Here is a 130,923-nt window from a genome sequence, read left to right as displayed (position 1 = left end):
AGAAAGAAAGAAAGAAAGAAAGAAAGAAAGAAAGAAAGAAAGAAAGAAAGAAAGAAAGAAAAGTGTAGTTAAAACAAAGACCTATGCATAGATAGGAACTTTTTATTTTTAATTTTGAAACAGCTTTATTAAGGTATAACTGATATACAATCTAATGGCATATATTTACTGTATATGATTTGATGAATTACCTCCTGGCTCCTGGTAACCACCATTCTATTCTCTGCTTCTATGAGTTTGACTATTTTAGGTACCACTTATAAGTAGAGTCATGTCCTCCTGTAACTGGCTTCTTTCACTCAGCAGACACCCAAAATAATTGAAATAAGGTTATTGAAGGGATATTTGCACTCCCTGTTCATTGCAGCATTATTCACAATAGCCAGTTTACAGAAACAACCTAAATGCCTATTGACAAATCAATGGGTTTAAAAAAATGCGGTATTGGCCGGGCGCAGTGGCTCAAGCCTGTAATCCCAGCACTTTGGGAGGCCGAGATGGGCGGATCACGAGGTCAGGAGATCGAGACCATCCTGGCTAACCCAGTGAAACCCCGTCTCTACTAAAAAATACAAAAAACTAACCAGGCGAGGTGGCGGGCGCCTGTAGTCCCAGCTACTCGAGAGGCTGAGGCAGGAGAATGGTGTAAACCCGGGAGGCGGAGCTTGCAGTGACCTGAGATCTGGTCACTGCACTCCAGCCTGGGCGACAGATCGAGACCCCGTCTCAAAAAAAAAAAAAGAAAAAAATGCAGTATTTAGTATACAATGAAATGTTTTTGACAACATAGATGAACCTGGAGAATATTATAGAAACTTGATATGTGATCAAGACAGCAACAAAATCAGTGGGAGAAGGGTGGTGTGGTAAATTATAAAATATGGTCATAAATTCCTCCCACCCTGGTATTCATGCCCCTTTGCAATTTGACTTTGCAGTTCTTCCCATTGGGAGGTTGGGATGTTTCTTCCCCTGCTGGGGAGCAATTTGGATTCACAGATCTTCAGAGGTAGCTGAGTGCCGGTGTCATGATACTGTTATTATCTTCTCATTTAACATCTCCTCTGAGAGTATTCCTGGCTTGCTAGTTTAAATTGTGAAAATTTTCTGCATTAGCCTCATTTTACTTATATTCTTTGGTCTTTACTGTTCATTACTATTTAAATGTGTTAACATTTAAATGACATCTATACTGTAATTTTCCTTTGTCCCTATTGAAGTCATCCTGGATTGCTAATTGCAAACAGAATTGTATTTTCAGAGAGGTTTGTTTTAGGCAGATTGCCCCTTAAGGCGTAGGAAGATGGACAGAATGGCAGGCAGGTCACCAGGACACTCTGAAGATGAGTAAAGTGGGTAAGAGTGACTGGGATGGGCAGGGAATGGCAGACCCCTGAATGAGTTAGGGAGTGATCAAGCTTGAATATGTGTCCCACCCGCATCTCGTATTGAATTGTAATCCCCAGTGCTGGAGGTGGGGCCTGGTGGTGGGTGTTTGGGTCATGGGGGTAGATCCCTCATGGCTTGGTGCAGTCTTTGAGATAGTGAGTGAGTGCTCATGAGATCTGGTCATTTAAAAGTGTGTGGCACCTCCCACACCCCGGCTCTTGCTCCTGCTTCCACCAGGTGAGATATCTTGTCCCTCTTTGCCTTTGGCCATGACTAAAAGCTCCCTGCAGACTCCCTAGAAGCAGATACTGGCATATGCTTCCGGTACTGCCTGTACAAACCAGGAGCCAATTAAACTTCTTTGACAAATAACCCAGCCTCTGGTATTCTTTTAGAGCAATGCAAGAAGAGCCTAACACAGGGAGAAAAGCCAAGGCAACCCACAGGTAAGAGCCTTCTAAGCAGAAGCTATAGCTGATGCAAAGGCACTGAGGTGGGACAGCAAAAAGGCCAGTGTGTCTGAAATGGAGGGAGGGCAATCATGGTAAAAGTGAGGCCAGTTCGAGTAGCTCATGCAGAACCTGGCTGGACAAGGTAAAGTCTCTGTAGTATTTACATTGTCTAGATTTGCCATTCCCTAACTGGGCACCGAAGTGCCCAGAGCACCACATTGCCTTGGAATGTTTTCAAAAGTTGAGGGCAATCTATCATTTATTGACATCTGTTCATTACCAGGCAAACTACTAGCTCGAGGTAGTTTATAGATTAAACATTAGATTGTGCTAGTTTCCGGCTGGGTGCGGTGGCTCACGCCTATAATCCCAGCACTTTGGGAGGCTGAGGCGAGCAGATCACCTGAGGTCAGGAGTTCAAGACCAGCCTGGCCAACATCACAAAACCCCATCTCTACCCCCCAAAAATACAAAAATTAGCCTGGCGTGGTGGCGGGCACCTGTAATCCCAGCTACTCAGAAGACTGAGGCAGGGAGAATTGCTTGAACCTGGGAGGCAGAGTTTGCAGTGAGCTGAGATCATGCCATTGCACTCCAGCCAGGGTGACAGAGTGAGACTCCATCTAAAAAAAAAAAAAAAAAAGATTTTGTGTTCTAATAATAAAGAAGCAGTTTACATATATACATATATACATATACATGGAAATAAAAATGTTTTCCTTTATTCTTTCTTTTTTCTTTTTGAAACAGAGTCTCCCTCTGTCTCCCAGGCTAGAGTGCAATGGTGTGATCCCTGCAACCTCTGCCTCCTGGATTCAAGCAATTCTCCTGCCTCAGCCTCCCAAGTAGCGGGGACTACAGGCACTTGCCACCACTCCCAGCTAACTTTTGTATTTTTAATAGAGACGGGGTTTCACCAGGTTGGCCAGGCTGACTCTCCTGATCTCAGATGATCGGCCCGCCTTGGCCTCCCAAAGTGCTGGGTGAGATTAGAAGTGTGAACCACCATGCCCAGCCCTGCTTTATTCTTAAATAAGCACCAATAATTTTGAATGGGGTGTGTGCCAGTTGGACATGTCACTGTTTCTTCAACCTTGAAATCAGATTGGATACCACACTCTCATTTCTTGACCTGTGTTGATTTTAGCTTGGTACTTGACCTTTTTTTTTTTTTTTTTTTTTGAGAGAGAGAGAGGGTCCTGCTCTGTTCCCCAGGCAAGAGTGCAGTGTCTTGATCAGCTCACTACAATCTCAAACTCCTGGGCTCAAGCGATCCTCCTGCCTCAGCCTACCAAGTAGCTGGGACTGCAGGCAGGCACCACTACACTTGACTGATGCTTTTTATCACGGTAAGCCCTGGAAACCCAGCGTTACAAAGCTGTACTCAGAGAAGTCAAATCCATAAAGACAGAAGTATTAGAACACAAATACTTACGTTGTTTGGACATAGCTATGTAATAAACCTAACAGTTTAGGTTTGGGTTTAGGTTTGGGTTTTGTCCTGGGGCACTTGAAAAATTATTGAGCCACTAAAGGTGCCATGAACTGAGAAAGATTGAGAACCTCTGGACTATAGCTTTGATCAGAGCTCACTTTTATTAATTCTAAATTCCCTTTGTGGGCTTTGATTCATTTTCTTTTTGGTAGCCTTAAGCTTTCCCTTGAGAATGAGCATTTCAAACTTGTAAATTTTTTGTACACCCATGTTCATAGCAGCATTATTCACAGTAGCCTAAGGTGGAAGCCATCCGTGTCCATCCATGGATGAGTGGATACACAAACTGTGGTATATGTACCATGGAGTATTTTTCAGTCTTAAAAAGGGATAAAATTCTCACAACCTTGAAAACATTATGCTAAGTGAAATAAGCTAGGCACAAAAGGACAAATACTGTATAATTCCACTTACATGAGGTACCTACAGTAGTCAAATTCACAGAGACAGAAAGTGAAGGCCGGGCACAGTGGCTCATGTCTGTAATCCCGGCACTTTGGGAGGCTGAGGCAGGCGGATCACCTGAGGTCGGGAGTTTGAGACCAGCCTGACCAACATGGAAAAACCCCGTCTCTACTAAAAATACAAAATTAGCCGGGCACAGTGGCGCATGCCTGTAATTTAATTTCAGCTACTCGGGAGGCTGAAGCAGGAGAATCGCTTGAACCTGGGCGGTGGAGCTTGCAGTGAGCCGAGATCACGCCACTGCACTCCAGCCTGGGCAACAAGAGTGAAACTCCGTCTCAAGAAAAATTTAAAAATTTTAAAAAGTGAAATAGTGGTTGCCAGGGGCTAGGAGAAAAGGGAATGAAGAGTTAGTGTTTAAATGGGTGCAGAGATTCAATTTTGGAAGATGAAGTGATCTGGAGATGGAAGTTGATGATGGCTACGTAACAATGTGAACGTACTCAATGCTACTGAACCTTACAGGTAAGATGGCTACTATGGTAAATTTCATGTTACGTATATTTCGCCATAATAAAAATGTATTTTTCAAATTCACGGACCACGATCACCACTGCCAAAACATAAATTAAGATTCCCACCTACAGAGGGCGCCATTGACAGCTCCTAGTCGCATTCGGGGGTTGGGTGTGCAGGACCCACAACCGCCTGAAGCTCCAGCCTTCTCCTTCCCCAGACACCTGTGTGTGCAACAGTCCTCAGCCTCCCCCACCTCTCCCTCACCCTTCTGAGACTGGCTGAGGTTTTTGTTTTCCTTGTTTTTTTAAACTGCTGCCCATCAAAGGGAAACAGACTGGGTATATCCGTGACTACCCCTCTCTTCTTCCTTCCGAGAGAGAGACAAAGTCACTAGAAGAGCTAATGTGGTACCTACATACAAGATACCATTCAACCTCAGGAAGGAAGGATATTCTGACACGTGCTACAACCGGGATGCACCCCGAGGTCATTATGCTAAGTGAAATAAGCCAATTAATCCTGTATGATTCCACTGATAGGAGGTACCCAGAGAAGTCAAATCCATAAAGACAGAAGTAGAATGGTGGCTGCCAGGGCTGGGGAGAGGTGGGGATGGGGAGTTGGTGTTTAACGGGTACAGAGTTTTAGTTTAGCAAAATAAAGAGTTCTGTGGATACAGGGTGGTGATGGCTGCACAAGAATGTGAATGTACTTAATACCACTGAACTGTACACTTAGAAATGGTTAAAATGGGCCAGGTGCAGTGGCTCACACCTGTAATCCCAGCACTTTGGGAGGCTGAGGCAGGCGGATTTCTTGAGGTCAGAAGTTCATGACCAGCCTGGCCAATATGGTGAAACCCGGTCTCTACTAAAAATAGAGGCGTGGTGGTGGCACCTGTAATCCCAGCTACTCAGGAGGCTGAGGCAGGAGAATCGCTTGAACCCAGAAGGTGGAGCCTGCAGTGAGCCCAGATCACACCACTGCACTCCAGCCTAGGTGACAGAGTGAAACTCCGTCTCAAAAAAAAAAAAGTTAAAATGGTAAATTTTATGTTATATATATTTTACAATAAAAATATTTATACATATATGTATATTTATATATACACATTTATATATACATATATTTATATATACATATTTATTTTACATCTGTGTTTTATGTATATACATATTTTATGTATATACATATGTATGTGTATGCATATGTGTATGTAAAATATACATATACGTATATATGCAAAATATACATATATGTATATATGTATATCTACATGTACACATATGTATATGTGTGTATGTATATATGTACATGTATGTATATACTATATATATTTATATATACATATATGTATATTTTGCAACAATAAAATATTTTTTAAAAGAAAAATGATTTTTTAGAAGATATATACTCCACACATGGGGTGTGTGTGTGTGTAATATCAGGTCCTTGAGGACCTGAAGAGCTCAAATCAGATTTGGCTGGCATTTTCAGAGGAAAGCCAGGCCCCCAAAACTCAGGTATGTCACAGAGAGCTCAAGGACAGGGATGCTGCTGCTCAAGCAGAGGAAGAGGATGAGGGAGTGAGCCTGGCCTAAGGAGGCCAATAGAGTGGGCCAGAGGTGGGGAGGGAAGGGGATATTCAGAAACCAGGGTTGAGAAGAGTGTCCCAGCCAGTTCACAGGAAGAAGAAAACAAAATTCTAGTGGAAAAGCCTATTCCAGTGTCCCACTAGAGCAGTGGTCCCCACCCTTTTTGGCACCAGGGACCAGCTTCTTTCTCTTTCTCTCTCTCTTTCTCTCTCTCTCTCTTTCTTTCTTTCTCTCTTTCCCTCTTTCTTTCCCTCCCTCCCTCCCTCCCTTCCTTCCTTCCTTCCTTCCTTCCCTCTTTCCTTCTTTCCTTCCTTCCTTCTTTCCTTCTTACTTTCTTATTTCGGAGATGGAGTTTTGTTCTGTCATCCAGGCTGGAGTGCAGTGGCGTGATCTTGGCTCACTGCAACCTCTGCCTCCTGGGTCCAAGTGATTCTCCTTCATTAGCCCAACTATCCAGGACTGCAGGTGCCTGCATCTCCCACAGCTAATTTTGTATTTTTAGGTTTCACAATGTTGCCTAGGCTGGTCTTGAACTCCTGGTCTCTGGTGATTCACGTGCCTCGGCTTCCCAAAGTGCTGGGATTACAGGCATGAGCCACCATGCCCGACATGGGGACCAGTTTTGTGTAAGACAATTTTTCCAAAGATGGGGGTTGGGGGGATGGTTTGGGGATGATTCGAGAGCATTACATTTATTGTGCACTTTATTTCTGTTATTATTACATTGTAACTTGTCATGAAATAACTACACAGCTCACTATAATGTAGAATCAGTGAGAGCCCTGAGCTTGTTTTCCTGCAACTAGACGGTTCCATCTGGGGGTGATGGGAGACAATGACAGATCATCAGTCGTTAGATTCTTGTAAGGAGCGTGCAACCTAGATCCCTCGCATGTGCAGTTTACAATAGGGTTCACACTCCTATGAGAATCTAATGCTGCCACTGATCTGACAGAAGGCAGAGGCCAGGCAGTAATGTGAGCCATGGGGAGTGGCTGTAAATACAGATGAAGCTTCTCTCACTTCTCTCACCAGTGCGGTCCGTGACCCAGGGTTGGAGACTTGTCTGCACTAGAAGATCAGGGCTGCTGTCACTCAGAGCAACAAGTTGGAAGCTGTTTGCACCTAAGAGTTCAAATTAAAACCAAACATGGTGGCTCACACCTGCAATCCCAGCACTTTGGGAGGCCAAGGCAGGTGGATCACTTGAGCTCAGGAGTTTGACATCAGCCTGGTCAACATAGCGAGACCTCATCTCTACTAAAATTTTTTTTTAAAAAATTAGCAAGGCATGGTGGTGTACGCCTGTGGTCCCAGCCACTCAGGAGGCTGAGGCAGGAGGATCGCTTGAGCCCGGAAGGCTGAGACAGCAGTGAGCTGTGACTGTGCCACTGTACTCGAGCCTCGGCGACAGAGTGAGTGAGACTGCCTCAAAAACAAAAAAACAAAAAACAAAATTTTAAAAATAAATTAAAACCAAACACTATCTTTTACCCAATAAAAAATAATATGCAAAGTCCATAAAATGATTACATTTATTGTCATGGCTACCCGTGTATGAAGCTTCTACTCTATCTCGTCTCAGCTCACTGCAACTTCCGCCTCGTAGGTTCAAGCAATTCTCCTGCCTCAGCCTCCCGAGTAGCTGGGACTACAGGCACACACCACCATGCCCAGCTAATTTTTGTGTTCTTATTAGAGATGGGGTTTCACCATGTTAGCCAGGCTGGTCTCAAATTCCACCCACCTCGACCTCCCAAATTGCTGGGATTACAGGCGTGAGCCACCGCCCCTGGCCCTGACTGGCTCTTTAAGCTCTAAACTTCACCACAACCCACAACACAAGTACCAGTCATGGCAGAGCTGGATTTGTATCTCTGAGCTCTGACCACAGAGCCCACACCAATAACAACTGCCCTAAAGCATGACCAGGCAAGCTTGGTTTAGCAGAACCAGAGCTACTGCTTTCCAACATTCTAGGGAGTTTCCTTCCTTTAGCACACTTTCCTTAACGACGGCAGAGCACTGGGTTGGAAGACTGCCTGTCTTCAAATGGAAGGGAAGAGCAGTAAGGAGGGTGGAGAGAAGGAGTAGGGGTTTCTGCCCTTTGTTCCCAGGTAGAGCCCAGGCTGGCCTGGCTTCCTGTAGCATTTGCTGAAGGCAGCAAGTCACTGGCACCTCAGGGCTTCTGTTGAAATCAGCACCTTCCTACCTCCCTCAATGGGGGAAAAGGCACCTGCTTCCTCCAGGATGGAAGCCATGGTATCCCCCAGAAACTGAGTGTACCATTTAGAACACCTGGTAATTCCCACACTAAAAATTCCTTTTTTTGTTTTCGGAGACAGAGTCTTGCTCTGTCATGCAGGCTGGAGTGCGATGGCACGATCTTGGCTCACTGCAATCTCCACCTCCCAGGTTCAAGCAATTCTCCTTCCTCAGCCTCCCAAGTAGCTGGGACTACAGGCGCATGCAACTACGCCTGGCTAATTTTTTTTTTTGTAGAGATGGGGTTTCCCAATGTCAGCCAGGCTGGTCTCGAACTCCTGACCTCAAGTGATCCTCCCGCCTTGGCCTAAAAGTGCTGGGATTACAGGCCTGAGCCACTGCACTCGGCCTTGAAAATTTCCCATGAATTTGAATTCAGTCATTCACAATGCTTCGAAAACCTCCAAGAGTTTACGTGTGCTGCATTCTTCTCTTATAAAGACAATGATGCACGAATAAACTGTTAGCATATGCAAAAGGAAAGTGAAAATATATATTTAAGAAAACATTCAGGAATGAAATAAAATCAGTTTAGACTTAGCCTGATTTTTTGAAATCCTACATCTATTTTAAATAGGTTATGGGTTTTTAGAGCCAAAATGGATTTTAGCATTCAATCTTTTCATTTTGCAGATGTGAAAAAGTGAGAGGCAGGCGGTCAAGTGCCCCTGTGGGTTCCTCTGTCTCAGTGGCAGAGCTGGGACTTGACCTGAGGTCTCCTGCGTGGCTATTTGAATATAAATTGACACTATTGGATGCGATGCCTTTGACCTTGGATGGGCTGTCAGTACAGACATCAGTTGACTGCTGTGCACATACCCTTAAAGACCTCCGTCTGGCTGGGCACAGTGGCTCATACCTGTAATCCCAGCACTTTGGGAGGCCAAGGCAGGCAGATCACCAGGTCAGGAGTTCGACACCAGCCTGACCAACATGGTGAAGCCCTATCTCTACTAAAAATATAAAAATTAGCTGGGCTTGGTGCTGCGTGCCTGTAATCCCAGCTACTCAGGAGGCTGAGGCAGGAGAATCACTTGAACCCAGGAGGCGGAGGTTGCAGTGAGCTGAGATCGTGCCACTGTTCTCCAGCCTGGGTGACACAGAGAGACTCCATCTCAAAAAACAAAACAAAACAAAACCTCCTTCTGCAAGCTTTGGGGCCATACCTTCCTACACAACTTTTCTGGTGCATTGTGGCTTTTGCAGTCCTCACCAAGCAGGCTCCTTGCTATTGATGCAGCTCTGTGATGCCAGCTCTAGAAACAAACCACCATTTGTTGCTTTCTAAAAAAAGCCTTTTAAGCTCCAGACGACATTCGGCCTCTCTCTCCTGAGCTGAAAGGTTGATTTCTTTGAGGTTTCCAAATGATAGCTTATGTCTTCTCAAAATGACCACAGTCCATTCGTTGGAAGCCAAAAACCTTACCTCGATGGCCCAGGTGAGAGGACACAGCTCACGGTTGCAGTCTGAGTGCAAAGCACATAAACATCTCTCATAATAGGGTTGGAGGCTGAGCCCGGCGGCTCGGGCCTGTAACCCCAGCACTCTGGGAGGCCGAGGTGGGTGGATCACCTGAGGTCAGGAGTTCAAGACCAGCCTGGTCAACATAGTGAAGCCCTCTCTCTACGAAAAATACACCACACACACACACACACACACACACACACACACACACAATTAACTGGGCATGGTGGTGCACACCTGTGATCCCAGCTACTTGAGAGGCTAAGGCAGGAGAATCACTTGAACTCGGTAAGCAGAGATTGCAGTGAGCCAAGATCATGCCACTGCACTCCAGCCGGGGCAACGGAGCAAGACTCCACCTAAAGAAAAAATAAATAGGCTTGGATGTCGCAGAGGGTGGGAGACAAGTAGCTAGGATCTCAAGGAAGAAGGAAAACAGAGATGTAACATGGAGCTGAAAAGAAGGTGCAGGAATTGCTTCAAAAGAAAACAAAGAGGCAGGAAGTAAGACCTATAATTTACAATGTCCTATAAAGGTTGACTCTTGCACACATGGACTGAATGCTGTGACAGAGGCACTTTTCTTTTTTTTTTTTTTTTTTGAGGCGGAGTCTTGCTCTGTCGCCGGACTGGAGTGCAGTGGCCGGATCTCAGCTCACTGCAAGCTCCGCCTCCCGGGTTTACGCCATTCTCCTGCCTCAGCCTCCCAAGTAGCTGGGACTACAGGCGCCCGCCGCCCGCCACCTCGCCCGGCTAGTTTTTTGTATTTTTAGTAGAGACGGGGTTTCACCGTGTTAGCCAGGATGGTCTCGATCTCCTGACCTCGTGATCCGCCCGTCTCGGTCTCCCAAAGTGCTGGGATTACAGGCTTGAGCCACCGTGCCCGGCCTACTTTTCAAACTAGTACAAGAAGGCACAAGCTTGCCCAATGGTGCCATCGCTTAGAAAAGAACCCTTTATTTTACCTCCACCTAATTGCTGTGCCTCTGCAATGTAAGAGGGCTTCAAGTCTTGGTTGGGATGGTCAGTGTGACTTTGTGCCCTCAGTCTCCCTATCTGAGAAATGAAGACTCCCGTTGTACCTGGGCCAGCTTCACACGACCTGAGCAATCACTCAGGGCCCTATGTTCAAAGCATTAAACCATGCTTGGTTTAACGCCACGCTATTATCATCCTGGAATTCTTAACAATCTTTGAACAAGGGGCCCCACATTTTCATTTTGCACTGGGCTAGTAAATGACGTAGTTAGCCTGGTTAGTACCTATCTCAAAGGGTTGTTGTGAGTATGAATAGTTTGGAAACACTTTATTATTTGGCACACCATTCATCATTCACTTTAATTCCAGCTCCCATAACTGTGTTGAATTACCAAGTGGCTATGACTGTTTTTATTATTCAAATTCTATCATAGTAGAAAACATGCCTCGGTGAAAAAGATGATTTCTCTCCAGACCCCAGATCGATTTTACAAGGTTCATGCCTCTTTGAAACATATATTCCTTTTCCCATTTTTCCATCCTATGAGTTGTTACAGTGCCTCAGAGTTTAGGTATTTGACCTACAACACTCTTAGTGTGGGTTCCAGAGAGAAAGATAACTGAGCAATTCCATTTTCTTGCAAGATTCCAAAATTCTTAAAGAGATTAGATTAGGACCAAAATCTTCTGATTTAATGGAGAGGGGCTAAGGGACAAAGCAGAGGGAAGCCAGGGAGATGTCCTTCAGACTCTTCTCATAGCCCATGACCGCCCAGCCACATTGTGCTATTCATCTGCCTCCTAAACATCTTTCCATTGCGGCCACTTCTCCTCTTTTCTCTGGGTGTACAGCAAGCACATCAGCCCAAGCACAGCCATGTACCCCTGACTGCACTCCCTCCCTCGCCACGGCCATCTCCCCAGACCCACTTTTCTTTTCTGAGACGGAGTCTCGCTCTGTCTGGCTCAGGCTGGAGTATAGTGGTGCAACCTTGGCTCACTGCAGCCTCCGCCTCCCAGGTTCAAGCAAAACTCCTGCCTCAGCCTCCGGGATAGCTGGGACTACAAGCATGAGTCGCCACACCCAGCCAGCTAATTTTGTATTTTTAGTGGAGATGGGATTTCACCATGTGGGCCAGGCTGGTCTTGAACTCTTGACCTCAGGTGATCCACCCACCTTGGCCTCCCAAAGTGCTGGGATTACAGCTGTGAGCCACCATGCCCAGTCAGCACAGACCCACTTTTGTTGTTGTTGTTTGAGTTTTTAAAACGGCTTTATTGAGATATAATTCACATACCATTCTCTTCACCCATTTAAAGTGTGCCACTCAAAGATTTCTGATAAATGACATTATTAATTTTTTAAAGTCGTGCTAAATATATATAAAATAAAATTTGCCATTTTAACCATTTTAAGGGTATAATTCAGTGGCATTAATTGCATTCAAAATGTTGTACAGCCATCATCATTATTTCCAGAACTTTTTCACCATTCCAAATAAAAAGTCAGTACGCATTAAGCAATAACTCTCCATCCCTCTCCCCCAATAACTCTCCATCCCTCTCCCCCAATAACTCTCCATCCCTCTCCCCCACCAGCTCCTGGTAACCTCAATTCTACTTTCTTTCTCTCTCTATGAATTTGACTATTCTAGATATTTCATTTAAGTGAAATCATAGGATATTTGTCCTTTTGTGTCCCGTTTATGTCACTTAGCATGACGTCTTCAAGGTTCATCATGTTTTAGCATGTATCAGAACTTCATTCCACTTTATGATTGACTAACATTCCATTTTTTTTACATTTAAATTTAAATTTTTTTTTTCTTTTTTGAGACAAGGTCTCACTCTGTCACCCAGGCTGGAACGCAGTGGCGAAATCTCGGCTCACTGCAACCTCCGCCTCCTGGGTTCAAGCGATTCTCCTGCCTCAGCCTCACGGGTAGCTAACACTGTAGGCGCAGGCGACAGCGCCTGGCTAATTTTTGTATTATTTGTAGAGACGGGGTTTCACCATGTTGGCCAGGCTGGTCTCAAACTCCTCACCTCAAGTGATCCACCTGCCTCGGCCTCCCAAAGTGCTGGGATTACAGGCGTGAGCCACTGTGTCCGGCCACATTCCACATTTTGTTTACCCATTCATCCACTGAGGTTGTTCCATCTGTTGGCTCTTCTAAATAATGCTGCAAGGAATATTGGTGCATAAGTATCTGAGTCTCTGCTGTCAGTTATTTGGCATATGTACTTCCAGGGCCTGCTTTTGACTCCTCCAGTCCATTTGCACTCAGCAGCTGAAAATGACTTTTTACCAACACACATCCAATCACATCACTTTTGTACTTACAATTCTTTGCTGGCTTAAGATAAAAGATGTAAATGCTCACCAAAGTCTCCAGGGCCCTGAGCTCTGGCCTTCCGACCTCCATGTCCCCTGGCTCTTCCCTTTGCTCTGCTCCAGCTGTCTAGATTTTTCTCCATCCTTCAAGAGAGCCATGCTCCTTTCGGATTTCAACACGCTGGTCCCTTTTTCTAAAATATTCATCCTCCCGCAGCACCTGGATTTTGCTAGTTTTTGCTTGGCCAATTCATCCTCTATCTTTCTCATCCATCTTGCTTTAAAATGCTCCTGAACATCTCCCTTTCTCCCTCCGGCTCAGCTCCTTCATTACTCGCTTCTGCTCCCATGGTTCCTGTCTTTCATGACTGTCTGTCCACGGGGCATTATTGTCCAATGTCTGTCTTCCCTGCTGTAATAATAACTGTATGCATTCATCCACTAGAGTCATTTCCATCTTTTGGCCATCACAAATAATGCTGCAGCGAATATTGGTGTGCAAGTATGTTTGAGTCTCTGCTTTACCAGATAAGAAAGCCTGGGGATGCTGTCACAGTTAGTAACAGTGCTCACTTAGACATTTGGAGGCCAGGGCAGCCCACTCCCAGGACTCGGGAGCACGGCTGCCTCCCTGTGCCAACACTGTCAGTCACTAACTAGCTCAGAACCTGGCATACGCTGGTACCAATTCATATCTAAACTGGCTGAATGAACAGACAGAATGGAAAGTACAGGAGGGACTCGAGTTTTGGACAAACATTACTTACACTGTGGCTTCTAAATGCTGGGCATCCTTACCCACACTCCCAGCCTCAGTTTCCCTAACCTAGAGAGTGCACACTAATATTTATATTTTCAAAGGTTATTGGGGAGGTTGAGTTTTTATTTAATATTTTAATGTGGATTAAATCATTAAATATTAATGAATAAATATTACATTTAATAATTTAATGTTTAATTTAATGTAGATTAAATCATTATGCCAGACAGACTGGGCCTCACTTGGTAAACACTGATGTTTAGCATTTAACACACCTTTCCCCAGACTGGAAGAAGGGGCCGAGATCCCAATTCGGTAACTCAGCCCCTGCTGGAGTGCTGGGTGGTATCTAATGCCATCCACCCTTCTGGAATCTTTACGGCCCACCTCTGAGTGGGTCCCACGGGGACCCTCGGCCGCGTTTTCTTTCACCATGCCTCCCGGCACATTCTGGGGCGTTCGCAGTTCTGAAGCCCGCCGGACAGTGCGTCCGGCCCCGCCCTGGGCCTCATTATCTACGTTTCCGCGTCACGCCCGCTGAGAACTTGGCAGGCCCTCCCGCGGGGTTCGGGAACACTGTGTGCTTAGTGCCCGCCCTCCTCCCTCCCGCCGGCCCCGCGCAGTCCGTAGGGTTTGGGTCGCTGGGCCCCAGGTACCCGCACCCGGCAAGCAGCCACGGAGACCCTCGCGCACTTGTCCTCGATACCCTTGAGTTGGGGCCACGCAGGCCACTCCTCGGCCACTTGCTGGGCGTCCAAACGTGGGCCACCCCGCGCACAGTCTAGAGGTTCAGAAAGATGCTGTGGCCCACTTTAAAACAAAGCCCAATTATAAGCGCTAGGCGGCTGTTTGCGCCGGTCCGGTGTCAGATCCCCTAGCGCTGCGGACAACCAGTACCCAAAGGAAGCCGAGCTGGAGCTAAAGATCACGGCTCCGGAGCCATCTGACCGGTTTTGAGACCTCCAGCTTGTCGCCGTCCTGGCTGCGAGAGCTTGGACACGGTGCCGGGGCTCAGTCTCCTCTACTGTGAAATGGCGATAACTGTATGTGCCGGGTGACAGCACGTGGCGCGCGGCGGGTGGCGGGGATGGCAGCGGTGCGATCCCACGCCTCCAGAACCCCACCTTGCCGCGGCCCCCGATCGGCCCCGCCCCGGGGGCGCCCCAGCTGCACGCGCGGCGCTGGCTCCAAAGTGCGTCACGGGCACCGTCCGCGCTCCTTCTGCCGCCAGGGCGAGGCTGGCACCCGGCCAGCGCGGGCAGGGCCACGGGTGCCCGGCTGCCTCCCGGGTGTGGAAGGTGCTCAAGGTGCGCGGCCCGGGACGCACTACTGGGGGCGCCCTCCGCGGCGGGCAGCGCGCCAGGAACCGGCCTGGGCAGCCGCCGGGCGCGCGAAGGCTGCGCTTTCCCTACGGCCCTCCTCGCTTCCTCCCGCACGGCGGCAGCGGAGATTTCCTCTCTTGGAAACTACGCGGATCCTTTTCGGGGATCCTCGCCCCGCCCCAGTTCTCCGCCCCCTCCCCTTTGCTGGGGCGCCTGGACTGGCCCGCTCGGGGGAGGAGGCTCTGGCAGCCTGGGCGGGGAGGTGGCGGGGGGCCGCGGAGTCGCTGGCCATCGATTCGCCCCGCCATGTGACGCCGTCGTTAGCCCTGCGACCCCCTGCGCGTCCCGGGCCTGCGCCCCCGCCCCGCCGCGCCGAGCACCATGCTCCTGCCGGGACCTGCACGCCAGCCGCCGGCGCCCCAGCCCGCGCAGCATCCTGGCCTCCGCCGGCAGGTAGAGCCGCCGGGGCAGCTCCTGCGCCTCTTCTACTGCACTGTCCTCGTCTGCTCCAAAGAGATCTCAGCGCTCAGCGACTTCTCTGGTAAGAGTGCCCTCCCTGGCTGTGCGTCCCCCGGCACCGCGGAGCGCCCAGGTGAGCCCTCGAATGGGGGCAGCCGCACGAGCGGACACGGCCGGGTAGGATTAAAGTTGAGGCGTGCTCACAGACACTTGTCTTGTCTGGTGTGAACCCTTGGCATATAGGTGGCTGTGAGTGAAGTGGCGACAGGGGACTGCCACTCCCAAGAAGGAAGGATGTGTAATGTTTCTCGCCCTGCTGTTGACCTCGTCAATTTCCTAGCATTAGGGACCCGATCCTGACCCACGCTGGTTCTCTGGAGGCTCCTTAAACTGAGCCCTGTGCTGCGCCCAGCGCTGTAAAATACACGTGTTGTGGTCGGAGGCGTTGCACCGGGTTTGCCACCCGCGTAGCCCGTTTGCTCATGTAAGGAGACTAGCCCAGGGGACACCTGACCTCGAGTCCACATTGGCAGGTAGGAAGGGAAGCCCGCGGGGACTGAAGGTGGAAAGGCAGTGAGGGATGAGGAGATACTTAATTAACAGAGAGGAGCCTCTCTGCCAAAGTATACCAGGGTCCTCCCTCTCCAATTCCAGTTTCCTTCACAGAAAATAATGACTTCCTACTCTCAAATAAACTAGGAGGCTTTTCTTTTTGGGAATCGTGATCCAGGTTCTCGCAGCAGATCTCAGCTAGTTCTGAACTTACAGGTGTGACTCCCCAAAGTGAAAAGTGAAAGGGATTTCTAGGTTGACGATAGACTTAGGAGCACATGCTTATGTTAGCACTGCAGTTGCTTACCGTAACACATTTCCTTGCAGACGAAACAGACCTGGATCTCCCTCTGGCAAGGCTGGAGGCCTTCAGCCAGCTTAGGGAGCAACTCTGAGCCCCACACTCCTCCTTCTCCAGGGATCTTCTGCCAAGTTCAGACTTTGCACAGTCAGTCCCTATCGGGTCCTGCAGCGCAGAGTCTTTTGCAACATAATGGTGGTAAAGGGAGTCCTCCTTAATCCTGTTTGTGCAGTAGGCTAGTACATAGCAAATTGAACAAGGGCAAACCAGAAGTTGAGTTGGGGTTCTAGTTTACTTACAGAGAATGTCATTGTTAGTGGAGAGCCCTTAGGTCAGAGGTTCTTTGCTTTGAATATGTAATATCAAGGCAGTATTCCTACCTAGCAAAGGAAGCCAAGATATGCCTATTTGGCAAGCCACCCATGGCCCTTAAAATCAAGTATCCCAGGATCAGAACTCTGTGGTAAGCATTCTGGGGAAATGCATCAGGCTTTTCAAGTGCTATTAACTTTTTTTTTTTTTTTTTTTTTTTTTGGTACTAGAACTTTCTTGGCTGCTAGAAAAGCTCTGTATTAGCTGATTTGAGCTATGGAAAGCAGTTCTGAGTTCAGCCACCATCTAGCTCTGAATTCTAGGGAAACAACTGAAAACTGACAAGCCTTTTTGTGTGTGTGACATCATTGCAACTGAACAAATATTGCTTTAGGCAAATTGCAGTGCAATCATTAGATTGTTTTCACAGATTATAGACACTTAGAGTTTTGTTGCTTTAGGGAAGCAATTGCAATACTTGTAACAGTCTATAGATTACCACCCAAGTTTGGAATTATCTGTATCTAGCAACTGTTATATACAGTGGAGTTGAGCTATCAAACAGGGAGGCTATATCCTTAGTAAAATGAATGATTTGATACATGTTATTCTAAATAGTATAAACGATAGAAGGCATTTCCTTCTGCTTTCCATGCGATCCTGAATTCCAGGGTTTCAAACTCCCTGAGCCAGCAGTAGGTGGTGATATTGCTACCCACAGCCAGTCCCCATTTTTCCTCTCATCAGTGATGCTCTCCAGAGATCTGAAGATTAGGGAGAACATGTCAGAAGCCTTTTGGGGAGAAGAAAAGAAATATACTGTCCTCCCAAACCACTGAGGCCCTTAAGTTTAAACCTTAATTCCATATCATGTGAGGTCGGAGAAATATTAGAAAAATCTCAGGGAGAAAGAAAGATCATCTTCCAGAGTTGGCTCATTTGACTTGGGTTTTAGCCGCCCTCCCTCTGCAAATTCCTAAGCTCCAAAGATGACCATCTTATTGTCCGGTTCAGTGTTTCAGCTGACGCGAACCCCCTGCGGCCTCAAAGCTTGCCGCTTGTGTTCCTGGGACAGTCGGTCCTGTTCCTTTTTATGAACTTGAAGGAGTGCATAGAAACCAAAGCTGAGGCCTGGAAAGAGACAGTGGACTCTCCCCCGCAGAGCCCGATCACAATAAACAGGGCTAGACAGCAGTGTTTGACAATGCAGATACTTGCCTATTTTTTCTAAATAAGGGGAACATCAAAAACTAGCAGAGGATAGAGGAAACTTGGGACCCCTCTGCCCTGTGAAGGAGGGAGGATGGTGTATCCATGTGAAAGAAAGTGCCAGAATGTCAGGGGTCCCAGCCATTGTCTGTACAATATAGGCCCCCCTCTCCTCCAAGGAGATTAACAGTACAGAGTTTTGGAAAGTTCCTTAAGCCTTTCTCTTCTTTGCGGCTCTTCCTTGAGCCTTTTCCTGGGGCTGTCAGCTGGTGTAGTTTTCCTGGGTCATTGATTTTTTTTGCCCTCAGGGATTCCAGCATCGATCTCACTCTTAATAAGCCAGAGGCAGCATCGTGGCCCCCTCCTTCTCCCCATCCATGCTCGTGACGTTCTAATCACCTCCAAGCCTGCTGGTAAACAGGCTACCCAAACACCGCCTCCTTTCTCATCCCCAAAGATTTTGAGATGTTGCCAGCGGCCACTGGAAGGCTATCATCATTGCATTAAAAATGAATCCCAGCGAAGGCAAGAGAAGTTCATGCAAAATTAGTGCCTCTGATCCTTAATCTCATACTCAAATGTGCTTGGCTTTCGTCCACTTTCCTCTTTGGGATAGAGTTCTGTTCATTTGACTGCATTCTCAAATTGAGGATTTGGCTTGAGACGTCTAAATTCATCATTGACTTGAAAAACAAAACAAACCCCAGAAGTATAATGCTATGCCCATCGTCTTTGTTCAGAGAACAAGACAGGGAGCTGGAGCTTGAGGATGAGTGCTGAGAGGAGGGAGGGGTACCCTCTTGAGTACCAGCCATAAAGAGCAAGGGATCCTCTACATTTTTGCCGTAAAAAGTGGTGTTTCAGTGTGTCTCTTGTATTTAGTTTGTGATGGTCCTTAAGTACTTACTGTTTTGTGTGTGTGTGTCTGCTTTTAATTTGTGTTGTTTCTCTGCTGAAGGCAAGCTGGGTCTTCTCTTTCTTCCCTACTTCTTTCCTTTGTCTCCTTTTCTTTTTCTTTTTTTTCTTTTTGAGGCGCAGTCTCACTCTGTTGCCTAGGCTGGAGTACATTGGTGCAATCTTGGCTCACTCACTGCAACTTCTGTCTTCCAGGTTCAAGCAATTCTCCTGCCTCAGCCTCCCAAGTAGTTGGGATTACGGGCACCCACCACTACACCCAGCTCATTTTTGTATTTTTAGTAGAGACAGGTTTTCACCATTTTGGCCAGGCTGGTCTCGAACTCTTGACCTCAGGTGATCCACCCACCTTGGCCTCCCAATGTGCTGGGATTATAGGCGTGAGCCACCGCACCCAGTCTCTTCTTTTCCTTTCATTTCTTTTTTTTCTCCAAGAAATTCAAAGTGATTGATGGGCTTATAGGTAGAGGTGGGGAGGAAGGAAGGGAAGGAAAGGGTAGAAAGTTGTTCTAGGTCTCACTTGAATTCCTCAAGAACTCCTGGCCTTGGACAAAGTAGACATAACCATGTGTTTCCACATTTGACTTTGCCCTAGGGCACATAGTGGTGCATGTGAGAAGTAGGAGGGACAGGGGATGGGAAACAAGGAGAGTGGGGCAGCCTTTAAGGCCTTCCTTGTACCCAAATGTCCCCAGACCTCAAAGAAAGGTCACTCTATAATAGAAGTGTTTTTTTTTTTTTTCTTTTTTAATAGAGTCATGCTCTGCTGCCCAGGCCAGAGTGCAGTGGCTATTCACAGGTGCAGTTGTAGTGCACTGTAAGCCTCAAACTCCTGGCCTTAACTGATCTCCTCCTGCCTCAGCCTCCTGAGTAGCTGGGATTACAGGTGTGCACCACCCACCTGGCCTGGGCCAGTGTTCCAGTCCCTGCCATTGGTAGCCCAAGTGAGCATTAAGTGGTACTTGGTACCAGATTGTATTAGTTTGCTAGGGCTGGCATAACAATATACTACAGACTGGGTGGCTTACACAAGGAACATTTATTTTATCACAGTTCTGGAGGCTAGAAGTTCAAGATCAAGGTCTTGGCAGAGTTGGTTTCTTCTGAGGCCTGTCTCCTTGGCTTGTAAATGGCATCTTCCTGCTGTATCTTCACACGGTCTTCCCTCCACGTGTGTCTGTGTCCTAACCTTCTCTTCTTACAAGGACATCAGTCATATTGGACTAGCCTCCTTCAAATGATCTCATTTTAAGCTAGTCACCCGTTGAAAGGCCCTATCTCCAAATACTATCATAGTCTGAAGTGTTGGGGATTAGGACTCCAACATATGAATTTTAGTGGGATGCAGTTCAGCCAAAACTTAGGTCATTTGCAGCCCAACAAATAAACCTGACTGGTAGCTCTTTATTTCATTGGCCAGGAATTCCAGGGTATAGAAATATGGTAATTCAATTGAACCTGGGACCTCGAGGTGCGAACTCGGTATTGATGGACACAGTTGTTCATTTTGGAGAAGTTGAACCTTGTTATTTGCTTTCAGATAAACATTGGGTCTCAGCCCTGGCAGCACAATGACATCTCCTGGGGAGACTAAAAAAATATATATATAGACATTCAGGCTGCACCCCAAGACTTCTGATGTAATTGGCCCTGGGAGAGCCAGTCACTGATCTCCTTTTGAAAGCTCCCCAGGCAATTCTCATATGCAGCTAGAGTTGAGGACCACACTTTTGGAGTCCAGAAGGGAGGGTGACTTCCTGCCCATGCATCAGTTCATCCACGGGTACACAGTGTGGCTGGGTGTCCCCTTCACCCCCTACCCTAGGGCTCATCACCAGGGAGACCAGGACTGTATTTCCCCAGCATATCAGCACCTCCCAGTACAGACACCTGTGCATGCACAGCCATGCAAACACACGCATGCACACACCCTTCCCTCTGCCTCGTATTATGCCTCAGTCACATCATCCTTTTTATTCAAGATTTATCTTTACCTTAAAAAATGTATGGAGTGAAAAGCCAGCTCGTAACTAAAGAAAAACAAACCAAATATCCAAAGCAGTTGTCTAGAGGCCACAGAAGAAGAGAGATGAATAGCCAGTGTCTGAATCTGCTCATCTGTTTCCATGGAAAGTGACTACATCTGAAAAGTTTTCTGCCGGCTCTTTTTATAGCAGAGAAGAGTCTCAGCCCACAAGTGGTCCCTGTTATTGATGGCTTTGGTCTCCCAGGTGCTTTATGGGAAAGGGGAGCCTAGCAGCAGTTTCAGAGAAGAAACAGAAAGGAAGAGGGTAAAAGTTGAGCTCAGTTTTTATCTGATTTCATCCTCATAGCAACTGTATGAGATCAGGACCGGTCTCGTTTGCAGATGAGAACTCAGCCTCAGAGAGGGTAACAAACTTACCCAAGACCACCCAGCTAGGGAGCAGCGCTGAGGCAGGCTCCAGCACCAGGGCTGGCCAGAGCACAGGGATGGGGCCAGGCTGGGGACTTCGCCTGCAAGGGTGTTGGGGGTAGGGAGGAGCAAGAGCAGAAAAAAAGGTGCCACAATTTGCCTAACCTTTCTTGATCGTTCATGGGGTGATCGCTGCCAGTTCAGGTGCTTCCGAATAGACTGACCTTTTCCTACCCTTCCCTCAGCATCATTTCATCACCCTCCTTCCCAAGTGGGTGCACTCACAAAGTGGTCCAGTGGGGTAGGAGAAAAATGTCAGAACTTCTGTTCCTGCCTGTTGGCTTTTCCATCTTAACAAAAAAAAGGAGTTAAGTTTTGCTTATAATTAACATATAAATTGACAGAACATGTGATTTATAAATAAGTGTGCATATATTGGAGATGTGTTATCAAAATGTTTCTGTTCATGATGTTTTTTTATAATCTTTTTCTGCCAGTAATAAGAATTATTTTTTAAAACTTTTATTTTAGGTTTGGGGGTACATGGGAAGGTTGGTTACATAGATGAGTTCATGAGTTAAAAAATTTGGAGGTCACTGATCTTCACAGCCATCCTGTTGGCTTAATATCTGTAAAATGCTTCGTGAGGCACCACTCTGAGGGTAGCATACAGTTGAGAGAACAATTGCTCCCTTGTTACCCACCCCTATTGCCTGACTTACCTACTGCTCTCCCCAGCTCCACAACTGCTAATCAATTTAGACGCAGGATTTGAACCCAGTACCCATCAGGTTTTAAACAGCCATACTGATGGCCGGGCACTGTGGCTCATGCCTGTAATCCCAACACTTAGGGAGGCCGAGGCGGGTGGATCATTTGAGTTCAGGAGTTCGAGACCAGCCTGGCCAAAATGGTGAAACCCCATCTCTACTAAAAATACAAAAATTAGCTGGGCATAGCGGTATGCTCCTGTAGTCCCAGCTACTCAGGAGACTGAGGCAGGAGACTCACTTGAACCCAGGAGGTGAAGTTTGCAGTGAGCCGAGATCATGCCACTGCACTCCAGCCTGGGCGGCAGAGCGAGACTCCGTCTCAAAAAAAAAAAAAAAAAAAAAATCCATACTGTCACTGAAGCTGAGCAATGGGCCAAGAAGGTGGGAGCAAGGGTAGGGGCTGGGGAGGGGGGGTTTGAAGTTTTATGATACTTTGTCACTATTTTAATGAGGCTGGTATATTTGTATCCTTCTGTAAGGAAATGGTTTCTCATAATAACATAAATTCTAATTCCTAGAGTCACAAAGATTTTAGTACTGGAAAGAGAATCTCGGATTGGAAAGGCAGCTGACCAAGTGATTCTGGTGTCTTCCGAGTTTCCCCTTGCCCCTTGGGGTACCTTGTTCTGCCACCCCTTTAGTTGACTCCCACGTATGCACCACCAGCTCAGCCGAGGCAGTAACTTCTTGGTTCCCTCAGCACAAGTAAAAAAATTGGTGAGTTAAAAATACTTTTAGGGTTTTAAAAAATTTTTACAGCCTGGCCTATATGGTGAAACCCTGTCTTTACTTAAAATACAAAATTTAGCCAAGCATGGTGGTGGGCACCTGTAATCCCAGCTACTCAGGAGGCTGAGGCAGGAGAATTGTTTGAGCCTGGGAGGTGGAGGTTGCAGTGAGCCGAGATCACGCCACTGCACTCCAGTCTGGGCAACAGAGTGAGACCCCGTCTCAAGAAAAAAGAAAAAAATTATTTTTTACTTTTGAGATAGGGTCTCGCTCTGTCACCCAGGCTGGTATACAGTAGTGCAATCATGGCTCACTGCAGCCTCAACCTCTGGGGCTCAAGCCATCCTCCCACCTCAGCACCCCCTAGTAGTTGGGACTATAGTCACATGCCACTAGGCCTAGCTAATTTTTTTGGCATTTTTTTTGTAGAGACAGGGTCTCACTATGTTGCCCAGGCTGGTCTCGGACTCCTGGACTCAAGAGAGCGACCTGCCCCGGCCTCCCAAAGTGCTGGGATTACAGGAGTGAGCCACTGCGCCTGGCCCTAAAAATAATTTATTAAGCACATAAAACACTCTATGCCAGACACTGTTCAAAGAACTTCATGTTAACTCATTCAGTCCTCCCAATTGTAGCTATAAAGGAGATGCTTGTATAAAAAGTTCAAGAAAGTGAGGCAAAGAGCGTCACTTTTGGGGATTTGAATCCAGGTAGCCTTTCTAATACTAAGGGAAGAAAACAAAATAAGTTACATGTAGTTTAAAGCAGAGGCACTTCTGTCATGTTTATCTCTTCATTTACCAGAGCCAAATCTTTCCCAGGACTTATATAAGTAATGTCCATTCCTTGTCCTGTTTAAAGATAATACCATCTAGCCCCAAAGAACTGATTATAGAATTGGGTCTGTAATTTGTTTCTGGAAATTGGTGTTCTGAAACTATTTCCCCAACAGAACACCTAGAAACGCTGAATAAAATACAAGAAACATCTTTTAATGCATAAGTGAGTGGTTAAATATAAGAAATATCCAGGAAACAAAAATGAAGAGAGAATAGAGAACTAGGGATGATAGCTGGTGAAAACCCTATGGCTACGTTGGAGTTGCTTGATGGTCTTGACAATGAAGATTTAACAGGTGCCTGAGCGCAGGTGATAAGGCATTAGACCACTGTAAAGTGAGGGATTAGAATAAAGACCTCTATATAAAGCCAGGACCTTGAAAGCCTAAACCTTCATTAAAAGATGGATGCGAAACAAATCAGCCTTCTTGTAAAGAAAGATGACAAAGAAACTTGTCATAGCCTTGGATCAGGATTGGAGAAAAAAATAATGTCTCTTGAGACAGTGTAACCAAAATTCTGCCTTTTGGGGAGTCTGGGTTTTGAATTCATATTACCTTTACTGGGAAACCCAAACTGAGACACTAAGAAAGTTGTCCCATGATACCTGGTAAAAGCAAACACACAGATACTGCCTGCATGGGAACATCATCAATATAGGCCCATCTATAGATTCCTATAGATGAAATGCTGCTGATTATGATCACACAATTCAAAATTACATTATATGAGCAGTAGTCAGCAGCAATGACATGGTTCTTAAGTAATAAAAGAGAGAATCTAGGGCTGGCCATGGTGGCTCATGCCTGTAATCCCAGCACTTTGGGAGGCCAAGGTAGGTGGGTCACCTGAGGTCAGGAGTTCAAGACCAGCCTGGCCAACACGGCGAAGCCCTGTCTCTACTAAAAATACAAAAATTAGCTGGGCGTAGTGGTGGGCGCCTGTAATCCCAGCTACTTGGGAGGCTGAGACATGAGAATCGCTTGAACCCAGGAGGCAGAGGTTGCAGTGACCTGAGATTGTGCCCCTGCACTCCAGCCTGGGCAACAGAGCAAGACCCTACCTCAACAACAAAAAAAGGGAATCTAAAAAGAAATTTAAGAAGGAATCTAAAACATGAGAAAGGAACAAAAGGCTATCAAGGAAAAACAGGTGTATTTGTAAAAGAATCAAATATATTTACTCACACGAAAAATATATTCATTGACATGAAAAGCCTGATGGGTAGGTTGAAGAGCAGATTAGATATAGCTGAAGAGAGAAACAGTGAGGTGAAAAAAAAAAAAGCTGGAGAAATTATCCAGAATGAAACAAAACAGGTAAACATGTGGAAAACATGGAAGAAAAGTCATAAGACATGGAGGATGGAATGATGGTTGAATATACATTTGATCAGTATTCCAGAAAAAGAAAGTAGGGAAAAGGAGAGAGAGGCGACACTCAAAGTGATGATGTGCTAGGATTAATTTTTTTTTTTTTTTTTTTGAGATGGAGTTTTGCTCTTATTGCCCAGGCTAGAGTGCAGTGGTGCAATCTCAGCTCACTGCAACCTCCGCCTTCCAGTTTTCAAGCAATTCTCCTGCCTCGGCCTCCCAAGTAGCTGGGATTACAGGCACCCACCACCATGCCCAGCTAATTTTTTTGTATTTTCAGTAGAGATGGGGTTTCACCATGTTGGTCAGGCCAGTCTCGAACTGCTGACCTCATGATCCACCCGCCTCGGCCTCCCAAAGTGCTGGGATTACAGGCATGAGCCACCGCACCTGGCCCTGTCCTAGGATTAATTTTTAAGAATTAATGAAAGATTCAGAGTTAAGCATTCCAAGGAAAATAAATAAAATAAATTTATACCTGAATGTGTCATACTGAAACTGTAAAATACTAAAGACAAAGTAATAGTCTTAAAAGCAATGAGATAGTAAAGGAAATGTTATCTATAAAGACTTTGCAACAAAAACAGTGGGAGCCATAAGACAGTGAAATAATATTTTCCAGGTTCTGAGAAACAAACAAACAAAAAACAACCATCAGCCCTGAATTATATACCCAGCTAAACTACTTTTCAAGAGTGTGTGAAATAAAGACAAATTTACCACTATTTAATCTTTACTAAAACAGCTACTAAAGGGGTCAGGCACAGTGGCTCACACCTGTCATCCCAGCACTTTGGGAGGCCGAGGCAGATCACTTGAGGTCAGGAGTTCGAGACCAGCCTGGCCAATTTGGTGAAACCCGTGTCTGTACTAAAAATACAAAAATTAGTTGGGCGTGGTGGTGTGTGCCTGTAATCCTGCTACTCATGAGGCTGAGGCAGGAGAATCGCTTGAACATGGGAGGCGGAGGTTGCAGTGAGCCAAGATAGTGCCACTGCACTCCAGCCTGGGCAACAGAGTGAGATTCTGTCTCAAAAAAAAAAAAAAAAAAAAATAGTGGGCAAAGAAATGGTACAACTTCAAATGCCCTTTATCCGCATTCCTTGCTCTGTCTTCCTGCTGAGGGATGTTCTCTAATATATTTCACTCTTTTGATGGCAAAAGTCATGAGACACTTTCTTGACCCACTTGAGCTCTTCCAAGGACTATAACTTCCACCCTGAGATACTTAAGGCTCCTCCACAGGTGAGCCTCAGTTTCATGGTGACCACACACTGGAAGTTCTGTAGGGAAGAATGGGAAACAGTCTAAAGCCTCTCAGGTCCCGGATGCTGTGCTAGACATGATACAGCCTACTCCAAAAAATCATTCCTTTCCTGGCGAAGCTTGCTTTTTAGTGGGTTCGTGGACACACACATTACAGAGGAGTTTGAGGGATGAGCCATAGATTTGGCAGGTCACATTCTCCAAAAAATAGTAAGCAAACCACAGAGTTTGGAACTGAGCGTTTGGAAGTATGTTCACAGACCTACTAGATGACTCTGTCTATGTGTAGATTTTACATTTCTTTACATGAATTTCTCACCCTTATGTTCTCTCCGACACCTGTATCGTTTGCTCACTCAAGCCTCTGGAAATGAATTTCTCCTACACTAACAAGTTAGAGAATGAAACGATACTGGGATGAAGTGACGCTTGGGGTTCATTTCAATCTGAGCACCAAGTTTTCCACACGCAGAAAACCAGGCAACATTAAAATTCAAAACTCGGGCCACAGAGTCTGAAATGTATGTTTGCGAACAGTCTGATTTCATGTCTGCCTCTGATGCCCTGTGAATACAAATCGCCTCATTTGGGGCTGGAGGAGCAGAGACGAGGAAACTCAAGAATGATCTCCAACACAAATCTTTAATTCGGATGAGTATAATGGAGTGTAATCCCATTTCAAGTCTGTCAGCATTCCTTTGATGATTACAAATGAGTCCCTTTTCCCCTGCAATGTGGGGGAATAATCTGGATAAAATAACCCTTTTTGTCTGCAAAGGCCCATGCGATGCATACTCGTGACAGCTTTCAGAGTAGTGTTTCAGAGGCTGAGAAGAGCATACTGTGCCACCACGTCATCTCCTTTCTTTCTCTTGACTTAGAAGATTTTTCACTCTTTTCATGTTCAGTGGCTTCCGAAATTCTCAGGCTTAGAAATCATAAATCATCGTACTGTACTGAGGAACAAGAGAGACCCAGGTCACCAGGTCCTTTTCCCTCCCTGCCTGCTCAACAGGAGACAACAGGTGGAAATGGGAATGTATAATCTTATCTAGAAGGCCAATTTGTACAGCTTTGGAGGGATATACTTGAAGAAATGCACACAATTTTATAGTCTCTTTTTCATTAAAAAAAAAATGTACACTGAACCCAAGTTCAGGCTTACATGCTTCCCTTTGTCGATTTCCTTGTACAATTAAGGGATCGTCATTTTAAACACTTCGTTCTATTCTCTGAGACCTGAATGCCAGGACGCTCGTTCCAAAGCTAACAATGCAAAATGCTTCGTGGACAGGCCACCCTGGACACAAAGATTCAGAATGAAAAGAGGTCTTGAGAACTCCAGTGCTGCGGTCCCACTCTGTGGTACTGGTCACAGCAGGCTGTGGAGAACCACACAGAGCAGATCTTGTGGTCTTCTTTGTTCTGCTTTCAAGTGCACAAGTGCCTCTCACCTGCTTTCCCTATTTTTTCTTCTTTTAAGTTAGAATGTCCCAGGATGATGATGATGATGATTGATCATGATTCCTGACAGAGACTCATTCTACTACCCAGGCTGGAGTGCACTGGCATGATTGTAACTCACTGCAGCCTCAACCTCCTGGGCTCAACAGATCCTCCTGCCTCAGCCTCCCAGGTAGCCGGGACTACACACCCCGCTAATTTTTAAAAGTATTTTGTAGGGTGGGTGCAGTGGCTCACAACTGTAATCCCAGCACTGTGGGACACCTGAAGTCAGGAGTTCGAGACCAACCCGGCCAACATGGCAAAATTCCGTCTCGACTGAAAAAAAAATACAAAAATTAACTGGGTATCGTGGCATGTGCCTGTAAATCCCAGCTACTCGGGAGGCTGAGGTAAGAGAATCACTTGAACCCGGGAGGCGGAGGTTATAGTGAGCCAAGATCATGCCACTGCACTCCAGCCTGGGAGACAGAGTGAGACTCCATCTCAAAAAAAAGTATTTTGTAGAGACAGGGTCTTGCTATGTTGCCCAGGCTGGTCTCAAACTCCTAGCCTCAAGCGATTCTCCTGTCTCAGCCTCTCAAAGTGCTGGGATTGCAGATAGGAGCCACTGTGCCTGGCCCAGGATTATGTTTTGTTAGTGTTATAGCTCTCAAAAACCATCAACTAAGGCTTTGAGGCAAAAGGTCTTTTCTTGTCTCAGACTTCTGTGTTTCTCCCTGGCTATTCAAGTCAAGGCAGGTTATTTGGGTTTGTCAACATTTGCCAAAAGTGCTATATGGTCTTTCCAGGGGATGGCTGTCTTTATCTGGTGAAAATTTTGCTTTTCCGAATGTTTAGTTGAAATCAGTGATTCTCAATCCAAGAGTGATTTTGTCCCTCGGGAGTACCTGGCAATATCTGGAGGCAATTTTCTTTGTCACAGCCTTTTAGTGGGTGGAAGCCAGGGACACCGCTAAACATCTTACAATGCCCAGGACTGCGCCCCCACAGCAAAGAATCATGCAGTCCTCGTGCCAAGGTTGAGGAACCCTGGGCTAGACCAGCAGACTTGCCCTTATTTTATTATCGACACTTTTAGAACCTGAAAAAAGTGAAAACTTTTTTTTTTTTTTTTATCAGAGTTGAATCTGGAGTCCCTAGACAGCTCTGAAAGACTGTCTTCTCCAAAGCTAGCTTGCTTTCTGTAGCCTGTAGGTCTTCAGTTCCATACAGCCAAAGAAATGAAAATCCACAGGCTGCTATGCTTCTCCACACTTTCTAGCCCAGTGGGGTTTTAGTCAGAATTTTTCCCCCTTCCTTTCCTCCAAGGACCTTGTCTATGTGTTTGGCCCCTTTGCCTTCATCTCGAGCTAGACTCTTGGCCATCATTAACGTCAAAGTGAAATATCGCTCTGGAGAGGTGTTCAAACTTGAAATCACTTGCTCACTTGACGTGCAAGGATGTGTTTGCAACACATCTCAATTATTTCAAAATCTCAGTGAAACAGTTGCATGATGGGGGGTGGATAATTTGATTTCAACATGAAAAAGGAAGAGAGAAGGTCATGAAGATAATGCAGAGTTTTTTTGTTTGTTTGTTTTTGGCATCTCCCACTGCCTCCCTGACTTTCCTCCTTCCCTGTGTTCCTGCTCTCATTCCCCCTACCTCTCTCTCTCCATCCCCAGCCACCCCACCAGTCTCCATGCACTCACATACAGACAGCTTGGGCGTTACTTTGTGAACAGTGCATTCAGCCATCTGTGCTGCTGTTATACAGTTATCAGGATACGCTGGAGTTTATGTGGTCATGGGGCTGAGCACCGTTTTACGGCCCACATCGAGAAGGAGGAGTCACTGGATTCCTCTGAAATGGTAACTACCATCCCTGCCCAGAGGCCTCAAGACTGCAGAGCAGCTTCCACTTTCTGAGCGTGCCTCCCTCCGTCACCCCTTCAGACAAGTCACAACTCTACTTAAAATATTTTTTTCCTTCTGCCAAACACAGAGAAAATATAGTATTGTTTCCAAGAGAGCGAGCAGGGGCACCAGCAGGAATGGGTGTGCAGTATTTGTACAGTTTTGTGACTCAGTCCATCTGAATTTCCAAGCATTTTAAGAGCTTTGTCCCAAAAAAAGGTCTATTGTGTGGCTCTTGGCACTGAAGAAAATAGCAGGCCTGTCAGAACTCTGTTTCAGATTTAATTTTCAAGTGGGTGATGTACGAATGCTGTCCAACGGGAGGGCATTTTCTCATTCCTGCTCACTTTGGTGCCATAGAACTTCAGTTTTCAGAATCAGCTCAGATTAAAAAACTAAAGCATCTTTTCCCTTGACACCCTTTTAATAAAAAGGCACCATGTTCTTAAGCAAAGATTACTGTGGCTCTTAAATGAATATGGCTTCCTGCAATAAAAGTAAAAACATTTGACAATGTATATAATACATTTTTTTTTTCAGAGCATCTTCTTGCAAGACTTTACTATTCTTTGCTTCTACACAGTTTGGAAATGCAGGCCTAAAGACATTATTGATCTTCTCAAATGCCTCTTGAATGGAGTATTTACTGCTGGGTATAGACGGCGTAAAAAATAGGCAGAGGCCGGGCGTGGTGGCTCATGTTTGTAATCCCAGCACTTTGGGAGGCTAAGGAGGGCAGATCACAAGGTCAAGAGATTGAGACCATCCTGGCCAACATGGTAAAACCCCATCTCTACTAAAGATACAAAAATTAGCTGGGCGTGGTGGCACATGCCTGTAGTCCCAGCTACTCGGGAGGCTGAGGCAGGAGAATCGCTTGAGCCTGGGAGGCGAAGGTTACAGTGAGCTGATACCGCGCCACTGCACTCCAGTCTGGCGACAGAGCGAGGCTCCATCTCAGAAAAAACAAACAAACAAACAAACAGGCAGAGGCCAGGCACAGTGGCTCATACCTATAATCTCAGCACTGTGGGAGGCCAAGGTGGGAGGATGGCTTGAAGGCAGGAGCTTGAGACAAGCCTGGGCAACATAGCAGGACTCCATCTCTATTAAAAAAAAAAAAAAAAAAAAAAAAAGGCAGGAAAAACTTGTTTTTGAAGTTGCTCTTTTCCTGGTTGTTTTCTTCCCTGGACCTTAAACAGTGGACAGTGACTTTTCTCATCACATGTATACTTCATGTAGAGTGTACAATTTGTCCTCCATGTCCCTGTCTTCTCTTGTTGATAAAGATTCTGTACTACATTTTTTTAAAAAAGAACTGAAGCATCATATCTGACCCCTGGATCCCTCTGAACTGTGAATAGATGATAAACTTCTGGGCTCAGAAATTTTCTCATAATGTTGCCAAGCATTAGTCCAGTGCGGAGGCAACTTTCTGCTCAAACCACTCATTTGGGTCCCGTGCCCAGTGTCACCCATCCTCAGCAAAACAACCTTTATTTCCTTCTTCCTGGTTTCCAGAAAGTTCCCCTAAAGTCCCGAGGAATCACCGAATGAAAGGGGCTTTTTACCAACAGGAAACTTAAGTGGAGTGCCAATACACAACATGGATTGCACCAGGCTGGGTCTAAGATAAAACCAGACTGTGGACAACAGAACAGATAAGACCCACATGGCTCTGCACTGCCTCGGTCTGTTATTGTGTGGGAGGAATGTCTTAGTCTGTTGCTCCTGTGGGTGTAGCTAAGACATGAATTAGGAGCCTTCATCCGTAGAGAGCAGTCAGACACCTGAGAACCAATCCCAAACTGCAGCCTTCCACAGAACCTTCTGGAACCTTCTGGAATGCAACTCATTACTGCCAGAGGGTCTTTAATGAGTGTCTACTCTCCACCATTTGTCTTCATTACCCACATATTCTCTTTCCGTGGAAAGGTAAGTTATTAGAGTTTATGCAGTCTGGTATATTAATCGAGAGCTTTACTTTAAAGAATGTCACTTTTATGATTCAGTCTCACAGACTGGGTTAAAATGGCAGTGTTGACTATTAAGTTGTAAATTACTGTAATGATCCTTATTATTATTCAAGCAAGTTGTGAGAAATGAGCATTATCTCACAATATCTGCATTTTAGTGGACCTGAGGGAAGAGTGTATTTGCTGGAATTACAGAAGCCTGAGAACCACAGAGGAATTCTCACTGCAGGGCATTCAGGGTCCAAGACTGATTCTATTTTGCATGCTTAGTCCTTACTCAATTTATTTTTATTTATTTATTTATTTTTTGAGACGGGGTCTCACTCTGTCGCCCAGGCTGGAGTGCCGTGGTACAATCTCGGCTCACTGCAACCTCTGCCTCCCGGGTTCAAGTGATTCTCCTGCCTCAGCCTCCCGAGTAGCTGGGATTTCAGGCACCCACCACCAAGCCTGGCTAATTTTTGTATTTTTAGTAGGGATGGGGTTTCACCATGTTGGCTAGGCTGGTCTCAAACTCCTGATCTCAGGTAATCCTCCTGCCTCAGCCTCCCAAAGTGCTGGGATTATAGGCATGATCCACTGTGCCTGGCACTCAATTTATTTTTTAATTAATTAATTAATTAATTTTGAGATGGATTTTCGCTCTTGTCCCACAGGCTGGAGTGCAGTGGCGTGATCTCGGCTCGCTGCAACTTCTGCCACCCGGGTTCAAGCGATTCTCCTGCCTCAGCCTCCTGAGTAGCTGGGATTATAGGCACGCACCCCTACGCCCAGCTAATTTTTGTATTTTTAGTAGAGACAGGGTTTCACCATGTTGGCCAGGCTGGTCTCGAACTCCTGACCTCAGGTGATCCACCCGCCTCAGCCTTCCAAAATGTTGAGATTACAGGCATGAGCCACTGCACCTGGCCCCTCAATTTAATTTTAATAAAAGTATCAGGGAAATAAGCCACAAAAGGACAATGTGCAGATGTTAGAACAGAGCTGTCCAATAGAAATATAAGGTAATCCACATATATAATATTAAATAATTTAGTTGCCACATTAGAAAAAGTAAAAGAGGTGAAATGAATTCTCCTAGTAAACTTTATTTAACCAATATATTCAAAATAGTATTATTTCAACATTAATGAATACTTAAAAATTCTTATTGAGATATTTTATGGTTTTTGTTGTTGTTGTTTTTTTTTTTTTGGCTTATGAAGGCTTGGAAATCTAGTGTATGTTTTACACTAACAGCATATCGCAATTGAGATGGCCACATCTCAAGTGCCAAGTAGTCATGTATGGCCTGAGGCCACGACTCTGGGCAGTACAGCTTTGGGTAAGTCTAGGGCAGGGCAGAGGGGGGCACTTGGGATCCGGTGTGGAGCCTCAGGCCTTGTTTAGCACCCTTTGGTGAGGGCACTTTCTTTCCATAAAACCCAGGTCAAGCATGCCTCACAAAGGGGCCAGGGGAGGTGCCTCAGTTTACTTGGGAGCTTGGCCTCTCCAGCTTGCCTTCCTGCTGCCTGGAAGAAGGTTGGTGTCCTCTCGCCTTCTCTAGCCCCTTTCCCAAGAACCCTCCCAGAATTTAGTCCTGTGAAGGGCCAGGGGTGCAAGGAGTCACCCACACAATGACAGGACCCACCAGCAATACCAGAAGTTGGCCAACCCTACTCATCCAAATTCCTTTCTGCCAGCTGGATATCACAAGGCTTTCAGACTGCCGTCCTGTGGCAACTCCATTTTGGGTTCCGGGGATGTAAGGGTTACTATATTAGTCCATTCTCACTCTGCTAATAAAGCCATACCTGAGACTGGGTAACTTATAAAGAAAAAGAAGTTTAATGGACTCATAGATCCACATGACTGGGGAGGCCTCATGATTATGGCAGGTGGAATAGGAGCAAAGTCACATCTTACATGGCAGCAGGCATGGTTTTATAAAGGGGAGCTCCCCTTTATAAAATCAGATCAGGCAGGGCACAGTGGCTCATTCCTCTAATTGCAGCACTTTGGGAAGCCAAGGTGGGTGGATCACCTGAGATCGGGAGTTTGAGACCAGCCTGGCCAACATGGTGATACCCCATCTCTACTAAAAGTACAAAAATTAGCCAGGCGTGGTGGCTCATGCCTGTAGTCCCAGGTACTCGGGAGGCTGAGGCACGAAAATTGCTTAAACTCAGGAGGCGGAGGTTACAGTGAGCTGAGATCACGCCACTGCACTCCAACCTGGGCAACAGTGAGACTCGGGCTCAAAAAAAAAAAAAAAAAAAAAAAAATTAGATTTTTTGAGATTTATTCAATGTCATGAGAACAGGAGGAGAAAGACCCACCCCCATGATTCAGTTATCTCCCACCGGGTCCCTCCCCCAATCCTACAGCATGTGGTGATTATGGGAACTACACTTAGAGATTTGGGTGGGGACACAGCCAGACCATATCAGTTACTGAGCTGGACATCTTCTTCCTTGAATGCACATTGACCTCTGAGGCGCTTCCTGGTTAACCTCATTCCACAGCTGAGAAAACCCAGGCTTGGCACAAGCAAGGGATCTGACCCAATGTCTCACATCTTATTAGTGGAAGGACCAAGACTGAACCTACAACTGTGCTCCTGTTTTGAGTCACCATGCTGCCCCCAAGATCAGATCTCAAAACAAGCAGACGTGGGGGGCTCAGAAAGTCCCCAGCCTAGAGCTCTCCTGTCACCCAACAACACTAAGGGCTAAGCTAGCCGCTTATTATTCTGGATTCACACTAGAATGACCTTGGGGTGTGTTTTACACGTGCTGATGTCTGGAGTCTAGCTCCCAGCTAACTGAATGTGAATCTCTGGGCTGGGGCCTGGGCACTGATATTTACACAGAGCTTCTGAGGTGATCCTAATGCATCGCCAAGGTTGACACCTGCGGAAACATTGCACACTTTTTCATTTCTTTAGTTATTAAATATGTAATATTTATTATTAGTTTTCCAGACACAGAAGTGTTGCAAGAATAGTACAGACATCCTTCATACCCTTCACTGGGATTCCCCAGAGCTACCATTTTATCCCATGTGCTTTATTATTTTCTAAGTGGCAGATAAGTTATCCTTTACCCCTAAATATTCCTGTGTATTCCTTGATAACAAGGACTTTCTCTTATATAACCAAGGCAATCATCAAAATCAGGAAACTAACCCTGCTACAGTATGGTTTTCTAATGTATGGACCTCATTCAGATTTCTCCAGTTAATCCAATAATGTACATTGGAGCACAAGATAATCCCAGATCATGCATTATTTTAGTTGTGTCTCTGTAGGTCCCTTTTAGCCTAGAACAGCTCCTCAGTTTTTCTTTATCTTTCATGGTATTGGCATTCTTGAAGAACACAAGACGGTTATTTGATAGAATGTCCCTTAGTTTGGATTTGGCTGATGTTTCTTGGTGGCGTATTCTTATGCATTTGGGGTGGGATTGTCACAGCAATGGTGTCGTGTTCTTCTCTGTGCATCGCATCAGGAGGGACATGCTGATGGTTTACCCCGTTACACCAAAGTGAATGTTGATCGTTCAGTGAAGGTGGGCACAGGTTCATTGCATTATATTGCAGAAGCCATCATCAGCCATACTTGCTCTGATTAACCGATCATCTTACGTAGCCATTTATCTAACAAAGCTGTAAGGGTCTTGAACTCAGGATGAGCAAGCCTTAAAGCAGAAGAGAAGAAAGAAAGGAAGGCTCTGGAACCTGGAGCTTTGGCCAGGGGACAGGTCAGGGGAAGGCACCACCAAAGTTGCTCCTGGTGTTAGGATGAAGAGGAAGGAGAGCATTCTGTCTAGAAGGGGTTTGGGGTTAGTGAGAGGGGCACAGGGGAGTCAGAGCTGCCCACTTGTGGTTTTGCTGAGGGCTACACTGTGGCAGGCAGGTCGTTCATTGCTGCTCTTGAAAATTTTGTTTCGCAATGCTTCGTCTGAAACAGAGCAATTCCCTTTTTCTAAGTTTTGGCCCACTTTGCAGGTGCTTCATCTGTCTTCTCTTCTCTTATTTTTGGAGACAGGGTCTTGCTCTGTTGCCCAGGCTGGAGTGCAGTGATATGATCATCGGCCACTGCAGCCTTGACCTCCTGGGCTCAAGTGATCCTATTGCCTTAGCCTCCTGAGTAGCTGGGACTACAGGTGTGCACCACTGCACCCGGCTAATTTATTTTGTTTTAGTTTTTTGTAGAGACAAGGTCTCACTTTGTTTCCCAGGCTGATCTTGAACTCTTGGCTTCAAACGATCCTCACGCCTCAGCCTCCCAAAGTGTTGAGATTACAGGCATGAGCCACCATGCCCAGCCCTGTCTTTTCTCTTGGGATCGATGACTTCCGCATTAGCTCCAGGAATAATTTCTGTTAAGGGGATGCCTGGCTTGACACTTCTGGTAACTCCGGTTGTTTACCTATTGCTTATCTCTAGAACCCATGTGATGTTTCCCACTTCAAAGCACACTAGCGCCTGTCAGCTTGAAGGCATCCCCTGGGCTGCTGGCAAACAAGGCCTTTTTACCCACAGATTAAACCTCTTATTTGTTTTAATAAATGGTCAAAACTTGGTTTGCCTCCTGTGCGTGTGTTGGTTGGGGCCAAGAAGGGGTGGTGGTGATTTCTGTCCACCTGGGACCTCAGGCCACCTGGTGGCCCCTGAACAAAAGTGAGGCAGACAGAACAATGAGCATGTTCCCCGTCTGCCTCGCTGCCGTCAGTGTTTCTGCCTGTGGTTGTCTTTGGCGCCTTATCAAGATGTGTCACTCCCTTGTCTTTGTTCCCCCTCCTTCTTATATTTACCTTCACCTGGGCTGCTAAGTGCTGCGGGAGAAACATCGGGTTGTTGTGGAGATTGTGGCCATAATAAAATTAAGTTCCCCACCCTCAGGTTGTCCCTGGCTGGTCTCTTCCTCGTGATTTTGAAGAAAACAACTTGTGGAGGTCGTTATACTCATAAAGGTGAACATTTCACAGAGCAGGGCACTGTTGTGGGTTGAGTTGCATCCCCCTTCCCACAAAAGACTTCTTGGAGTCCTGACCCCCCAGTACCTCAAAATGTGACTGTATTTGGAGATACTCATTACAAAGGTACTCAAGTTAAAATGAGGTTGATTGAGCGGGCTTTATCCAGTATAATGCGTGTCCTTATGGAAAGGGAAAATTGGCCAGATGCAGTGGCTCATGTCTGTAATCCCAGCACTTTGGGAGGCTGAGGCGGCAGGATCACTTGAGGCAAAGGTTCAAGACCAACCTGGCCAACATAGCAAGACCCCCATCTCTATTAAAAAATAACAAAATAGCCAGGTGCGGTGGCTCATGCCTGTAATCTTAGCAGTTTGGGAGGCTGAGGCGGGTGGATCACTTGAGGTCAGGAGTTCAAGACTAGCCTGGCCAACATGGTAAAAACTGTCTCTACTAAAAATACAAAAAAATTAGCTGGGCATGGTGGTGGGCACCTGTAATCCCAGCTACTCGGGAGGCTGAGGCAGGAGAATGGTGTGAACCTGGGAGGTGGAGCTTGCAGTGAGCTGAGATCACGCCACTGCACTCCAGCCTAGGCGACAGAGCGAGACTCCGTCTTAAATAAGTAAATAAATAAATTATATATATATATATATATATATGGGAAATTTTGGACACAGATGCACACAGGGAGAAGGCCACATGAAGATTGGACTTGGGCTGCCACGAGCTAAGGAGCTGGCAGAAGCTGGGAGGAGATCCTTCCCTAGCATCTTCAGAGGGAGCGTGGCCCTGAGAATGCCTTCCTGTCAGCCTTCCAGCCTGCAGGTGTGAGGCGATGCATTTCTGTAGTTCTAAGCTACCCAGCTTGTGGTACCTTGTTATAGCAGCCCAAGGCACTTAATACAGCAGCATTCTGAGCCCTTCCCATATAAACTCTTCATTTAATCTTCACCACAACTGCCCCGCTCATAAGTGCTGTTGTTATTGTCTTCATTTTATCTTCGTTTTATCCATGATATGTGCAGCACAGAGAGGTTCAGTAATTTGCTCACGGTCACTTGAGATAATAAACCCCGACTCTAGGGAACCTCTTATGCCTGCTTTGGCTGTCACCCTAGCTGTCCTCTTTCCTCCTGTCCCCTTCCTCTCCATCTCCTTTATGAGGCCTTCTTTGTTGTCCCATCTCTTTTTTTGCATTTTTACTTTTTATTAATTTTTTGGGGGGAGGGAAATGGGGTCTTGCTGTGTTGTGCAGGCTGATCTTGAACTCCTGGCCTCGAGCTGTCCTCCTGTCTCAGCCTCCTGAATAGCTGGGATTACAGGTGTGAGCCACCATACCCAGCTGTTGTCTCATCTCCTAAATGTCTGCCTTCCCCAGCATCTCTGCCCACAGTTCCTGCCTCAGTAGCCCCTCACGAGCCTCAGCCACCACCTGTGCTGATGAATTGCTGCTCGTCCTCCTCCCAGGCAGGATGCCCCATGGCCACTGCAGGCTCAGCCCATCCACAACAGATTCACAAAGCCTGTCCTTCGACGCTGGATTTCCTAGATTTCCCAGTCAACGGTACCACCAGCTTAAAACCCTGCAGCCATGCCTAAATCCTCTCTCTTCCCATACCCCACGTCCCCACGACCGACCAATCCCTGCTGATTTTATGGCTAAATCCCTGTCTTTATAGTCAGGATCAGCTGCAGAATTTGCAAGGCCCAGTGCAAGATGAAAACATAGGCTCCCTTATTCAAAAATCAGAAGAAAAGCACTGCTGCAGGACTAACATATAAAGCATTTTCTTTCTTCTGCAGTCTCTGTGTCTCAGTTTATCCTGATGCTTTCATTTGTTATTTAATGTCCTTCTAAGTAAAAGAAAATTAACATTTTAAATTACTAGGGTGGATTATACTATTCCTCTTTACATTGTGTAATGCCAGATTGAAATAGGAACATTTGGCCCAAATGTGGAATCACAGAAATGACATAATTTGTATTTTGCACGTGGGTTTTTTTTTTGCCTCACAGAAACAGTGAGATGTTGCAGGAAACTAATTCAGCTGGTTTTTTGTTTGTTTGTTTTTGTTTTTTCCCCGAGACGGAGTCTTGCTCTCTTGCCCAGGCTGAAGTACAGTGGTGAGATCTCAGCTGACTGCACCTCTGCCTCCCGGGTTCAAGCCATTCTCCTGCTTTAGCCTCCTGAGCAGCTGGGATTACAGGAGCCCGCCACCACGCCCGCCTGATTTTTGTATTTTTAATACAGACGGGGTTTTGCCATGTTGGCCATGCTGTTCTCGAACTCCTGACCTTGTGATCCACCCGCCTCGGCCTCTCAAAATGCTGGGATTACAGACATGAGCCACCGCACCCAGCCACTCAGCTGTTTTTATTTCACTTTTTCACACCTATGCTATCTACTGCCACTCTCTACCTTTGGCTTACTGATGTGTAAGGAAGAATTGAAAGGAAAAATAACTATGACTGTGCTATCTTTGCGTCTCCTGTGTCATCATTTCCAGTGGGAGTGGTTGGCTACTACAAGGAATCAGATGAGTGGAAAAGGCTGGGAGAGGGTTCCTTGTTTGTTCATGTTTCTTAGAATGCCATTGACTTGGTTTTCAATTCTGATTCTGTAAGAGAAAGTGTGACCTCTTGGGGCTGTCAGCATCTCTTGCAGACTCTGTTGTGGACATAGTAGGCTTTCCTTTTGCTCACTTGGAGCCTTGCTGGGATCCGATGCACTGCAGACCCACCAAGATTCCATGCTTACTGCACGGCAGACACGCCATGGGGAGTGCAGTGGCAAGGGACAGTGGTAACTCATATTGTTGGTGTCTCGTCTGCCCACGCACATGTTCTATTTCCCCGTTGGATTTCACTGATAAAACACAGATTCAGACAGGGTGCAGTGGCTCATGCCTGTAATCCCAGCACTTTGGGAGGCTGAGGCGGGCAGATCACTTGAGGTCAGGAGTTCAAGACCAGCCTGGCCAATATGGTGAAACCCACTCTCTACCAAAAATACAAAAATTAGCCAGGTGTGGTGGTGGGTGGCTGTAGTCCCAGCTACTTGGGAGGCTGAGGCAGGAGAATCACTTGAGCCTGGGAAGTAGAGGTCGCGGTGAGCCAAGATGGCGCCACTGCACTCCAGCCTGGGTGACAGAGCGAGACTCTTTCTCAAAACAAAACATAGATTCAAACATAAAATGAGGAAGAATTTTAAGACAGTAACATCAGAGTATTAAGCCAAGCTCGGGGCCCCTCTCAGCATGGGCTCTGTGTGACTGCATAGGCCAAACACCCTTAAATTCATCTCAATTTCCATCCCTTTCACACCCTTCCCCACTGCTGTGGTCTCAGTTGGCACCTTCCTCATTTCTCCCCTGCAGGACTGCCTGTACCCTGATTTCTTCAAGGGTCTCTCCAGTCCATCGGATGCAGGCCAACCCAAGATTTCTCTGCATTGCAATCCAACCAGCATCATCCCCCTGCTTACCAGCCTGCAGTAGCTCCCATGTCCCTTCAGGTTAAAATTCAGAATTCTTAGCAAGGCACTACTTATTTCCCCAGCCTCTGTGACAGCCTAAAACCCTACAATCGAACCCTGCTGATCCTGGAGAAGCTCCCTCTGAGCCTTTGCACACCTGTCCCTGCTACTTGAAGGTCATTTCTACCTGGTTATCTCCTGGCGTCACCTCCCACCCAAAAGCCTTCCTCATCTCTGGGATCAAATGTAACCATTTTTGCCCTCTCCCTACACACCCTGCATTTCCTCTCTCCCAGCATTCATTTCGTGATGTACAATAAGCAATTGACTAACTTGTCCTTAAGGCCAGGGCCACACCAGGTCTTCTTGGTGACGAATGAGGGAGCAGTGATCGCTTTTGCCCTCTAATGGCATCTGTGGATCACTAGCTGGAGGCCTTGCGACTCTAAGAGCCAAGCTATTCAAGTGCTACAAATAACACCGCATGGCCTCCGGTCTTTCCTGTTTCCTCTCTGCGTCTATCAAGAAGGAGCAGCTGTTTTTTGAAGCCCTGCTTTCCTTCCCATGGCTCTGTTCACCCTCACCCTGCTTGGCCTCCAAACTCAGAGCCTTAACTTCCCTATAAATACAGTTTCTCTCCAACTCAACTTGATTCATTCATGCAGGGTCCTAATTCTCTCTCTCTCTCTGCCATTCCAATTCTCCTCTTTCCATTACCTTTAAGAGAACCCTGGCTGGGCGTGGTGGCTCACACCTGTAATCCTAGCACTTTGGGTGGCCAAGGCAGGTGGATCACCTGAGGTCAGGAGTTTGAGACCAGCCTGGCCAATATAGCGAAACCCCATTTCTACTAAAAAACCAAAATTAGCTGGCTGTGGTGGCACATGCCTGTAGTCCCAGCTACTCGGGAGGCTGAGGCAGGAGAATCACTTGAACCTGAGAGGTGGAGATTGCAATCACACCACTGCACTCCAGCTTGGGTGACAGAGTCAGACTCTGTCTCAAAAAAAAAAAAAAAAAAAAAAACCCAAAACGACCATGAAAAGGGCGTTCATTTATGGTATAAGAGCTGAAACCAAAAGGCAGAGGTTCCTCGATGGAGCTCTGCTGGGACCGTGCATATCAGCCATTGAACCTCTTCACCACTTGGCACACATCCAGGAAAGCCCCGCTGGTATTGATTTAGGGGTTATAAATAAACATTATCAAGTAGGTGAATTTGCAGCTACAGAATCTGCAGGTAATGAAGATTGATTGTAGGTGCACCAATGAACTGGAGGTCAGATTTTCAACTTAACCATCCAGGAGATGGCTGGCAACCCAGAACTAGAAAAAAGGATTCCTGGAAGGTGGGGAAGAAAATAGAAGTCTTACAGGCTCAGAGACAGACGAATGTCATCCCTCAGCTGTCACCTGAGCTGTGGCTATAAAATGAGGCAACAGATTAAGAATAGTAAGCATAAGATTGAGGCCAGGCTTGGTGGCTCATGCCTGTGATCCCAGCACTTTGGGAGGCCAAGACGGGCAGATCACTTGAGGTTGGGAGTTAGAGACCAGCCTGGCCAACATGGTGAAACTCCGTCTCTACTAAAAATACAAAAAAAATTAACCAGGCGTGGTGGCGCACGCCTGGAATCCCAGCCACTCGGGAGGCCAAGGCAGGAGAATCACTTGAACTGGGGAGGCGGAGGTTACAGTGAGCCGAGATCTCGACACAGCACTCCAGCCTGGGCAACAGAGTGAGACTCCATCTCAAAAAAAAAGATTGGAGCAGTCAGAAGCGACCACAGTTAGCAAAGGAAGGATGAGGGGGAGTGAATAAAGGGTTCACAGGAGAATTAAGAAAGTATGGACCCTTGGGGCCACTCGGTGAAGCTGAGCCAGGTCACTGGCGAGTGTGCCAGGGAATCAATTAAGGATGAATATGAAGCTTGAGGCCAGGCCAGCATAATTACCGTGTGGGCGCCCGTATTTCTTTACATTTGCTGACTGTCAATCCAGCCTCCTGTGTTTCTGTGAAATGCAAAGGAAGAAATGTTGTGACTTCCCCTCATTCTAAGGTGAAACCAAAGAAGGGGAAACTGAGAGACTTGTCCGAAATCCTCCACCGAGCCAGTGGGGAGGCTGGAATAGATACAGCCAGTCGCCCGACCTGTTCTCCAGGCACGGCTTTTTGGATCTGCCATTTACATCTGCTTCAAGTTTTAGAAACTTCCAGGTTCTGGCTTTTTTGCTGCTTTGAGGGAACAAAGTACATTCGGTCAAGTGTACAGCAAACCTGTCCTTCTCCTAAATCCGATCATCTTCAAAATGGATTTTTGAGGTTTATAGTACTACTCTCCAAATGTCATTATCATCCCTAAAGTGGAAAAAAAAAGGTTTAATTATTATGAGCAGTGAAATTACCATATAATCTTCCAATTAACTGAATAAGGCACCAAATAAGTGCCCTCAAGCCTTAATTTCTACCTTGAAGTTAAGGTAGGTGTATCATGCCTACCTTCATCATCCTACACATCCTCAAAGTGGGCAGAGTTGAAAGGCTAAGTGGGTGGGGTGTGAAGCAGTGCCCTTCCACCCTCCTGTCTGTTTGTCAAGCTCTGTTGGTCCTTCCGATTGGTTAGCGACCCTGAGTGTTTCTGAGAGCCTTTTGTTATACATGGGGGCAGAACCACTAATCTGGCCAATTCCAAGCAGAAAAGATCAAGTGTAGATTTCATATCTGAGTTTTAAGTGCTAGTAAAAAGTTGCATTAAGTTATCAAATGCACTGCGATCCTGGCTTCATCGCCAAGTGGCTCTGCAGTTTGGGGATTACGCTGCATCCCGAAGAAAAGAAAAGAAAATTGTTCCGTTTAGATGCTTGGGGTAAAGGGGGATTGATCCAGTTACTTTTAAATTAATCTAATTCAGATGGTGTTCACTGCATAACTTGCTAAGGTTGGTACTTGGTCAAAGAACAAGGTGTTCATTTTTATAGGATTGAAGGCTTTTGGTTGAAAAGGCATGAAGAAGTTTCTACCAGTCCTGTTTGAAATAAAATAGTAGTGTAATCTAAAGATTGTAATTCAAGACCAACACAGCACATTTAGAGTAAGTTTTTAAAATTGGTTGACTGATGTGCTTCTCTCTCTCTCTCTTTCTGTAGATGTGCATGTAGCATATTACATAGAGAAATCTGTAAGCCCTGGGTTATGTTGGTTGCTGATGAGGATTAATTAGAACTTACTACTCAATTATTCACCTTTGATCTGCTCTTGCTCTGGTAGTCTTCTTCACTGTGTTATTGATTCAAGAACTGTTCATTGGGCCAGGCGCAGTGGTTCACACCTGTAATCCCAGCATTTTCGGAGGCCGAGGCGGGCAGATCACCTGAGGTCGAAAGTTTGAGACCAGCCTGACCAACATGGAGAAATCCTGTCTCTGTTAAAAATACAAAAAATTAGCCAGGTGTGGTGGCACATGCCTGTAATCTCAGCTACTCAGGAGGCTGAGGCAGGAGAATCGCTTGAGCCCAGGAGGTAGAGGTTGCAGCGAGCCAAGATCATGCCATTGCACTCCAGCCTGGGCAACAAGAGTGAAACTCCCTCTCAAAAAAAAAAAAAAAAAAGAAAAAGAAAAAGAACTCTTCATTTTCCTATATGATGACATTCTGCCATTCTACTATATGACAAACTCTTTCTAGCTATTCAAGATATAGCAATAAATAAAGCAAAGTCCTTGCTTACATCCCAGAGGGGAGAAACAGGCAACAGGTCTCTATGCAGCAAAATAAAGCAGAGTCAGGGGTGTGGGGCAGGAGGTGTGCTGTCTTGCAGAGCCACCCAGAAAGGTCTGACTGATGAGGCCACCTTGGTACAAGAGGCTGAATGAAGGGAGGAAGGGAGAAAGCAGATGTTTGGAGGAAGACTGCTTCGGGCTGAGAGACAGTCAAAGCAAAGGTCCTGAGGTCAGAGTATGCTTAGCATTTTTGAGAAACAAGAAGACACTGTGGCTGAAGTCAAGCAGGAGAATGGCAGGAGATAAGGTTGGATGAGGTTGGATGAAGCAGAAGGGGCCCCAGTGGCATGGGACTTTAGATTTTTGTTTGGAGTCGGAAATCCATGCAATGGATTGACATGTGTACACAAATGCCGAGACAGCCACAAAAATCTGAAATCCATACATATAAATATACATATGGGCAACTACATAGGAAAATCCACTTAAAATACATGTGAATGTATGGGGGAAAATTATGGGGCTTGATGAATCAGAGGGTTGGTGTACAGAAAGGGAAAAGAAGTGAGAAAAAATGATAAGATGGGAGATAATTGGGTGACTATCAGAAACCAATGTTAACTACAAGAATTCAAAGTCCAGGTGTAGCCCAGAGTGAGGTTTCTACCATCCTGTGCCTCCCCTGTCTTCTGGGGCCTTGTCCCCTCTGTCATCCACTTGCGACAGCAGACAGGGGAGCGAGAGGGAGTGGAGGTCACAAGGGGTCTCAAGGGCCAGACCTTCAAGTGGCAAGCATCATTTCTGCCTTCTTTCCATTGCCCAGAATTTTCCACTGGCCCACTGTACTGCAAGGAGAGATTGGGGCGGGGCAGGCTGGGAAATATACTACTCCCGTGTGCTCAGGAAGAAAACATATTGTCTCTGCCTTGTCTGGACTCTCAGTTCACCTTCTCTCCTTTGTGGTTTGTTTCAGAACTAGGATCTGAGCTCATCCCTTAAGAGTGGTCATAGCTATCCTTGGTCATCCCTAACCTGGGAACCCTCCAAATATCTAAAAAACAGGCTGGTGGCTCTAGTTCTCTTCACAATGAACCTCCAGGTTCACCTTCTTATTCTCACACCTGGGACTAGAGGAAGGACTTAAACTCAGACCTAACTTCACCTTTTGATCTCGATGCCCCTGGGTGTGTAGTGCCAGTCCTGAGCTCTTGTTCATGGGCTCTTTCCTGTACCCTCAGGACCCCTGACTCATGGCTCCCCATCCCCCAACCCCATGCCGTTGCCAGTTCTCTAAATGCATTCACAAACACAATCTACTCATCTGACAAAGGGCTAATTTCCAGAATCTACAAAGAACTCAAACAAATATACAAGAAAAAAACAAACAACCCCATCAAAAAGTGGGGAAAGGCTATGAACAGACATTTCTCAAAAGAAGACATTCATACAGCTAACAGACACATGAAAAAATGCTCATCATCACTGGCCATCAGAGAAATGCAAATCAAAACCACAATGAGATACCATCTCACACCAGTTAGAATGGCAATCATTAAAAAATCAGGAAACAATAGGTGTTGGAGAGGATGTGGAGAAATAGGAACACTTTTACACTGTTGGTGGGATTGTAAACTAGTTCAACCATTATGGAAAACAGTATGGCGATTCCTCAAGGATCTAGAACTAGATGTACCATATGACCCAGCCATCCCACTACTGGGTATATACCCAAAGGATTATAAATTATGCTACTACAAAGACACATGCACACGTATGTTTATTGCGGCACTATTCACAATAGCAAAGACTTGGAATCAACCCAAATGTCCATCAGTGACAGACTGGATTAAGAAAATGTGGCACATATACACCATGGAATACTATGCAGCCATAAAAAAGGATGAGTTTGCGTCCTTTGTAGGGACATGGATGCAGCTGGAAACCATCATTCTTAGCAAACTATCACAAGAACAGAAAACCAAACACCGCATGTTCTCACTCATAGGTGGGAACTGAACAATGAGCTCACTTGGACTCGGGAAGGGGAACATCACACACTGGGGCCTATCATGGGGAGGGGGGAGGGGGGAGGGATTGCATTGGGGAGTTATACCTGATATAAATGATGAATTGATGGGTGCTGACGAGTTGATGGGGGCAGCACACCAACATGGCACACGTATACATATGTAACAAACCTGCACGTTATGCACATGTACCCTAGAACTTAAAGTATAATAAAAAAAAAAAAGAAAGAAAAAAAAAAAAAAAGAACACCTTTTTCTAGAAAAGGACTTTCAAACAGGTAAAAACACCTTTCAGTATTTGGGAATGCAAGGGTGTGGTCTTTTATCTAAAGCATTACCAAGTGGACGGTGGCACGTTATTTAAAAAAAAAAAAAAAAAAGGAAGGCAAGGACGTAGCAATTGAATTCCTTTCCCTTCCCAGATGTAAGATTGTGAAATTGGCCCCTGGTGATTAGGGGACTTTAGCACACCGATGCGGGGCCAGTGACTGATGTTCTTATATCCTGCACTCAGAGTGACTCAGGCAACGTCAGCCCTCAGGAAACTCAAGACTTCATTGGAAGCCTCTGGCTTCAGAAAAGAAAGAGAGGAAGAATGTACAGCTCTTTTGGCCTCTTCTAAATACTAGTAACTTTTTAGATCTTAATTATTAGGAAGGAAGGAGGGATGGAAGGGAGGGAGGGAAGAAGGAAGGGAGGGAGGGAGGGAAGAAGGGTGGGGAGGGAGGGTTCCCTTTTCCTCCAGGCTCAGCAGTGACATGTCTGGACTGAGGGCAGCCAGGGGCTATGTGCTGGCCTCTGAGCTGTCTACCTTACATCAAGGTGCTCAGAGCTGAGAGGGCTGGCTGCGAATGTAATTTGATTAGAGCTGGGTTGTTCAGCATTGTACCAATGGAAGCTCTATGTTAATTAGTGTTCTTCAAGATTCACAGTACATGGCAGGGTACGGTGGCTCATGCCTGCAATCCCAGCACTTTGGGAGGCCTAGGCAGGTGGATCACCTGAGGTCAGGAGTTGGAGATCAGCCTGACCAACATGGTGAAACCCAGTCTCTACTAAAAATACAAAAAAAATTAGCCAGGCATTGTGGCAAGCACTGTAACTCCCAGCTACTTGTGAAGCTGAGGCAGAAGAATCTCTTGAACCCAGGAGGTGGAAGTTGCAGTGAGCCAAGATTGCACAATTGCACTCCAGCCTGGGCAAGAAGAGTGAAACTCCATCTCAAAAAACAAACAAACAAACAAAACCCTTACACTATAATTGTAATACCTTAAAGATGTGTAGTGGTTTATGGTAAAGAAAAAAAAAAAAGATGCTTATGCCCGTTATATCATTTAATCCTCACAGCAAAACATGAAGCCACCAATTCCGAGAGGTGGCTGTCACAGCCACACACCCTAATCCCAGGTGGAGCCATGGTCTTGGGATTTTTATTAATTTACTCATTTTAGAGATGGAGTCTTGCTCTGTCATCCAGTCTGGAGTGCAGTGGTGTGATCTTAGCTCACTGCACCTTCAAGTTCCTGGGCTCGAGAGGTCTGTGTGTGCCAGCCACCACACCTGGCAATCTTGGGCCTTGTTTTTTGTTTTTTGTTTTTTTTTCTGAGACAGAGTCTTACTCTGTCGCCCAGGCTGGAGTGCAGCGGCATCATCTCGGCTCAGTGCAACCTCTGCCTCCTGGGTTCAAGCCATTCTCCTGCCTCAGCCTCCCGAGTAGCTGGGATTACAGGCTTCTGCTATCATACACTGCTAATTTTTGTATTTTTAGTAGAGATGGAGTTTCACCATGTTGGCCAGGCTGGTCTCCAACTCCTGATCTCAGTGATCCGCCCGCCTCAGCCTCCTAAAGTGCTGGGATTACAGGTGTGAGCCACATCTGGCCTCATTAAAGTGTTTCTATGACATCACCTGAGACAGTATTGGGTATTTCAGGTGTCAAGGTCATTTTATGGGCCGGGAGTCGTCGCTGGGAGACGGTGAAAAGCTTTTGCCATACGCAGCATTAGAAGCTTCATAGAGGGGTTATTGAATGGAGAACATGTCCCTCCCAGCTCAGCAGCTTCCACTCTGTACTGTGTGGGCTGGGGCAATCTAACTGGCTCCCATCTCACATCACATTAATATGGCTTGAAGGGCAAGTCAGATACAAAGTCCATTCCCTAATATAATCAGGTAAAACAGATGTAACCATTTCATATGAAGCATGTTCAAATACACCAACTTGCATAATTCTACAAACCCTTACATTTTTAAGTTCTAGACCCAGGAGCTTCTCTTCTCCACCGGCCAGTGCAAAAGGCTTTCAGTCGCCAGCAGAGGGTTGAGCCAAGGAACCTTGGCCCTTTTGTCCATCTTTATCTTGATGAACCTGCCTCAACATTGGCCCAGGCAATTGCTGGTCAGCTTTCTCATTGTAATCTCTGCTTAACGACTTTTAAAATTTCTGCAAACTAGGGTGAATACAACAAACCCATTTGGAACTCCTTAATGCTAGCAGCCAGCAAGGGCTCTTTTTGGTCCACCCAACCTTCAATAGTGTTGTATTAAGACCTTTGTTTTCACCTCATCAGTTTCCATTCTATTCTTCTCATTTCTTAAGCATCACTGAAGATTTTCAGCCTGATGGGATGAGTCCCACGGCGCTTCCCTTTTTCCTCTTCATTTTAGCTTTATTAATGTTTTCTTTAATCTCTTTATTTCTTAATAACTGCTTAAATACATCCACCTTCCTGGGATGAGTCCTTTGACTCTGTCCTCTGCTTTTCCACATTCTTTTATTAATTGCCCTAATGTTTTTATTAATATCTATAAGACCCACGAGGGGAAGCTGAGATAGCAAATTCAATAAGGCTTCTCCAACCATAGCTTGATTTTGCAGCAGTGAGATTGCATGAGGTGTCCATGCAAATGGGGCCCCCTTAATCACAGCATTTCCCATGACCTGGGTAACAGGCATATATAGTGGGTGGATATCCCAGTCGTCATAAAGCCAGTCCCACGTGGCTTGCATACAAAGCATATTAGCTGCTTCATCCTGGGCACTCCACTTGGCATTTATAGGTGGAGTTGGACAGTCCCCCTTCTCAGGATAAACAGACTTTATGGTGACTTTCATCCAGTCTACTAGGCTGGCTGTTACCTCAGGAATAACTTGCTGTATGTCCAGATCGTATGTAGCCATCTGAGGTTGTTCCACAGTGAGCTGTGGATCCTGCATCAACCCAAACATGCTGTTCCCTTCTGCAGCATGTAAAACCAAAGATACTGCCCCTAAATTAGTTACTCTCACAGTCCATTTTAGTAAAGGTCCCTCAGGGAGTTGATGATACTGAACCACAAAATAAAACAGTTCCTTCACACTCTACCCCTTGGTTTCAGTAGTTACTTGATTTTGCCCTTCCCCCATATTGACTACCTTCTTGGTAACCACACATCTCAGAGGCATTTTCTGTTGTTAGGAATGGCTCCAAAGCTAGTGGCCAAAGCTCAGACTCACTGACATCTAAGCTTGGTGTAGCATTGAGGCTGGACCTAGCGCTCTCTTTTATTTTTATTTTAGCTATTACACATAACAATAACCAACAGATTGCATATTTCACTTCTTTATTATCAATTTGCATTTCCTTGCACATCCAGCCAACCAACTTCCCAAGAGTTAGATCTATCTCCAAATTCTAGTGGTAACTTTCACCTTTAATAACTGAGTGCAGTACAGCTGTGACTTCATACCATTGGTGACCATGTGACCATCCAGGAATCAAAGGTCCCTTATCCTCCTTCCTCTTATTTTTTCTCTTCCCAAAGCACATGTTTCTATGAGCCAGGGCCATGGCCAGCAAATCCCACTTCTGACACCAATTGTGTGAAAACACACACACACACACACACACACACACACACACAGAAACTCAAAGTACTTTCTCTATTCTTTCACTCAACAACAATCAACACAGAATATTTTTGTGACCAAATGTTTGGCGATTCCTCCCCACCAACAAGCAAACAATCAATTCTGCAGCAAATACCAGCTGGGTATACTCCAATTCAATTCTGACACCATCTACCTGGAGACAGCATCATATCCCACAGATTGAGGGCTCAGTCCCCAAGACTATTGCCCCTCTTCCCAGCAGTCACAGTCCGGGCCTCCAGAACTTCTGAACAACCAGCTTCAAGCTGAGGTTCCCATGACCCCCTCCTTGGGTTCCATCAATATGGAGTGGTTCACAGAAAAACTTTAGGGAAGTTTACTCATGTTTATCAGTTTACTGTAAAGGCTATTACAAAGGATACAGATGGCGAGACACATAGGGAAAGGGATGAGGGAAGGAGTGAGGAGCTTCTATGCCCAGCCTGGGTGCCCTGCTCCCAGAAGCCTGTACGTGTTCTGCCATCCAGAAGCTCTCCAAACCCAGTTCTTTTGGATTTTTATAGAAGCATCATTCCATAGGCACAATTGATTAAATCACTGGCCATGAGTGACCAACATAACCTTCAGTTCCTGTCCTCTCCCTGGAAATTGGGGGGTGGGCTTAAAGTCCCAACTCTCTAATCTTGCCTTGGTCTTTCCAGGGACCAACCCCCATCCTGAAGCTAGCTAGGGGCTGCCAGCCATCAGTCAACTTATTAGCATACAACAACACATCACTTTGGAGATTCTAAGGGTTTTAGGAGTTATATGGAAGGAAACACATGAAAGATCAAATATACATTTCACAATATCACACTCCTGTAGAACACTTTGGGACACGTACCATGATTCTTTGAAAATCAGTTATTTACATCTTTCTAGTATAAATAAGTGAAAATGACCGAGGCAAGTTGTAATCATTTTAGGGGGTTTATTTGCCAAAGTTAAGGACACCCACCTGGGAGACAGGTCTATGCCTTTCTCCAAAGATAATTTTAAGGGCTTCAATATTTAAAGGGGAAAGGATGGATATTGGGGGAATATCCAATTTTCATATGAGAGTGAGTAGAGGAAATAGTCATTCATGCTGTCACTTCATCTGGGTAAGTGAATCAGCAATTTTACATGAGATAATGTAAACAATAGGGCAGGGGAAGCAACCAGATATGCATTTGTCTCAGGCGAGTAGAAGGATGACTTTGAGTTCTGTCCGGTCCCGCATCTGTGGATAAGCTATCAATTTACATTGCCAGGGTGAAATTCAACAGAACTGTTTTCAAGCAAAGATCTTGGGGCCTGTAAGGAATCTCCCTGTGGGTAAAAGGTAAGGGATGTATGTAGCTTTTTATCTTTGTAGCCGTCTTAGTTAGGAACGAAGTAGGAGGCAGGTTTGTGTGACCCAGTTCCCAGCCTGACTTTTCCCTTTGGCTTAGTAAGTATGGGGCCCCAAGATTTATTTTCCTATCACACTGGTCTTTCTATAGTCACTGGATTATTTGAATATAAGGATTTTCATTGTAAATGTGATAAAGATGATGCTCTAAAGAAGGACTTCCCTGTGTCTTTCAGAAGACAGAAGAGAGCTCCCACTACTCTCAGGGGTTCATGTCATGAACTCTTGATCTGATTCAAAAAATGAAAACCTTAGAACTTTGGTTTAAGCTGTTCTAAGATTTGCTCAACCCAGGCCTTTCCGGATACTCCTTTGAGGAAGGTTTTAGCCATGGCAGTAGCCGTAAGAGTTTCTGCTGATACACAGTGGGAGGATTCACCAGGGAAGAGTATCTTGGAGTTGCACATGAGCTGTACCAAGATCCCTGAACAATGTGAAGCTGATAAAAAAAAGAGTCTACATCCGGCTGGGTGCGGTGGATTGTGGAGATTGCAGTGAGCCGAGATTGTGCCACTGCACTCCAACCTGGGTGACAGAGTGAGACTCCGTCTCGAAAAAAAAAAAAAGAGTCTACATCCTCCCATTTCCTCTCCTCACCAGTTTAACAAGGATCAACAGAGCATCTCCAGGCTCTACTGGATTCCAGGACTGATTTCTTAACAGAGTGTGCCCATCTGCCATCTTTCAGGATAGTTAATACTTGCCCACAAATAGAGTTAGATTGTAAAAGCTCTGGCTGAAACTATTAAGAAATAAAGCAGTTTTGACTGATCCAACATGATGGCTAATTTTACCCAGAGGGAATCGTTAATAAACAGCTGCATTAATAGTTGTTCTTTAAAAAGGATCTCTCTTGAACCAGCCAAGAAACCAAGGTGTGGAAAGCTCAGTGGCATGACTCTGCCCAGCACACTGGAATGCATGAGCTTGCCGACTGGGAAAGGAGCATGCCGGAAAGGGCGTTAGATTAGGAGCAGCTCATCTGTCATCTGCCTTTTGTTTAAGGACAACCTTGGCAGCTGGCTCATGCTCCACCCCACTTCCTACCTTCATCCTGGGAGACGCCTGGTCCACAGGGCATCTTCAGTCTCAGTCCTGGCATCCTTGTTTCCAGCAACCCTCTCCATCAACCTCTTCAACCTCCTTCCGTGGCCACTCCTGGACATTTCCATAACCTGCAAATCCACCTTGAAATCACTCCTCAGACAACTCGTGGGCACAGCCTCCTGCCTTTCCAGCCTGCTGTGTGATTCCCTCACTCTGACCTTGCTGGTCCTCAGCAGGATCTCTAGTCCCTTGGGCCCCTCCCCTCTTCTGTGCTCATTTCCTTTCTTATATTTAGCTTGGAGCCCACGGTTCATCATTTTGAGCAGTCTCTTGACAATATCCCCCTTCAAGCTTGCCGGACCATAACCCACAGTAAGAAATCTAATACATATGAGCTGGGTGCAGTGGCTCACACCTGTAATCCCAGCACTTTGGGAGGCTGAGGTGGGTGGATCACTTGAGGTCAGGAGTTCCAGACCAGCCTGGCCAAAAACAAAAATTAGCCAGGCATGGTGGTGGGCACCTGTAATCCCAGCTACTCCAGAGGCTGAGGCAGGAGAACTGCTTGAATCCAGGAGGTGGAGGTTGCAGTGAACTGAGATCGCGCCACTGCACTCCAGCCTGGGCGACAAAGGGAGACTCCGTCTTGGGGCAGCGGAGGTAGAGAAAGAAATCTAATACATATGATCTAAGGGTCCTCTGTATATGTGTTTATCTATACACATACATATATGCACAAGCCTCTTTCAACTTTAAATCAATGACAATTATTCAAAAATCTCTCCCTGAACATCAGTTCTTACAGTTACAGCTCTGTTTCTCTCATCTTCAGCACACTGTTGCAACAGTCATCTACACAAACTGTATTAGTATTCCTATTGCTTCTGTAACAAGTTGCCACAAACTCAGTGACTTAAAACAGCACACGTTTTTTCTCTTACTGTTCTGGCAGTCAGATGTTTGCAATGAAGATTTCTGCATGGCTGCATTCCTTCTGGAGGTTTCAGGGCAAAATCTATTTCCTTGCCTTTTCCCGTTTCTAAAGACTGCCTACATTCTTGGGCTCATGGCTGCATCATTCCAACTATTGCTTCCATTGTCACAGCTCCTTTCTCTGACTCTGACTCTCTTGCCTTCCTCCTTTTTTCTTTGAGATGGAGTTTCTCTCGTTGCCCAGGCTGGAGTGCAATGGCGCTATCTCAGCTCACTGCAACCTCCACCTCCTGGGCTCAAGAGATTCTCCTGCCTCAGCCTCCCAAGTAGGGAGGGATCACAGGCATGCACCACCACACCCAGTTAATTTTCATATTTTTAGTAGAGATGAGGTTTTACCATGTTGGCCAGGCTGGTCTCGAACTCCTGACCTCAGATGATCCACCCACCTCAGCCTCCCAAAGTGCTGGGATTACAGGTGTGAGCCACTGCACCCAGCTACCTTCCTCCTTTTAAGAATTCTTGTGATTATATAAACCCCTTCCAGATAATCCAGGATAATCTCCCCAACTCAAAATCCTGAACTTAATCACATCTGCCAAGTCCCTTTTACCATGAACGTAATCACCAGCCCTGGGGATTAAGGCCTATGGACCCATCTTTGGGGGCCATTATTCTGCCTACCACATGAGCCATCTTTGACTTTCTTAACTTCCACTCACTTTTCTTTTTTCTTTTTTCTTTTTTTTGTGACAGAGTTTTGCTGTTGTTGCCCAGGCTGGAGTGCAGTGGTGCGATCTCAGCTCACTGCAAGCTCCGCTTCCCAGGTTCACGCCATTCTCCTGCCTCAGCCTCCTGAGTAGCTGGGACTACAGGCGCCCGCCACCACGCCTGGCCAATTTTTTTTTATTTTTAGTAGAGACAGGGTTTCACTGTGTTAGCCAGGATGGTCTCGATCTTCTGACCTTGTGATCCACTGCCTGGGCCTCCCAAAGTGCTGGGATTAACAGGTGTGAGCCACTGTGCCCCGCCCTAAATAAACTTAATTTTTTAGAGAAGTGCGAGGTTCATAGAAAAATGGAGCAGAGGCTGAGTGCGGTGGCTCACGCCTGTAATCCCAGCACTTTGGGAGACTGGGATTGCTTGGGTGACAGAGCAAGACAACAACAACACGAAAAAGAAAAAAAAAAAAAGGAAAGAAAAAAAAAATGGAGCAGAAAGTGCAGAGTTTTCATCAACCTCTACTCCCCCTCACCACACACACACAGGCACAGCTTCCCCCACTAGCAGTATCAAACCTGAGTGGGACATTTGTCATAATCAATAACCCTACACTGACACACACTATCACCCAGAGTCCATAGTTTACATTAGCGCTGACTTGGTGTACGTTGCATGGGTTTGCACTTATGGACAATGACATGGGTCCACCATGGTAGTATCGCACAGAGTAGTTTCGCTGCCCTGAAAATCCTCTGTGTTCCACCAGTTCATTCCTCCTTTCTCCTGACCTCTGGCAACCATGGATATTTTCACTGTCTCCATAGTTTTGCTTTTCCCAGAATGCCATATAGTTGGAATCATATAGTACACAGCCTTTTCAGACTGGTTTCTTTCATTTAGGAATATGCATTTAAGGTTTCTCCATGTCTTTTTGTGGTTTGATAGCTCATTTCATTTTAGTGCTAAATAACATTCCATTGTCTGGATGTGGGCCTAGGTTTCTTTCTTTCTTACTTACTTACTTACTTATTTGTTTATTCATTCATTCATTCATTCATTCATTCATTTATTTTGAGATGGGGTTTTCCTCTGTCCCCCCGGCTGGAGTGCAGTGGCACGATCTCGGCTCACTGCAGCCTCCACCTCCAGGGTTCAAGCAATTCCCCCACCTCAGCCTCCAGAGTAGCTGGGATTACAGAGGTGTGCCACCACACCCGGCTAATTTTTTGCCTTTTTTGGTAGAGATGGAATTTCACCATGTTGACCAGGCTGGTCTCAAGCTCCTGACCTAAGGTGATCTGCCGGCCTCGGCCTCCCAAAGTGTTGGGATTACAGGTGTGAGCCACCACGCCTGGCCAGGTCTAGGTTTTTGAAGAAGGAATTGAACTGAGTGTAGGGCAGGCTGTACTGCTGAAGTGTCTTCTTTGTACTTGGATTGTGCTAGGACTGATAGACTTCAAAGTGCAAAGCACCTGAAGGATCTTGCATTAGTCAGTTCTATGCACTGAGCTTCTGCCCCCAGAATACCACTCTCAGAATAAGAATATGATAAGGCCGGTTGGATAGGTGGGGCATGGATTGAAGGCTCAGGCCACTGCACTGCACATACAGGTCTTGATGTAAATGGTCTGGCAGAGGTCAAGTTCTATTTAGCGGGGATAGAAGATGTGACAGAGTGAAGAAAGGTAATGGTCTAAACGCAACAAAAGCTTCATTCCCACTCATGTGACAGTCTGTGGAGCAGGCAGCTCCTCTCTTCATGAACCTGGGACCCAGGTATCGTCCATCTTGTGGCTCTGCTTCTCCGGAGCCTTGTCATTTTTTTTCATCTAGCTATAGTGACACAGTCTTTTGGATAAGCCGTGAATATTAAACCAAAGGCGCACTCTGAAAATTGATTTGACATGTGGTTAGCTGCTTATTTAACACAGTCCGGGGAATGCTGGGGTGATGGACAAGAAGGTTTTCATGAGGAGGCTGAAGAGATCTAAGTATGGGGGTGCCAGCCTGGGGCACTTCAGAAGGGGCACTGGCCTGGGGTAGCACCCTGAGTTCCCTGGGGCAGGGTGTGGCTCATGACGAGATGTTGAGAACCCACCAAGAAGGCTGGAACTTTCAGTACTCATTGTTGTATGAGGGCCTGCCTGTGTGCCAGGTAGGAAGACACTGACCAGAGGCCCAGGGCCACTGAGGGGTCTCAGCCTGGTCTCTTGGTGCCTGGTGGGTACACTGTGCAAGTGATGATGTGGTTCCAAGGGGCAGGACTCTGACCCACACTCCTGGTGCCAGTGTCCGTTTTGCCACTCATGTTAGATTTTGCTTCTCTAAGTGAACTTACTCAGGATGGCTGGTTTCTTGGCCACTCTTCCAGTGGTTTTCAAGGGTGAAAAAAGGAGTTTCAACAAGACAACTAACGTCTGGATGAGCATGCCAGAAAGTGTCTGTAGCCTCCCTCTAGAGAGCACTCTGGACTGGTGGGCGTGAGGACCCCAGGGCAGGCTGGCTCAGCCCCTTTGACTTCAGATTTCAGGGAAGCCCAGGGAGCTGGATTGGGCGCCTGGATTTTCCGAGAATTATGTTTCTGAGAGGATTTTGAAACCTAAACAGGAATACTTTACACACAGGTCATCGAGCAGGAATTGGGAAGTTCCGAAGCTGCCCTCCTTCACGCCACCTCCTCCCTTCAGAGGCCAAGGGCTGCCAAGCTGTCTCCCACACACCTCAGTGAAAAGTCCCTGGCTCTCCTCCCAGCCGCCTCGCTGTGACCTCGTGAGGTGTGAGAAGGAGGAAGGGGATCTACATTCTGGATGAACCTTCCTTCCTCCTTGCCGAGAAATAGTTTAGGCCCCTGCGCCTGCTGGGCCTTAGAGCTTCTCAGAGCCCAGGGCCCAGTGTGGCTCCTGCAAGCTGCCCGGGAATTCCAAGGAGGCTGACTGGCTGCCTGTCTTATTTCCAGTGTCTGCTGCAACCCATTTCCTAAGCTTAGATGGCTGAAAACAACAGAAATTCGTCCTCTCACACAGTTCTGGAGGCCAGAGTCTGAATCCAGGTGTTGGCAGGGCTGTGCTGCCTTTGAAGGTTCTAGGGAAGGCTCCTTCCTGGCCTTTTCCAGCTTTGGGTGGTGGCCGGCAGCACTCGGCATTCCTTGGCTTCAGATGCATCATTCCAGCTGCACGTGGCTGTCTTCCCTCTGTGTCTCTTCTTTTCTTCTTATAAGGACACCAGTCATATGGTGTTAAGGGCCCACCTTACTCCAGTATATCGCCAACTTAATTCATTACATCTGCAACTCCCCTATTTCCAAATGTCACATTCTGAGGTTCCTGATGAATGTGAATTTGAGGGGACACTATTCAACCCACAGCAGAGCCCCACCATCACTTCCAAGCACCACGCCCTTGGAGCAGGCCCCTTCTCTGCACAGGGCACCCTGCCTGTCATTCCTCTCCAGCACCAAGACAGAGCTAAGAGTGATTTCTTGAAATGAAACTGCATCCTCTCATCCCAATAAGGCATGGCCTCACTAGTGGGAGATGAGCAAATGAAAGCCTTCCTCAGGACGGGTGTCCACACGTCCAGGGTACACTCACCCCGATTTTTTTCCTGGCTTATAAAGGTGCTTCAGGACTCTTTGGCTCCTGGTCAATACCTTAGTGCTTCCTGAAGGGGAAAGAGCCCTCCAAACCATTCAGTGGGCCATCCCAGACCAAGGTTTCTGACCCAGACATTGAAACAGGAGGAGTTCCCTTATCCCCCTTGCAGGGCATGTGACAGGGACATGGCTTGCTTCTTCAGTACCCTGCTGCTCAAACCCCTAGACGGAGCATGCAGACGGGCAGGTCGTGGGGAGCGTTTCTGGGCTCCGACCCCACAGCAGCATGTAGCACTGAGTGTTTACAGCTCCTGAAGTAGGCATGTGTTACAGCGGTCTCCTTCAGTTTTGCCATCTGCAGGCAGCTTGTGTTAATCAGCTCAATTAGACCCTCTGCCTTATTACAAAGACAGAGGGCTTTCTGTATCCCGGGTTCTTGCCCTAGTGTACTCGAAAAATCAGATCGCACGTGGACTTAGAGAATGAGTGCAAGGTTTTATTGAGTGGAGGAGGTGGCTCTCAGATGGATGGGGAGCCAGAAGGGGGATGGAGTGGGAAGGTGGTCTTCACCTAGAGTTGGGCCGCCCAGCAGCTAGACTCTCCTCTGACTGCCCCTGACTGAATTCCGTGTTGCCCCACTGTCAAAAGCCTGCCGGCATCTGCTGGTATCTGTCGGTGTGCTCTTCCGCTCCTCTTGACGTCCAGCCACTTGTGTCTGTGCCCACTAGGGTCTTGGGTTTTTTATGGGCACAGGATGGGGGTCATGGCAGGCCAGAGTAGTCTTGGAAAATGCAACATTTGGACATGGAAACAGGAGTGCCTGTTCTCACTAAGGTCCATGGGCACAAACCCAAGAGTGGAGCCCTCACCAGGGACCCCATCCTTCTCTACCCAGCACTCCCCTGCCCTGCCTCTGTATCAACATGAAAGCTGACATTTGCTCCTGCGCCCCACCGCTGGGCCTGGTTTGGTGACTTTTGCACCACAGCTGCTAGGGAGGCCCCACCCCACATGTTGTTGACTGAACAGCCCTTCCCCAACCCCCTCCTGTTCCCAAATCCATGGAGGAGTGGTGGGTTCCTGGGCCTCTTGTAACCCAACTGAATATTTTCCAGGTTACCTAACCAAACTCCTGCAAAACCACACCACCTATGCCTGTGATGGGGACTATTTGAATCTACAGTGCCCTCGGCATTCTACGATAAGTGTCCAATCGGCATTTTATGGGCAAGATTACCAAATGTGTAGTTCCCAGAAGCCCGCCTCCCAGAGGGAAGACAGCTTAACCTGTGTGGCACCCACCACCTTCCAGGTATTGCCTTTTGTAGACATGTTAAGATGATACAGTTTCAACACACGCTCTTTCTCTCTCTCTCTGGGTGTAAATATATTTGTGATTATATAGTTCAATCCAAGCACAACTGATCCATGAAAAATCCCAATTTGTACAGATCACCAGTTTTGTAGGTGAGCCATTATTTGCTTCTCAAAGGATTTGTTACCCAACAAAACTAAATAGAATTCCTACCTATTGTAGAGCCCCCTTTGTGCACTTCAATATGAATTTATTTGTAGGTTTACTCCTTACTTCAGTATAGCAAAGTACAACCAGGATGGATTCCAACCTCCAGGCCTACATCTCCCATAAATACTCCTGTAGAAAGGGAAGGTGGGTTCTTTAATGGAAACCACAAGTATCTCTTTGAGGCAGACATCTGAAGTCATGACCAACTTCTTAGAAAATGTACTCAAAGGGCCCGGTGCAGTGGATCATGCCTGTAATCCCAGCACTTCAGGAGGCAAGGTGGGCGGATCACCAGGAGTTCAAGACCAGGCTGGCCAATATGGCGAAACCCCATCTCTACTAATAATACAAAAATTAGCCGAGTATGATGGCACGCACCTGTAGTCCCAGCTACTTGGGAGGCTGAGGCAGAAGAACCGCCTGAACCCAGGAGGCAGATGTTGCAGTGAGCTGAGATCGTGCCACTGCACTCTAGCCTGGGCAATAGAGTGAGACTCCATCTCAAAAAAAAAAAAAAAAAAAAAGAAAAGAAAAGAAAAAAGAAAATGTACTCAATGAAGGAAATGTCAGTAACCGCCTTGTGCTTTTTAATGGTTTGCTTCTCCAGTTGTAGATAATCATGTCATTCTTGCTTAGAGCTATTTTAGGCAGCCTTTACTGACTCCTTCCTTCTACCAGATAGTACTAGGAATTAGGAGAGGTGTGGCTTAAGTCATTAAGTCATTCTTTTTGTGGTTGGCATATTTAGGGAAATATTTGGTATAGGAGAAGGTCAAACTAATATTTCAGTGATGGTTTTAGACTGTGCATGGCTTTCAATCCTCTGAGCAGCTTCTACTTCACCATCCCTGGCCCCTAACATATACAACTAGTTGACCAGGATTACTGAGTCACTCGGCCTTGGATTTTTTTTTAATGCCTCCCAAGTTCCATATGAATACATTTAAAGCAGGGGGTTTAAAGCAGCTGGCAAGTTGGAAATCTGTTTGATTTTGTTGACCGTAGGAAATATGGATAAAGATAAATTTGCTAGGAGAACCAAGGGGAAATAGGGGTAGCTTTAATGCTGTGTAGTTCTCCCTAAGGCCCAAATAGGAGACACAAAACTAATGTGATGATGTAAGAAGTTTTATATTTCTCACACCATCCCTTGCTTCCACTCCAAGCATAGTAGTATCTGGGTATTCAGGTGATTGGTGAAACACACCAGTTGAGTAGCCAAAATGAATGTGTTTGAATGACTGCCCGTGACATGGTTTCTATACCTTGAGGAGAAACAATGTTTCTTCAGGAGACAAGAAGTTGCTTTCCCTGTGTGCTCCACTCTCTTAGTCCTTTTTGTGCTGCTATAACAGCGTACCTGAGCCTGGGTAATTCATAAGGAACTGACATTGATTTCTCACTGTTCTGACGGTCAGGAAGTCCAAGAGCAAGGCGCCACAGGTTTGGTGTCTCTACTTCCAGGATGACTCCTTGAACACTACATCCTCTAGGGGGTTGGGGGACGCTGGTACTCAACGTGGCAGAAGAATGGAAGGGGCAAGAGGAGAGGGGGCCAAACTTGCCTTTTATAACAAGCCTAGTGCCTAGTGCCACTCTAACAACCTACTCTTGAGAACAAAACAAAAAAAAAACCCAGTATTAATCCATTCATGAGGATGGAGGCCTGATTGTCTAATCACCCCTTAAAGACTCCACCTGTTAATACTGTTACAATAGCAATTACATTTCGATGTGAGTTTTGGGGGGGATAAACATTCCAGCCATAGCACCCACCCTACCCCTAATTCTCTCCATTGGGCACCACCCCAGGAGCTACACCCCTCTTGACCTTCCCCCATTTCTCAGTCACCTGCCCTGGCTATCCATCTTTGGATCCCAGGCTACCTGCTGCCCTCCTGGGTGCATGAAATTGGCCAGTACCAACATTTTTTCTAAAGTGGCTACTTTGTAAAAGTATGAACTCCTGGCACACACTAGAGCATGGGCACCACCCCCACCATTCCACGGGTACCTGCCTCTGCCAGATATCCCTGAGGGAAAAGGATGTTCTATAACCAGGCCGACAGGTTAGCATCTGTGAACACAGTTCTGATGTAGTTGGGAGGGTTTGTTTGCCAGAAACATCCCCATGCACTACTCTTTCAACCAGAGGTCAAGAAGTCCTTTACTTTTGTGTCTTTTTTGTTTGTTTGAGACAGAGTTTCACTCTTATTGCCCAGGCTGGAGTGCAATGGGGCAGTCTTGGCTCACCGCAACCTCTATCTCCCAGGTTCAAGCAATTCTCCTGCCTCAGCCTCCTGAGTAGCTAGGATCACAGGCGCCCACCACCATGCCCAGCTAATTTTTGTATTTTTTTGTAGAGACAGGGTTTCACTATGTTAGTCAGGTTGGTCTTGAACTCCTGACCTCAGGTGATCTGCCCGCCTCGACCTCCCAAAATGCTGGGATTACAGGCATGAGCCACTGCGCCCAGCCTTCTTTTGTGTCTTTTAAGCTGCACTCAGAGCCCAGGCAAGGTGCTTCCTCAGAGGGAGGTTGCTTAACGTGGGGAGACGTCCACATGGGAGACCACAGCTGATCCATCCCTTGACTGTCAACAGGAAGTCCCCCTTTCTGCATTTTCCAGCTCATGACATAGTTTGGAAACAGCCCTGCCCTGGGGTCTGCTCTGTGGTTGTAACCGCGGAGCCCTCCAGTGACGTCTGTGGGCTGAGTCATTTCACCATGACGTTTGGCCATGCCACATGCAGTCATCTGAAAGCTGCACCCTCTGGGGTCTGAGGGGTTTCTCGGGTGTTTTTTTCTGATTGAGACACATCTGCTGGGCCCCTGAGAGAACAAGGTATAGCTGGCAGGGCCAGCATTCTTCGCGGAGATACTCCATGAGCTACTATGAGAACATGGTGACTCAGAGAGGCTCATGTGTTTGCACTAAATTCAGACCTAAAGTAATAAGCAGATTCTTGGGTTTTCTTTTCTTTTCTTTTCTTTTTTTTTAACTGTACTTGGTGTCCTTTTTGTTTCTGTTTTAACCAGACCCAAGTTCAGGACCTCTGTGTTTATCACAGGCAGGACTTGTTCCATTTGGGAATGAGGACCTAGAGAACAGCAGCAAAATGCTGAGCCTTATCAGGACTTGGAGGAGGGCATTCTGTGAGCTTCCACAGAACAGATGTCTTAAAAACGAAGGAGCTGCCTGGAAAAAATCAGGAGAGAGAGAGAGATTGAGATTCAAAGGAAAGCCTTTACTCCCAATGCTCAACAGAAAGTCTGAGTATTTCACTAAGAAAACTGCTCCCCGAGGGAGAAGTGGGTCCCATCCTCTTGAGTTTGATGAGGGTGGGAATCAGCTTTGTAATTTTTATTTTTTGACCTGGGGACAGTTTGTAAGCTGGAAAGGGTTTGGGTCAAGGGCTCCCCAATGCACAGCTCTCCTGTGGCCTGTGTAGGGCTGTTTAAGGATGAAGGGCCAGGACTGTGATTGCTGATGGTCACAGCTCTTTCAGCTTAAAGCTAGGGGACCCCGCTTGAAGGGGACCTTGAAGTCCCCTGCACCCCAATACTAGAAAGTACTCTGATGACCTCGCTTACACCTCCTAGAGCCTCGGTAGTCAGTGCCTTTGCTGAAAGTATCTGCAGCCGCACCAGTGGTGGTGGATCAGAGGTTAGTCGTCCCAGGAGCCTGGCACTATTGGATCAGGCTTCTTTTTAGGAGAAAGAGCAGGGATACAGGAGCCAATCCACTCACCCACGTGTATGCTATTTGGCCTTAGACACAGCTTGGCCAGGTGGGGAGGTGTCCTTCCCTTTGCAGAGCCCAGAGCAGCCCAGGTTCGGGTCTGGCAGTCCCTGTGAGCAGTTTTCAAGCCTGTCCCTTTTCTACCCTCTCCTTCTAGAAGGTGCTGGACGAATGCCAGAACCAGCGGGCCTGCCACCTCCTGGTCAATAGCCGTGTTTTTGGACCTGACCTTTGTCCAGGAAGCAGTAAATACCTCCTGGTCTCCTTTAAATGCCAACCTAGTAAGTAACTTCGGAGGGGGACAGTGTGTTTGGGGTGTGGTTCTTGCTTCCTTCACACTCCTGGTCAAAATTCTCTTCCTGTTGGCATTTGTCCAACTTTGAAACTCATTAATAGAAACATTGGGCTCCATCCTACCCAGTTTTTTAGAGAGAGAGAAAGACAGAGAGAAAGAGAAAGAGAAAGAGAAAGAGAAAGAGAAAGAGAGGGATTTTGTGTGCGTGAGTCTGCACATGCCTTCATTTTCTTACAAATGACTGAATTTTAAAAATCCAATCTGTAAAACTCAGTTGTACTGATGCTACAACTCCCAGGGGTGGTGAGAGACTGCTATTGCTGTTCCTCAAAGTGAGGAGCTGGTCCTGCTTTTCAGAGGTGTCTTGTGCTGAGATTGAGGGGCTCCCTGTTTTTCCTTGAGGCTCAGTGGCCCACTTGCCACCTGCACCCACTGCTTCAGAGCTTTGATCCGGCTCCTCCTGCCCTCACCCATGGCAGGGGCTCCTTGTTCCCCAGGAGAATGAGAGGGGGCATGGCTGGAGCAATCTCTTTTATTCTGGTTCTTGCTCTTTTCTCCATTGACTTTTGCCATTTCTAACACGCATCAGCTTTGTGATGGCCAAAAATAATCCATCTTCCATGGGTAGGTCACACTTCCAGGCGCCAAGAGCCTGCCTGAGATAAATCATAGGTCACTGTGGCATTAGAGGTTCCTGCACACCTTGTTGCAAAGAAACGATAACAGTGTGTTTAACCAAAAAATGAGAAGTTAAGCATTTTTTTTTTTTTTTTTTTTGAGACAGAGTTTCGCTCTTGTTGCCCAGGCTGGAGTGCAATGGGCAATCTTGGCTCACCGCAACCTTCGCCTCCCGGGTTCAAGCGATTCTCCTGCCTCAGCTTCCCGAGTAGCTGGGACTATAGGCATGCGCCACCATGCCTGGCTAATTTTGTATTTTTAATAGAGAGAGGGTCTCGCCATGTTGGTCAGGCTGGTCTTGAACTCCAGACTTCAGGTGATCCACCCATCTTGGCCTCCCAAAGTGCTGGGATTACAGGCATGAGCCACCGCGCCTGGTCGAATTAAGCATTTTTAAGCCTCCTCCCCGCCACCCAACACAACTGTTTTCACTTTTTGCATTTTGTTGTCTGTTAGCTCCCATCCTGGAGCCCAGAGTTCCCCCATATCCTGGTGGCCTAGGTGCCAGACTTATGTGGGGAGAGGTCAGGCCACACTCGTACTGTGGTCTCAGGTACACATCTGGGGAGAAACCCCCCAAACCCTTCAGCAGATATGCAGGCTTCTGTCAAACCCCTTCCCCGCCAGGGCCCACATACGTCGAAACTGCCCTGTGCTTTTCTAACACAGCACATGCAAAGGCACTCATGCTCTCACAGCATATAATAGATACTCATCACACATAATAGACATCATCACACACAGGCACACACTAGCACAACCTTATATCCCATTATACACACTCAATGCATACAAGCTGTCACACTCACTCACACTATCACACATGCTCACACACGCTCACATGTACAGACAATCGCAAATACCTACAAGCAGGCCCAGCCATTCAGAACCGCCTGAACTCCCTTCGTGACCCCTCTTTACCCTCCCTCCAGCACCAGACATTGGGATCACCTCCTGCCTCAGTCAACAGACTCAGGAAATCACACCAAGATCTCAGTATTCTTCCTCACTTCCCTCCCTCCGCTGAACCTCACAGATGACTGTGTCATGGCCTTAAAGACACCCTTGACTGCCATTAGCTTCGCCTTCTTTTTTTTTTCCTGTTCTCCACTTCCCTCCTTCCCTGGTGTAAAAGATTGCCCTTTAAAAAGTCGCTCTTGGCTGGGGGCGGTGGCTCATGCCCGTCATCCCAGCACTTTGGGAGGCCGAGGCAGGCAGAGCACCTGAGGTCGGTTGCTTGAGACCAGCCTGACCAACATGGAGAAACCCCGTCTCTACTAAAAATACAAAATTAGCTGGGCATAGTGGCGGACACCTGTAATCCCAGCTACTAGGGAGGCTGAGGCAGGAGAATCGCTTGAACCCGGGAGGCAGAGGTTGCCATGAGCCGAGATCATGCCATTGCACTCCTGCCTGGGTGACAGAGCGAGACTCCGTCTCGGAAAAAAAAAAGCCCTTGTTCAGGATGTTAACAGTTGGAAAACTGAAGTGGTGGGAATATGGCTGTTGGTTGTGATATTCTTTCACATTTTCTATATGTTTGAAATGTTTCATAAGTTGAGAAAAGCCAGCCTCTAGGAGAAGTCAAATGACCTTTGTAAAATTACCTGAGCCTCAGAGAAGTCAGTGCAGAGCCCCAGCCCCATGACTGTGGTGTGAGGCTTCCTCCGGTTTACTCATATCATTTCAGCAAACACTTATGAAGCCCCCACTGCGCACAGGAGTGGAGGATGAAGAGAACTCACATCCCGCAGACATTCCCTGAATGGCGGCTCTATCGTGGGTGGTGTCCACACACCCTCCAGGGTATTTCTCAACCTTCCTTCACCCAGCAACCATTCCTAAGATCTTCACACAGCTGGTTCCTTCTCCTTGTGTAATCTCCACCCCAAACAGCACCTTTCAAGAGAGACTTTCTCTGTCCAAAAAACAGCAACAACAACCAAAAACAAAACCCCTCTACTATCACAGCATCCTATGTTATTTTCTTCACAGCAGCATCATCATTTGAATTTACCTTATTTGTGGCCTGTGTATGATTTGCACACACACTGCATCAGATTGTGAGCATCATGAAAGCAGGAACTCAGTGTGGTTCAGCATTGTCACCCCAGAGCAGTAGGTGCTTAATGTGTATTCACGGAGCAAATGTTAACCCAGCAGGGGCCAGGTCCTGTGCTCAGCACTGGGAAGACACAGGTGAGCACATCCTTGGTAACCAGATTGTCCAGTCCCGTGGGGCCTGATATGCACTGTGAGTTTCACATAAATATGTGCAAGATTCCAGGTAGGGTCAGGGCTTCATGGAGAGGCACTTGGTACTATGCAAGCAGCTCGCAGAAGAATTTTTTTTTTTTTTTTTCTTGAGATAGGGTCTCACTCCATCACCCAGGCTGGAGTATAGTGGCTTGATCTTGCCTCAGTGCAACCTCTACCTCGCGGGTTCAAGCAATTCTCCTGCCTCAGCCTCCTGAGTAACTGGGATTACAGGCATGCACCACCACACCTGGCTAATTTTTGTATTTTTAGTAGAGACCTGGTTTCTCCATGTTGGCCAGGCTGGTCTTGAACTCCTGACCTCAAGTGATCTGTCCCCCTTGGCCTCCCAAAGTGCTAGGATCACAGGCGTGAACCACCATGCCCAGCCTCATAGGAGGAATTGACCTCGACTGGGGGTTCAGTGGAGTCTTTTTGGAGCAAGTGGTGATGGAGCTGAGAACTGCAGGGATGCAGGGCACAGAAAGAGTGCTCCATACAGAAGCCTGTGGCTGGGGGTTGCAGGTGCATTGGCGCAGCCAGTCACGGGGTAGGAGCACAGAAGCAAGACAGCAGGAGAGAGCACCAGCTGGGGAGCCGGAGTAGGGATCCTGAGCCCTCGGAGCCAAGGAAGGAGTTGGGGCTGTATCTGTAGGGCAGCATTTAAGCAGGGAGGGTGCTAAGATGAAGTCATAAGGCCCCACTGGCTGCCCCATAGAGAGCAGATGAGAGGCAGAGTCCCTGTGTAACCTGGACGCTGGCAACCTGAGCACTGCCGTTTAGGAGGTGGAACTGAGATTGTCTGCACACCTTCCTGCCTCTTTTTCTGCATCTCTCACACCTCCTGAGGCTCTTCTCCTTACTTCCCAGTTCTAGTCTGGGCAGGACACTGTGAATGTCCAAAGGCTGCACTGCTGTACCCTGTGGTGTGTGGAGCCAGTGCTTATCATGCGAGCCAGTTATGCATGTGTTACCAGCTCTGCCTGTGTTCTGTGGAATCTGCCACGGTGGGAATATTTACACCAGGGAAATTGGCAAATGCCACTGATCGGGTTTATTTGCTTGTCTTTACGGAAAGCTATTTTACCAGCAAGCCTCATTGGAAACTTCTTTTCCTTAATGTGCATTATGCTTCCTTCCTCAAAACCTCACCTCCCAAATTGCATCCTTTCAGGAAACGTAGGTTTCAGCGAGGCTTGGATTTAGGTAGTTCTGGGTTCCTATTCCTTTCTGCTGTGTATCTGCTGTGTGTTGGGCAGTGTAGGGACACTTTCTATGACTCGGTTGTAATATGGAATTTTGTCTCTTCTGCACAGGGCTGTTATAAGACTGAAAACACAGTGTTGTATGTAACACGCTTAGCACAGGACCATGGAGTTGAGCTCAGCAGTTGGTAGCTATTATTTCAATAAAGCTGATTCAAGTCACTCTGCTAAAGATATGAATGACTAAATGATATAGGCATGCCTGTCATCCCGGCATTTTGGGAAGCCAAGGCAGGAGAATTGTTTGAGGTCAGTAGTCAGAGACTAGCCTGGGTAACATAGTGAGACCCCTATCTCTCTTAAAAGAAAAAAAAAATTAGCAGGGCACGGTGGCAGGCACCTGCAGTCCTAGCTATTTGGGAGGCTGCAGCGGAAGGATTGCTTGAGCCCAGGAATCTGAGGTTACAATCAACTATGATCTCATCACTGCACTCCAATCTAGATGACAGGGTGAGATTTATTTACTAAAGAAAGAAAGAAATAATAACAATAAATAGAAGTGACTGTCTACATTTCACTATGCACTGGCAATTGTATGCAATGTGAGTAATAAAATACTCTCACCATGGCAGATCCTTCCTCTGCCCACCTTTGAAAGGTGGCTGATGATGTGTTAGGAACAGGTCCCCCAAAATCTGGCCATGAACTGGCTCCCAAACAGGCCATAAACAAAATCTCTGCAGCACTGTGACATGTTCGTGATGGCCATGACGCCCATGATGGAAGGTTGTGGGTTTACCAGAATGAGGGTAAGGAACGCCTGGCGGTAAACCACTTAAAGAAGTTCTTAAACCACAAACAATAGCATGAGCGATCTGTGCCTTAAGGACGTGCTCCTGCTGCAGATAACTAGCCAGAGCCCATCCCTCTATTTCGGCCCATCCCTTTATTTCTCATAAGGAATACTTTTAGTTAATCTATAATCTATAGAAACAGTGCTTATCACTGGCTTGCTGTCAATAAATATGTGGGTAAATCTCTGTTCCAGGCTCTCAGCTCTGGAGGCTGTGAGACCCCTGATTTCCCACTCCACACCTCTATATTTCTGTGTGTGTGTTTTTAATTCCTCCAGCATCACTGGGTTAGGGTCTTCCAACCGAGCTGATCTTGGTAGTGATGTGCTTTTGTGACTGTTGTATCGAAGAGAAGCAGAATGACCCACATAGCCCTCTCATTAGTAGGTTGGTGCAAAAATAATCACGGTTTTTGCCTATTGCTTTTAAGGGCAAAAATCACAGTTACTTTTGCACCAATTTAATAAAATGAAGAAGGGGAATTTCATCGCTGTTGTCATTTAAGCAGAGTCGTGGTTCTACCTTCCCAGGCCCCTGCCATCCTCCCCATCTAAACTCCCAGGAGAGTTGGCAACCCACTTCTGGAAGGCTGCCCACACCTTCTCTAATCTGAGACCAACTGAGAACTCTAGCCCAGCTCTAAAACAAATTCTAGTCTTCTAAGAAAAGTAGCAATGATATTAGTAGTTTCTTAATTTTTTATAATCCAGAAATGTCACTCTTATGTGACAGTGAATTAGCACATTCCCAAGGAACCAAGTAACACAGCAGTCACCCCAAGGATGTAATATGACACGCACAGGCCCCTCCGTTCCAGGAGATGATTTGCCCATAATCTGCGGACGAAATCGCTGGAGGCCTGGCACGTGGGTGTTGCGTTACTCTGGGAGGGTTTTGTTGGCATCGAGGCTACCTTTAATGAATGGGCTTTAATAAATCAAAGAGATGTGGCTAATAAATGCATTTCATGACATGCCTTAAACAAAACAAAACAAAAAAACTTCTTCTAACTTTTAAAAATTTTGATTTAAAAAAAAAGAAAAAGAAGAAGGAAAAAAAAGATTTCCATTTAAAAAGTTTCCAGTTTGCAGAGATAAGGCCTGTTTTTGTCCTGCCTTCTCCCATCCTCTTTCTGTGCCAGCTCTGCCCCTGGAAAGCATTCTTAACATTTTTCTGAGTTCTTATGGTTGGAAGGGGGCTTTGGCTCTTTTGGTGTTTCTATCCAAGCCCTCCTTTCTGCATCAAAGGCCATCGTTCACTCTGGGCCTTTGAAGTCAGGCAAAATGTTGTTGTTGGTGGGATTTAGCATCTACTCATAAACTGCATATAAATGCCAGTGCGGATATGACTCACCAAAAAGAATCAAACCTTCTGACGTTGGGGTCAGACTTAGCAGTCTTTTCTTTAGAGAATGAAAACAAAACTTGCCTTGGCTCTAAGTTTAAGCTGTTGAATTAAGATTCCAGTGAGTGGGTAAAGGGCCTTCGAGACATTTGCTTAGTCACCATTTTCATTTTTCTTCCTCGTGGAGGTTCTTCATGCTTATTAAACTACCAGGGCAGGATGGGGATTTTGTGAGCATCTGTAGGCTGGCTTCTGCTCCAAGCCTTTCATTCATCTTGAATGTTTGCATCCTCCTGGACGAAAGGATAGCAACAAAGTTTGCCAGCAGCAGAACTGGTGGTCCTCTTGAGATTGTGTAAGGTTTTCCTTCCTGTGGTCCAAAATTTGGCCTCGCTGTTGCTTCTCTGCTTTTGGTAGAAAGTCACGGAAATTTACAAGGTACAGAAAGATGCTGTTTAGTCCAGGCACGGTGGCTCACGCCTGTAATCCCAGCATTTTGGGAGGTCTAGGTGGGTGGATCATTTGAGGTCAGGAGTTCAAGACCAGCCTAGCTAACATGGTGAAACTCTGTCTCTACTAAAAATACAAATATTAGCCAGGCATGGTGGTGCATGCTTGTAATCCCAGCTCCTCGGGAGGCTGAGGCAGGAGAATGGCTTGAACCTGGGAGGTGGAAGTTGCGGTGAGCTGAGATTGCGTCCCCTGCACTCCAGCCTGGGTGACAGAGTGAGACCCTGTCAGAAAAAGAAAGAAAGAAGGGGGGGGGGAGAGAGAGAGAGAGAGAGAGAGAAAGAAAGAGAGAAAGAAAGAAAGAGAGAGAAAGAGAGAGAGAGAGAAAGAAAGAGAGAGAGAGAAAGAGAGAGAAAGAAAGAGAGAGAGAAGGAAGGTAGCATTTATATTTGAAAATTATTGTCTTTCATTTTTTTAAGTTTGGAGCTTAGCATCACTGATGCCAGGATACGAAGATCCAGCCAGCTGCTGTGGCCCTAATGTGTACAGCTCATGCCTTTCTGTAGGGATTAAGGTGGGCGTTTTCAAATTGTGATTGCAGCGCATAGTAGGAAAAGATTCTCACATTTCGGCCCAGTGGAACACATACTCACATACACACCACTGAAAACTAAATGTTTAAATGACAAAACAGTGTTTATACTTTCTTCATGTGATGCCCTTTGTTGTTTTCTAAACTACTGTATTCTTTATTTTAAAACATTGCTGGTTACAACTCACTAATGATTTCAAGACTCATGAATGAACCTCAAATCACAATTTGGAAAACTTTGGCTTGAGGTGTCTGTGGGACCTGGAATCAGCCTGCACTTCCAATCCAGGAAAGAAAAGTGGAAGGAGAACATGAGCATGTGAGAGGAGTGAGAGGCTGGGGTGGAAGAGTTTCCCTCTGGACAGTCTTCCCGCCCACTCTGGGCCAGCCCATTACAGCCCTAGCAGTTCTTGCCATTTAACTCTTGTTTGCAGTTAACGCCAATGCTTGTTTGGCTAAAAAATGCACCTGTCTGCTGTGTGGTTGCCATTTCAAAGTAGAAAATTCCAGAACAAGGGTGATAGAGTAGAGCTAGCATTTTTTAAAGAATTTTCTTTACAGAATGTTGTCAAGGATAAGAACCACATATGTAAATAAATGACCGTGGTCCCCTTTATATTTTGCTTTGCTTTGATTTTGCGAAGTTTAAGATAAGTGACAATCTAGGAGAGATTTTCTAACACCTAAGAGACAAAAGTTAGCATCCGGAATACATGAATCACTCCTGCAAATTTTAAAAATCCATCACACACTATGCATAGGATTTGAAGAGGTTGTTCACAGAAGGACTGCTTTGAATATCAATGTATTAATACATTTAAAGCTGTTAGAACAGGGCCTAGTTGGGAGGAAGTCTTCAGCAAGTATTCGCTATTATTATTATTATTATTTATTATTATTTTTGAGACGAAGGCTTGCTCTGTTGCTTAGGCTGCAGTGCAGTGGCACAATCTCAGCTCACTGCAAACTTCCCCTCCTGGGATTGTGATTCTTCTGCCTCAGCCTCCTGAGTAGCTGGGATTACAGGCACCCAACACCATGCCTGGCTAATATTTGTAGTTTTAGTAGAGACGGGGTTTTGCCATGTTGGCCAGGCTGGTCTCAAACTCCTGACCTCAGGTGATCCGCCCACCTCAGCCTCTCAAGGTGCTGGGATTGCAGGTGTGAGCCACCGCACCCAGCTGTGTTAGCTATTATTATTTAAAGATATCTTTATTGAGATATCATTTACATAGCATAAAATTCACATTTTTCAAGTGTACAATCCAGTGATTTTCAGTGAATTTACTGAGTTGTGCATCCATGACCACAGTCCAGCATGGGACATTCCCACCATCTCAGAAGGCTTCCCTGTGTCCATTTGCTGTCACTCTGTGACCTCACTTTCAGCCTCAGGCACCCACTCATCTACATTCTGCCCCTAAAGGTTTGCCTCTTCTGAATCCTTCATATAAAAGGAATCACACCATATGCAGTCTTTTGTGTCTGCAGTGTCAGCTCTTACTGCTTTAAAAAAATCAAATCATTATTAAACATTTCCACTAATTAAATGGTTTTGGAGTACTTTCTTTAAAAAAAAATAAACTATGTTTTCTTCAACAGTGCACGCATAATGCCAACTTTGTATGACATTGCAAAGAAAGATTTTACTATGATAAGCAGATTAAACAAACAAACTTTTCCCGGAATTCTTTGAGAACAAAGTACAACCTGGTCCAGATCATCCTAACCTAGAATGCGCCATCAGCTTGACAGTCAGTTGTTCTGAATTTACCAGATTTGGGGCAGACTTTTCACACTTCTCTAAAGAGGGATTCTTAACTGACACCGTGCCTTGTTTTTGCCCCTTTCCTAGTAAAGGACATGATTTGATTTGGTATCATATCATCTTTCTTGCTTTTTTTTTTTTTTTAATTAGAAACGAGGCCTTGCTATGTTTCCCAGGCTGGTCTCTGACTTCTGGGCTTAAGTGATCCTCGTGCCTCAGCCTCCCTCCCAAGATGCTGGGATTACGGGTGTGAGCCACTGTGCCGGGTCCCTTTCTTGTCTTTTAAACAAATAAATGTAAGCCGGGCATGGTGTGCACTCATATTCCCAGGTACCTGAGAAGCTGAGGTGAGAGGATCCTTTGAGTCTAGGTTTGAGCCCAAGAGTTCAAGGCCGCAGTGAGCTATGATTGCACCACTGCACTCTAGCCTGGGTAACAGAGTGAAACCCTGTCTCTAAACAACTAAACTAAACTAAAATAATAAATAATTCGTACACACATGGGGATGCCAGTTGAGGGGCTGGAGGTGAGATTTAACTGGGCTGTCTCCAGAGAGAGAAAGAAGCCTAATGCTTCTTTCAAGTAACTTCTGGTCTGTCTTTACCTATGTGGATCCTAAGCCAACATTGGAGAAAAGGCTCCCTTCAGTGAAGGAACGTGTGACCTGAAGTGGTGAGCGAGAGAAACTTCCTTTCTAGCCAGGCCCTTCCTGGGACCTAACTCCATGCGTCTGCCTCCTTAACTCTGGCACCTCTCCTCCATTTGCCCCTTAGTATAATTCCCAGGGTCTTTGCGCTTGTCAACAGGTTACTTCCCACCTGCTTCCCGCGGAGGGCTTTGTTTTCTAGGGTCAGAGACAGCATGAGCCCAGAGGGCCATCCCCACCGCCCCCTTCTCAGGGTGCAGCCTCGGGGAAATGAGCAGGGGGACTTGGACAGAGCTCACCGATTCCTTCTGGGGGAAGCTGATGGTGCCTTCAATTTTTGTTTCTGCTTCAGATGAATTAAAAAACAAAACCGTGTGTGAAGACCAGGAGCTGAAACTGCACTGTCATGAATCCAAGTTCCTCAACATCTACTCTGCGACCTACGGCAGGAGGACCCAGGAAAGGGACATCTGCTCTTCCGAGGCAGAGCGGCTCCCCCCTTTTGGTATGTGCTTTTGTATGTGTCAGGGATCTATAGAGGGGCACAACTAATAGGATATATATATATATCTCCTATATGATCGTGGAAGTTAATACTTAACATGATCACGATCTTGTGATCGTGTAATTAAGACTTAATAAACTCCCATATATAAGTGTGTGTATGTGTGTGTGTGTGTACATATATATATATATATATATATATATATATATATATATATATAAATGCTTGTAAACAGTAATCTGCCAAAAATAAATAAGTAAAAGAACAAGAATTGGCCGGGTGTGGTGGCTCACACCTATAATCCCAGCACTTTGGGAGGCCGAGGCGGGCGGATCACGAGGTCAGGAGTTCGAGACCAGCCTGGCCAATATGGTGAAATCCCGTCTCTACTAAAACTACAAAAATTAGCCAGGCATGGTGGGGTGCACCTGTAATCCTAGCTACTCAGGAGGCTGAGGCAAGAAAATTGCTTGAACCCGGGAGGTGGAGGTTGCAGTGAGCCAAGATCATGCCACTGCACTCCAGCCTGGGCAACAAGAGCAAGACTCTGTCTCAAAAAACATAAAAAAGAAAAGAACTGAAGACATAAACACTAAGAATAGTACCCAACTCCCCTTTATATATATATAAAGAATAGTACCCAACTCCCCTTTATATATATGTAAATAAAGGGGAGTTTATTACTATCAATTTGCACGGTCACAGGTCCCACAATAGGCTGACTGCAAGCTGAGGAGCAGGGAGAGCCAGTTTGAGCCTCAAAACTGAAGAACTTGGAGTCTGATGTTCGAGGGCAGGAAGCATCCAGCACAGGAGAAAGATATAGACCTGGAGGCTAAGACAGTCTCTCCTTTTCACGTTTTTCTGCCTGCTTTATATTTGCTGGCCTCTGATTCGATGGTGCCCACCAGATTAAGGGTGGGTCTGCCTTTCCCAGCCCACTGACTCAAACATTAATCTCTTTTGGCAACACCTTCACAGACACACCCAGGAAATACTTTGTATCCTTCAATCCAATCAAGTTGATACTCAGTATTAACCATCACAGTAGGGTTATACTTAGGGTGCAGTCTGAGCAGATTAAGGCCCTGGCTCCCCAAGGAAAGAAGCCATGCCAGTGGGCAGTGCCCTTAACTCGATCTGGGCTTGAGTGTTCCTGTCCTGATAGGCTCAGCCGTCAAAGGAGGCAGAGAGGCACGTGTGAGGGTGGGTCCCCATTGTCCATTAATGACACTACCCACTGTCCTGGCCCAGTAAGTTGACTTGTGAGCTCTTGAACCCCATCTTCCCTGTCTGATAACACCTGCATGTGTTCGGTTCTCTCTGTTAAATGTCTCCATCCCCTCCTCCTTTCTCCCTGCTACTGCCTTAGGGAAAGGGACCATTGCTGAGCCACTGTAGCCATCTCCCTACTCCCAGGCTTGCCTTTCTCCCCACAGTGGCCTCAGGTAGGTCCTTCCTTCCTTCCTTCCTTCCTTCCTTCCTTCCTCCCTCCTTCCTTCCTTCCTCCCTCCCTCCCTCTCTCCCTTCCTCCCTTCCTTTTTTCTTTGAAATGGAGTCTCCCTCTGTTGCCCAGGCTGGAGTGCAATGGTACAATCTCGGCTCACTGCAACCTCCGTCTCTTAGGTTCAAGTGATTCTCCTGCCTCAGCCTCAGGAGTAGCTAGGATTACAGGTGCCTGCCACCATACCTAGCTAATTTTTGTATTTTCAGTATAGACAGGGTTGCACCGTGTTGGCCAGGCTGGTCTTAAACTCCTGACCTCAGGTGATCCGCTTGCCTCGGCCTCCCAAAGTGCTAGAAGTACAGGCATGAGCCACTGCGCTGGGCCCAGGTATCTTTCTTAAAGGCAAATCTGTCACTACTCTTCCTAACACCCTGCAGGGGCTCCCTGTATTATATGGTTCCTTAGCTGTATAAGGGACCCTTGGTGTTTTAACTCCTTCCTGCAAAAAGAGGCTTCATCACTTTTTTTTTCTTTAATTCTTAACCTTTATAATATTCAAGAATGCCTTTCCAGAACAGGGATTGTGCAAGGCATTGTGGATCTATGTCTTCTTTACGGGCTCTGTGTTCCCCTATGCCCACTCCTTTTTTTTTTTTTTTTTTTTTTTTGAGATGGAGTCTCCCTCTGTCACCCAGGCTGGAGCACAGTGGTGTGATCTTGGCTCACTGCAACCTCCACTTTCAGGTTCAAGCAATTCTCCTGCCTCAGCCTCCTGAGTAACTGGGATTACAGGTGCCTGCCACCATGCCCGGCTAATTTTTATAGTTTAGTAGAGACAGGGTTTCACCATGTTGGTCAGGCTGGTCTCAAACTTCTGACCTCAGGTGATCCACCCACCTCGGCCTCCCAAAGTGCTAGGATTACAGGAGTGAGGCACTGCACCCGGTCTCCATTTCTTTTTCTTTTCTTTTTTTTTTTAAATGGAGTCTCGCTCTGTCCCCCAGGCTGGAGTGCAGTGGCACAATCTTGGTTCACTGCAAGCTCCGCTTCTCGGGTTCATGCCATTCTCCTGCCTCAGCCTCCTGAGTAGCTGGGACTACAGGTGCCCACCACCAAGCATGGCAATTTTTTTGTATTTTTACTAAAGATAGGTTTCACCGTGTTAGCCAGGATGGTCTCGATCCCCTGACCTCATGATCCGCCCGCCTCGGCCTCCCAAGGTGCTGGGATTATAGGCAGGAGCCACCGCGCCCGGCCTCCATTTCTTAATATTGCAGAGAAGTACCTCATTTCCCAGGCTTACTAGTCTAACTTAGCTGCCTGTGTTTTAAGAAACAGCAGTAAGTTAACATCCGTGTCAGCTGTTCTTTTGAGCAGAATTCAGTTGACCAAGCAGGTAAATCTGTACACTGAATGGTTTGTGTTCAGTTGGTCACTGCCTTTCATTCCTAGGAATGGTGGATGAGAGTTGGATTTAATTAATAAATTTATTTATTTATATGTTTATTTTTGAGACAGAGTCTTGCTCTGTCGCCCACGCTGGAGTGCAATGGCACGATCTCCATTCACTGTAACCTCCACCTCCCAGGTTCAAGTGATTCTTCTGCCTCAACCTCCCGAGTAGCTGGGACTACAGGCGCTTGCTACTACACCCAGCTAATTTTTGTATTTTTAGTAGAGATGAGGTTTTGCCATGTTGACCAGGCTGGTCTTGAACTCTTGACCTCAAGTGATCCACCTGCCTTGGCCTCCCAAAGTGCTGGGATTACAGGTATGAGCCACTGTGCCCGGCCGAGAGTTGGATTTAAAAGGGAAGAGTATACCAGACATAGTGTTTTATGCCTGTGTAATCCCAGCTACTCTGGAGGTTGAGATGGGAAGATCACTTGAGGCCTAGAGTTTGAGGTTGTAGCGAGCTATGATCGCACCTCCACACTCCAGCCTGGGCCACAGAAAAAGACCCTGTCTCTTAAAAGAAAAAAAAAAAAAGGAAAAGTAATTAAAGAAAGTGTTAGGAGATCCCACGGCCTAAAAGACAGGTTTCCATGGAGAGTGGAGGAATTCTGAGGTCAGCCAGCAGTGTTAACGCCCTCAGAAACCCTTCCTGATGTAGAAAGGACTGTGAAGAAAAGTCTGTGTCTCTGCTCTGTGCCCCTTGCTTGGCTGTTCGAGGTAAAAAGCTTCAGCTCACAGAGTAAAAGCCTGCTCGCCCTTCTCCCTCACAATCAAGCACTTCTGTCCATTGGCCTTGGTGTACTTGCAAGGGTGAGGACCAGACTCTTCTCTGCATTTGTGGCCAGAGCCAAAATGCCAGAGCCCCTCTTGCCCTGTGCTCTGTAGCACAGAGAAGCTCGAAGACAAAAAGCAAAGGGTCCTGAGGGTGCCCTGTTGATCAGGTCCTCAGCCTCACATGGAAGGCTCAGCTCTGACTTCACCATTCAGGTCAGTGCTAAGGGCAGAACCACGCATGCATGCGGAAATACAAACCTTTGACTCTCTGAGCTGGTGCATTTTCTCCATCTAATCGAATGCTGTGAAATCATTTGCTTCTTGGCCCAGGAGCCAATAACACCTGCGTGTGTTCTGACAACACCTGTGTGTGTTCAGTTGGATGCTGTGCTCTTCTCTCTCTTAAATGTCTCCACCTTCTCCTCCCTTCTCCCTGCTACTGCCTTAGGGAAAGGGACCATTGCCGGGCCACTGTAGCCGTACATGAAGGCTTTAAACCGCACTCGGCCTGTTCTCCCCAGAGAATCATCAGTGTACCCCTCGTGTCTAAACATGCTTTAATATCATCCACCTGAAAAAGCACACTCTTTTGACCGCCCGTCTCCTACCCGCTGCCTGTCCGCTCCCTTCACCAGTCCCATGGGCAGAGCATTTGCTGTCTGCAGAGAATTTGCAGACAGTCCCAGGGCAGTCCCATGGTGGCACGTCTCTAATCTGTCCACTTTGCTCCCATTGCCCTCTGGGCATCCCTCCCCTGGACATCGAGGCTGCCTCCCCTCTTCACTTAGCAGCCAGAGGGATTGTATTTATTTATTTCAAAAAAAAATTGTTGGAGACAGGGTCTTGCTCTGTCACCCAGGCTGGAATGCAGTGATGCACCAAGGGCAGTTTAAAGCCTTCATGTATGGTCTACCTGAGTCCAGGAGAAAATGCCCTTAGCACTGACCTGAATGGTGAGGTCAGAGCTGAGCCTTCCATGTGAGGCTGAGGGCCGATGAACAGGGCATCCTCAGGACCCTTTGATTTTTGTCTTTGAGGCTTTTTGTGCTGCAGAGCACAGGGCAAGAAGGGCTCTGGCATTTTGGCTGTGGCCGTGAATGCAGTGAAGCCTTCCTCATAGCTCACTGCAGCCTCCAACTCATGGGCTCAAGCAATTCTCTCACCTCAACCTCCTGAGTAGCTGGGACTACAGGAGCATGCCACCATGCCTGGTATGGTGGAGATGAAGTCTTACTATTTTTCCCAGGCTGGTCTTGAACTCCTGGCCTCAAGTGATCCTCCCGCCTCAGCCTCCTAAAGTGCTGGGATTATAGGCATGAGCCACTGAGCCCGGCCAGGATTTTATTTAAATTAAACCAGAGGACATCACACCTCCGCTTAAAGCCCTGCACTCTGCCCATTGTAATTGGAATACATCAGTCTTCAGCTGTGGTCCTGCTGCACACGCCTCTTCCCTCACTACCTCTGGAGCACTCCACCTTTATTCATACTCCTGGGCCTTTGCACAAGCTGTCCCTTTGACCTGGACTGTGCTCACCCCATATCTTGTGTGGCTGGCTCTGCCTCAGGATTCAGGAATCAACCCAGATGTCATCTCAGAGAGGTTTCTCCAGGCACTGGCCAGCATGGCACCTCGTCCCTGCAGTCCCTCTCCGGCGACCCTTTTGTTGGACTTTCTCCATAGCATGGAGATAGACCGTGGTATGTGTGTGTGGTTCATCTCTCCAGGAGCTGAGCAGCTCTGCAGGAAATGGTCTGTGGAATTCCCAGAAACTCGAGCAGTGCCAGGCATAGAGTGGGTGCTCACGTGAATCCTGAGGCATAGGAATGAATCAGAGCCCCTCTGCAGTGAGGCGCCCACACTCGGCTCCCAAGGATGGATAATCGTCTGGTTACAGACTGGGAACGTAGGCCTGGTGTCACAGCTTCCCACCTCATGGGATGCTGGAAATCTGGATTTTCTTTTTTCTAAGTGAAATGTTCCAACTTTTAAAACACTGTGTGAGCCAAACAAAACATGCCCCAGGGCACACCTGGGCCACAGGCTGCCAGCGCGTGTGTGATCTCTGCTCTGTGCTCCCATTTACGACTGCAGCTCAGCCTCACTGCTTTCAAGGGGAAGAGGGTCTTTATCCTCAACCCTAGAAGCTGGCGGGAGTTTGGTGGGATGATTATGTGAGGGCGAGGGGTTGGTTTCACTGCGGACCTCTGTAAGGGAGCTTGTGGTGAGTCCTGGAACATCTGGTTTGAGAGGATGATTTGTGTATTTTTCCTCCTGCCTATAAGTTAAAGTCTGGCAAAACCCCATTTGCTTTAGACTGGACACCCCCTTGGAACACCCAGTGTCCACAGTGTCTCTCCACGGTCAGGGACCACTTTGGATTTTATAGCAGCTCAGTGTGGCTTTTAGTGCTGAGATGCCGTAAAAAAGCATTTCCAGTTCTTTCTAAAATATCATCATCATCATTGTTTTTATTGTTCTGCACAAACACCATAATAATATTTAACAGAAATGAGAAAAAGATTCAGTCACAAATGTTACTCATCAGATAAAAAGGTTCTTTTTTTTTTTTTTTATTTCTCTCCAAGTCGAGTATGAGCTGAAAACTGTTCTATGTAATGACAGTTCTAAGCAGATTCATTTGCAGACCGCCTTATTTTCCTTTACCTTATATCATGTGTGTTTTTCTGTGTGGCCAAAAAAAGTCCCAATAATGCCGAGCACTTCTTAATATCTTGTTAGAGAGACACGTCAAATAATTTACGTAACCGTTCCCTGGTGGCTGGATATTTTTCATTTTTTCTGACTTTCAAGTATTGTAAATAATGTATAATGAGCTTGTGCTTGTAGCTTTCCCTTTCTTCTGGCTTACTTCCTAGGGATAAATTCCCAGAAGTTTTATACCAAAAGACAGCATCAGTATGTTTACAGGTCTTCTCAGAGTTCTTTCCAAAAACTTATTCCATCTATCTATCTGTCTGTCTGTCTGTCTATCTTTCTCTCTCTCTCTCTCTCTCTCAACAGGAATGTATAACTGTGGTTTCCCTGCAATGTTGGCAGCTTTGTATATGGTTTTTCTGCATGCTTCCAATTTAAGAGGTATAAAATGGTCCTTCGATGTGGTTTTTATTTTGCCTTTCTTTGACTATGACTGACCTTGGCCATTTCCTCATATTTTTGTGGTTATTGTATTTGCACTTGCACACCTTGTCTCTCTAGCTTTTGTCTTTTTTTTTTTCCCTGTTGAGATCTTCGATTTGTTTTATTGATTTATTTTATGAGTTCTTGGCAGAGTAGGGATAGTAACCCTTGACATGCTTTTTCTGCTGTAACTGTCCCCTTGTCCTCTGGTTTTTTTTTTTGTTTGTTTATTTGTTTGTTGTTTTGGTTTTTTGGGGGGGTTTTTTGTTCTTGTTTTTTGTTTTTTTGTTTTTTTGTTTTTTTGGCAGTTTGGGTTTGTTATGTAGGGCTGGTTGCCTTTTTGATTCTTTGTATGTCATATGTAGGATAAGTTCAAGAGGGGCTGGGCGTGGTGTCTCACACCTGGAATTCCAGCAGTTTGGGAGGCCAAGGCAGGTGGATCACCTGAGGTCGGGAGTTTGAGACCACCCTGGCTAACATGGTGAAAACGTGTCTCTACTAGAAATACAAAATTAACCGGATGCGATGGCACATGCCTGTAATCCCAGCCACTCGGGAGGCTGAGGCAGGAGGATCACTTGAACCTGAGAGGCAGAGGCTGCAGTGAGCTGAGATCACGCCATTGCCCTCCAGCCTGGACAACAAGAGTAAAACTCCATCTCAAAATAAGAAGAAGAAGAAGTTCAAGAGGAAGGGGGCTGAGAAGTAGGAGCATGTGTGTGATCCTCCCATGTTACCCGTGTGACTCCATCCTGCCCCATAGGCACCCCCAGGGCTGCCCGAGGCCCGTCAGTACTCCCGTACCCGGCACCGCAGTGGGACACACATTCCTGAGCATTCCCAAGGACTTGAAGGTCCCCCCACCTGCCTCAAGAAAGCTTCCGAGCTCTGGGTGCAGAGGAGGGAGAGCAGTGCTGCAGTCTTCTGTACATGAAGCCCTAAGCCGCTCCCAACTGAACTGCATCAGGGCAGGCACTGAGGAGGTCAGTGTTGGCCACACCCCCCACCATGCTATTGAACAGAGCTTCCCAACTGCCCCATCAGCAAGCACACAGACAGTTACATCCATATGGAAAGGGGGTAAAGAGAGATGCCACTGAACGCCGGCATCAGTGGCCTGAGGACAGGCGGGGCCTGAGGGGACATATCCCAGGAGTCTGTGCATTCACAGGTAAGCTGGGAAGCTCTGCCCTGAAGACGCATTTGGTTTCTGCTCATCAAGGTGACAGATACCAGGCTTCTCTTCAAGGCCTTTACATTTTCTCTAACATACCCCTCAAGGTCCCCCCAACTCATGCCCACTGCCTGATCCCAAAGCCACTGCCATAGTTTGAGGATTTTGTTACCCCGGCAACCCACTTCAAGTATCAAAATGTGACTTCGTTTTCTAGTAAAATACCTCCAAGTTTGATGGCCTAAAACAAAATATTCATTACTGTGGGACAGGAATTCAGGGATAGTGTAGTCTGGCAGTTCTTGCTCAGGGTCTCATGGGGTTTCAGGAAGTTGTAGCCCTGATGGTGGCTGGGGCTGCAGTCCCCTGAGGGCTGGATTTGTAAGGGGACTGACTCATAGGTGGGTGGTTTGGTGCTGATTGTTGGTATGAGATGTCGGTTTCTCCCCACATGGGTGTCCTTACAACATGGTAGCTGGCGTCCCCCAGAGAAAGTGATGCAGAAGAACTGGTGGAGCCATAGGCTCTCACCTCCGCCATAGGCTCTCACCTCCCACATACGCTCTCACCTCCCCCATATGCTCTCACCTCCCCATATGCTCTCACCTCCGCCATACGCTCTCACCTCCCCATATGCTCTCACCTCTCCCATACGCTCTCACCTCCCCATATGCTCTCACCTCCCCATATGCTCTCACCTCCGCCATACGCTATTGGTCCCCCACACAAGCTCTGGTTCACGGTGGGAGGAGGCTGCACAAGCACATGAATTCCAAGAGGTTAGCCTCACAGGAGACCCTCTTGAAGGCTGTTACGAGCTACTTATGTCCTCCCCAAATTCGTATACTGAAGTCCTAACCTCCGGTACCTCAGAACATGACCTTATCTGGGGATAAGGTCTTTAAAGAGATAATTAAGTTATTTATTTATTTATTTATTTATTTATTTATTTATTTATTTATTTTGAGACCGAGTCTCACTCTGTCGCCCACACTGGAGTATAGTGGCATGATCTCAGTTCACTGCAACCTCCCCCTCCCAGGTTCAAGCAATTCTCCTGCCTCAGCCTCCCAAGTAGTTGGGATTACAGGCACGCACCACCAAGTACAGCTAATATTTTTGTATTTTTAGTAGAGACGGGGTTTCACCATGTTGGCCAGGCTGGTCTCGAACTCCTGACCTCAGGTGATCCGCCTGCCTCGGCCTCCCAAAGTGCTGGGATTACAGGCATGAGCCACCGCGCCTGGCCTGATGTCTTATCTTGAAGGAGACTGACCCAAAGTCATTTCTGAAAGATCTTACAGCAAGTGGGCTCCAACAGAATTTATGCCTCATCCGGTAGAAGAAAAACTGAAAGGAGGACATTAAAGTGGCCATCGCTGGTGACCAATGAACACCAACAAAACAGCATTTTTACATGAGACAGGAGTGAGCCTTTCCCGAAGGGCTGGGCCTGAGGACGCCAGGCTTCAGAACATGCCCCTGTCTGGCGTCCACTGTGGTACGTAATTTCCCACTGTGGTTTACATTTTCCGGGTGAGCGCCAGGGATTCTGCTATTTCCTTAAAAAGAGGATGAGAAAAACCACACAATAGGCCTCAAAGGCTGGGCTAAGGCCACCCCGAGGCCAAGTGTGGGCAGGCCTGGACTTTTCAGCCAAAGATCGAGGAGCCAGAGGTTCCCACTGCCAAGACAGCGGCACTTAAGCAGCCAGCCTTATTATATAAATAAACACGGTTGGAAGGAGCAATTAACTTCAGTTTCACTGTTAAGTAATAGCCAAAAAGTAAAAATTTAAATGGTTGAATATCTTGTTATCACATGTATTGGGGGTGGAGGGCAGTTTGCCAGAAACAGGAGGCGCAGTCTGGGAGCTGTGGCTCACGCCTGTAATCCCAGCACTTTGGGAGGCTGAGGCGGGTGAATTGCTTGAGGTCAGGAGTTCGAGACCAGCTTGGTCAACATGGGGAACTCCCATCTCTACTAAAAATACAAAAAAATTAGCTGTGCATGGTGGCACATGCCTGTAGTCCCAGCTACTCAGGAGGCTGAGGCAAAAGAATCGTTTGAAGCTGGGAGGTGGAGATTGCAGTGAGCTGAGATTGTAACACTGCACTCCAGCCTAGGCAACAGAGCGAGACTCTGTCCCCGCCCCACCCTGCCCCTAAAAAAAGAAGCAGAAAGTGCAAATAAAATCAGTCTCAGAGGGAAATAACCGCTAACAACAACAAATTCCTGCAAACTGTTCAGAGCTCAGTGTCAACAAAGATACAGTCAGACCTGAATCAGACCTGAGTTATCCTGGGCCTCTTCCTGTGGGTTCTTTCACTCTCTCTAAGATAAATTCTTGCACTCCCAGAGTAACTTAAAAGTGCAAAAGCAACCCAGTACAGTGGTTCCTTCCTGTGATCCCAGCACTTTGGGAGGCCAAGGTGGGAGAATCACTTGAGGCCAGGAGTTCAAGACCAGTCTGGGTAACATAGTGAGACCCCTATCTCTACAAAAAAAATTAAAAATTTAGCCAGGCATGGTGGCACATACCTGTAGTCCCAGATACTCTCTCTCTCTTTTTTTTTTTTTTTCCTTCTGTTAGCCTTAAAGAATATGGTCAGGCATATATCCTTAAATCTAAGAAAATATAGGTTTCCCAGGGTGCTCTCAGAATATTTGCAGCTGCGTGCCTTGGTATACTTTTTCTGGATAAGTTTGGCGGTATGTATTAAAAGCTTTAATGTTTGGAATATCCTTTGACAAAGCAATCTACTTCCAATAATTCCTATGGAAATACCATACTCATTTGCAAATGTTCAGCTCTAAGATTGCTCCACAAAGCATTGCTTATAATATTAAAAAATAGAAATCATCTGAATGTCCAACAATAGCGTATTGTAAATAGGGTTGGATTCCTACACAGGAGGCTAAGGTGGGAGGATCACTTGAGCCCAGGAGCTGGAGGCTGTGGTGAGCAATAACCGTGCCACTACATTTCAGCCTGGTTCATAGAACAAGGCCCTGTCTCCAAAAAAAAAAAAAAAAAATGAAAAGAAAAGAAAAAAGTAGGCCGGGCGCGGTGGCTCAAGCCTGTAATCCCAGCACTTTGGGAGGCCGAGACGGGCAGATCACAAGGTCAGGAGATCGAGACCATCCTGGCTAACCCGGTGAAACCCCATCTCTACTAAAAAATAAAAAATAAAAAACTAGCCGGGCGAGGTGGTGGGCGCCTATAGTTCCAGCTACTCGGGAGGCTGAGGCAGGAGAATGGCATGAACCCGAAAGGCGGAGCTTGCAGTGAGCTGAGATCCGGCCACTGCACTCCAGTTTGGGCGACAGAGCGAGACTCCGTCTCAATAAAAAAAAAAAGAAAAAAGTAAAAAGATACTGAGTTGGTACAGTCATAAAATGAAAGACAATACAGCTCTTTAAAATATCGCTTATTTAAAATGTTCACAAATATATTAGTAAATGGGAAAGTATAGCATACAAAGTTGTACGTATGTGATTCCAGCCTGAGCAACATGGCAAAACCCCACCTCTACAAACAATACAAACATGAGCAGCATGTGGTGGCATGTCCCAGGCTGGGTGACAGAGCCGTGGGGAGCATAGTCCCAGTTACTTGGGAGGCTAAGGTGGGAGGATTGCTCAAGGCCAGGGAGTCACGGCTGCAGTGAGCCAAGTCTGTGCCACTGCACTCTAGCCTGGGCAATAGAGCAAGACCTTGTCTCAAAAATATTTTTTTTGCTGGACACGGTGGCTCACACCTGTAATCCCAGCACTTTGGGAGGCCGAGGTGGGTGAATCACCCGAGGTCAGGAGTTTGAGACCAGCCGGGCTAACGTGGTGAAACCCTGTCTCTACTAAAAATACACAAATTAGCTGGTTGTGGTGGCGGACGCCTGTAATCCCAGCTACTCAGGAGGCTGAAGCAGGAGAATCACTTGAACCCGGGAGGCAGAGGTTGCAGTGAGCTGAGATCGCGCCACTGCACTCCGGCCTGGGCAACAGAGCAAGTGCCGCCTCAAAATAAATAAATAAATAAATAAATAAATAAATAAATAAATAAATAAATAATAAAATTCTATATGATTCCATTGAGAGGGAAGAACATTTACACACAGAAAAGTGACTAGGAAGATGTTCTTTAAAGGTTAATAGCTTTATTTCTTGATGATGGGATTTACTAGGGCTTTTTTCCTCAGTTTGGGCCTCTCTCTACTCTAAAATGTAAACATATATTTACTTTGTAACAGGAAAAAAAAAATACTACTTATTTTGGAAACATCAGACTTCTAAGATAAATTTCTCAATTCAGACCATTTGTTCCTGACGCAGGTCGCTTATACAGAAATCATATATTCCATTCTATGTTCTTTTGAGACTTAAGGTTTTTTCTACTTAGGGAGAGGAATTCAGTGGAGAAGGGGCTAGTTTTAGGCCACTTACATATAAGGATTGTGGTTTAGTTGAGAAGAAACAGAACCTTTTTTTTTCCGACTGGTAAATGTGCTCAGCTCAAAACCCCAAATAAAACAAGGCTCTTAAAGACAACAAAAATATCCTCAGTCAACCCTGTGCGGCCACAAGAAAAAAAAAAAAAAACTAGAAGAAAAGTTAAAGGATATGTCTTTACTCCTAAACTTTTCATGACTTCTGGGGCAAATTAAGTTATATAAAAAGAAGAGTTTATTAAAATATTCTGAAAAAATTGCCTCTAAGACTCTCACTGTTCAAAAACTGTCTTCATTTAGACATAAATTTCATTTTCCTTTTAAAGAAAGATCATTCGATACTTTCATTTCAAAGCATTGTTAAGTCACAGAAGCTTGAAACGTAACTTAAAATCGATAAGGGAGAATAAAACACCTTTTTCCAACCAGCCAAAAATATCATCTTGGTGATTCTCCTTCCAATCTCTTTTTATTTCCTATATGCAGATTTGGGGTCTGAATATTTAGTTCATATCACGCCGTACCATATATGCTTGTTTTCACTTCAAGGGAGCAAAGACGGCATGTAATTTAGACTCTAAATTGACTAAGTCCCAAAGGCCTCTTCCTAAAGTACCACTTCCTACCTGACATTAGGTGCCCTGATGATGATAAGGCTTATTCACATGCGAGGACGCTGGAATTGTCCCCGCTGCCCACGGCGCTTCCTTTAACAGTCATACCACCCCAGCAGTCAGCTCCCAGGACTTTCTTTGTCCGAGTGAGGAAACTGAGGCTTAGCAAGGTCACACTCTTTGCCGCTGCTCTGTTCTGCTGCCCATAGCTGCCACAGATGATCTTCCGGGACCTTAAACACAGATTTTTTTCATGCAAGCTTAGAGACAGCTGAGGAGAACAGCTAATGTTTTTGTGGGCTTACCGTCTGCCGTTGCCTCGTACAAACCTCATAGAAATACAGTGAAAAAAGATATTCCTCATGCTACAGAGGAGGGAAACTGAGTCTCCGTGAGTTTATCAGATACCAAGTGCTAGGGAAACAGTAGTGAGCTCACCCTCTTCACAGAAGAACTGAACCCCTTCACGGTTCTCCAATGAGTACAAGAGTTTCCCTAAGACATGAGCTTCCTGCCTTCCCCTACCTGCCCAGTCCCTGGGGCACCTTCTCTGAAACCCAGGGCTCCCTGGAACATAATTTGATGTTGGTGCTCTTGCAGAAGGAACTACCATTTACTATTTATTGAGTCGGACACTGTGTGAACCCATGTGACCCACATGGGTCACCCTGGGCTCTGAGAGACAGGGTTTCACCATATTGGCCAGGCTGGTCTCCAACCCCAGAGGCTATCAGCCCAATGGGAGATCCAGGCACAAACAATGAACACAGCACAGCAGAAGCATTGCCACTCCCCTGTGAAGGGCCCTGCTCCATTCAGCAGCCCTGTCCACGGAACTTCCCCCTCTGTGTTCTGGAACCACTGCCCTGGCCCCTTCAGGTTTGGAGGTGGTCACGACCTGATGTTACTCCTTTTTTTTTTGTTTGTTTTTTGTTTTTTGAGACAGAGTCTTGTTGTTGCCCAGGCTGGAGTGCAATGGCACGATCATACCTCACTGCAGCCTTGATCTTCCAAGTCAAGCGATCCTTCTGTCTCAGTCACCCAAGTAGCTGGGACTACAGGCGCACACCATCATGCCCAGCTACTTTTTATTTTGTTTTCAGTAGACGCGAGGTCCAGTTTTGTTGCCCAGGCTGATCTCGAACTCCTGAGTTCAAGCAATCCTCTCGCCTCAGCCTCCCAAAGTGTTGGGATTATAGGGATGAGCCACCATGCCTGGCCCTCCCTGCCATTCCTAACCCTGGGTTCGGCACCATCCTTTGGGTGTGCCACGTCCTCATCCCATTCCCACCTTTGCAAATGGTCTATTTATTAAGCCCTGATTTGAGCCGTGGGTGGCCTGCCTGGCGCCTGGATGTGCGGCCGTGACTATTCCTGCTAGTCTGGTCAAGCTAAACTTGCCCTTCACAAAGACAGACTTGACGTTTCTGGCACTTGGTAGAGACAGGCACTTAAACCATTCTCTTAAAGCTCAATAGACTTCTTGACTTGCTGTGTTTACTCTTCATTCATGAGGACCCGCCAGAGTAGCTCCAGCAAGCCCCTCCTTTAGACTGGAGTACTGCACTCCCAGGCAGGCAGGGGAAAGATGGATTTATTCCAAGTCCCTAGTGAGTGACTGGGAAGAGCTGAGCCAGGAACCAGACAGAAGGATGACAGCTTCACTGCTTCCTAATGCCCCTGGAGCAGCCTTTCTCAGCATAGATTCTATCTCACAGATCAGGCACCCCTATAAAATAACACATTCTAAAACCAGAGATATGGGATGTTTGCATTATGTCATGTGCCAGGCTGTCCATTTCAGACCATGAATTCATACATTAAGCACTTCATTGTTGAGTGCCTACTGTGTGCCCAGCACCTGGTCCTTTTTATCAGGCTTGTGGAATGGTACCTTAGCAAAATAGGTCCGAACCTTCGTGGATGTAAGACGAGATCAGGTGCGTTCAGGGTGGTATGGCCATAGATGTCCTTCATGAATATATTCAGATCAAGTGCTTTTATGATAATGTTCCTCACTGTTTGTTTACGTGTGTGTGTATGTGTGTATGTGTATTTAAATATATTTAAATTGTCCTTCCCTCAAGGGCATTGACTTTCCAAGTTTTTAGTGGTTAGCCATAGGTCATTCCTTTCAACCGGACCCCTTCACAGTTCTCCAATGAGTAGAAGAGTTTCCCTGAGACATCAGCTTCCTACATTCCTCTACCTGCCCAGTCCCCAGGGTACCTCCTCCAAACCCCGGGGCTTCCTGGAACATAGTTTGATGTTGATGCTCTCGCAGAAGGAACTACCATTTAATATTTATTGGGGTGGACCAGGCGCAGTGGCTGACACCTGTAATCCCAGCACTTTGGGAGGCCGAGGTGGGTGGATCACCTTAGGGTCAAGGGCTCGAGACCAGCCTGGCCAAGATAGTGAAACCCCATCTCTACTAAAATTACAAAAATTAGCTGGGTGCAGTGGCACATGCCTGTAATCCCAGCTACTTGGGAGGCTGAGGCAGGAGAATTGTTTGAACCCAGGAGGTGAAGGTTGCAGTGAGTCGAGATCACGCCACTGCACTCCAGCCTGGGTGATAAAGAGAGACTCCATCTCAAAAAAAAAAAAAAAAAATATTGGGGTGGACACTGTGCTAACTCATGCAACTCACATGTGTCACCCTGGCCTCTGTCAACCTTTTAAGTTTCCTGGGCTGTGAATTCCTCCCCTACTTAGAGACTCTTGCTTCTTTCCCTGGCCCCTTTTTCTCAGCACATGTGTTAGTCTGTGATTTCTACCCTAGTCAGTCTTCTGGACAGACACCTTTGGCCTCCCTACGACCCAGTGAGCTCCCCTGACTCACCTCCACCCACTGTGTATGCTTCCACCTGTCCGCCGAGCAGCCACGCTGCTGGAGGAAGTTCCGGCCTCTGCCATCTCCAGAGCCATTACGTCCCTACTCACCCACAGGGAGGAGCTAGCCTGTGCCAGACCACAGAAACTTTCCTTGTTTGGCTATTTTTTTTACTTCACAAGCATCGGTAATGTGTTCTCCCCTACAAATCCTTCCAGAGCCCAACCCACACTCTCCCTTGGCCTGTTCTAGAAGCGTCAAACACATTAGACGCATGCTTCCTCCTCTGTAGGTGACATTCTCCTCCCTTGACTGTCCACCCTCTTGTTTTCCTCCAAGTGGGCCATGTCTTTCAGATGCTGCAATTGGTCTTGCACACCTGAAACTCACCTGATGTTGATCACTCCCTTTTTTTTTGAGACAATCTCACTCTGTCCCACAGGCTGGAGTACAGTGGCGCGATCTCCCCTCACTGCAGCCTCTGCCTTCTGGGTTCAAGCGACTCTGCAGAGTGACTGGGATTACAGGTGTGCACCACCATGCCTGGCTAATTTTTTGTATTTTTAGTAAAGATGAGGTTTCACCATGTTGGCCAGGCTGGTCTCGAACTCCTAACCTCAGGTGATCCACCTGCCTTGGCCTTCCAAAGTGCTCGGATTACAGGCGTGAGCCACTGTGCCTGGCCACTCCCTTTTTATTTTTTTCATTTTGTTTTTCTTCTTTCATGGAGCCCATAGGTCTCTTCTCTCCTTAAGAACTTTCTCTAATCCCCCTGTCCTGGCTCCTCATGGGCCGGCTCCTCAAGTACACTCAGAATCCAGATTCCTTAATTTCTTGTTCACCATGGTGCAGACTTGTCTTCTCTCTCTTGCCAAATTGTTTGAGCCCCCGATTCTCGCAATACCTTTTCCCATTCTTGTCTCAGTGGAGATGTTATATTTAAGGGCACAGTCTTTAATGCCAACCGGATTGAGGTTCTAGGGCACACACTACCACCAAACATTGAGACCTAAGTGAAGTTATATAGCCTTGCCAAGCCTTCTGCATTTGTCAGGGCAATTAATGTAACTGTTACAGTCACTCAGTGGCTTAACCCAGTAAAGGTTTATTTCTTGGTCAGTTCACAGTCCGGCGAGGCTTAGGTGGTTCTCCTACGCAGCTCGCTTCCAACGACCCAGGGATCCAGGCCTTCTCCACCTTGTAAGGTTTTAGCATAAACAGTCAAAGGACATCATCAGAGACGTACTTTTAGAAGTTGGCTCTGGCAGCATTGTTTGAACCAATCATCATGAGCAGACAAAGGAAGAAAGAGTGGATGAGGAGCTGTTGATCTTACTGTTGTTGTTTTTCTTCTTCTTTTTTTTTTTTTTTTGAGAGAGTTTCTCTCCTTTTGCCCAGGCTGGAGTGCAGTGGCACGATCTTGGCTGACTGCTTCCTGGGTTCAAGTGATTCTCCTGCCTCAGCCACCCAAGTAGCTGGGACTACAGGTGTGTGCCACCACGCCCAGCTAATTTTTGTATTCTTAGTACAGACGGGGGTTTCAGCATGTTGGTCAGGCTGGTCTTGAACTCCTGACCTCAGGTGATCCACCCGCCTCAGCCTCCCAAAGTGCTGGGATTACAGGCGTGAACCACTGTACCCGGCCCTTACTGTTGTTCTTGACTAACTTCTCCCTCTCCCTGTGTTCAAGTTTTTACCAGGTATTACTGCTTCCTCTATATTCCTGTGAGATATTTCTGACTCTAAACACCCACAAATCTATATTTTAAAATTTCCTCTAATATTATTATTACCTGACTCCTTGCTGCCAACATCTCTGGTTTCATTTAATCCTAAAATTTCTGGAAGAAACACTTTCTTGGAAAAAAGGCCTTAATAGCCCATTTTTACCTTTAAATTATTTAATATATTTGACATACTCAAAATAATATGTGTAACACTTATGTAAGCTGTAAAAGAAGAATACTACAGTGCATTACACTCCACGGAACTAGAATCCTACAAATAACTTGAATCTACTTACATTTTTCTCCCCCGTCCCAGTCCTGTCCCTTTCAGTGGTAAATACTATGTAGAGATTTGTATTTATACAAATATGTTACACATATACTTTTAAATAACTGTTTAGTATTATTATTATTATTATTTTTTTTTTTTGCTAATAAAAATGGTGTTGAGGTATTGTAATACAGTAAGAAATACATATTTTGGTCTTCATTCATCTCCTAGTCAGAGATCCTAAAACCTTTGTAATTTCCTCAGTTATAAGTGCAATCAGAACATCTTTTGTTACAATATTTAGATTTTGTCCTGGGCTCCTGAAATAGCTCCAGAATGATGAAAATGAAAGGAACGTCTTTTGTTATTCATTAAAATTAGCTCCTTTTAACCACACCTGAGTTTATGTTGATGAATGACTTTTGGAAAGCCCCTAATGATGGGGGACTGGTTGTCAAGGGAATGGATTATGTGATTAGAGGGCTGGAACTTAAACCTCACACCCATCCCCTATCTCCCCAAGCAGGAGAAAGAGGCTGGAGGTTGTTGGGTCCATCACTAATGGCCAATGACTTAATCAACCATGCCTATATCATGAGACCTCCATAAAAGCCCTCAACAATGGGGCTCAGAGACCTTTCAGCTCAAGAACTCTATGGAGATGCTCAGTGGGTAGAACCTTTAGGCCAGGCAGAGTGACTCATGCTTGTAATCCTAGCACTCTGGGAGGCCAACGGGGTGTGGATTACCTGAAGTCAGGAGTTCGAGACCAGCCCAACCAACATGGTGAAACCCCATATCTACTAAAAATACAAAAAAATTAGCTGGGCATGGTGGCAGACGCCTGTAATCCCAGCTACTCAGGAGGCTGAGGCAGGAGAATTGCTCAAACCCAGGAGGCAGAGGTTGCAATCAGCCAAAATCGCACCATTGCACTCCAGCCTGGGGTACAGAGACTCCATCTCAAAAAAAAAAAAAGAGGGTAGAACCCCCAGCAAGGGCATGGGAGCTCTGTGCCCCATCCCCAAACCTTGCCGTGTGCATCTAACATTCGGCTGCTCCCAAGTTGTATCCTTTTTTTAATAACTAATAATCTTGTAAGTAAACTGTTTTCCTGAGTTCTGTGAGCCAGTCTTGCAAATTCTGGAACCCAAGAAGAACATTGCAGAAACCACTGATTTATAGCTGGTCAATCAGAGGCCCAGGCTTGCAACTGGCATCTGATGATGGGCTGGGGGGTAGTCTTGTGGGACTGGGCCCTCAGCCTGTGGTATCTGTACTAACTCCAGGTAGTTAGCATCAGAATTTAGATAACTTGTAGGACACACAGTTGGTATTTTCAGGAGCTGGAGAATTATTTCCTTTAGGTCTCTACCCAGAAGAGGGATTGCTGGGTCATACAGTAGCTCTATTTTTAATTTCTTTAGGGACTTCCATGCTCTTTTCCGTAATGCCTGCACCAATCTACATTCCCACCAATAGTGTAGCTGGGTTTCCTTTTCTCCACACCCTCTTCAAACACTTGTTATTTCTTGTCTTTGTATTAGAATCCACCCTAACAGGTGTGAGATGATATCTTGTTGTGGCTTTGATTTGTATTTCCCTGACAATTAGTGATGTTGGGCACATTTCCATATACCTGTTGGCCAATTTTTTTTTTTTTTTTTTTTTTTTTTTGAGACAGAGTCTTGCTCTGTTGCCCAGGCTGGAGTGCAGTGGAGCAATCGCAGCTCACTGCAACCTCTGCCTCCCTAGTTCAAGCAATTCTCCTGCCTCAGCCTCCCTAGCAGCTGGGATTACAGGCACACGCCACCACACCTGGCTAATATTTATGTTTTTATTAGAGACAGGGTTTCACCATGTTGGCCAGGCTGGTCTTGAATTCCTGACCTCAGGTGATCCGCCTGCCTCGGCCTCCCAAAGTGCCGGGATTATAGGCGTAAGCCACCACGCCAGGCCTGTTGGCTATTTTTATGTCTTTCTTGGAGAAATGTCTATTCAGGTCCTTTGTCCACTTTTTAACTGAGTTATTTGCTTTTTGCAGTTGAGTTGTGTAAGTTCCTTATATATTTGACTATTAGCCCCTTATCAGATATAAGGTTTGAGAATATTTTCTCACAATATGTAGGCTGCCTTTTCATTGTGTTGATTGTTTCCTTTATTGTGCAGAAGGTTTTTAGCTTGATGTGGTCCCACGTGTTTATTTTTGCTTTTGGTGTCCTAGCTAATAAATCATTGCCAAGACCAAGGTCAAGGGATATTCCCCGTGGGGTTTCTTCTAGGAGTTTTATGGTTTCCGGTCTTATATTTGGTCTTTAATCCATTTCGTGTTGATTTTTGTGTATGGTGGAAGATAGGGATCAATTTCATTCTTTTTCATGTGGACATTTCATTTTTCCAAAACCCCAACACCATTTATTGAAAAGACTATCCTTTTCCCTTAGTGTCTTCTTGGCCCCCTTGTTGAAAAGTTAGTTGATGGTATATCCTTGGGTTTATTTCTAGGCTTTCTATTCTGTTCCATTAGTCTATGTGTCTGTCTTTATGCCAGTATCATACTGTTTTGGTTACTACAGCTTTGTAGTAGATTTTGTGAGTAAGTAGTGTGATGCTTCCAGTTTTGTTATTTTTGCTCAAGATTGCTTTGGCTATTCATGGTCTTTTGCAGTTCCATATGAATTTCACGATTGTTTTTCTATTTCTGTGGAAAATGTCGTTGGAATTTTATAGGGATTGCATGGAGCCTGTAGGTCACTTCAGGCAGTATGAACACTGTAACAATATAAATTCTTCCAGTCCATAAGCATGGGGTATCTTTTCATTTATTTGTGTCTTGCTCAATTTATTTCATCAATGTGTGTATAGATTTCTGTGTGCAGATCTTTTCACCTCTTTGGTTAAACCTATGCCTTGTAATTTTTTATGCTATTGTAAATGGGATCGTTTTCTTGCTTTCTTTTTCAAATAGTTTGTTGTTAGTGTATAGAAACTACTGATTTTTGTATGTTGATTTTGTATCCTGCAACTTTGCTGAACTTGTTAGTTCTAATAGTTTTTGGTGGAATCTTTAAGATTTTCCATGTATAAAAAAGCATGTTATCTATAAACAGTGACAGTTTAACTTCATTCTTTCTGATTTAGATGCCTTTTATTTCTTTTTCTTGCCTAAATCCTCTCTGGCTAGGACTTCCAATACTATGTTGAAAAGAAGTGGTGAGAATGGGCACCCTTGATCTTAGAGAAAAAGCTTTCAGCTTTTCACTGTAGAGTATGATATTAGCCGGACAGTTATCATATATGGCCTCTATTACGTTGAGCTACATTCCTTCTATACCTAATTTGTTGAGAGAAAATTGATGAATTTTATCTTTACAATTAAGCCTTAGCATTTTACAAATTATGGCAAAAAAAAAAAAACACATAACATACAATTTACCATCTTAACCATTTATTTTATTTATTATTATTACTATTTTTTGAGACAGCATTTCTCTCTTGTCGCCCAGGCTGGAGTGCAGTGGCTCGATCTCTGCTCAGTGCAACCTCTGCCTCCTGGGTTCAAGCGATTCTTCTACCTCAGCCTCCTGAGTCGCTGGGATTACAGGCGTGTGCCACCACGCCTGGCTAATTCTTGCTTTTTTTGTAGTAGAGATGGGGTTTCACCACATTAGCCAGGCTGGTCTTGAACTCCTAACCTCAGGCAATTCACCTGACTTGGCCTTCCAAAGTGCTGGGATTACAGACACGAGCCACCACGCCTGGCCTACCATCTTGACCATTTCTAAGTGTACAGTTTGGTCGTGTTAGGTATATTCACATTATTGTGCAACCAATCTCCAGAATTTTTTCATCTTGAAAACCGCAACTCAAAACCCATAAAACAACTCCCCATTGCTCCCTCCCTTAGCTCCTGGCACCCACCATTCCACTTTCTGTCTCTATGGATTTCACTACTCTAGGTCCCTCATATAAGTGGAATCACACAGTATTTGTCTTTTGTGACTGGCTTATTTCACTTAGCATAATGTCTTCAAGGTTCATCCACGCTGGAGCATGTGTCAGTTCTGAGGAGTTGGACTTGGTCAGATGGGTGGTGGGGGATCTTAAGCAGGCAGGGAGCGATAAGATTAGAAAGACCACAGTGCCATCAAAAAGTGGGCAAAGGATATGAACAGACATTTCTCAAAAGAAGACATTCATACAGCCAACACATGAAAAAATGCTCATCATCACTCGCCATCAGAGAAATGCAAATCAAAACCACAATGAGATACCATCTCACACCAGTTAGAATGGCAATCATTAAAAAATCAGGAAACAACAGGTGCTGGAGAGGATGTGGAGAAATAGGAACACTTTTTCACTGTTGGTGGGACTGTAAACTAGTTCAACCATTGTGGAAAACTGTGTGGCAATTCCTCAAGGATCTAGAATTAGAAATACCATTTGACCCAGCCATCCCATTACTGGGTATATACCCAAAGGATTATAAATCATGCTGCTATAAAGACACATGCACACGTATGTTTATTGCGGCACTATCCACAATAGCAAATACTTAGAATCAACCCAAATGTCCATCTGTGACAGACTGGATTAAGAAAATGTGGCACATATACACCATGGAATACTATGCAGCCATAAAAAAGGATGAGTTTGCGTCCTTTGTAGGGACATGGATGCAGCTGGAAACCATCATTCTTAGCAAACTATCGCAAGAACAGAAAACCAAATACCGCATGTTCTCACTCATAGGTGGGAACTGAACAATGAGATCACTTGGACACAGGAAGGGGAACATCACACACCGGGGCCTATTGTGGGGAGAGGGGAGGGGAGAGGGATAGCATTAGGAGATATACCTAATGTAAATGAGTTGATGGGTGCAGCACACCAACATGGCACATGTATACATATGTAACAAACCTGCATGTTACGCACATGTACCCTAGAACTTAAAGTATAATAATAATAAAAAGAAAGAAAGAAAGAAAAGAAAGACCACAGTGGAGGGCAAAGGGGAGAGAACCATTTGAAGGCGAGAAAATGGAAGGAAGGAGCCCAGTGAGTCCTTTTTAAGGCTGAATGATACTCCATCCTATGTGTATACCATATTTTATTTATCCATTCATCCATCAAAGGACACTTGAGTCTCTTCCACCTCTTGGTTATTGTGAATATGCCGCTATAAACATGGATGTGAAGCCATGGTGTTTTTTTCTCTTGCTTCTGGTTCCATTTTAGTCTCCTTGTATCTCACAGCTGTGGGCTCTCATGCACTCATGTACCCACTGCTAATGAATCCTTCTCCTTTCCTCCTGGATAATCCACTTCAAGACTTTCTTCCCCTGAGCAGCTAGCTCCAATGCCTGGTGGTGAAGGCACCAGGAGAAGGCTCCAAGAGCCAAGGAGGAGCTTCAGAAGGGATGGAGGTTATAACCTTTCCTTTGTTCATTTGTCCTGTAATTTTTGAGCATTCACTGAGCATCAGGACCAGTGTAAGTGCTGGGGACCAGAGCTCCCTGTCCAGTCTGGAGAGAGACAAATGAGCAAGTAAGTAGAGCCATGCGGTGAGAGCAATACACAGAACAGGAGAGGCAGAGAGAAGGAAACAAGTGACTGCCGCCCGGGGGAGATGGCACAACTGAGAAGACAGGGGAGAAGGGGGGTATTTCCTAGCAGGCAGGGTAGCATGTGCAAAGATAAAGAGATGTCAAGAGTTGCAGCCTGGCTTCCTGGGGCTTCTGTGAGACCTGCAGGCTGCGACACAGGCTGGGGTGGGAGAATAGCGACTGTGAAGCGGCTAGGAAGCGGCTAGAAAAGGCAAGTCATGTGGGGCCTTGTGCACAGTTCTGAGGAGTCGGACTTGGTCAGATGGGTGATGGGGGATCTTAAGCAGGCAGGGAGGGATGAGATTAAAAGGAGCACAGTGGGCTGGGTGTGGTGGCTCATGCCTGTAATCCCAGCACTTTGGGAGGCTGAGGCAGGTGGATCACCGGCGGTCAGGAGTTCGAGACCAGCCTGGCCAACATGCCAAAACCCTGTCTCTACTAAAACTGCAAATATTAGCCGGGCATGGTGGCGGGCACCTGTAACTACTTGGTCAGCTAGGGTAGGAGAATTGGTCGAACCTGGGAGGCAGAGGTTGCAGTGAGCCAAGATTGCACCACTGCACTACAGACTGAGTGACAGAGCGAGACTCTGTCTCAAAAAAAAAAAGGGGGGGGGCACAGTGGAGGGCAAAGAGAGAACCATATGAAGGCAAGAAAATGCAGGGAGGGAGTCCAGTTACTAGAACTGCAGCAAAACTGACAGGGCTGGAACTGAGGCTGTGGCAGGAGAGTAGGAGGAAACAATGGGTGCAGACTGGACGGGTGGAGCCAGAGGTGGTTGGAAAGAGTAAAGGCGATCATTGCACATGGCAGAGTGACCGGAGTGACCAGCGCTGAAGGCAGCGATCCTGGCCTCGGCTCTCTGTGGTTTGGTAGTGGCAGGGATGGACTTGGGACTGAATAGACTGTGTAGAAAGGAGAAGAGAGCCCAGACCCAGTGCATTTTGCAGGGCCCTGTACAAAATGAAAATGCAAAGCCCCTTGTTCAAAAACGTATCGAAATTTCCGACAGGCACAGGAGTGAGCTTACTCTGGGTGGGCAGGCCTGCAGAGGAATCAGAGACCACCAGGGTGACGAGCACCAGGGAGCTGAGGTCAGTGAGAAATCCCCTAACAGGGGCATTTAGGCACCAGAAGTTCCAGAGACAGGGAAGGATTAGGATCAGCCCTCATCTCTTGGATGGGGTGGTGACAGATCTCCTCAAAGGGATCAGTTTCAGGGTGTGCGTGGGACAGGGGCACATTGAGGAGGGAGGGGACAGGGCAGGAGGGGAGATGCAGGGAAGGCATAGAGATCCTTTCTGGAAGCCTGACTGAAGGAGAAGCGTAAGGCTGGAGAGAGGTCCTGGGAAATGGGAAGAGCAGTTTTTGTTATTAGCGGGTAGAGGAGTTTGTCATCTATAAGATGTGAGCAGACATGCACAGGACTTTGTGTGGCTGGGGTCCCTGCCCCTGTGCCTTCATACTCTCCCTGACCCGCCCTTCTTCACAGTACCGGCCCTTGGCCTCTCTGGGCATGAACCCCCCACAGGCATCTCCAGATTTGAGCCTTTTCTTCAAAATCTCGGCCCACTTCAAATGCAGGACAGTTTTTCTTTTTCTTCTTTTTTTTTTTTAAATGAATTTATGATCTTGTCCTTCAAACTGCCTACTCTTAACAACTTCCCTCATCTCTCAGTAGCACCACTGTTTCCCCAGCCCTGCAGCCTGAGATCTGAAACCATCCTTGAGTCCCTCACCCACCCTTTCATGGAGACCGGGGTAGTGGGGCTCAGAGATCAGCCTGCAGGCCCCGCTTTTCTCTAGCCGTGTGAGGTTACTGAACCCCCCATGTCTGCTTTCTCGGCCACAAAATCGATGTGTAAGTGTGTGTGTGTGTGCACAAGTGTGTGTGTGTGTGTGTGTGTGTTACAAACAGCCTATCTCATAGGGTAGTTCCCACACCTGGCCCACTGTAGGAGCCCGATAAATAAATATCTGTAGTTATTGGGCTCCTACAGTGAGTGGGCCAGGTGTGGGAATTACATGATGAACAAAACAAAAATAGTCTCTCACTATACAAGTGCTGAGAACAATGGCTCACATCATGCTATCCGTTATATTATAAGTGAATGGAACTTTGCAAAGTCTCTAAAATTTTCTCCTCTTCCATTCCTTGCTTTTTAAGGCTGTAACTCCCCCCAATGTACATTCTTAAAATTGCTTCCAAACTGCTCTCCTTGCCCTTGGTTCCCGTTTCTCTCCCAGGGAATCCTCTACACTGTCCCCTAAAGACAATAGTGTCAGGCCATTTCTTTGAGCTCCCTGTTGCTTGCAGAGTAAAGTCCAAATTCTTTAGCTAAGCCTTTGAAAGCGTCTCCATCTTGTTCCAGTTTACGTTTCCCACTCATTTGCCGTGGTCGCCCCCGACTACTCCCGCCCTTCCAGCCTGTAGCCAGCCCCTGCAGGGGCTCCTAGCCCACTGCCTTAGTGTTCATGCTTTCTCTCTTGCCTGCCTCTACCCAATTCCTGCTCTTTCTTTCATGATCCAACCCCTCTGCTCCCACCCACAGCGATCTCTCCGCCTCTGACCTAGCACCTCTTGTCTGCACCATGTCTTGCTGACATTGATTCACTGTTTCCACTACCAGACACCAGTTCTCACATGTGCGTTTTGAGTCTCTAGCTCTATTGCCAATCCTGTGAAAGCAACGTAGGCTTTTCTTTTATTTATTTATTTTTTAGAGACGGAGGCTTGCTCTGTCGCCCAGGCTAGAGTGCATTGGCACGATCTCGGCTCACTGCAACTTCTGCCTCCCAGGTTGAAGCAATTCTCGTGCCTCAGCCTCCCATGTAGCTGGAGCTACAGGCACACGCCACCATGCCCGGCTAATTTTTGTATTTTTAGTAGCGATGGGGTTTCGCCATGTTGGCCAGGCTGGTCTCGAATTCCTGACCTCAGGTGATCTTCCCACCTCCGCCTCCCAAAGTGCTGGGATTACAGGCATGAGCCACCATGCCTGGTCCTCTTTTTACCGATTTTTCTGATGATACTTGCACAGCGCCTTATCTACCATAGATGTTCAATTGATATTTACTGATTTTAATGATGTTGTGCCAGGGTGCCGAAAAACAAATCTTCATGTCAATTAGTTTATTTCATTCATTCATTCATCAGATATTTACTTGGCTCTACAGTGGGCGAGGTGTGGGAATTAGATGATGAACAAAACAGAAATAGTCTCTCCTGGAGCTTATATTCATGTAGAGGAGATTGATTCTCAAAATAAACAAACAAATAAAATATTTCAAAGCATGGTAAAGATCATAAAAGAACGAAGAATCTTCATTCAATGCTCTTCATATTTTAACCAGTGCAAAATGAAAATGCAAAGCCCCTTGTTCAAAAATATATCAGAATTTCGACCAGGCACGGTGGCTTACGCCTGTAATCCCAACACTTTGGTAGGCCAAGGCAGGTGGAATGCTTGAGGTCAGGAGTTCAAGACCAGCCTGGCCAACATGGTAAAACTCCGTCTCTACTAAAAAATGCAAAAATTAGCTGGGCGTAGTGGTGTGTGCCTGGAGTCCCAGCTACTTGGGAGGCTGAAGCAGGAGAACTGCTTGAACCCGTGAGGCAGAGGTTGCAGTAACTGAGATCAAGCCACTGCACTCCAGCCTGGGGGACAGAATGAGAGTCAGTCTCAAAAAAAAAAAAGAAATAAATAAAGAAAAAGAATTTCAAGATGGTGCCAGCAGAGCATTAAACCCAGCTCTGGGACTTCTAGGACAGGATCATGATGCTGGCTCTGCCCATCTTGGGTGCTTTAATGAGACAGAAAATAAACAGAGAAACTCTCCATTTGATTTGAATCCAGCTCAGCATATCTATTTACACAGAATGCTGTAGGCCATGTGGTGGCCCTGTCTGGGATGCAACACATGGGATGTTCTGGGTGTTTCCTGCCTTTCAGATTGCTTGTCTTACTCAGCTTCGCAAGTCCTGTCCCGAAGGTGCTATGGGAAGCAGAGATGCAAAATCATCGTCAACAATCACCATTTTGGAAGCCCCTGTTTGCCAGGTGTGAAAAAATACCTCACTGTGACCTACGCATGTGGTAAGAACACCCCCCTCCCCGAACAGCTGCCTGAAGACCCTGCCTCTTTTGGGGGAGGGTGGTGATCATGTGAACGGCAGGAGTGTGCCCAGAACAAGCCAAACACTGCTCCTCCTGAAGCTGCTCATCCCAGATATCCAAGAGCCCTTTTTTCTTTCTTATTCTTGTTTATGATATTCATGTCAGATAAGCAATAGAATTTTCTTTGGTCAAAATTTGTGTAAAAGCGCCTTTAGCAATCAGATTGGCAGCCAATGGGAGGGTGGAGAAAGAACAACCAAATAGGGGTAAACTGATGTCACTGAGGACAGTGATTTTCATCTGGGTAAATTTATTGGGATGTCATGTGAGTTCACAGTCGTATTGTGTGTCTCCTATTTAACCTTCCAGTTCTGCTTTTAGGCCCTAAATGACTAACTCGCTGTACTGCCAACAGCTATTTTATCTACATGCCCACAGTGTTGAGTCAACAGATCAAATGCTTACCCTAAAACAATAAAAATTGTTACACGACAGCATTACTTTGTTTTCCTAATGTCTTTAAATGATAAAATGAAATGTCTTCTTTGTTTAGATTCTAATTTCATAAAGCCAATTAAAAGCAAATCAGCAGTTTATTATTTTCTGAGGATATGGGATTTCCAGTTTGTAATCCTAATATGTTGACTGTTTTTTTTTGTTTTTTTTTTCCCCGAAATGAGCATAAAAGCAAATGAAAAGCAAAGAGCATTATAACTGAAGAATCTGATACCTATTCTCTTGGAAATCTCTTTTTCCCCTGCCAAGCATTCCTAGCCATTTTATGTTTGGAACAGCTTTTTTGAGATATAATCCACAGACCATACAATTAACCTGTTAAAGCATACCAATCAGTGGTTTTTAGCATATGCACAGAATTGTGCTACCATCACCACAATCAATTTAAGAACATTCTCATCTCTCCAAAAGACACCCTGTATCCCTTAGCAGTCAGGCCCCCAAATCCACCCATTACACCTGCCCCATCCCCAGGCAACCCCCCATCTACTTTCTGTCTTTATGGATTTGCCTCTTCTAGACGTTTCCTAGAAATGGAATCATACAATGTGTGGTGCTTTTTGTCTGGCTTCTTTACTTAGCATCTGTTTTCAAGGTTCGTATATGTTGTAGCATGTCTCAGTACTTTATTCCTTTTTGTGGCATAATAATATTCCATTGCATCTTCAGACTTTTATATCCTGAACTAAAAATGTTGTTCTCTACAATATCAATGCTACAATAGATATGATGAAGTGACTACATAAATGTATTACCAAAATAATGGTACCTACTCTTACATCACAGGAGGGATGGCTTTACCTGCTCTGTCTTTATTCCTACTGTCATGTCTAAGCAGCTCTAAGTAGCATGGGGCCCATTTTGGCTGAGGTTCCCCCAGAGGCCAAAAAGGTCACTCTGGGTTACATCCTTGGATAGCTTGTCTGGTAGAGTGGAGGATGGTAGACTGGACATGGGTCACTCTTAGGTTCCAGTAACTTCAGACCTCTTCATCTGAGTGTTGAATAAGAAGCAGAACTTTAGCCTCCAAATAAGGTGTAGTTTTGGCTGGGGACAGGGAAAGCTGAGACACCACTGGGCTGGGGCCGCTGTAGCCCTGGGAACGGAGTATATTCTAGTGAAAGGAGACCAGGTGATTGGCATAGTGACAGCTAAATCTGGAGATGTATTCAGAGTTGATGTTGGAGGGAATGAGCCAGTTTCTTGGTCTTACTTGGCATTTGAAGGTGCAACTAAAAGAAACAGACCAAATGTGCAGGTTGGAGATCTCATCTATGGCCAATTTGTGGTTGCTAATAAAGACATGGAACCAGAGATGGTCTGTATTGACAGCTATGGATGAGGCAATGGAATGAATGTGTTGGGCAGGAGGGTCTGCTTTGTAAGGTGGCTGGGCTTCATTAGAAAGCTGTTAGCTCCAGATTGTGAAGTCAAACAGGAAGTGGGAAAGCTCTATCCACTGAAAATAGTATTTGGAATGGATGGAAGAACATGGGTTAGGGGAAAAATCATCCAGCAGACTTTAATTTTGGCAAATATTTTAGAAGCTTGTGAATACATGACATGTGATCAAAGAAAACAAATCTTCTCCAGATTGGCAGAAAGTTGATGTAGGCGGACTTTTTTAATGGGTCCGTTGAGCCAAGAAACCATGGGTTTCCTGGGGAAAACTTTTCTCAGGTGAACCTCTCCGCATTTAGATACTCAGAAGACGAGGTATGAAGGTACATATTATCTTATTAGAGTCTAATTAAAATATTTTTATAAGTAAGTTACTGGTTTTCACCCATACTCTTGTGGGAGAGAAAATCATTACAGAATCATCATGTATCTTTTGTGTACAATAACATTTGCTAAAACATTTTTTTTAAAGGTGCAGTTTCTAGTGTGCTTTCAAGGATGAAGCAAGAACAGTTCCTACAGTTGAGGCTCTTCTTAGTTAATTGTATTAGTCCGTTTTCACACTGCTGATAAAGACATACCTGAGACTAGGCAATTTACAAAAAAGGGGTTTAATTGGACTTACAGTTCCACATGGCTAAGAGGCTTCACAATCATGGCAGAAGGCAAGGAGGAACAAGTCTCATCTTACAGGGATGGTGGCAGGCAAAGAGAGAGCTTGTGCAGAGAAACTCCCCCGTATAAAACGATCAGATCTCGTGAGACTTATTCACTATCATGAGAACAGCACAGGAAAGACCCCCACCCCAAGATTCAATCATCTCCCACAGGGTCCTCCCACCAGGTCCTTCCCACAACACATGGGAATTACGAGATTCGGGTGGGGACATGGAGCCAAACCACATCACTAATGCTGAGATGAAAATGAGCTTTCAGGGCCTGGGGGTCACAAGTCCCAGTTCAAGCTTTTCTTCCTCCTGTCACTCATTCAGCACATTGTTTCACCCTTTGTGTCAGGAGCTGTGCTGGGTGCCAGGTCACTCATTCAGCACATTGTTTCACCCTTTGTGTCAGGAACTGTGCTGGGTGTCAGGAGCTGTGCTGGGTGTCAGGAGCTGTGCTGGGTGCCAGGGATTTTGTAATAAACAAAGAGACACGGCCGGGCACGGTGGCTCACGCCTGTAATCCCAGCACTTTGGGAGGCCGAGGCGGGTGCATCATCTGAGGTCAGGAGTTCGAGACCAGTCTGGAAAACATGGAGAAACCCCATCTCTACTAAAAAATACCAAAAAAAAAACTAGCCGGGTGACGTGGCGGGCGCCTGTAGTCCCAGCTACTCGGGAGGCTGAGGCAGGAGCATGGCGTGAACCCGGGAGGCGGGGCTTGCAGTGAGCTGAGATCCGGCCACTGCACTCCAGCCTGGGCGACACAGCAAGACTCCGTCTCAAAACAACAACAACAACAAAAAAAAAATACAAAATTATCTGGGCATGGTGGCGCATGCCTGTAATCCCAGCTACTTGGGACGCTGTGGCAAGGAGAATCACTTGAACCCGGGAGGCGGAGTTGGCAGTGAGCTGAGATCTTGCCACTGTACTCCAACTTGGGTGACAAGGGTGAAACTCTGTCTCAAAAAAAAGAGACACGGTCCTGTTTTCATGGGGTGAACAGTTGAGGGAGAAAAGCAAGCATTAACCGGATAGCCAGACACATCATCATGATTATTGTGACAAATGCTATTTTAGAAAAGGGCAGAAGACTATAAGAGCGGAGGGGGCCTAATTTAGCTTGGGGTGGTGGTTTAAGTCTTCCAAAGAGAACCGTCCTGTAGGGTGAACACTAGGGGATGCACGCTAGCTGCACACTAGGGGCCGAGACACTGAGGTTGCTGAGTGGGAGAGGAAAGGCATTGAGGAGGAGGAGATGGCCCTGGTTTCCACTGCTGAGAACAGGGTCCTGCACACCGTAGGAGCTCCATGAAGAGTGTTTTCAGGTTCCTAGTGTTTTCACCAACATATCTGAAGTGGAGCGGGACGGTGATCAATCACACCCCAGTCCCCGACCTCATTCTGAACCAGTTTGAAACAAGATGCAAAAATCTGACAAGTGTGTTGACAACGGTGATTTTAAAGGTCCTAAAAGATTCTCCGGATGTCGGAGCCATTTTCACCTAGTAGAGGAGCACGTTCCCTGCAGTGGCCTGTGTCATACACAGCCAATTTAATCTTTTTTGCTGCGTGGTTATTCTGCCAAGTGCATCCTGGAATGCCCTTCCTCTCTGAGCTCCTCTACAAAATGCTGATGCTTTCTCAAACTGTAAAGCCTCTGGCATTTGCCAAGAGCCAAGGCCCTCCTGAAGCCATAGTTTGAGAACAAACCAAGAAGCAGACACAAGAAAGAAGTGCCACTCCTGGCAGGGAGAGATGACACTTCCTAGGCTACTGCTGCATCCTTCTCAGGGCCCAGAAATGAATGAGAGTTAATTAAAGCAGAAAGCATTTTGCAGCTCAGCTCAGCTCTCCTGAGGTGCCATGGTCCCAGGATCAGTGGTGTGCCCCGAGGACAGCCAAGGGACATTCCTCGAGGCCATGGAAATCATGAGCCACCTCCAGCAACTTCACCGGGCCTCCCTGGAAAGTGTCCCTTGCTGCTGACGGGCACGAAGGCGCCAGGGCCTCCTGTATGTGGAAAACTCACAATCTAGGAATGTCCCGTGGTTGTTGATCCTGGGACATCCCCAGAAGAATTGAGTTAAGCCCTCCGAGAAAGGAAACAAGGTTTTCTTGCTGCTGAAGATGTCTCACTTGTTCTTTTTAAAAAAGCAGTACAGTTGAATTGGCAGTTTGTTTTGGCTTTCTTTCCATTTCCTGTTGCTACCTCTCCGAGATCTCAGCTGGGTTGAGGAACAAACAAAAATAAGCAATTTTCTGCAGCAGGAATATTCGGTTTCCACTCCCTTCTCCCAGCCTGCAGCAGTGTACTTGGCCTGCAGAATTCTTGCTCTGCCCTCTGTTTCAGCTGGGTGCTGTCATCTGCCGACTACTTTGCATGGGGATTCTGACATCCCAGGGCTTATTCTTAGGTCAGTTCAGCAGAGTTTTAAACCACCTTCAAAGGAGTCGGTCACGCTGCCATCCTCTCTGCATCTTTCTGTAGTCCTTTCTGATAATATTTAGCAAATCACTTTAGCACAGAGTCTTCGAATTCTTTCCAGACTTATGATGGAAAACACAGAGGCAAAGAGCTTGGGGTAGAAAGCAGAAGAGTAGGTGCTGGGAGAGTTTGATGGTGGATTTTGAGTTGGTCACAGTCATTTTGCTTTATTAAGTCCAGGGAAGCTCATCTTCAGAGTTAACCACCCTATTTTTTTTTTTTTTTTTTTGACAGAGTCTCGCTCTGTCACCCAGACTGGAGTGCAGCGGCACAATCTCAGCTCACTGCAACCTCTGCCTCCTGGGTTCAAGTGAGCATGGCCGGCTAATTTTTGTATTTTTTAGTAGAGACGGGGTTTCACCATGTTGGCCAGGCTGGTCTTGAACTCCTGACCTCGTGATCCGCCTACCTCGGCCTCCCAAAGTGCTGGGATTACAGGCGTGAGCCACTGTGCCCGGTCCAGAGTTAACCACTCTATTGAGGTGTTGTTTATTTGCCTTAAAATTCTATTACACGTGAACACAATTCAATGATTTTTAGTAAATTTAGAGTTGTGCAACCATCACTACCCTCCAGTTTTAAAACATTTTCACAATCCCCCCAAGCTCCCTTGTGCCCATTTGCCATCACTGCCTCATTCCCATCCCCCACCCCCCGGTCCCAGGTAGCCACACATCTACTTTCTGTCTCTAGATTTGCCTTTTCTGAATATTTCATACAAACAGAATTATGCAATGGATGGTTGTACGTGTGTGTGCATGGCTGGCTTCTTTAACTGAATATAATGTTTCAAAGGTTCATCGATGTTGTAGCATATATCATATCAGTACTTTACTTTTTTTTTGGAGATGAAGTCTCACTCTGTCACCCGGGCTGGTGTGATCTTTGCTCACTGCAACCTCTGCCTCCTGGGTTCAAGCAATTCTCCCTGCCTCAGCCTCCCAAGTAGCTGAGATTACAGGCATGTGCCACCACGCCCTGCTTATTTTGTATTTTTAGTACAGACAGGGTTTCATCATGTTGGCCAGGCTGGTCTTGAACTCCTGACTTCAAGTAATCTGTCCACCTTGACCTCCCAAAGTGCTTGCCACCATGCCGGGTCTTCATTCCTTTTTATTATGGAGGTATATTCTGCTGGATGGATATATCATATCTTGTTTTTATTCTCCATTTTTTTAATATTGCAAAATGGACCTGAAACCACCTTTCTGGGGTATTTGATGATCACGTGGATACCGTTGGGTTGTGTGTATGTCTGTGTATCTAGCAGGAAGAGTGAGTGATTCTTGCTCTGATTTGGAAAGTGATTTTAAAATCTTATCTATGTTGCATTTAAAAATATATTAAGAGTCCACATTTTAAAAATATAGCACGTATTTAAAATCTTTCTTTTCGGCTTTTAGTTCCCAAGAACATACTCACAGCGATTGATCCAGCCATTGCTAATCTAAAACCTTCTTTGAAGAAGAAAGATGGTGAATATGGTAATTTTTATGGCTTACTACCAGCATTTCTCTTTAAGTAAAGGTAAACAGCCCCTGGGTGACCACAGCTGGGCACACCTTGGTTAGAATGGAAGGGGCTGTCAGGAGGTGTGTTTCAGGTACTGGTCCTGGCGATGATAGTGCCTTGGCCAATAGTCGCAAATGGTGAACACCACTTTATTTTGTTTTGACTTTTTAAAAATCAGAAGTAGGATAAACCTCCCCTTCATTCTCCTCTCACTTGCTAAAAGGAAAATCACTTTGAAAAGACATCTGCTCAGAAATAAATTTGGGCTTCCTGGGTTACACAATGAGCTTTATGCAAGGCTGAGTCCATTGGAACCTGCGTAGGCGCCAGGGCCATCTGGGACCTGAGGACCTCTGTACCTCTGTACACGCCACCTTCCTCCTTAGTTTCCTCCCTTCCTCCCTCCCTCCCTCCCTTCCTTCCTTCCTCTCTCTCTCTTTCCCTCTCTCCCTTTTCCCTTCCCCTTCCCCTTCCCTTCCCTTCCCCTCCTGCCTCAGCCTCCCAAGTAGCTGGGATTACAGGTGTCCACCACCATACCTGGCTAATTTTTGTGTTTTTAGTACAGACGGGGTTTTACCATGTTAGTCAGGCTGGTCTCAAACTCCTGACCTCAGGTGTTCCCCTCGCCTTGGCCTCCCAAAGTGCTGGGATTACAGGTGTGAGCCACTGCACCCGGCCCCTCCTTAGCTTTCACTTGGCTTTTGTAAACGGGGTGGAGGGGTGGGGAGTAGAGGAGGTTGAGCATTTGGATTTTCTTATCAAATCTAGAATGGAATCCAAACCCATGGGGTCCCTAATAGAAACTGCAGAGATCCGGTAGAGCATCTAAGATGTTAGGCTTTGGTGAGAGTTTTGTCTTGTGTTACCTTTATTATATGTATTAGATCTTTCCACCCTAAGTATAAAAGTAAAGTATGCTTGATATGAAAAACACACCAAAGCACCCCAGTCCAAAAGCTCAGAGAGAACCATTGATAATGTTCTTCTGTGTCCTTCTAGCTGGTCACCTTGACTTTCTGGCAGGCTCTGTGTTTCTCAGCTCCACTTCTCTTTCTTTTTTAAAAAGATTAACTCATTAATTAACTATTATTATTATTTTTGTAAAGACAGGGCTTTGCCACGTTGCCCTGGCTGGTCTCGAACTCTTAGGCTCAAGCGATCCACCCACCTCATCCTCCCAAGGCGCTGGGATGACAGGCGTAAGCTACCGCACCCAGCCTCCACTTATTTTTCTGACAGGGTTCCCACCCGATCCATAAACCGCCTGGTCCTCCTGCAGTGGAGGCCTGAAAGCCAGCGCTGTGCCATCTCTTCTCCAAGCCATCTGTCCTGTCTGACATGGCTAGGAGTCCCCCAAGCCACCAGACTACCCCATCACAGGCTTGCTAAGCTCCATCCAGCAGTGCAACCAGGATCTACAAGCAGATTTGCCCCACATTTTGCTGTTGTTTCCAAAAAAGAGTAGACCAATACAACCTCCCTCTGTAATGGAGGCTTGTTTTATCTCTGGCCACACAGCGGACAGCAACTCCATGCTTAAAGTGAGATATTATTGGCCAGGCGTGGTGGCTCATGCCTGTTATCCCAGCACTTTGGGAGGCCGAGGTGGGCAGATCACCTGAGGTCAGGAGTTTGAGAACAACCTGGCCAACATGGTGAAGCCCCATCTCTAATAAAAATACAAAAATTTGCTGGGTGTGGTGGCATGTGCCTGTAATCCCAGCTACTCAGGAGGCTGAGGCAGGAGAATCACTTGAACCCAGGAGGTAGAGGTTGCAGTGAGATGAGATCGTGCCATTGCACTCCAGCCTGGGCAAAAAGAGTGAAACTCCATCTCAAAAATAAATAAATAAGTAAGTAAGTAAATAAATAAATAAATAAATAAATAAATAAATAAATAAAATAAAGCGAGATGTTATTAAGGCTCTGAGGGGCATGATGAATGTCACTGTCTTTAGGATGGGAAAGTCCATTTGTTCCCTTCTACAGTGGAGTGGAAAACCAGCACCTGAAGTTGCAACCAACACTTAAAACAATTTCTAATCCTTTTTGTACTTTAATATTTTCAGGGACTGCTTACTATTTAATACATGCTCTTCCTGGGTTAATCTTCCATAATTTAGCCAGAGGCCTATTTATTTGATTTCCACGACTTTTAATTATTCTGGCAGTCCCTGGGGTAGGAGCAGCAGGGGTCTCTTAGAATAGGTGAACTATGAACAGCTGTGATTAATTGGTTTTGCATATTTCACGAAACAGGTATAAACTTTGACCCAAGCGAATCGAAGATTCTGAGGAAAGATGGAATTCTTGTTAGCAACTCTCTGGCAGCCTTTGCTTACATTAGAGGTAAGTCAATGAATCAAAGCTTCCTAGAATGCTGATGGATTTACTAAAGTCTTGTTAATAAATGTGCTGTTCAATTATAACACTCAGATAACTAAAGGACGATGACTTCAAGTGTGACATGCCAACCACCACTTCTAAGATTCAGAAACAGAGAGGCCTGAGTTCAGGCACAGTCGCAACCAGGCAGCCAGCAAGAGAACCACAGAAACAGACAAAGTCATACTGTTTAGGAGTTGAGCTCCACAGATGTTTTTTGCCTTTGAAAAGTAGAAACCCAAGGAATGCATTTCCCAGCTCTAAAATTTGGGAAGGAACTAGGATTATTGAATTCCAACCCTGGCTGGAAGAAAAATGAGCCAGAAGGTCACTTAGTAAACAAGACAGATCATGCCCCATGAAGACAGAGCCACTTTCTGGGTCATGAGTGTTATTCCTAATGGTTGCCAAGGATTCCCTTGTTAATCTTCTCCATGAGGATCAGTCAGACTCAGCCCTCATGAATTAACAGAGCCAAAAGGCTTATACCAAGGCTGACCACACTGTGGGGATGTCTTCATTGAGGGGAAGGTGTGTACAATTTTTCCTCACCACTCTCTCTGCTTATCTTAAGATAGAACGCATTTTGGAATGTCATCTGCAAGTTTCAGCAATGCCTGGCTACGTTCAGAGAGACAAAAACCAGAGACCTTCAGTAAAATACATGTTAATGTAACACATAACAGTATTACTATTTGAGGCCTGCAAAGATGCAAAGATAGGGCTATTTGGGGTAAGCCTGTCTCAGAGGAAAATAGAGGCTTAGGGAATGTATTTGTCTGTTCTCATGCTGCTAATAAAGACATACCTGAGGCTGGGTAATTTATAAAGGAAAAAGGTGTAATGGACTCACAGTTCCACATGGCTAGGGAGGCCCCACAATTTTGGTGGAAGGCGAATGAGGAGCAAAGTCACATCTCACATGGCGGCAGGCAAGAGAGCTTGTGCAGGGGAACTTCCCTTTATAAAACCATCAGATCTTGTGAGACTTTTTCACTATCACGAGAACAGCAGGGGAAAGAGCCTCCCCCAGGATTCAATTACCTCCCACCACGTCCCTCCCATGACATGCGGATTATGGGAGCTACAATTCAAGATGAGATTTGGGTGGGGACACAGCCAAACCATATCAGGGAATGATCTCAATACATGAGATGCAGAGTTCAGTCTTGGGGTCCGCTGCTGTTCTATTGTCCTCCTGCATCAGGATTCCTCCTATGTGTGTTGAGTGGTTGTTGGTTTCTTCTGCGGGTCCTCTCTTTTCTAGCCACCTTCTCATTTTCATGTCTTGCTGTTCCTGATCATTGTCAATGTTAAGAACTGTAAGGATTTTTATTGTCAAAAATATCCCCATATTTACAAAGTCCCTGGGGAGCTTCTTGGAGAAAAGCCATCATGAAAATCCTCCAGTCAGAGAATAATGATTGAAGGGGAACAAGACTGACATTGTGCTCAGTGAGCTGTGGCCGTGCTGTGTGCTTTATCCCAACTACCTTGTCGATTCCTCTCAACAACTGCCTTGGCCAGCCCAGCTGCCATAACAAAGTACCCGAGACCGGATGGCCTAAATAACAGACATTGATTTTCTCACCATTCTGGAGGCCAGTTCATGATGAAAATATTCACCAATCACTTTCTGGTGAGGGCTGTCTTCCTGGCTTGTGGACAGCAGCCTTCTTGCTATGTCCTCACATGGCAGAGGGGAGGAGAGATGGAGACAGAGACATCTCTTCTTTTTATAAAACCACCAATCCTATCAGATTAGGACTCCACCCTTATGACCTCCTTTAACCTTAATTAACTCCTAATGAGTGCACTGGGGGGAACACAATTCAGTCCATAGCCACAACACTGAAAGATGGGACTCTGGTCCCCTGTTCTGCACTTGAAGCCAGTGGTCAGAGGAGTTGAGCCATTTCCCTGAGGACACTATGGACAGCAGCAGGGCCAGGATTCCGGCTCAGCTAATACAAGACTTGCACTCCAGCTACTCTGAATTTTGAGGGATGCAGCCACCTTCCCACTCTGATCCTGAGTTGTCTAAATTAGCTTGCCTCCATCCCTTTCTATCCTTTTATATGTGACTGTCATTCCCAGAAACCACAGGATAGAGTTATTTTTTAGTGATTGTCTGTCCTGCTAGAAGCTCAGCTCCACAGGGGCAGGTGCTTTGTCATCTTATTTCGTGTCGTGTCCCTGCATCTAGGATGTGGTGCTGGTACAGAACAGGTGCACAGTCAGAACAGTTGAATGACGACTGCTGATCTGGGCTTATGAGCATTTTCCTGTGCCTTATTGTCATCCAATATATGCTATTTATAAGACGTCAAATTTTAAAAAATGTAAGGACTTGATGAGCTGTTATTTGGTTTTACTGAGGGATGTTTTGGGACATGGATCTCAGCAAGCCATGACCATGCCTCCATATAATGTCCAAGAGAAAGAGTCTCTAAATGCACTGTGTTGGATGTTAGCTAAATGAAATCACCACAAGAAGCTCGTGACTCAAATCATGGAGGCTCACAAGGTCCTAGTGGAACGGGCACCTCTGGACTTGCCTGTGGGTTTTCTTGGTGTGTCTGTGTCACTGTCTGGGTGGCCACTCTAGAGGTGGGAAACATGCAGCACATGCTCGGGGGTCTGCAGGACACTGTGCCACAGAAGTGCATGTGGACATCAGGCTGGGCCATTTCGACCTGAACAGGCAGTGGCCACCAGCCAGTGTCACACAGCGCAGAGCTCCATCCTCACTGCTGCTGGAGAGAGGTGCCCAGACAACTCTCAGTCACATCCCTGGCCCCACTGGGGGGATGTGACCCACGGGCTGAGCTGAGGTCTCTAGGCACCCCCAAAGCAGGAGCAGCGGGGAGCCAAGAGTGTAAGCAGGGCAGTTTCCAGCCCAAACCACCCAAATAGGTGGCAAATGGAGTGAATCCAAAAGTACATTTCCCAGGTCAGGCTGCAAGTGGCTTTGACACAGTAGTGTAGTCCAGTGTTCATGGGGACAAGGAGATGAGAAACCAAAATCAAGAGGTTTGTCCCCTGATATTAAAGCACAGAGGTTGATGGAAGAGACAGGAGGATGTCTAAGAGTCCCTTGTGAACAGTGTCTCCTGGGGCCATTTGAATGACCTGTAAGATGGTTTTCTCAACACTGAAAAAGCTTTGTAGGAATGTTTGAATTTACTGGCATTTCAATAATGCGGACTTACTCCCTGAATTCATTCTAGAATGAAGATCATGAGTCTGAGGAAGCTCATAGAAAAAGATGGGAAATTAGAGAAATGGAAAAGGAGGAATGATGTGTATGTGTGCATGTGTGTGTGTAGGTGCCTGTGTGCATGTGTGTGTGCATGTGTGTATGCATGTGTCTGTGTGGGTGTGTGTGCATCTGTGTGTCTGTATGTGTGCATGTGTATGTGCACGTCTGTGTGCATGTGTATCTGTGCATGTGCACGTGTGTTTGCATGTGTGTGTATCTGTGTGGTGTGCATGTGTGTATATGTGTGTTGTATGTGTATGTCTGTATGCATGTGCATGTGTGTGTGCATGCATGTCTTTGTGTGTGTGCATGCTTGTGTGTTTGCTGTATCTGTATGTGTGTATCTGTATGTGTGCCTGCATGTGTGTGGGTGTGTATGCATGCAGGTGTGTGCATGCATGTGTGTATCTGTATGTGTAAGTATGCTGGAAGTTCTTAGCGAGGCAGTTTACTAACTGGCTCAGCGTGAGCCATTGTCCCCTGGCAGATTGTGCCCAAGGGGACTTATTTATTTAGACAGTCTTGCATGAGAATATGACCTCTCCCATTCCACCCAATTACTGTTTCATTGACATCTGGCTTTGGGTGTTTACGTCCTATGTGCCTGCATGCATGCCTTTTGTGGCCTAATATTTCCATTGTAGTCCCTATCCCCTTGGGATAGTGACAGATGTGTTGTCAGCCTCTGGCAGGCCCTGCTGTGAGCTTTGGGGGCACAGGAGTGCAGAAACTGGGCAGAAGGGACAGTCTTGCAGCCTGGGATGTCCTGTGTTGGGAGGCATCATTGTTTCATAAGGAGGAACTCTAGGGCCTCAGACAAGCTCATACTGAAAGAGAAACACAACAACACACTGCAGAGTCAGAGCTACATGATCCCCCACCAGGGAGGACCACTGGAAATCAGCACCACCTACTCACGGAGATGTGGATTCGGATGTGTTCCCACGGTCTCCAACATCTGATTTTATGACAGAAGGTTTCTGTCATATCCCTAAGTGCTGTCAGACTAGCACCTGGTACACTTTGTGCTTTCTTCTGGACAGCCCTAAGGCCCTGACTGCTGCCTTGATCCTCTCAACGGCAATAGGGCCCCGACAGGGAGAACCCTAGCCATGGCCTCTGGGTGTCTTATCTGGACATGAACAAGCTGGAGCGTGTGTTGGCCCCAAGTCAGGATCTAAGGGTGGAAAGGAGCCTTAAAGGCCATAGGTCCTCCTTCGGAGGCTCCCAAGGGTGTACAGCAGCTGATCAAATTAAAGTCATTCACTCCAGCCAGGGATGAACCAAGGCTAAATTTAGAACAATGCCAGCAATAACACAGTGTGAAGATTCTGTTCAATCACAAGGAGAACTTTGTTTTTCCAGAATACAGAATAGGGAAAGGAGTCACAAAAGTATAAAGTAGTCCAAGTGATTCTAGCGAACAGTTGACATGCCCTTAGTGTAAAGCCTGGGGCCATAGAGAGAGCCCTGGCCTGAACCTGGGGTCCCAGCCAAGTTTGCACAAGTGACTTGGCTACAACAAGAGGGGTTGCAGGAAAGATGGTTTATATATGGTCTGTGGTTGTTTCTGCACTACAACAGCAGAGTTGTTATATTTGCAACAGAGACCATATGGCCCATAAAATCTGCAATAGTTCCTATCTGGCCATTCACTAGAAAAGGGGGGCAAGAGAGGAGGATGGGGACCAAGTGCCTGCAGGGAAGATGGAGCAGAACAGTGTTTCATCCTGTTTTTCAGATAATGTCACAAGGTCGAAAGACATCTTAATGAAAGTGAAAGTATAAGGCACCTACCAGGAGATAGTCACACCAGATGCCATGGCTCACACCTGTAATCCCAGCACTTGGGGAGGCCAAGGCAGGAGGATCACTTTCAGCCAGGAGTTTAAGACCAGCCTGGGCAACAAAGTCAGACCTCACCTTTACAAAAAAATATAATAAAAAGTTAGCTTGGCATGGTAGTACATCTGTACTTGCAGATGGCCTCTTCCCTCGCCTAAGCTTCTAAGGAGGCTGAGGTGAGAGGATTGTTTGAGCCCAGGAATTCAAGGCTGCAGCAGGCTATGATTGTGCCACTGCACTCCAGCCTGGGTGTCAAAGGGAGATACTCCTCCTCTTTGTCTCTCTCTCTCTCTCTCTCTCTCTCTATATATATATATATATATATTCACAATGTATTTGCTGTCAAAGGATTATCATCAAGAGTCTATAGAAAATATACACATCCTTGGGCTGGGCACGGTGGCTCACGCCACAGTGGCTCACACCTATGATCCCAGCACTTTGGGAAGCTGAGCAGATCACCTGAGGTCAGGAGTTCGAGACCAGCCTGGCCAACATAGCAAACCCTGTCTCTACTAAAAATACAAAAATTAGCTGGTGTGGTGGTATACACCTGCAATCCCAGCCACTTGGGAAGCTGAGGCAGGAGAATCACTTGAACCTGGGGCGGGGGCCGGAGGTTGCAGTGATCCAAGATCATGCCCCTTACACTCCAGCCTGGGCGACAGAGCAAAACTCCATCTTTTATATGTAAGAGGAAAAGCACAGGCAACTCAGAAAAAAATGGGTATGTGACATAAGCCAGCATTTGGAGAAGAGGAAATAAATAAGCATTTGAAGATGGGTACAGATCTGGGGACCATCATAAGTTACAATTCTATACCCATGTGATTGGAAAAAAATGTAAAAGTCTATGTGAGCCAAGTGCTGGAGAAGATGAGGACTGACAGGATTTCTTACACATTGCAGCCACTTTGAACACCATGTTGGCAGTAGTTCTGAAAACTGAAACTCACATGCCCTAAGCCCATCAATTACCTCCTAGGGTAGTACCCAAGAGAAACGCTTACGGGTGTTGACCAGGGACATTTACAAGAATGCTCATGATCATCCACAAAAGCAGAAACCTGACAACAGCAAGAGAGCAGGTGAATAAACAGTTCCTAATCCACCAGCAGGAGAGTGGATGAATAAACTACATTATAGTCAAGACAATGAAATATTATACAGCGATATGATATTAAGTTAAAAAGAAAACACACCAAGTTTCCAACACTGACTATAATATTATACCCTTTAAATAAAATTTTAGGAATAGAGATGGAAAATAAAACTATATAAAAAAGGAAACAGGGGAGTAAGGAGCATGGAATTCAGGTGGTAGTCACCTTAAGAGGGAGGCTGGGGGATGGGGAAGCACAGGTTAGACACAGGTGTGGTCAAGGCCTCACTGCTATACAGGTGTTCGTTCATAGCACTGATGCTAATTACAGTATTAAAAAGTAATTCATTACATAGACATAAAGTAGGGCTATGTATTGACCAATGAAGAGAATGTCTCATGTTCTAAGGATTATGGGTAATTTAATTCAGTCCACATGGCATCCTCAAAATATGAAAAAAGAGGTACAGTAGCAAGTCCATAGTTACCCGCTGTGGCAACCTGCTCCCTTCTTGGAACCTGAAACGTCCCCATTGGACTTCTTTCACTTGCTGCTTAAGTCACTGGTGGAATTGACTGCTGGAATTGATTGCTCTGCTGTGGCAGAGCCAGTTCTTGCACCCTACTCTGTCTGCCCTGGGTACCTGGCCCCTCCCACAACACCACCACTGGGAGAGAAGGGGAGGGGGCCATGGATGACCATTGTACCTCAGGCTTGAGCTGGATGGAATTGTTTCTGTCCAGATCTGTCCCTGGCCTGACCATGGGTGGCTGGAAAAGACTATAAATGGATGGGATTCCGTTTCCTCACACTCAGCACTCCTTGAGGTCGGCAGCATCACTGCCAGTGGGGCTCAAAGTTTATGTTTTCCAAGACAGAGAAGTTGAGTTGCGGCCCACCTTGAAAGCCCTAACAGCACCACAGAAGGAGAGGGTTTGGAGAGGACAGTGGCTCAAAGATTTCGGGGGAGAGGAGGGCTGCAGGACGGGGAGGAAAGGAGGGGAATTCAAAGGGGAGGAAGATGAAAATGAAGCCAGGAGAGATGAGGCTTCAATCTGCATATTACTTACAATATACAGGCTTCTATCTGTATATTCCTTACAATAATATAGTATTATGATACTTACCATATTATTAATATTTATAAATGATATACATATTTATATTATTTGTTTTATTTTGATTTTTTTTTTTTTTTCTTTGAGGCAGGGTCTCACACTATTACCTGGGCTGGAGTACAGTGATGCAATCTTGACCTCCCAGGCTCAAGCAATCCTCCCACCTCAGCTTCCCTAGTAGCTGGGACTACAAGCACACACCACCAGGCCCAGCTATATTTTGGTATTTTTTTTAAATAGACATGGGGTTTCACCATGTTGCTCAAGCTGGTCTTGAACCCTTGAGCTCAAGCGATCCACCCACCTTGGCCTCCCAAAGTGTTGGGATTACCGATGTGAGCCACGACACCCAGCATATTTTTGTATTTTATATTACAGTTGGCCTTCTGTATCCGTGGGTTCCACATCTGTGGGTTCAACCAATCTCAGATTGAAAATATCTTTTTAAAATAGATAGTTGCATCTATACCAAAAATGTACAGACTTTTTTTCCTGTCATTATCCCCAAAACAATACATGATAACAACTACTTACCTAGCATTTCCATTGCATTAGCTATTACAAGTAATCTAGAAGTGATTTAAAGAATAGGGGAGAATGTGCTTAGGTTTTATGCAAATTCTGTGCTATTTCATATAAGTGACTCAAGCGTCTGTGAATTTTCGTAGCCTGGGAGTGTATGGGGTAGGGTCCTGGAACCAGTCCCCCACAGATACCAACGGATGACTGTATATTTATATTTACTTTTTAATCTGAAAAAGAATAGAATAAAGTTTTGCTGACATCTATTATATTATTACTTAGGTTCACATACATACTTCACACATAAATTAATTCTTCATGAGCTACCTCTACTACTACTACTAATAGCAACACTTTATTGAGCATTTACTATGTGTCAGTAAATATTCTAAGAGCTTTTTAGGAATTAACTCATTTCACTGTAACGACTCTGTGGTAGAAGATACTATATGCCCCATTTTACAGATGAGGAAACTAAGGCACAGAAAGATTATGAAACTTGCCCCAAATCACACAGCTAGTGAGTGGCAGACCTGAGTTTGAACTCAGAGGAGTCTGGCTCCTGACCCCCCTGCTGTGTGTTTTTCTCCTACACATACATATATTGACTCCATAGGCTCAAAAGCTTTTTTAAAAAAAATGTCAGTGGGGATATATGATGATTTTGGTGTAGACAGTCTCAAAGATGCTGGACTGGCATTCTTCATTAGCCCCCTGCTTGGGCAGACATCTGTTTCTGTGGGACTTGGCATTGGTGGAGTCTGCCAGCTCCTCCCAGCTCCTGACACGTTCTCTTCCTCCTGCAGCCCACCCGGAGAGAGCTGCCCTGCTGTTCGTGTCCAGTGTCGGCGTCGGCCTGGCCCTCACATTGTGTGCCCTGGTCATCAGAGAGTCCTGTGCCAAGGACTTCCGCAAGTTGCAGCTGGGGAGGGAGCAGCTGGTGCCAGGAAGTGACAAGGCCGAGGAGGACAGCGAGGATGAAGAAGAGGAGGAGGACTCCTCTGAGTCTGATTTCCCAGGGGAACTGTCGGGGTTCTGTAGGACTTCATATCCTGTCTACAGTTCCATAGAAGCTGCAGAGCTTGCAGAAAGGATTGAGCGCAGGGAGCAAATCATTCAGGAAATATGGATGAACAGTGGTTTGGACACCTCACTCCCAAGAAACATGGGCCAGTTCTACTGAAAACCACATGCATCTTAATGCGGTCGCACTTTCTGAAGAAGGAAGGATCCCAAATGCCCCTCCGGTTCTGGTTCACCTGTACCTTCCATGAAGGAAAATTTGTCATGTCATCCAACACTCGTGAAGCCAGGAAGCTATTAAAGGGATGTTTCAAGCTGTTTCCAGCACATTCCAAAATAAATGAGGAGGGAAGAGTCTTTGTTTTCTGTATTTATTTGAATTTGTGTCTATACATTAATAAGTCTATGCATAATTAGAATTTACATTTTTTGAGCGCTTATAATGCCAGGCACTATTCTAGCTGCTTTTCATGTTCTGAGTCATTCAGTCCTCACAATGTCATGAGATGGTACTCTTATCCCCATTTTACAGATGAGCAAACAAAAGATTCCTATATATACACATAAAATAGCTATACAGATACTAAGCAAACATGAGCTTATGAGTGATTTTAGCCACTGACTTGTTTAGACCAAGGGTTAGCAAATTTTTTCTTAAAAGGCATGATGATAGGCTAGGCACAGTACACCTGTAATCCCAGCACTTTGGGAGGCCAAGGCAGGTGGATCACTTGAGGTCGGGAGTTTGAGACCAGCCTGGCCAACATGGTGAAACCCTGTCTCTACCAAAAAAATAAAAAATTAGCAGGGTGTGGTGGCACGCGCCTGTAATCCAAGCTACTTGGGAGACTGAGGCAGGAGAATCATTTGAACCCAGGAGGCAGAGGTTGCAGTGAGCTGAGATCATGCCACTGCACACCAACCTGGACGACAGAGTGAGAGACTCTGTCAAAAAAAAGAAAAAAAAAAAAAAAAAAAAGCAAGATGATAAGTATTTTAGGCATTGTGGGTGAAATCCTCTCTGCCACAATTACTCAACTCTCCATTGCAGCTCAAAAGCAGCCACAGATAATACATAATGAATGAACTTGGCTGTATTCCAATAAAACGTTCTTTTTGGACACTGAAATTTAAATTTCATTTTATTTTCACATGTTCCACATTCTTTTTTTTTTTTTTTTCCAAACCAACCATTAAAAAATATAAAAGCCTGAGGCCAGGAGCTTGAGACTAGCCTGGGCAACATAGTAAGACCCTACCTCTATTGAATTAAAAATTTTTTTCAATAAAAGTAAATAAATAAAAATGTAAAAAACCATTCTTAACTCAAAGGTTGTACAAAAACAGACAGCAGGATGGATCTGGCCTGTAACCTGTTTTTGTAAGTAAAGTATGGTTTGCAAAGCATAAAATATTTACTTTCTTGCCTTCTATAGAAAAAAGGTTGCTGACTCCTGGTTTAGAGTTTAAAACAGCATCAAGCCATCAAGCAGGGTACCTAACAGTGCTGTGGGCCAGGATCAAGTGGAGCTGGCTCCCACCTCTCCAAAAACCCCACTGGGGTACGGCTGGGTGGAGGAGCAGAAGAAAGAGTTCAGAAAACAGACCCAAGTGGGAGAACTAATGATTGTTTCCTGCAGACGGCTCCCCCTGGTAGACAGGAGGCTTATAGCTGTGGCATCAAATAAGAAAACATGTATTTTTTTTTTCTTTTTTGTCCTAGTAATCCCCGGGGCTTAGAATATTAAAATGATTGCAATTTTCATATGTCTACTACCAAAGAGCTCTCTCTGCGTTATCTTACTTCATCATCACTAACCCTGTAAACATACGTAGATGAGGAAGCTGAAGGCTGCCAGGGTAAGTATCGTCCGGCCCATGTCACACAGCTGGGAAGTGCTTAGACTGACTCATCCTGAGTGCTCAGGAAACATAGCAGTTCCCACGTGAACTCCTACAGTGACAGGTATAGAGAAGGCATGTCTCTCTCAGTCCTGCAGACCATCAGGGTGAAGGGCCTATCTGCAAGATGCAGAGGAGGGTGGGTGTGGAGTGAGGAGGCTCAGCTGCCCAGACTGGGGAGAGGGTCTGTGGCATTCGTTTTTAGTGAGTTGAAACCCACATAATGTAAAACTAACTCTCTCAATGGCATTTAGTCCATTCGCAATGTTGTGCAAATTCCACCTCTACCTAGTTCCAAAATGTTTCATCACCCCAAAAGAAAACTCTCTACCCATTAAGCAGTCACTCCCCATTCCTCCCTCCCTCCAGCCCCTGGAAAACACCAATCTGCTTTCTGTCACTATATGGATTAGCCTGTTCTGGATAGTTCATGTAGATGGGGTCACACAATATGTAGTCTCTTGTGACTGCCTCATTTCACTTAACATGACATCCTCAAGGTCCATCCATGTTGTAGCAAGCATAGCATGTGTTCATTCCTTTTCATGGCTGAATAATATTCCATTGTATGGCTAGCCCACAGTTTGTTTATCCCACCATCAGCTGGTGACATTGGCTGTTTCCTTTGGCCACTGTGAATAGCGCTGCTGTGAACATTTCATGTGTGGCGTTTTTCACCAGCACAAAGCAGCACCTACAGAGCTGGTGGGAAATCCTGTGTGTCCACTCAGTGGAAGGAAGGGGAAAGTCAAGATGGCTCAGAATGACACCCCCTCTTCTACCTTCTGCACCTGCCAATTTCAAAGCAAGCTTCCCTTACGCAGACCCCCTGCAGGTGGGAGAGCAGGGATTGGCCAAGAGAGGTGTCACACAGATGGGCTGGGGGTGGTTTGGGTGGAGACTGAAATTCCTCCGGACTTCCAGGCACCAGAATTTCTCCCATGGGGAGAAGTTGAAGGGGCTGGGAATGATGTGTTTTAACCCTTTTCCTTTTCCTGTTTAGAAAAAAAATATGCGACTCACTGTCAGCACTCATTTAATTTTACATAAACACACCTTGAGGCTGAAGCAAATCTGACTGATTTTCAATGTGAACATAAAATATAAAAAATGTTCTTGGAGTTATTTCTAAACAGAACTGACATCAGAATCGTCTATTTCAGAAAAACCGAATCCATCAAATGAATCTTCAGCCAACAACTGTTGGAGAATGAAGTTAACATCAGGCATGGGAATGCTACATTTTCTAGGATTTGACATTTTCAGCAATCGAGGATTACTCTACTCTGTAAGTGGAGATACCACTACCAAAAGCAGAATGCTATAAACAGAATAATGTATTTTGTTTCCAAAGTCAATATACAAGAGCAATGCAGAAATCATAATAAAATAGAGATTTCCTGGAAAATTCTCTCTGAGTAAACGCTACAGTCTCAAGTGCCACTTGTGAGTATTCTCAGGGCAAATGGGAGAAGGGTTAAATCTGTCACTGGAGAGAAATCTGTCTGTCTGTCTGTCTATCTATCTGTCTATTTATTTATTTGAGAGAGTCTTGCTCTGTTGCCCAGGCTGGAGTGCAATGGCGTGATCTCAGCTCATTGCAACCTCCATCTCCCAGGTTCAAGCGATTCTTCCTGCCTCAGTCTCCTGAGTAGCTGGGATTAGAGGTGTGCACCACCACACCTGGCTAATTTTTGTATTTTTCGTAGAGATGGGGTTTCACCATGTTAGCCAGGCTGGTCTCGAACTCCTGACCTCTGATGATCCTCCCACCTCAGCCTCCCAAAGTGCTGGGATTACAGGCATGAGCCACTGTGCCTGGCCTGGAGAGAAATCTATTCCAGATCATATCAGAGAATGAAGTGAATTCCATTGTCCAACTGTTTCATAACGATTTTGTTCTAATCAGAGAGAATCTTTGTCCTTTCCTGTCCCTGAGTTCAGCAAGGAGCATTTTGATAATGTCCCAGCTCCCAGAGCAGCTGTCTATCTCTGTTTCCAGTTTGAAGGCAGCATCTTCCTCGTCTCTGTGAACGCAAATGCTGTCCAGCTGATGGCTGATGACTGTCTTCTTGGGGCTGCAGACGTTCACTTTACCAATTGAAGAAAGAGCTGTGCCCATATTGGCCTCAGTCACATGCTTTTCTTGAATTCCACAACGGGTTTTCCCCTATCTGAATTTCCCCCCTCAACTCCCAGCATGTGTGCTTACACACACACACACACACACACACACACACACACACACACACACACACCCTCCCAGGATCCCTACAGAGGCAGCTGGCCAACAGGCTTGCCAACTCAAGTGTCAGTCTTTGGCCTGTGCAGATACAGTGAGATATTTCTTTGCATTTTCAGAACCCCAAAGAAGAATGCCATGCTCTTGTTGTGGAAGGAGGCCGAAGGGTCCTGCTGAGATTGTGTTTGGCTTGGCACAAAGTCCAGGGGAAAATGACCAGAGCAGATTTGGATGAGGGATTGCTGATGGACCGCGGTGACTGGGAGGAAGCTCCCGGGTGGAAGTCCTCCCAGGGACCACGCGCCCATGTGGGCTGCCACTTCTTGCTTTTGTGCTTTCTGGGCAGCAGAGCCCCCACAGTTTCCAAGCTGTAGGGTCCCAGGAGTCCTGTGAAAAGAAGACAGTTCCCTCTGGGAGGTTTGCACATGCCTACCTCAGCTACTTGCTGCTAATGCTGACTTTCCATCCATGAGCTGCCTGCTGTGAAATTCTACTCTTCTGGATACACCCAGGCTTGTCCCAGGGGCTGCTGGGACCTGTAGCAGCATGACATTTGCTACTGCTTCAGGGAGAAGCCCAGGGACCAAGTGGACTCCGGGGAGCCTGGAAGCAGTCCCACTGCTGACCCCACAAACGGGCCTGTGTGTGATGCTGGTACCCCGTTCCCAGGCACCCAGCCCCCAGCTGCCGAGAGGAGTGGATGTGAATGGCCCTCACCTGTCCTCTTCCGCAGAGAATTACTCCTTCCCCCTTTCTTACAGGTGTTTCCCCGGAGAACACTCCTTCAATAAATCTCTTGTGCACAAATCTCCATCTCAGGAAACTGACTTCCAGCATCCAATGTGAGAGTTCTGTGGACCGCAGCATGTGCCAGGCCCTGCTGAGCCACAATGCTGGGCAGTGTCACGTGCAACCTCAGTGAGTGGGAGCCACGCCCAAAGGAACATCAGAGACCCTCCGCACTAGCTCGTGCTGTTAGGAAAAGTCAGTCACTTACACACCTGGCATCTGGAGAGTCTTGGAAAGAAGAGCCCACAAGATCCCCCTTCCAGTCTCCCCTCAGCCTTCTCCATGAGTCCCTGGAAACCAGTTCCTGCTCCAGGAACCAAAGCCCACTGCCAGGCAGTCAGGGGAACCAAGCCGGCCTCTCTTCCATCTCCCTGGGTCTCGGCACCGCTCCATGCATCCCCTACATGTCCAGCGGGACCTCCTGAGAAGCACCACTGCCCTGAAGCTTCCACCCCACTTCCTGCCTGTCACCCTGGACCCCTGGAACACTGACATCAACCAGACTAGACATGACTGTGCTTCAGCCCTGAACTCGTGGTTTCCTCGTTCACTGCGTCACTCTTGTCTCCCAGCTTCTGCTCTGACTTGGTCCTAGCTCAGTCTTGGGGTGATTTAGCTGTGCCTCAGTTTCCTCATCTGTAAAATGGGCATAATAATGGTATCTACTTCCTGGTGGTGTTGAGAGTCATGGTGCTTTACACATAATGACAACAATACATTTCAGCTTTCATCATCAATGATGTCTTCCCCGTGAGAGGCAGCATCCAGCATCCCATGTGGCCGAGGTTGCACCATTTAGACCACACTAAGGGCATTTCACAAAACTCAAAAGCGTTATAAGAACGAGTCACTGAGGGAGAGAACAAGCCAGTCTCCTTCAGCCCTGCTATAGAGCTGAGTTCGTGGAGGAGAAATAATTGTATCTGCAGAGCTCAGAGGAAAAGTGTCAAGGCCTGAACTTCCTTGGATTCTGCAGCCAAGTTCATTGTCAAGTCTCCAGCACATGGACTTACACTGTGCTCAGTTTTGGCAGGGTAGTTGTAACCCGGAACTATGGTCATTTGGTTTTAAAAACCCATTGTAAGCCTGAGCACCAGTGTGGAGTTGGCCAAACTCCACTCCAAGACTGGATGGTAGCCTTGGAGATTAAATCCTAAATACTCCAACAAATGCTCTGTGAACTGGAAGCCTCACTGGTCCACAGCTAAAGAGAAGGCAGGAAAGAGCCACGATAACCATCAGCCCATAAGGGAGGATTCAGGAAGCCAACTAAGGATCCGGGACTACTACGTCATTTTTAGGAATTTCAAATTAACAGTCGCCTCCTCTGGGTGTGGCACAGTGCCAGGCTCCCAGGAGAATGAATGAGAGTAGCTAATTGCAGATGCTGTCAGTTCCGGGCTGTGCTGTCCAGGATTGAGCCACCAGCCGCATGTGGTTATTTACATTTAAATTTAAATCAATTAATAAAATGTAAAAGCCACCTGCTCAGTTGCGCTAGTCACATTTCAAGTGCTCAATAGCCACATGGCCAGTGGCTACTGTCTTGGACAGTGCAGACAGTTCTATTGGACAGTGCTGAGCTAGTGTGTGAAGTCAGGCGTGGAGAAGCCTGCTCAATTCACTGATAAAATGGGATAGATATTTCCCTGCCCTCACCAACCGAGAACATAATCAGATATCAAAATCTCAGGCACAGAAATGTGGGAACCCGGCTCCACCTTACCCGACCTCTGCCCACCTTCCTGGGGATACCCCTGCATGTCTCTTGTCTCCAAACCCCGAAGACTCAGTGCACAGGCCCCTGTCCCCCTGGGACTGCAGCCTCACCTTCGTGGGCTCTGACCCCCACAGTGCCACAACCGCAGGAGTTGTGCCCCTTCCCTCCCCTGGCCATACTCAGCCCTCTGCTCCTTTTTGCTCCTAACACACAACCTGGCTATGGTCCTGTGGCAGCTGCTGTTACTGTCACCTCTTTGGGCACTGCTGCTGCTGTTAACTCCCCTTCCTTTGTGCCCTGAAAAGGATGTGACCACCTTGGAGAGCCTAAAGGGCTCCTTTTTCCTGACCCTGCAGCCATTCGCACCCCAGGAACATTTGAGAGAAACCTCAGGTCAGATCTTTTTCTCTCACCCGGGCACTGCCTGCCCCCGGCTCCAGGAGGAGCCCCTTGGTCCACCCAGGAAGGAACTGCACCTCCTGCCCTCCTCTTTCTCTCTCCCTTTGATCCCTTCATCTCTTTGCTGAGCCCATGAGCAGATTCAGCAGAGGTCCTTTCTTTATCCTTCAGGGATTTAGCTGCATAAGACAGAATGTAAGAATGACAGTAGGCCAGGCACCGTAGCTCACACCTGTAATCCCAGCACTTTGGGAGGCTGAGGCGGGTGGATCACTTGAGGTCAGGAGTTCGAGACCAGCCTGGCCAACATGGTGAAACCCCCGTCTCTACTAAAAATATAAAAGCCGGGTATGGTGGCAGGTGCCTGTAATCCCAGCTACTCAGGAGGCTGAGGCTTGAGAGTCTGTTGAACCTGGGAGGCTGAGGTTGCAGTGAGCCGAGATTGTGCCACTGCACTCCAGCCTGGGCCACAGAGTGAGACTCTGACTCTAAAAAAACAATCGACATCAAGGGCCAGTTGAAGTGGCTCACGCCTGTAATTCCAGCACTTTGGGAGGCCAAGACGGGTGGATCACCTGAGGTCAGGAGTTCGAGACCTGCCTGGCCAACATGGTGAAACCCCGTCTCTACTAAAAATACAAAAATTAGCCGGGCATGGTGGCACATGCCTGTAATCCCAGCTACTCAGGAGATTGAGGGAGGAGAATTGCTTGAACCCCGGAGGCGGAGGTTGCAGTGAGTCAAGATTGCGCCAATGCACTCCAGCCTGGACAACAAGCGCCAAACTCTGTCTCAAAAAAATCATAAATAAATAAATAGACATCAAAGAATGACAGTAAATGGCCAAACCAAGTGGCCCTGGGAACTCAGAGAAAATGATTCCACCAAATGAACTAGGGGAAGCTTATTAGAGATCGTGCTCAATATGGTCCTTGAAGAACAGGCAGAATTTCCAAAGGTGAAGGAAGGTAGGGAAAGGAACAGCCAGGAGGTGGGAACAAGAACAGCACATTTGAGAACAGGGAACAGCCAGATTGAGGGAAAGTAAGGCTAAAAGGGTGAAGGGCGCCTGGAGGATATTGATATTTTGGGCTTTGGCGCATGCCTGTGTCCTGGCTCTAAGAACATTATCCACTTTGGGCGGCATCATTTAGCCTGCTCCTGGCTGTGGGTCCATTATCTCTCCTAATATTGTCTTTTGTCTTGGGATTGTGAACAGATAAGGAACCCACAGCCAGGAGCAGGCTGGGCCTGGCCTCAAACCTTGACCTTCTGACTCTTAGAATAGTAATTGCTCCTGATTTTAAGGCCACTGAACACCGTCCAGTTAATCTTGACATCTTGGAAAATGACCAGATTACAGTTGAATTCCGTTGAAGAAATTAAAATCATTACTCTTATCCTAAGAGTGATTATCCTGAGTATTCTGGTGACTGACTCACATGGATAATTTAAGATGCAGTTAATATCACCAATGCAAAAAGACCTCAAGGGCCTAACAAATTATTTCTTGCAGAAACTTTGAAAAGTTTCCAGTCTTTGCCCCAAGACTGTTCACTGCCTAATTGCATTTCTTTCCATTGGGTCTAACAGAAAATCCAATTGGAAATTTGTCTTTGGGTGAAAATGCCGCCTTCCTGCTTTTAAGCGAACTGCCTGTGATATCATGAGCTCAGGCTGCAGAGGCTCAATCGAACAAAGAGAGGAAAGCTGGTCACTTCTGATTGGGAGGACGTATTAATTCCCCACACTTTCCCTGTTCCAAACTCATGACTCCATGGATTGAGTCCTTTTAAGAAAAGAAAATAGAGCCTGTCATTTCCTATTGTTTCAAAGACGAAATCCAGCCTGGGAAAGATTAAGGGAAGAGGACGGGACTGGTGTTCTAGATGACTAAGCACCAACCTGACCTGGAAAAGGCTCGATTAGTTTTTGAGGAAGGGAGGGAGCTCCAATTAGAGGCATGTGTAAAATAATGACATTACCTCACTAAAACAGAAAAAGGAAAACATTCCCAACTCACTAACAATGAACTAGCAAGAAAAAGTGTTGCTAATCTGTGAAGAATTCGCAAACCCAGTGAGTCACCTCCCAGCTCTGAGCTCCCAAACTTCCTTCCTTAGAACTTGACCTCTGATTGTAAAACCCTGGGCCCTGGGAGAGAGGGGCCTATGCTGGTCAGTAAGGGGGAATCACATGGACAAGCCAAGCCCAGCTCTGCTCCGCCCAGGTTTCTGGTAAATGAGCCTCTATCACTCAGTTCATACACATCGATACTTCTTACTGAAGATGTCATGGGAAGAAGTCAAGCTGCTCTGAAAAAATAAAAACGCACTGTATGTTTTTAGAAGAGCTGGATCTCTATGTATTGACATGAAAAATCCTTAAATTCATTATTAAATAATACATAGATTATGATACTGTGTTTTTTAAAAGACTCAAAACTGTGCTGGGTGAGGTGGCTCACACCTGTAATCCCAGCCCTTTGGGAGGCCAAAGTGGGTGGATCATGGGATCCGGAGTTTGAGACCAGCCTGGCCAATATAGTGAAACCCCATCTCTACCAAAAATACAAAAATTAGCTGGGCATGGTGGCACGTGCCTGTGGTCCCAGCTACTCAGGAGGCTGAGGAAGGAAAATTGCTTGAACCCGGAAGGCAGAGGTTTCAGTGAGCCAAGATCATGCCACTGCACCCCAGCCTGGGCAACAGAGTGAGACTCCATCTCAAAAGAAAAAAAAGAAACTAAAATATTGGTGGTTTAGACAAATCCTGCCCCTGCCCCCCACCTACATGTTCCCTCCATGACTTCCTTTTGTGTACCAGGGTCCCCGAGGTAGGCTGAAAGAGGGCCGGGAGCTGGCTGTTCAGAGTTCCCCAGAAGCAAACGCAGTGGGCCTCTGACCCTGTGGGCAGGGCTGGCCAAAGCAGAGCCAAGAGGGAGGGCTGAGGAAGGCTGTCATGCACCTGCCTGGCCAGCCGTGGGCAGTGGAAAGGAGGCTGGGATGGGGCCAGGTGAGCCCAGCTCAGGTCTGGGGCCTGGCAGGCCCTAGACATATCTGCTTACAGCTGCTCAGAAGTGGCTCCTCGGGTTGGCCCTTGCTGCACTCTAAGCTCTTGTGTCTGCATTTTCCATCCACCCCCACCCCAGCTTCTTGCCAGCCCTGTGCACAGACACCTAAGGCCCACCTCTTAGGGTCAGCTTGCCCTCAAGAAGAGAAGAAAGCGCAGGTTTCCACAACTGGCTGATGAAAGGAGGGTTTGGGATTTCTGGAGACTTGAAGTTGAGCTTGAATTCCTCCCCTCTGACTTTCCCAGGCCAAGGCGTCCAGCACCCAGTGACCAGCCCTGATCCTCAGCAGGGACCATCTGCAGCCCCTGCCCTGGGCTCGCTAACACTGATTCAATACAGCTAAAACGATAGATTCCCAAACCAAGAGTCCCTGAGGCCAGACCTTGGGGCTCCGGGCTCAGGAATCTGCATTTTTCCCCCAAACTCCCCCCAGGGGTCCTGATGGGCAGATAGCTGAGAGCTGGGCCTGCCTCTACCTGGGTCCCTGGAACCCAGCACCCTGCCCTGCTGCTAGTCTCTTGCAGCCCAACTCCTGCAGCTGGGCCTTCTGCCTATCCTGTACAGAAACCCTCTGTTTGCTCCTGCAGATCTGCTCTCTGTGGCCCCCAGCCTGCTCCACTGTCCTGTGCCTCCAGATCCCCATCAGCATCCCCGCTGCCTTTCTGCTGGGTTCAGACAGTGGGGAGCCTGGCAGGAGACAATCATGACATCAGCTTTGAAGATACTTTCCTTTCCTGACTTCTTATCCTGGGGTTCCCGAACTCTTTTTTTTTTTTTTTTTTTTTTTTGAGACAGAGTCTTGCTCTGTTGCCAGGCTGGAATGCAGCAGCATAATCTCGGCTCACTGCAACCTCCACCTCCCGGATTCAAGCAGTTCCCCTGCCTCAGCCTCCCGAGTACCTGGGACTACAGGTTTGCACCACCACATCCAGCTAAGTTTTGTGTTTTTAGTAGAGACGGGGTTTCACCATGTTGGCCAGGGTGGTCTTGATCTCTTGACCTCATGATCCACCTGCCTCAGCCTCCCAAAGTGTTGGGATTACAGGCGCAAGCCACTGCGCCCGGCCGTGGTTCCTGGACTTTTAAGGGGACCACTGATCTTTTCTAGAGCTCCATGAGTTCTCTGAAGTTTTAAGCAAAAGTTTATATATTTGAGAATGTGTATCTTTCTGGCTTTTTCATGAGATTGCAACGAGGATCCAAAGAGATAATACAAATGACATCAGCTTTGACAACCACTAACTGCCCCCAAAATATAAGGTATTATTATCATCACAGCAAGATCAAAAGAAGTTAATGCATGTCTCTCTGTGTCAAGTGTTCACGAAGCTTCTGTTGAAGTTGGCCACCAGATTGGGCCAGCTTGCACACAGGCAGCAGACAACAGCTTTACAGGTTGTTAGAATGAGAGGCTGAACCCTAACCTCCAGAAGGTGACACCACAGATGCCATCCACAGAGGTGTGAGTCTTCCTAGAAAATGATGGAGGCGGGGCCAGGTTTGATATATCGCACCTGTAATCCCAGCATTTTGGGAGGCCAAGGCAGGCAGATCACTTGAGGTCAGGAGTTAGAGACCAGCCTGGCCAACATGGTGAAACCCTGTCTCTACTAACAATACAAAAATTAGCTGGGCGTGGTGGTGCAGGGCTGTAATCCCAGCTACTCAGGCAACTGAGGCAGGGGAATCGCTTGAGCCCAGAAGGTGGAGGTTGCAGTGAGCCAAGATCGAGCTACTACTCTGCAACCTGGGCGACAGAGGGAGATTCCATCTCAAAGAAAAAGAAAAGAAAGAAAATGATGCAGGCAGGATTAATAACCAGAACATACAAGGCGATCAAACAACTCTATAGGAAAAAAATCTAATAGTCCAATCAAAAAATGGGCAAAAGATTTGAATAGGCATTTCTCAAAAGAAGACATACAAAGAGCAAACAGGCCTATGAAAAGGTGCTCAACATCTGTGATCATCAGAGAAATGCAAATCAAAACCACAGTAAGACAGAATCTCACCTCAGTTAAAATGGCTTTTATTCAAAAGACAGACAATAACAAAGGCTGGAGAAGATGTGAAGAAAAGGGAATCCTCGTACTCTGTTGGTGGGAATGTAAGTTAGTACAACCGCTATGGAGAACAGTTTGGAAGTTCCTCAAAAACTAAAAGTTAAGCTACTATATGATCCACTTATCTCATTGCTGGGTATATACCTAAAAGAAAGGAAATCAGTAAATCAAAGAGATATGTGTACTCCTCTGTT

General features: G+C 46.3%; 1 protein-coding gene and 2 pseudogenes across 3 annotated transcripts; all 3 read left to right on the top strand.

The window, feature by feature from the left end:
• Positions 1-14,829: 14,829 nt before the first annotated feature.
• Positions 14,830-118,899, top strand: EVA1C (eva-1 homolog C). 3 transcript variants are annotated; one of them, XM_023190433.3, is made up of 8 exons: positions 14,830-15,521; positions 58,340-58,536; positions 62,649-62,772; positions 72,932-73,084; positions 100,538-100,681; positions 107,176-107,256; positions 109,544-109,633; positions 118,326-118,899. In XM_023190433.3, exons 1-8 carry the CDS (start codon positions 15,362-15,364, stop codon positions 118,700-118,702), a joined length of 1,326 nt encoding a protein of 441 aa, XP_023046201.1. In that variant the 5' UTR covers positions 14,830-15,361; the 3' UTR covers positions 118,703-118,899. The 3 variants fall into 3 exon arrangements, with proteins under 3 accessions (XP_023046201.1, XP_023046212.1, XP_023046214.1); XM_023190444.3 differs by lacking the exon at positions 100,538-100,681; XM_023190446.3 differs by lacking the exons at positions 58,340-58,536; positions 62,649-62,772.
• LOC111525160 lies at positions 60,796-61,295 on the top strand (annotated as a pseudogene).
• LOC111524643 lies at positions 102,068-102,862 on the top strand (annotated as a pseudogene).
• Positions 118,900-130,923: the final 12,024 nt, after the last annotated feature.

Source organism: Piliocolobus tephrosceles, chromosome 19 (genome assembly GCF_002776525.5).
Source record: "Piliocolobus tephrosceles isolate RC106 chromosome 19, ASM277652v3, whole genome shotgun sequence".
Classification (NCBI taxonomy): Eukaryota; Metazoa; Chordata; class Mammalia; order Primates; family Cercopithecidae; genus Piliocolobus; species Piliocolobus tephrosceles.
Note: the sequence above shows the minus strand (reverse complement) of the source record. Positions and strands in the feature narration are given on the sequence as shown.

What these genes read in the sequence shown, in the direction of transcription:
- EVA1C (XM_023190433.3), top strand. Translation starts at nt 15,362, where the DNA reads ATGCTCCTGCCGGGACCTGCACGCCAGCCGCCGGCGCCCCAGCCCGCG. An exon ending in CTCCTTTAAATGCCAACCTA is followed by an intron (nt 62,773 to 72,931) that starts GTAAGTAACTTC and finishes TTTCTGCTTCAG; the next exon opens with ATGAATTAAAAAACAAAACC. An exon ending in CACTGTGACCTACGCATGTG is followed by an intron (nt 100,682 to 107,175) that starts GTAAGAACACCC and finishes TTCGGCTTTTAG; the next exon opens with TTCCCAAGAACATACTCACA.